The 112113-nt window shown below is 47.5% G+C and overlaps 5 protein-coding genes and 2 long non-coding RNA genes across 16 annotated transcripts; 3 read left to right on the forward strand and 4 right to left on the reverse strand.

The window, feature by feature from the left end:
* Positions 1-15188: 15188 nt before the first annotated feature.
* LOC116451172 (probable G-protein coupled receptor 83) lies at positions 15189-23580 on the reverse strand. Its single transcript, XM_032124331.1, has 4 exons — positions 22439-23580; positions 20694-20819; positions 19182-19315; positions 15189-18674 (listed from the first exon to the last, which is right to left on the reverse strand). The coding sequence occupies exons 1-4, from the start codon at positions 22814-22816 to the stop codon at positions 18050-18052; spliced, it is 1263 nt and encodes a 420-aa protein (XP_031980222.1). The 5' UTR covers positions 22817-23580; the 3' UTR covers positions 15189-18049.
* A 2155-nt stretch (positions 23581-25735) lies between these two features.
* LOC116450971 lies at positions 25736-29613 on the reverse strand. The gene is made up of 2 exons (XR_004243030.1): positions 27595-29613; positions 25736-27412 (listed from the first exon to the last, which is right to left on the reverse strand). It is a non-coding gene; the product is annotated as an uncharacterized LOC116450971 (long non-coding RNA).
* A 9065-nt stretch (positions 29614-38678) lies between these two features.
* HEPH (hephaestin) lies at positions 38679-61535 on the reverse strand. Of its 7 annotated transcripts, none has more exons than XM_032124003.1 (21): positions 61401-61533; positions 58026-58222; positions 55655-55899; positions 54995-55207; positions 54235-54414; positions 53635-53889; positions 52958-53126; positions 51655-51794; positions 50729-50860; positions 50415-50626; positions 48614-48764; positions 48083-48295; positions 47530-47740; positions 47126-47265; positions 46106-46237; positions 45107-45213; positions 44135-44357; positions 42595-42734; positions 42060-42222; positions 41338-41370; positions 38679-39827 (listed from the first exon to the last, which is right to left on the reverse strand). In XM_032124003.1, exons 2-21 carry the CDS (start codon positions 58184-58186, stop codon positions 39589-39591), a joined length of 3459 nt encoding a protein of 1152 aa, XP_031979894.1. In that variant the 5' UTR covers positions 58187-58222; positions 61401-61533; the 3' UTR covers positions 38679-39588. The 7 variants fall into 7 exon arrangements, with proteins under 7 accessions (XP_031979894.1, XP_031979897.1, XP_031979896.1 ...); XM_032124006.1 differs by lacking the exon at positions 61401-61533 and adding an exon at positions 61028-61220; XM_032124005.1 differs by lacking the exon at positions 61401-61533 and adding an exon at positions 60834-61220.
* A 121-nt stretch (positions 61536-61656) lies between these two features.
* On the forward strand, positions 61657-77524 carry LOC116450939 (heat shock factor protein 3-like). Its single transcript, XM_032123940.1, has 13 exons — positions 61657-61817; positions 62950-63058; positions 64712-64839; positions 67698-67822; positions 68684-68759; positions 69425-69486; positions 69921-70002; positions 70292-70425; positions 71220-71465; positions 72752-72857; positions 73416-73481; positions 74326-74392; positions 74998-77524. The coding sequence occupies exons 1-13, from the start codon at positions 61674-61676 to the stop codon at positions 75327-75329; spliced, it is 1677 nt and encodes a 558-aa protein (XP_031979831.1). The 5' UTR covers positions 61657-61673; the 3' UTR covers positions 75330-77524.
* A 3421-nt stretch (positions 77525-80945) lies between these two features.
* On the forward strand, positions 80946-91146 carry LOC116451002 (V-set and immunoglobulin domain-containing protein 4-like). 4 transcript variants are annotated; one of them, XM_032124080.1, is made up of 9 exons: positions 80946-81110; positions 82032-82388; positions 82973-83254; positions 84182-84256; positions 84924-85001; positions 85310-85378; positions 86096-86209; positions 87426-87447; positions 88589-91146. In XM_032124080.1, the coding sequence occupies exons 1-9, from the start codon at positions 81056-81058 to the stop codon at positions 88779-88781; spliced, it is 1245 nt and encodes a 414-aa protein (XP_031979971.1). In that variant the 5' UTR covers positions 80946-81055; the 3' UTR covers positions 88782-91146. The 4 variants fall into 4 exon arrangements, with proteins under 4 accessions (XP_031979971.1, XP_031979973.1, XP_031979974.1 ...); XM_032124082.1 differs by having other exon boundaries at positions 84182-84250; XM_032124083.1 differs by lacking the exon at positions 84924-85001 and having other exon boundaries at positions 84182-84250.
* A 3040-nt stretch (positions 91147-94186) lies between these two features.
* Positions 94187-101337, forward strand: VSIG4 (V-set and immunoglobulin domain containing 4). The gene is made up of 7 exons (XM_032124085.1): positions 94187-94324; positions 95646-96002; positions 96642-96923; positions 97851-97958; positions 99189-99311; positions 99598-99619; positions 100434-101337. The coding sequence occupies exons 1-7, from the start codon at positions 94270-94272 to the stop codon at positions 100606-100608; spliced, it is 1122 nt and encodes a 373-aa protein (XP_031979976.1). The 5' UTR covers positions 94187-94269; the 3' UTR covers positions 100609-101337.
* Positions 101338-103706: 2369 nt separating this feature from the next.
* Positions 103707-108247, reverse strand: LOC116451004. The gene is made up of 3 exons (XR_004243041.1): positions 108161-108247; positions 106762-106838; positions 103707-104759 (listed from the first exon to the last, which is right to left on the reverse strand). It is a non-coding gene; the product is annotated as an uncharacterized LOC116451004 (long non-coding RNA).
* Between the last annotated feature and the right edge of the window lie 3866 nt (positions 108248-112113).

Here is a 112113-nt window from a genome sequence, read left to right on the forward strand (position 1 = left end):
GGTCTGGGGGGTTCCAGCTGTCACTGTTGCCAGGAGCAGGGGCAGCTTAGGCTCCTGCAGCACAGCAGACAGGTACCACAGGTTCAGAGCATCCTCTCCCAGCTCAGGACTGTTCCAGACTCATCTGCAATTGCAGCCATGGGCAGGTGCCTCGGCAGAGCCCTCACTAAGGCTCAGAGCCAGAGCAGCAATAATCCATATGACCAGAGAGAAAATCTCTTGAGCAACATGAATCCATCAAACATGTCTGTTTGATGACAGTCTGCTTTTACACAGTCAGTACTATTTCTCCATCAGGACTTCTATTTCTTCTCCAGAACTGGATAATTCTTATTCAATGAGCACTTCATCAATATGCAGCTACATTCTGAAGATGAGCTGCCAGGGCATGACAGACACTTTCTGCTGGATGATATTCAAATTTCTTACATAGGCATTTTGATTCAAATGAATCTAATTCTCTAATAAAAGTTTTGAATCAACCTGTAGCTCTCATGCTTGAAACACTGGAGTGGTCTGGAGATAAACAATGAATATTCAGGACTTCAAATCTAGATTAAACAATGGTTTCTTCCATGCTTTAGCTCACACCTCCTTTCTAGGAGTCAGTGCATTAAAGGAAAAGATGTGAAGTGTAATTGTCCTCCTAGTGCCTCCTTCTGTACAGTCTATCACCTGCTGGTGCTGCTGGGAGTCACCAGTCAAGCCGGTTCATGTTCTCCAGTAAAACAATGGCCTTCAGCAATCTGCTCCCTCTCTCAAAAGCTGCCCGTTACACCAGGAGAGCACAATGTGGGCTTTGATGCTGTTATCTGCCTTTGCTCCCCTGTTTATCAAACACTTTGAAATATGTGACACTCCTTTTGCAGGCACTCCAAACCATCCAAGCCCTCCCTTTCCACGGGGTTTAGCAATTAATACTAATCTCTAGCAATAACAACATGAGAGGAACCAGAAGACAAGGGGCAGCCCTTCACAGGCTGGGAATGTGCCTTTGGAGTTGCTGCAAGAAAACTCTTCCTGGATACTCAGGCAGCTTATCCCTGGCTTAGGACAGAGATTTCCTATAACCTCTTCAGATAGCTTGTAGGATTTGCTTCATTAAGATGCCAGAAAAACAGGATTCCCACTCCTATGCCCTTTTGCACTGGGTTTCTTCCCCAACCAGGAAAGACGGAGAAAATGTTTCTTGAGAAATTTATAAAGATGCAGAAGTTTGCAAGGATGGCCGGAGGGGACAGCTCCTGGTGCCGACCTCCTGAGCAGAGGGACACAGGGAGGGAGGAGGCACCTCTCTGGGGATGGCTGTGCTCCTCCTTCCATCCCCTCGGCCCAGCTCAACCTCATTCTCTTTGTGTTCTTTAACACCCCCCGGCCTCCATGGGTTTGTTTTTGCGTATCTGAGGACATTCTTGGATTAATACTCCCTTAGCATGAAAAACTGCACATAGCCAGGGATGACCATGATCTCAGAAATAAAAAGTGAAGGTAACTGCAGCTGAGCTAATCCTTCACCAAGATGCTGTTTGAAGCACAAAAGGATTGGGAGGCAAACCCTGAGGTTCTGAATTTTCAGGAGTTCTGAACTGGCATTTTCAAGCATCACAAAATAACATCTTTCCTGCATTGCAGATCATTTATTGGGATTATGAGAGGCAAAAAGGGCAGAATAACCTGGTGCCACTGAATCCTCACAGGACCGTGGTGACACTCAGGGAAGCGAGAGCTGTGGAACAGCCTGACCAGCAGCAGAGGAGAGAGAGGTATAGAAGGATTCACTGGAGGGGAAAACCACTTCACAACTCTAAAAGCAGACAAGAATAAGCAATTATACTGCTATGGCAGCAAATTAGGCTTTTAGGTGCAAAGTGAAGCCTAAATTTCTCCTGAAACCCCTAAGTGCTTCAAGATCTAGGAACTGGAAATTCAGCTACATCCCTGAGAGGAGCAGAGTCCCTGTCCAGTGTGGGTACTAAGCTGGAGAAGGCCAGAAACACAGAGCAGACATAAGAAGACCCCGCTGTGCCCCCCAGCTCCCCGCAGCCCAGAGGAATTAGTTCTCGATGCAGACCCACCAGGGCCCTCCACTGGCAGAGGTGGGACCTTCCCAAACCTCCTGGGCCTGAGTGCCAAAACCACCACTCCAAGGGCAATTCCCCAGGTTTATTAAATACCCAACAGCTCATGCACAAACCCCAGCACAGCCAATGAAGCCAGGAGCACACAGGGATTCAATGCCCCTCAGATATCATTTTCCAGTGGTATAAATAAGACCACTGAGCTCCAGGCTTCTTCATTTATGTTCTTCCTGAAGCTGGAGCTTACTGAAAATGTGGATGACTCTCTAGTCTACACCATATCATGCAGCAAAAACCTGCTCACAGATTTTAAGGCTGTGAAGGAATTATCCATTACCTAGAAAATGCTGTATGATCTGTACTATCCTGTTTTCTTGCTCTTCCAGCAAATCACTCTGCAATTTCCTGCTGTACAGTGCTAAATTAGAAGGGAAATTGTTTCCTTATGAATCAGCACAAACAGCATTTTTTGCTTGTTTTATCTGGCAGAGTAATTTTTTCTTAGGAGAGAGAAAATAGTGCCCATGATCCTGTGAAACACCCATAGTCAAACACCCACGTATCCAAGGGAAAGTGAGTGACTCCGGACTTGGGAGCCAAATATTGAAAGACAATTTTACTTTTTCATCTGCCATTGATGGGACCCTGTGGGCTCTGCTGCGGTGCACAGGCAGCATCTTCCTGGTCCCAGGGCAGTGAAGCAGGGAGCATCACTGGGCCAGCACCATGCCAGTTTGCCACACACGCTATTCTGCATGCTCCCACTCTGGGAAGGGGGCCGGTGGGTGACACAACCAGGACAGCTCAAGAGTTCATGGACTGCAGACAGACCATCACTGCTCTGCTCCGTGTGTTTGGGAAGTCTAGAGTTGCCGTGGAGACACAGAACAGGATGTGACATGACAACTCCTCTGCCCATGACCTTAAAAAAGACTTATTTGTACTAACAAGGAATGCACGCAGACAAATATTCCTCCGCTGCTGGCAGCCATCTGTGTGGCTTGGCAGGCATCACATCCCAGGGAGTGGGAGGGCAGGGGGATGGACAGACCTCAGCAGAGTCACAGCTTCACCCCTGATACAGGGCACAGACACTCTTTTGCTCCCTGTGCCAGCTGGAGGTTGGTGGAGCTGCCTTGGTGGAGCCCCAAGGGGACACTCCTTTGAGGGGCTGGGTGCCCTCCTGGTGTCAGATCCAGCAAGAGCCTTGGACAGAGCACGATGGAGGATCCCACGGATCCCTGCTCAGGACAAAGCTTTTCCTCTTGGTCTCTGCAGAGCCGCTCAGTGTTATAAAGCCCCTGTCATGGAGCATCCCCAGTCCTGATGAGTCTGTCCCTGCAGAGCCAGGTTTGGAGTTCTGTGGCCAGTCTCACAATGGGCACTTTATCTCTGAAACTGAGTCTCTTGCAGTTGCAGCAGTTCACAAGGAATTGTGAGTTCCATAGGAGTGATTGGTAACTCCATTTTCCTGAGCAAATGTGACTTGACACAAAGCTTAAAGGGCTTTTAAAACGCTGATCAAGAAGAAGCTGTAATTCATTACCAGAAGCTGGAATTAATTACTGTTGATAACCACATTAACCAGAGGATGCACATTCTTTGCAGGGAGTGATCAGGAGTGCTGACAGGTAAAACAGCTAAGATCAAGGGTGTGGGATTACCCTTTTCTTCAGGAAGACTAGAGCCAGAGAAGGAGAAACATTCATCTGAAGCTCCCCATGCCCTTTAGTTTTCTGTCCCCCCTCCAGGACATCCCCAGTTTCTTCTGTCTATCCAAAGCTAGCCATGCTGACCCATCCTGTCACTCTCACCTGGATCCCTAGGATCCCATCCAAATGAGCTCAGGCTCTCTGCAGTGCTATTTGAAAGGTCAGGATCTGACTCATGACTCCAGTATGGTGATATTTTTGGCTCTGCTTTAATCATTTTCTCTTGTATGTCTCATGAGCCGCCTGCCAGAACCCCTTGTCCTCCCAATTATGGTGAAAATAGATAATTAGTAATAGCCTAATTCAGGAACTACTTGGAATTATTGACGAACAGAGTCTAGTCCAACAATATGAATTCTTCATTTATCTTTTCCACTCCAGTGCTGGCACAGAGACAAATGCTGGACCAGGCTTTGCAAGGGAGACGCTCGTCGGCTGCTGGGAATGTTTATGTTAGAATCCTGACGTGTAATATTAACATGCTGGTGCAAAAAGGGAGACAAAGTCCATCATTAGGATTCCTGTTGTTCCCCTGGGGTCTCCTCTCAACTTCCAGTGACAGAACTCTTTTCTGTGCTTTGCAGAAAACCAGTACCCTCCTCCCCAAACCTTGTGCTCTCACCACTCCAGCCACAGGCATTCCAGATCACGTGAACTCCCAAATCTTTCTGACATTAATTTGTGTTCCTCAGTGTAGACTCATCCTGTCCAGGTATTTCACTCCTGAGATCCCAAAAATTTAAAAACTGCATTTCCTCTGCAGAAATTTTATTCCACATAAATATTGTTTAAAATGTCTCATATTATTTGACAAATATTAATTCATACTCAGCTCTCCTGTGAAGCAGAGAAATTGCTATTATTAACCTTACTTCTTGGAAAGGAAAGAGAGGAGAAATTATTTGCTGAGCGCAAATAGGGAGAATTTGTATTCATGTGGGACTGAGAGCTCAAAGGCCCCATCTCTGAGCCATCCCTCTCCTCAGCAGAGCAATGCCAGGCACCCTTTTTTGGGTGGCCCACAGAGACACTTCGCTCACCTCTGCTCTTCTGTTCCATTCCACACAATCTGTTAAATAAACACCGGGGTTGCCCAGGCACTAGAACAACAAGGGAAGCCACCCTGCCTTTCCTCCATTGCCTGCCCTGCAGCAGCATCCCTTCAGAGTCCCTGCACTCAGTGCCCCTTTTCCTCAGCCTGAAGAAAACACCTAGACCCTGCACAGGGAGAACATCCCCTGGCCCTCATCTGGGGCCAGTCACTGGGCTTTGTCGTTGCATTGGCTGCAACTGCAGGGGCAGCTGGAGCAGACTCGACAGCGTGGGCACCAACACATTTACTGCAGACACCAACGGCACTGCCAGAAGCACCATGGACACCACTGCTGTGTGCCATGGGCACTGCTGCACACTCCACGCGCATCACAGGGGCTCTGCCACATCTGTGGGAACACAAACCCTGCACATCACACCAGGGTGAAATGCTAACACTGCCCCTGGCAGCATCCTGGCTGTGACAGGAGAACAGACCTTGCTCTTCCCTGAAGGCAGGGCTTTCTCAGCTGGTTTTATTTTTACCAAGTGACACGTCTGACCCGCAGAGGGGTGACCTAGTCCCAGCTGTTGCAGGGCTGAGCAGCAGAGAGTGTGCCAACAGCACTTGACACTGGTACAAAACAGCCTTCCCCCTTTTTAATGGTACACGTACTGGGAACTTCTATCTCAACTAGCAGAAACCTAGACTGCCCAACACTCCATCTCAGCATGAGGAGGTGTCAGGAAAGATATTTCTGAAGTTCTGGACAAGCTCAGTCAGTGAAGTGCAACTACTACAAAAAGCTCTTTGTGTAGAAGATAAATTTTCCTGTGCACACAGGATCCTGCACTCCCCAAACAGAACCAAGATATAAAGCAGAGCACACATCCAGGGGACACACTTTCCTGATACTCATGCCCCCGATATCTATTGAGACTTGAGAGAAGGGACAGTTATCTGACTAACACTGAATTTTTCCTTTCTCTTTCTCTGCCCACCAAAATGCATGTGGGTTTTATGGAAGAATAGGAAATTGGCATTATCAGAAGTCATCATAGAGACACCTTTGATGGTCGGAGATTTTTATTTTGGAGGAGAGTATTTCTCTACTGCAATTTTCCTGGTCTTTTGGATATGTATTGAATTTTCCAATAAATGTGTCCATTAAAAGCATTATTTTGTCCATAGCCCAAAGTATGACTTTATCACCAGAAACTCCTCTGCCAAAAGCCCATGTCAGTTGCCTGAGTGATTGCTGAAGGCTAACCACAATTAATGAGACTGCCAAAATTCAGGACTCCTGCATGACCAGGGCAAGAGAAAATATTCAAGACATAAAATGCTTTTTCCACCCAAGAGGTGAAAGTTAAAATAGCATTAATAATAGCAGAATGGGGTTGCAGCAGCCTTCCATTCCCAGGCTACCAAGAAACCCAAACATATAATTAATAGCAGTTTTGGGGTCATTTTAAATCACTTTAATTTGTGTCAAGCAATTTGGAGAAAACTGGGTAAGACTCCAAGAAAGACAGGCTTTCCTGATCGTTCTTTGATTGCTTTATGACTTTTCCATGTTTGAAGAACAGCACACAGCAGCACTCAGGCTGTTGGTGATCCTGGGGACACCTGGCCAGAGCCAGGGACACCGGACAGGGTGCTAGCAGGAGCTGAAGAGCTTCGCCCTCCATGGGAACCCTGTTCTTCCACCTGTCTTCCCTGCAGGTGGCTCTGCCTGGAGACAGCAAAGGCTGAACACTGGATGCAGGGCACAGTCCAGGCTCCCATTTTACCAAACACAAATATTTATCACTTCCAAACCTGCAAGATGTCCCTCTCTCTCGATAGGTACCTATGAAGCTGGGACAAGTAGGAGAGGAACTCTGGAGCTGGGCTTATAAAAGTAAGTTTTGATCCTTGCCAAGGTCCCAGACATGTGGTATCATGTACATTCCTGTGAAAGACAGCATTTCTCAGTGCTTCCTGTGTCCCTTGGTGCCTCCTGTGAGGGTGTTTGTGGGGTTGTGAGTGCCTGCTCAGCCCCACTTGCAACTGATGCATCTCCCTCTACTTTGGTGATGGTGGTGAAGAGAGCTGAGCAGTTCCCTACTGAACTGCAGAGGAACCAATTATTGTTTTAGATGATTTTTAACTTCCACACACCATTGAAGTAGAATGGCTTCCAGAGGAAAGCCTGTGCTTCAGTCTTTCCATGTGGATGACTGCTGGAGGCAAGGCTATTCGAGGAGGGAGGTACACTGGTCAAAGTCCCCCAGCTCAGGAAGAACTTTTCCCACCAAGGAGGAAGCCTTTTACTTGCTGGGCAAGGATTTAATTGCATGGTTTCAACACATGCACAACTGTGAGGATCACTCCAGTTCTGTGTCTGGCATCCCCTGTGAGAGTCTGCCTGACCAAGTCCCTCAAACACACTGGTGGAAGAATCTCTTTTCTGTGTTCTACCCAATTACTGGCTTCCCAAGCACACTGCCTCTTTCCAAAGCACATGGCTTTTATGGGAAAACAGAGGGGGTTATTTGGAGCAATTGGAGAGGCAGCTTTGATGGCTGGAGCTTTTAGAGATTGCTCCTGTGGTTGTAATGTTCCCTCAAACTGGATGGTGACACATACCTAAGGGTGTCAGCCAGCCCTGCCCCTGGCCCTTTAAGCCCTGGTCTGAAATGCAACACTTTAGAAATATGATGGTTTAGACAATTTTAGTCAGTGAGTCAATTCCGGATTATCAGCCCACAGAGGGAGGATACTGACTCTCCCTCAAAAATTAGCAACCAGCAAGCTCTTTCCTTTGATGAATGTTATTTTAAAGAGTCATCTCACTTCTTTGCTCCAAGAACACTTGCCATTAATCACTGCACAGGAACATTGTGACCTCCTCCCCCAATGGCTTTATGCCCGAGATGACTAGTTCAGCATCATTAGGAAAGAAGGAAGACGGAGAAGGAGCTGGAGAAGATTTGGTCCCACCAAAGATGTGGGGAAGTAGGTGCCACTATGGGAAAGTCACTTCAAGTGATGGGATAGATGGGAAGAAGCACACAAGTGCTCACAAGACTCCCAGACCTAAAAGTATTAGAAAACAACTAAACCTTTGCCTGCCTCAGGCAAAAAAAAAAGAGTGGGAAAGGTCCTGTGCCAAGACATGAGCAGTTCAGAGCCTGGGCCGAGCATGCTCCCATTGCCTCATCTGACAGATCTCCCTGTCTGCCACACACCCTCCCAATTACCAATGAGCTGTGCTTATTGCTATGACCACTGCCGTCTCACCAGTACCTAACCCCTGCACTGCTGCAGCAAGTGCCTCAGTTCAGTGCCTCTGCTGTTCTCCACCAGCTGTGATTTACCCAGAAGGAACACCAGTTAAATAGATCATGACAGTAGGTAAAGCTGCTGAGGAACAAGTTCCTTGCATATGGCTTGGACTTCACGTCTCAGTTTCTAGAAACTGAGAGAATCTGTGATTATCCCTAACATAAAGTTAGTGATACCAGAAAAGAGCCTCTGGGTATGACTGAGCAGGAAAAAATGCCCAGAAGCCTCAATTCAGCGAATATTTACTCTAATTCACAAGGCCCCATGAAAGGGTGGTACCTGCAAGCCCTGATCAGCCCAGAGCTGACTGCAATTTGTTACAATAGACTTTAAAATCATAGAACATATAATCAAGTAGTAAAAGGCCATGAGGATCCTCCCATTGAACTTCCAGACCTAGCAAAACCCCACCATTAGTTTTACAATTCTTTCTTCCCATTGTATCTATATTTCACATTCCAGATCTTTCTGTGGCTTGCACTGTATTACCAAGTGCTCCCTGAGGAATTAAGAGGAGACTCACTCACACTGTTACAGGTTGTCAGGCTCATTGGCGAAGGCATTAAAACCAAGCTTGAATGTCTTAAAACTACTAAAGCCCCACTGTGGTGTATCCAACACCTTTAACACTGTCCAGGCTATGGGAGGAGGATGGGGCAAGCACCAGCCGGGGTGCTCAGGCAGCCCCAGGAGAAGCAGCTTCCCAGGGGACAGCTCTGCCAAGCAGGAACACAGTCTGGTCAGAACCAGGCACAGGAAAGGGTCTTTCTTCAGGGACTCACCAAGTTAATGAGGAAACCTTTAAACCAAGGTCAGTGAGGTTGGTGATGTGAGCCTACAGGTGTGTCCAAACCACAGAGCCCTGGGCAGCAGCCTGAGCACAGCTGGAAAGGAAACAAGACAGAAAATAATGGCTCATTTTTGTTCACCTGCTTTGCTGTCCATGTCCCAGTGACAGAAATGCACCAGCCAGCCCTGTGCCAGCAACAGCAGGAGATTCCCATACAAAAACATTGCAAACAGAAAGTTGTCTGCAGAAGGAGAATATTGTAAAAGATACATTTCTTAATTTGCTACTGGAAAACATTTTTCAACCAATTGATAGTGCTAGCTTGTATTTTAATCTAAAACATTTTGATTTTCCTATGGCAATTGGCAAATCCTCTTGCTGGCTGGATCACCTGTGAAACTGGCTTTTTCTATAAAACACTTTGGAAGTCTTGTGTGACTGACAGCTGTCATACCGGCATCACAGAGTCTCTTCTTTTATCCCTGTGATCTCCTTCCTTGCTTCTGAACTATCTCAGGGATTTTGGGAAACCAGTTAAAAGCTCCCAGCAGAGGAGCAGTAGAACCCCTGGGATCCCTTCCTTCACCCCACGCGGTGGTTATAGATCATGATCATCTCCAGCAGACAATGCTGAAATAACAGCCTGCTGAAAGAAACAGGTTCTCCTTTTCAACCAGTGCCTCTGGGGGCTCTTCTCTGTTGTGTGTTTGCTTGGGTTTCAGGCAGGTAAAGAATTCACAAAGATTTATAGTTAGAATCTTCCTTTATCCAGAGGCAGAAGTTTATGTTTTTCACTTAATATGTCTAGAAATAGCAAGAATAAACACTGAAGAAAACTGCCTGTTTTCAGAAAAAGAGAGGAAAGTCTTCATTTCAGATTTGAGTGATTTCTGCTTTCTTTAAACACACCTGCCAAGTTCTAGCTTTTCTTTCTTTTCAACTTCATAAAAAAAAAATTGTCATTGTCTTGGGGTGACTTGGGGTGAAATCAAGACGGTCATACAGGGAACAAAAACCAGAGCTCCTTGCATTTTGAATGCCAGGCTTTTGAAGTGCCCAGCAGTTCAGGGTGAAAATTACCAAGGGAATGAGAGCAAAAAATGTTTTAAGAGACAGATAGACATTTGTTATCAGAGGAAAGAATGAGGTAATTTAGTTCATCTGAAACACCCAGATCACCAAGAAAATTGAGCTGACATTTATACACACATACACTAATTACCGGAGACATGAGGACATCAGAGGAGTTCCCTAGGCTGAAGAGATCACAAACTGCATGTCCTGGGTACCCGGCTCTGGGCACTGCTGCCCAACAGATCCAGTAAAGAAAAATCGTGTTTCAGTATAAGGGTGACTGTGGGCACAGCTAGGACTCAAAGAGCAAAGGCTAAAACAGGCTGAAAATAACTTGCAGGTAACAAACATTCTGGGTCAAGACTGAAGGGGGATTCCGCTCAAAAGAAGAATGACAATTTGACAACTGAAGCAAAATTATCAGGTTACCTTCCAGCCCCAGCAGCGAGCCCTGGGATGGCAGCCAGCTCTCCTCGGCTGGGAGCAAAACACCAAAGCACATCCCTAATCCCAGGAAGAGGCCCCCAGAACATGGCCAAGTGGTTCTTGAGTACATGGGGAAAGGCAAATGGTCCTTGAATTTCACTTAGCCAATTGTACCTTGGATTCACACTTCAGAGTGTCTGGGTATCAGGCTGTAGGCAGAACACAGCCAATAAATAAGCTTTAGTTCATGGCCATGGGTACTCAGTGCATGGATTAGGTTAAAACTGCCTCAGACTGAGTGATACCTGCTGATCTGTCTGCATCCTCATGTGCCTGATCCCACCAGGCTGACCTGCTGTGTGGGGCTCTGGAGAGAAAATCTGTGCTTGGCTGCAGTACCACCGGATCTATCGATGCCTTAGGTTTTAACTTTTATATTTTTCATATCCTGTACTGCTTAGTGTGTAACTCTGAAGTTTCTTGTAGCCTGTTAACTTCTGCTCTCTTGTGCTAGGTAGACATAACAAAGCCTCTCCGGGCCTGCTTTTCAAGGACACCCAGACCATCCCAGGCCCAAAATGTGTAAACCAAAAGCCTCTGAGAGGAGGGCAAGCTGAGGGGAATTACATCATTAACCTGAAGCTTTAATTGGAGAATTAACCCTGCTATGCAAATGAACAAAACCTATAAAAGTGTGAAGAACTCATGACCTGTCGTCCATCTTGGGGTCCATCTTGGCAGTGGCCTCTGGCTCCCAGGGTGTACCTTTGAAGGCCTGTCAAATACATACCTACCTTATTCCTTTACTGCTGTCTAGTCTCTGTTTCTAGGTAGCCTCTCAAGGCATCACTGTGAACTCAGTTACACAGCCAAGGAAAGGTTTTAGTGCTTCCCTGAAAGCCATGGAAGCAACTAATGATTGATAGTGCTTTATTGATGGTCTGATTCTGCTACCTCAGGAGACTCAGGAGAAGAGTGGACAAAAGATAGGATGCTGACTCATGAGCAGAAATGGAAAAAAAAAGATGACACGTTGTTCAAACCAGCCTTCAGAGCAGTGATGATTCTAGGAGACATTAATGACTTGGAGAAGTATCTGTGGGATTCATCTGCTTCATTTAACTTTCCCAGGGCAAGTGTTTTTCAGCTGTGGGCTTTCACGTATATTAGATGCAATATTATTACTCACAAATTATCAGCTGGAAAGGAGAGACATTATGTCAGAGGATGAAAACTGACACCCCCAGCATTTCGTTCAGCTTCACCGGAAACCTGTCACCTCCCTGGTCTTTTTTGGAAGTCTGAAGATTTAAGTTCTGCGTATCAGAGGTATGTGGCTACTCTGCTCTGGCTGACCACTGCAATCCATCAAGACCTATTTTTAGACACATGAATAACGAAGGATTTTGGATTGGATCCTGAAATGTCCTGAGCCTCAACAGGAATGTGGCAGTGGCACTCACAGGGCCTAGCTCACAAGTGCTTGATTCGTTCATTTGCTCAGAGCTCTCCATCTCAGTGTGTGCTGTGAGTCACATCTCCCCTGCCCACGGCCTCCCCGTGGAAGTGGTTCCAGCTGGGGGGGTCTGTGCTTACTTGGGGTTCAGCCAGGGTCCGGGCAGTTCCACCTTCTACTGATGTTTGTGTGGCTGTGAGTGCCACAGCCCTGGCACAGTCTCCCTGTAGCCCCCCCAGCCCCCTGCCAGGCTGGCAGCTCGGGTCGGTCAGGGAGGTGTTGGGGACGCAACTGCTGCTCTTCCTTGGCCGGTCTGTGCTGCCACTCTCGGGAGCCCAGGGCTCGGGGCAGTGACTGGAGCTTGAGCTCAGGCTGCCTTGTCTCATTCGTTTGACTGTGTTCTGTCGGCTGAGACACCAAACTCCTCGGCCGTTGCTGTGTCCGAGGCTCAAGGGGTCCCTGACAAGGCACCAGCACAGCTCCAGACCTCCGGCACCGGCATCGGGACGAGCAGTGTCACTGTGCCACATCCCGAGCGTGGAGGCTGCGGTGTCACTGTGCCACATCCCGAGCGAGCAGGGTGCCTGGTTTATCGGCACCTGGGGCCTCTGGAATTGCAGGTGGACCTCCAGGGACAGGCGGGCACATGCGTACACTTCTTACGACATGTCACATTCTTTCCTCCTGTTGCAGATGACTCAGAAGCTCAGATCGGTGCCCACGTCTGTACAGTGTTTCTCAAACCTTGAATTATATTTTGATACGATTTTTCAAATTCTCTGAGAAACCCCTGTTCACTCGGAGCACGCCAGCACTCCGAGCTCGGCAGTCAGTGAGGGCTGGGTACGACAGCCTCACCCACCGCCACTGTCGGGGTGAGCGGCTGGGGACAAACCCGGTGGCCCACCCCGGGTCACGGGAACCCGTCTCGAGCCCTCCCCGCCTCGGCAGCCCTCGGGGCCTTTTCCCCCGGGGGGCCCTCGGGGCCTTTTCCCCCGGGGGGCCCTCGGGGCCTTTTCCCCCGGGGGGCCCTCGGGGCCTTTTCCCCCGGGGGGCCCTCGGGGCCTTTTCCCCCGGGGGGCCCTCGGGGCCTTTTCCCCCGGGGGGCCCTCGGGGCCTTTTCCCCCGGGGGGCCCTCGGGGCGCCGCATCCGGGCAGGGCGGGAGCCCCGGGCCAGCAGGAGGCGCTGCGGGGCCGTGTGACCGCCCTGACGGCGGGACGGTGCCACAGCGCCCCCTGGTGGCACCCGGTGCCCTTCCCGCTCCCCCCGTGCCCTCTCCCGGCTCCCGGTGCCCTTCCCGCTCCCCCCGTGCCCTCTCCCGGCTCCCGGTGCCGTTCCCGCTCCCCCCGTGCCCTCTCCCGGGTCACTTTCTCCATTTAACGACGCTGTTGTGGCGTTTCCCAGTGGCTCTGGGCTGGCACTGCTCATTAGATATCGGCACCTCGGCTCTGGACCCCCCGGGACCGCTTGCGTATTTTCCTGCTTATTGAACTCAAAACTTCTTTTGGCACAGGAGCAGCCGAGTGAGCCGGGATCTGCAGGGCAAAACCCACAGGATGCATCGCAATTACGGCGGGGGGTCAGGCGTGTTTGAGTGGGCAGAGGTGGGGGCACTTTCTCGTGTGAGAAGTCGGTTCCACACCTCACATTCTGTAACATAGCAAAGCAAACCACCAGGAATAAATGAACCACTGGAGACATCAATCCCTGCATTTCACAGACAGGCAGATGTGAAACAGCTGAGGCAGTGCAGGCATGTAAAGTACCTGTAAAAAGCCCTGATGGCAATGCGGATCTTATAAAGAATCACAAGACCTTCAGCAATGACAGGACCTCAGTGTGACACATTCCAGCTGAAAAACAGACTGCTACATTTACAGTGGGTGAGAGATGGGACGGGACGCAGCCTGTGTCATGTGCCACCCTCCGGGTCCTCAGCCTTCCCAAAAGCCGCCAGCAGCCCGGTCCCCTCCGGGCTCCATTCTGCTCCTGCAGTGTCCCTGTGCTTGAAGCCTCTCTCCCACCTCTTTGAGGCAGCCACCCACACCCAGCCCCTTGCCCATGCACATCCTGGGGGGACACTTTACACCAGGTCTCTGTGAGGTGAATGTCAATAAAAACCCCATTTACTCTTGTCCACATAGTGACAGAGGAATACTAAAAATGAAAATTAATTCAGGATCGTTTAAGGGTCAGTGCAGATGCCAGAGATGAGGACTTTCCACCTGAGAAAGCTGAATTTTGTCCTCCTATGAAAAAAAAGAGTGGCTTCTTGTTTTGGTGTGTAGGTGAGAAGGCCCATTCTTTCTCACCTGAGGGATCAGTCTCTGTGCAAACAATAGTACTGTGTGAGTTAACACTTCTCTTGTATGGAAAAATCATCAAGAAGAAGCAATTCCTGTACCTGAGTCAGGGATCAAATTTTTTTTAAATGGCCAAAGTCCACAGTAGCAGTAAAGTGCCAAACCAAGTAATTTGGTTTTACAAGCTTAATAGTTACTCAATTAGCTAATAATTACTTCACCGGCAAGCTTATCTCCTGCACGAGCACTGGACTCTTTGACAATAACAAAAATCCCAAACTGAGTATCAGTTCAGGTGACCCCTCTGGCGTGCTCAATGCCATGTGTTGAGGGGCAGAGCACCCTATGAGCAAACCTCAGGTGTCATCTTACCACAATTAAAGCCAAAACAAGAGGAACCCTCCATGGAGGGAAACGTGTCATCTTTTCCGTCCCTCTAACTTATACATTCCTCTTCCTACATCTCCCCATCTTTCAAACTAAAGCCATTTGGTCTGGATTTGGAGGGTGCCACAGCGCTTTGGGCGATGTTAAAGTGAACCCAGTTAACAGCTTCCCTTTCAATCACTCAGAAGTGATTCAAAAAGCCTGTGAGCCCTCTGTGGAGCTGCACAAAGTTCATATGGTCTGGTTAAAGGATTCGCAGCAGCAGCTTCATTATTCTGCTTGGAAAGTTTGTTCAAAAGGAGAGGTAAGAAATAGCTCTTCAGAGAGAACAATAAAGTATTTTCTTTTGGTGTAGTCACCTAGTTTTAACACTTTAGATGCTAAGGGATTATTTTAATGTAGCTGCAGTGCTTGCTGTGCATGGTTCCTGCCCTGTCTGCTCGCGGTCAGGTGAGGGAGAGCGTGAGTTCCCCAGCAAGGGGAAGGGAGCCAGAGGATGGCTGAGGATCCCAGCAGGAGCACTGGGGAGAAATGCACAAGGAATCCATCAGGCTGTGCTTCTGTTCATGGAAGTGTTTATTGGAGAATAACAATTAAATTCAAGGAAACCTCAAAATATCCCATACTCCTGCCTGGACGAGGCGCCAGGCAAAAAGTGCTGCTGGGACCACCCATTAATTGCACAAACTGCATGGCAATGAAGCAGCATTTGCAGTTGGGGCACATCCACAGCTGACTCCCCACCTGGGTAACCACAGCACTTCTTTGTGCAAAGGGCTTTTCATGCTGAAAGAAGTCAAAACACATGGAGACAAAAGTTTTGGTCATGGATTTGTGTCTGCCAGGAGCAGCAGTCTATGCTTTCTTGCTAACCCTCTTGTAAGAGGGAATATCATCTCCTTTTCATAACTCAAAAGTTACACAAAACCCAGAGGAGAGTGAGGGTGCTGAACCAGTATTTTATTTGACTGTTAGCCCCCAAAAAATGTTGGTGGATCAAATCTTACTGTATTACAACCACATAGATATTTTAACAGAGCATGTATCAAAGCAAGAGCATCCAGGAGGTTGTGCGTAATCAGGGGGAAGTTTGCCAGACTTTTACAAAAACAATCACCTCAAAGAAACAATGTTTTCTAAGGCAGCTCAACATTGCCAGACTGCAGACTCCTACTGAGGAAAGCACTGCTGTGTAATGATCAGCATAGGATGTGCTATGAGGAAACAACGTCAGCTTTTCAACTGGGAGCAAACTGTCCCTTGGAGAACTGTTGCCAGGTGAGGGACATCTGCCTACTGCCATGGTCAGACAAGCAGCCTGTGGGTTTGACCTTGGCCTGCACAAGGCTGAGGGATGCTTACCCAGCATACTCTCCTGCTGAAGGATGAGGGGCAAGAACAGACTCTGTTGGATTTATTTAGCCCAGAGTAAGGAGTTTGACAGTTCTCTGAGAGTGGGTTGGGATACACATGCAAACTGCATTATTTAATCTCACTGACTTTTTCCAGTGTAAAGAGAAGAGCATTTGAATGAGAGTAAGTTTTTAAGTTACTGTAACAATGTTTATTTGCATTTGTAATTGGTTTGACTTTTTAAGAAGAAACATCTTGTTTATTGAAACCTCCAGACAGTAATATTAGGAAAATGCCATTTGCAGTGTCATAGACTCCCAGTTTTCCAGACAGTAAAACACCCAACTTAGTAGTAATGTCTGGCTTATGCTGTAATTTACTTGTAAGACAAAATTAAAGGTTCCAGTACTGCCTCTGTGGTGCCAGTTTCAGGCAGGACTCCACTCCAGTGGAACCAAATCGAAGGCTCATATGGTCAGAGCCAATACCTGAGCCTTGGATATTTGCTCTCTGAAGAGATTTTTCTAATTCCATTTCCTCCCCATAGCATATCCTCTGCAGAGTAATTCCTGCAGATGTGAAGGAAAAGAGATCACTCCCTCAGACAGGAGCACTGACCTGAAGCCTTTGTACTGTCAATGTCACTGGAATTTGCAGTGTCCCAAGCCATGCCAGGTCCCTGTCCCTGTCCCAGCTGCTCTTGTCCTCCTCCTTCCCACAATAAGTTTAGGAAAAAGCAAGATTCATGTTGCTCTTACTCTTTCCTCCCCTTCACAGTTTCATTTTGAAATACAAATACATTCCCATCAAAGCATCTTGATTTCCAGATTTAAGCAGCCTTTCACCCAGGTCTGCGGCTGTGACACACTGCCGGTACAGGTGGAAATGCTCAGCTGTAGAAGTGTAGTTTAGAGTATTTTGCATGGGGAGACTGAAGCTCATTTCCTTTTCACTGTCTTTTGAAGCTCAACACTTTACCATCACAAAGGCTGAGCCAGTGCAGAATGGACACAAAGAAACTGGTTATTCTTTCTGAGAAAGAGGAAAACACAACTTTGGTGGATTTTCATAGCCATAGGCTGAAGTTGGCCATGTGCTCCCACTGGGTATCTCTCACTAGTGACCCAAACCCAGCTCTGAAACACGGTGGCTGGCTCTGCCGTGAGTCCCCAGAGCAGCAGCTGCTGGCGCCGGCTGTCAGGCACCCACATCCCCAGGAATACCAGCTATCTCTTGCATTCCAGAGGCACCATTTGGACCAGGACCAGCACTCCTGGTGCACCCTGCCACCAGTGATGTAGCTGGAACACAAGGATCAGTGCTTGAGGCGAATGCTGTGGCACATTGTCAGATGCTCAGTTTAACTGAGCAGGGAATACATGAAGGTTCACATATAAATGTTTACATCTCATAGGTCAAACTTCTTCTATTTCCTGATTTTGGGTTGAAAACCTGCAGGTCTGGTTTGTTTCATTGTGATGGAACCAACACAATGCTGGTTCCATCTCAGAAAAAGCCAGAACCCCCAGTTCCACAGCTGCTGAGTCATTGCTGCTGCTGCTGCTGCCCACAGGATAACTACAGGACAGAGACAGGCTGACCCAATGGGGAAGGGCTGCCAGGCTGGCAGGGAAGCCACAAAGGACACAGTTCTTGAGGACTGGTAAAAAAAAAAATATTCTTGAAAGTGAAAATAATTTAGATTTTATGCTAAAGAAATGTCAATTCACAAAGTTAGAGCCCAAACAGCTTTACATCAAGCCACAGTGGGCACAGCTGGTGTGTGTATAACCAATGTAGCTTCCCTGTGTTTCCTTAGACCATGAAAGGCTTCATGTGCTGTTAAATAATTCTCTTCGTTTTTGCTGACTATTCCAGTGAAAAATTCACTCAACACACCTCATTCTGGAGCCCACAGGTGGCAGTTCATCCCTAGAGAATTCTGACACCTGAGAGAACAAGGTCCTGAATGACCCAGTCAAAGATTGAAGCTCACGTGCTCTGGGCAGAAGGTTGACTTGACAATCTCCAGAGGCCTTTCCAAACCCATTTTCCCCATGATTTTGCAATCCCAATGTGATGCTGCCCAGCTGTCAGATGAAGGGTTTAGCTTTCTGCCACAATTGGATGTACGCTGGATATGTCTGTCTTTGCAGAGTTCCTCTGGGAGGGTGTCTGTGCCTTCTGGCATGTGCTGCTTCTTTTGTGCCAGCAGTTCTCAGCCTTGGCATCCTGGAACGGTGGGGAGATGGGCTGCAGAGCGTGGCCCTGGGCCATGCTCCTGGGCCGGCACACACAGAGCAGGGACCGGAGCTCCGCGCGGAAGCTCCCATTCAGCCAGCAGTAGATGAAGGGGTTGTAGCAGGTGCTGCTCATGGCAAACCAGTGAAAAGCGAAGTACAGAGCATTGCTGCTGTGGATGGCCCTGCAGGAGATCAGCACCACGTAGCAGTTCAGGGGAAACCAGCACACGGCAAACACAACCACCACCACCATCAGCATCTTCAGTGTCATCTTCTTCTTCCGCTGATGGGCATAGTATTGCTCCATGGTGAGGTCCCCGATGGCATTCCTCAGCCAGAGCTTCTTGGCCACCATGGTGTAAGTGATGGAGATCACAAGCAAGGGCAGAACATACAAGAGAACAAACGTAGTCAGGTCCAAATACTTCCAGAAAAGATCAGCAGGAGGAGGGAAGCTGGGGAGGCAGACCATTCGGATGGTGCTGTTTCTGAAGATTAAAGAGAAAGAGCTCTCAATTCCCCTACCAGCTGCACACATCTGAGGACAAACACCTCAGACATTCAGACGGGTTTCAGTACAGGTACAGGTAGCAGAACTCATTCAGTATCATGGGCAGGTGCCACTTCCAATGGAGAATTTTACTCTAGGTTTGACCTTTGGCTCCAATGAAGGCATCTTAAACACATCCCCAGGAAAAGAAAGAAATCATTCATATTGACGTCTGTGTCCTCTGCTGATGAGGAGGCCCTCTCCCCTGTGCCTGCCCCAAACTACATGGCTGAATCTCTGAGCCCAAAACAACTAATGAACCAGCCTGGAAGCAATTCCATCGATTGTCATTGTCCCTTTGTGACAGACACAGAACCCGTGCAAAGGGAAGGAAACTTCTGTTTCACCACCCTTTCTGCTCTAATAACATGGATGGAAAGGTGTGCCCTTGGTTTCTGTGGGGCTTTGTAAACGTCATACAACAAAAAATATGTAAATGTCTTACCCAATATAAAACCTTGTCAGAGTCTGATAAATGGCGTGAGGCAGCGAGAAGCAGCTGGCCATAACCCAGATGACAATGATGCAAATCCCTCCTGTCACCATGGACATGCGTGGCTTGAGAGGGTGCATGATTACCTGCAGAGAACAATGACTCCTGAGGATTTACAGCATCTTTGTCACTCTTTGAGCCCCATGTTGCATGTCAGCAGCAGCTCCACATCTCTTCAGTGTTAAAAGGCAGAGACAGTCACTTTACAGGACTTCAGGGAGTACAAGGGTCGGGAAATGCATGGAGTTGTGCACATATTGAGTGTTGCTGCTGGCTCAGAGCCTGAGCAGAGAAATACATTCCGTGTGACCCATCAGCATGACTGCAGAGACCACGGTGGTGAGATCTCTGTTGAGCTATATGGACTATGGAGGATTATCTTAGGCAATGAAACAATAATTAAAAATAGATCTATCATGTCATCCAGATGATTTCTTGGCTGATGAAGTCTTTGGTATTTTATGCATGTCGTTTGTAGTCCCATTATAAATATCTACTTAATCAAGTTGTACAACTCCCCTGGAGTATCTGTCTGCCATGGCACTTCTCAGGACTAGCAATATTTTTAGAGGCAAGTGTTGGTTTCCCTTTTGTCAGGGACATCTCACTTCTATCTTTGTGATAAAAAAGACAGAAGTGGCTCATCTATGCTCCGGCAGTCCCTGTGATTCTCTGACAGCAGGTGGAGCCTACTCTTGTTTTGAACTTCATCCAGCCACAGCATTTATCATGTGAAGTTGCTTTTTGGTAGCAACCGTTTCAGTGGCTCCAGCACTATGAGAAATCCACTCTACCTGAGAGCTCACTCTGCTGGATCTGGCCTCCCAGCACTCGGCACTCATCAGCTACAGCACGAATTAGAAACTCTGTTTCACTTAAGGAAACCCTTCAGTCTGTATGCATTACTTGACCTGAAAGGTTTTCATGGCTGGGAAGTATAGGGGCTAGAGGAGAAGGAGAGAATTTCTCACCTTGAACTGGATGAGTTAACATAGTTCTTACTGTTTCCAGCCTTAGGCATCCCAAAGGAATGGGGCAAGCGTCAGAACTGACAGACTCCCATAAATCTGTGTGGAGAGAACGTGTGGGCTGGCTGGTGCTTGAATTCAGCACTTAGCCCCACCCTTCTGGTGGAACTGTGCTTCGAGGCAGGGCTGATGAGGGCAAGGAGCCTACGAGCCCAATGGCCCAGGCAGCGCAGGGCTGGAGCAGGCTGCCTGGCACTGAACTCCTGAGGTTTTCAGAGTCTCCAAGGACAGAGACTCCACAACCTCTCTGTGCAGCCTGTTGCAGTATTTCATCACCCTCACTGTAAAAATCACAGGTATTTTGTCCTCTGCCATGAAAGCTGGAGTTCTCTCCTCTGTTCCCTGAGTCTCAAGACAGTGCAGGTTTCCAGGTACTGGGATTTGAGGAGGAAACAACTATTTTCTAGCAATCATAGGGATGGTGTCTTTGACATACCTGGTGCCGGTCCAGTGCAATGGCAGCAAGGGTCAGCACAGATACGTGGACAGAGCAGTACTGAACAAACCGGCTGATGTGACACATCAGCTTTCCAAAAACCCAGGTGCTGCTCACAAACCGCACCTGAAGAACAGACAGCATTGGATTAACAGGAGCAGTACCTGAAGAGAAGAAAATTGGCTTCCCAGGTGCACAATATGGAAGAAATGCTTTAATACAGCTTTCTGAGGCTTTGGAGGTGCTTTATCCTCAGTTTTTCCTGGGGAAACTGTGATTGCCCAAGACCTTCTCAAACTGAGGTGAGATTTACAGCACTGTGCAAACACTGCTTGAGCAGTGCTCTGTCTGTGTTGTGTACATGTGTACATTTGTACATTTACCATGGCCGTTCTGGAACACATAAAGAAACCTTAGCTCCACTCCTCAACGAATCTCTGCAGGGCACACTAGGTGCCTCCCAGAAAACGTTATATACCTTTGAACATTTGGATGCTGAAAGCTGCATGGTCTCCAAACTTAGTGAGAGAAATACATGGAAAAATTTCTCACCTGTTCCCAGAGAGGCTTTACTGATGGTGGCTTCTCTGCAGAGGAGAGTGTGCCAAACTGCCTCATTCCCTCATTATTCCTGACTGTGCAATATTAATTACAAATGAATATAACTCATTTTGCTGCAGATTAAGCTAATTTGAAGTAAAGTACATTTACTACAAAGCATCTGTCCACACAGAAAATTAGTCAAGACTAGCTAATTTGTTTTCAATTAATCTAATTAATTTCCCTGTAGGGGCGACTCTTGCAGTACTGACTGAACTGGAGCAGTGTGCTGGATCTCTGGAGCTGGTGTAAGGCTCGTTCCTGAGAGAGCTGGCAGAAATTTTAATTACACGTGCTTACTGTGTGTCTGTTGGTGTGCAAACACACAAGAGGGCACCAAGCTCTCCCTGAACAAATTACAGGATGCAAATCCCATCAGAGCAAGGCAGGGAAATCCCACCAAAGAAACAGCACCAGTTTAAGAAAGGGTGAATTCAAATAGCTAATTCAAGACCTGCTTTTGGAAGGCAGAAGAACACTCTGGGCAGGGATGAAGCAGGAGGATTTTGAACAGGAGTGCTGGGTCAAATATAGGTACAAAGTCCTGTTTACATGGCATTTACCATCTATGACAGTAGGGCAAGAAATGAATCTTTAATTCTTCCCACCTCATTCATTTAATGTTCTTTTATATCATATATTATTTAGTCACTGAAAATAAAAAAGGACGATTAGCCCCAGGAAGCACCGTCTGTAGTGGCTGAGGGAGGGACATGCCACTGACACTGCTCAGTGGCAGCCTAAGTACTTCCCTAAGATGTTGCACAGGGACTGACCTGGTTCACGTTGTTTCAATAGGAAACCAGCCATTAATTGGATTTTCTTGTGTCAAACTTGTCCCCACTTCCTTCCCCATCAACAGGCAAAAGGGGCTCCCAGATCTGTGCCTTGCCTGGGCAGAGGGGGAAAGCTGCAGCAGAGTGACCCCTGCAATGGACTGCAAGGTGGAGGCATTGGCCCTCAGCTCCACTTGCTCAGGGGGTGTTGGGGATGGGGGCCATGACTTGCACCCTCGCTAAAAGGTAAAAGGGGAAGGGGGGCAAAAGAAAGTCTGGGTACCAGTCTGGTCCCAGCCTGTTCAATCCTAGTGCACACAGCTGACAGGTACACACAGACACCAGCAGGCACGGCCGGACGGGGCTCACCAGTGTGAAGGGGGTGTTCAGGGTGGTGATCATCACGTCAGCAACAGCCAGGTTGACAATGAAGAGGTTGGTGGCAGAGTGCATCCTCTTGTTCTTGATGACCACGTGGCACACCAGGATGTTGCCGAACAGTGAGATGCAGATGATCACGGAGTAGGCGATGATCAGCAGTGCCTTCACTGTCCGGCTCTGGGACTCGCCCTCATACTTGGCTCCGCTACCAAAGTCCCCCAGGTCCTCCAGGTTCAAGTCACTGTGGAAGAAGGACTGGTTAGGGAAGCCATACAGTGCAGAGAAGAAGTTGGTTGTGTTGTGGTTCTCTGCTCTCCAGAAGGGCTTGGGCATGTATGGCAAGGGGAACCAGGTGTGCTGTCTCATGGCTGGGGCAGCAGAGCCCTGGTCCAGCCGCACACTAGCCAGTGCCTTCTGCCAGCTCAGCTGCGAGAGCCAGTGGTTGCAGGAGGGAACACACACAGTTGCATTTTAAAAATCTGCCGCACGGATACAAACTAGAGAAAAGAGTTGATAAATGGGTCCTTCTGCCTATGCTGGGCACACGTCACCTTTGCTTCAGGGGCTCCCCATCAGCTTTCCTTCTTAAGTCCCATATGTGCCCCACAGAGAAGCTAATTTAGAGGCTGAAATATCAGAGATCCCCAAACACTCTCTCTGCACCAAGAAAGAAATCTTAGTGAATATTTCCTGTCGGGCACTGTTCTTCTTCAATCTGCAACTTATCCTTGGAAATCCGCTTTACTGGTTCTCCACACAGTCCTTAATCCATCAGGTTTCTGTTTCCCAAGAGTTTTCAGAGCTTGGCAGAAACGAAAAAGCAACGGCTGCCTTTCACTTTGCTTTTCCCCCTCCAAGTATCTCTGACTACTCAGTGAAGCAGCTTTGCTCAGCAGCAGACTGGTCCCTGTGTTCCCTGTGATATACACAGCTGCCAGATGACACACTGCACAGGAAGGAGCCAATGGCAGATCTCTTCCCCGTTTTTCCTGAGGTGTATCACAACCCACACGTGGGCAACGGCACAGCTTGACATGTGCAGATCTAGAGAGCAGCAAAACACAGATGGAGGCTGGATGTGCTGTGATTTCCTCTGTCTGCTCTCTGCTCTTCTCTGGACACCCAACACAACAGCTACATGGGGGTGAAGCATCTTCACTACTTTGTGGCATCTCTCTTTCTCTTTATCCCAGAGTTTTAGCAGAGAATATCTGAGGGCTTTGTGCTTGGCCCCAGCCCCTTCCTGCTCTCATGTGGTGCAGAGGATAGAGTGAAAAGTGAAACACAATCAGACAATAAGAGCAGCAGCCCAGCATGCATGGGGGTCACCCAGGATGGTCGGCTGCACTCTGCATCCTGGCTGGGCTGGGGCCTGCACTGAGCCCCAGGGTGTTCAGGCACCTGCTGGCATCTCTGCAGCAGCCTGGCAGAGGCTGCAGGAACACACAGGGCTCCATCCCTGGGCTCCTTTGCCGTATGGCCCCGATAGGTCCCTTTGCCATAGTCCCTGCCGTTTCCTTGCTGTGCGTCAGGAGGATGAGGGGGCAGAGCAGCACCGGCTGCACATGCACAGACCCAAAGTGGTGAGATGTCCCAAGTGCCAGAGGTGGGCGACTCTCATCACGTATTCCTGCAGAACAGATTTATTCTGTCCCAAGTGCAAACACTTCAGCAATCACATGCTGATTTGCTGCAGTTATTATTCACTTGCAAACATTCTGAGCTGCTTCAAGCAGGCTTTGGGGTTCATCATGCATTGGTGCTAGCTCCGCCCAGTCAGAGAGAAAGTGAGGGAGAAATGTACTTTTGCCAACTCATCCAGGTGAATTGTGCCACCCGTTGTTTCTAAAGAAGATTTTTGGCTTTCACATTTGACACTACTTGAGACACAAATTTTTGGAACTTTCAGTTTTGTGAGATTATTTAGCATTTTCCTTTTTAGTGCTCTTTTGAAAAGAAATGCCAGATTGCTGAAATGTCAGTTGAGATGCATATCCATCTTCTGAACAGATCTAATGTGATCTAATGTAATCTCATAAACAGATCAATGTTGATGAGAAATCGGAGCTATACTATAAAAATTCAGATCCTTGGGAACATTAAAACAGCAGATTTCAGGCATTTTCACACGTCAGTACCATGGTTTATTACCTTTGCTCATGGAGGCCAAGGGGGCTGTTGGGAACAAGTCCCTGAATTCGCTGGGTTCATGGAATCTTTCCTATACTTCTCTGCAGGGACTTTTTCCTGCCTGACAGAGGCAGCTGAGATAACTCAACTGTCACGCTCATTGTACAGCATGTAAAATCATCCAGGGTCAAGGCTACTTGCACTTGCACCTGAATTTAAGCTAATTTTAAGGAAATTATTTCTAAAGACATGATTCATCTCCATTACTGGACTGAATTTAATGATGAAGCAGATCATAATAGCAATGGAGATTTTCTCCCCAGGCTATTACCATGGGCTCACTGAGTATACACATTCAAATGCTTGTCCCGGTCTGCTCCCACAAAGATGTACAGAAAATGCTTTTATGACTGGATTATTGAGCTCAAAAAGTGAATAAAATTGTCCCCACAGGTCCCTGCAGATAATTATATTTCATATTTATGAGGTACGTAAAGACCTCACAAGAGGGCAGATGAGAAATCCTGGGAACCCAAGACCACTGCTCTAAAACTTTTCCTAATGCAGATGTTCCCATCATGCTCCAAATGTGCATTTTCTAGCTTCTTGTCTTTGTCTCCACCCATTCTTTCCCGAGCTCCACTCCTGGTGCTGAGTGCAGGCTTCCCACGTCATCAGGAAAGGAGGTGAGAGCTGCTGGACTTAAAGTGCTACTCCAGGTCTGCAGTCAGGACACACAGAGAGTTGATGCCCAGAACACCCACCAAGAAAGCATCCAGCCTGCAAGAGAATCCCCTGTCCTACCGGCTGGGAGCTGTGCCACAGGAAGCAGGGAGCACACAGATCCTGGCAAAGCCTAAACCAAGGTCTGCTGGTGCAAACATGAGATTTCTGCCTTGAAAAAGAAAGTGTCTCTGCTCTGCCATTCAGAGCTGAAAGCAGCTGGAAGCAGACAGGAAGTTTCAGTGCCTGAGCCTTGTCCAAAGAGAGAAAATTCAACAGCTGAAATTGTCAAGTCCAAACAAGGAAAATTTAATTCGATGTGTCTGTTGCACCATGCAGCTTCTTGCAAGATTTCTCTTCCCTAGAGAGGTTCATAGTTTACCCTTTTCTACTTAAAATACAAGTTTGATAAATAACAGAAACAACAAGAGCTATAGACCAATCCCTGCAGTTTTATTTCACTCAAAAGGTGTGTTAGAAATAAGAGTCTGGACAATCCTCATAAACCATGAATCTGCAACTCTTTCTTTTTTCATATTTGCTTTAGAGCACTTAGGACACCGTACTCCTCTTCATTTGCAATGACTAGTCCTGCTTTTGTGACTCAGAAAATGTGGGACGAACAGGCACAGGCATTTTCCAGGACATTTCAGGGACTTGATAGTAAGACTTAATAAATAAACGGTGATTACAGAGTCCAGTAATACATTAAGTAAATACAGTAATACATTAAATAAAGCAGTTCTGTAATTCAGACAGGTGCTAACCATTCAAAACCATGCTATACACGATGCCTTTCTGTGCAGGTGAGCCAAGGTTTGGCTCCTGGGGAGGGAAAGATTCGCTCAGCCCACAGCAACACAAGGGTCACCTGCGTGTTCCGCCATCCCACTCACATCATTGACTACGTGCTCCTTCTTGATACATGAGAGCCATTGCAGCTATAATCCAGCTTTTACAAAATATTTTCACTTACTGAGGGCAGACTTTTAGGCAAAAACATAAAATTTACCACTCTCAATGTGGTAAATTTACCAGTCTCAATGCCTTTTGTTTTTTCCCTGAGTCAAAGCCTTCTTTGTGGGGAAAAATGTGGAAGGAAGGTGCTGAGCACAGACTATCTCTACCAGATACTCAATTATGTCCCCTTGAAAGAGTATTTTAGCTTTTATTCTCAGAGCTTTCTCGGAGGCAATGTAATTGGATTCTCATGCTGCAGACAGACAGAAGGAACAATGGAGGACATGTGTGGGAGACCAGGGTCCTGAGGCTTGACTTAGGAGCTGGAAATTACTTCTTCGAATACGCTAGACCAGTCTTTCTGCAGTGAAGCCTGACATATAAATTACAGTGAACTGGAACGTAGGGGAGGAGCTGCATGACCTTGGATCCAACTGCTGTACTGTAATGGACCATGTCCTGTCCTAGAGAGCAGTCTGGGTTAGCTGAGTGTCCCTCACCTAGGGAGGAAGAACTCCCCAGAGCCAGAGGAAGAGTCAACTCCAGGCCATTGCCTTTATGAAGCTCAATACAATGTATCTGAGAGGTTTACCATGACTTCTCTACTGTACCTGCAATTATTTCTAATTCCATGTGCCAGATACACAGCGAGGACCAGCTGTAGCACCCACAGCAAAGCGCTCGAGGAGGGTAGCGGCATGTTGTTCTCAGCTGAAAGCACAAAGTTATGTTCTAAAATTTCAAGTTATTCCCTATGACTATCAAATGACTGTAAAGTAAAGCCAAGGGAGTCTCTATTGGCTCAGGAGATGGAATTTGACATGCACTAATCCAAAGATTGTTTCTTGGCAAAGAAGGCTCAGCAGATGCCAAGGAGACAGGACGTACACGGGAGATGACGTGGCAACTGTCACTCATGGTCCATCAGGAGATGGAAGCAAGCACTGCCTGGTTCAGGCAATGTTGGGGAATTTTCACTTTCTAGAGGATTCAATACCAGGAGAAAAAGCCAGACGGGCTGCTCCAGAGCCAGCTGATGCTGGCAAAGGCTGGGGAGTTGCTGTGGAAGCCTCTGTCAAGCCTTTTTTCCTTAGTTTGAAGAAAACTCCTCTGGAAGGATGGAGTAGACTAAAAACTACTTTGAGGTTTCTAAAAAATAAAAAAAACCAAAAAAAACCAGTTTGACTTTGCTAGCAGCTACAAATGTTCAAACAGGAATCAAGAGCCATGGTCCTTGAATAAGTGATGCAGAAGATAAAATATGATTTGAAAGGAAACACTTCTGAAGACAGGGATGCCACAAGCCCTGAACACACAGTCCCAAAACTCACCCATGAACAGCAGCAGCTTTCTTTTGCAGAGAGTAACTGGAGGATAGGTGGTGTTCTGCAGGTTGTATTCTGAAAATGCTGGTTTCTCACCGAAAGTCTGAATGAAAGCCAGGACATAAATGTCATCAGCAACAATCTGAAGTTTTAGCTATGGACAATCCATTTTAACCCATTCAATTTAAAAAAAATTAAAAATACCTTTCTCCTTCAGAAGCAAGTGCTGCTCTAAAATAACAAAATTTCCAACTTCAGTCTCTCAACCCAGAATTCAGTTGCTGAGTTTGGGGTCTTGGTACAGAGCCCGAGGAGGTAAATGCTTCCAGGGCAGGTGGCCCTGGGCAGGGGTCCCTCAGGGAGGAGAGTGGTGGTAGATTGACAGTGAGAAGCAGAAATGGCCTTGTCTCAGGTGTGGGGAGGTCTGCTCTGGAAGCAGCTCAGCCAAGAGATCACCCCTCACCTTCACCTGCCAGCATTCATCTACTGCACAGCGCCCTTCACATCCTTGCCAACCTGGGCATCTCCCAGTGGGATCCTTTTGCCCTTAAAGCACTCACAGCCTTTTTCAGTGCCTCTTATCATTCTTGGATTTTATTTTTTCTTTTTCATTTCTTCAAATATTTCAGGGGCTAAGTTTTGGAAACACTGATGACTATTCCACCTTGGATTAGTTTGCATTCATAGTATGAGAAAACATTTCATGCATTCATTCCCTTCTCTCTTTTCAACTGTCCTTTATCTGACTGCTCCAGGAAAATCAGAATTAGCCACTGCTTTGTTTTCTCTCCTTACAGCCCAGCTGCACTCACTACAATTCCTGGATTGCAAGAGAAAAAAAAAATTACTTGCACTATTTCCTTTAGATGCCAGATGCCACATTTTCAGATGAAATACGAATCCCCACATCTCTTTTCAACATCCAAAATTTCAGGTACAGAGGCACCACACACCCCAAAGGAAAACCTCTCTCTGGCACACCGACACATTGGTGCTCCTCCTGAGAGCCCTCCCGACTCTATGGGCTCCAAAAGGCTTCTTGGCAAGCTGCAAGAGTGATGTCAGTGCTCAGGAGTTCCAAACAAGGGCTGTAGCTGGAGAAAAACTTGGCAGGATGTCTGCCAACTGCTGCACTGCCCGCCCTGCAGCAGGGGCACAGCTGGTTTTAAAGGGTTTTTGACCATTTCCCAGCTAAACCCTACTACCCATTTCTGAGCACAGACCAACTACATCAGGCTCCATCAGGTGTACAAAACCAGCTGTTACGAGGGTACAGCTGAAACCTCCCAAAATTGTGCTGTTATGTAAAATTACACAGCTGCTACCCTCTGTCCATAACATCCCAGCCTTTCTTCTCTTTGCCTTTTTCCTGGCACTGGGGGAAGCCAGGTGGGTGGTATCAGCAGTCAGTTCAGGGAAACAGAGAGCCTTGGGAGGAGCAAAAATCAGAGCCCAAACGGCTGCTCCTTGGGCTTGGCTTTGGGTTAAGGTTAGCAGGAGGTGGACTCAGAGCAATTCTTCCCAGCTGAGAGCAGAGGCTGGGGACAGGTACCAGAAACAATCCCCCCCCCCCCCCCCCCCCCCCACACACACACTCCCTCTGCGGCACCAGGTGTTCCCACAGCTCCCACCAGGCAGCTCCATCCCAAACTGCATGGGCTGCCCTGGAGCTGCTGCTCCAGCACAGTGCAGGTGGCAGTAGCTTGGTCTTGAGGGACTCCATGAGACACTTGGATTTGAAAGAAAGCTGGGAAGAAAAGAAGCAGAATGTGTGTCCAGAAACAGATGTTTGTTTGAGCTGGTCCTAAAGATCGAGATGTTAGAAAAACCACAAAATCCTTTGGAAGTGTCCTTTTTCCTGTTCAGTCTCAGGTTTCTGGTCTCGGTGTGTCTCCTGCTGTAGAGGACCGATGCTGGCACCAGGATACAGGACTGTGGCACTACACCCTGCCCTGGGGCAGGCCCCTGCTAGCTGAAATGGGGGGACTGCAGTTTTTTCATAGTACCACCAGTAATTTGATGAGGTGACTACTGTATAGAAGTATTTTCAAGACAGAAGAGTGAACAGCCAGGTCAAACCCTGGTCTCTGCCCACCACATGCTCAGGGCAGCCAGGGCAGCTTGGGACACCACAGCCTGAACTCCCCCCTCACCACCTGGGCCTCTGGGAGCCGTGGCCACCAGGATACTTCCACGGAATGGGGTGCACTGACCCCTCCTGCAGCCCAGCCTGAGCACATGGCCAGCACCTGTCCTCCCTGCTGCTGTCCCCAGCATCAAGCCCAGCACTGCTCTGCCAGTGGCTGCTGACCCTCGGATCAGTGATGACACCAGGCACCTCTGCAGTCCCAACCCCATCACCCCATCAATCTCAAACTTTTCCCCAGTAAATTGCTTTCTCCTTTAAAACTTTTCCTGAAACTTTTTGAACTCCAAGTGACTGGTATTTTAAAGTTCTTGTCATACTGTAAATTGCCAGTGATCAGCAGACCAGAAATTATTTGGTCTTGTTTTCTCCCCAGCACACAACATTCCACATTCCAGAAACACAAACACACTCCAGAAGAGTTACTTGGCAGTGAAAGTGTAATGAGACAGCCTTTGTTCTTCTTTATTTCTCTGCAACATAAGCAACAAGAGTGAGTAAAAAGAAAAAAAAAGTCAACCTCACCCAGCTAAAATAAGCAAGAGACAAGAACATCTTCATGTGTTCCCTGTTAAGCAGAAGGAACACAACTCAGCCAGACCCACTGGCAAGTGCTGAACCATTCACTGTCCTGGAAGTAAAAAAAAAGAAAACAATGTTCTGAAAGATAAAGCCATTCCAAAGGACTGAATCACTGAGAATGGGAGTTCCTTAGTGCAGGGAAGCATGTGTTAGGGAAAGAAAAAAGTGCCTGAGTCAAACTACCCTAAAGGCTTTGCTTGATGAAGCAGCCTGATGAGACCTCACCTGCTTCCAGAACACATTTTTTAGGGTAATGTCATTCATTTCTTTTAATACGGGTGAATCTCAAGGAGGAATGATGCCACCAGGGCTGCAGTCATCATCATAACTGTTTTCCTCCAAAGACTGCCATTGTATCTGGGCTGTCAGCTTGGAAGAAATGTCTGAAAGGATATAACTGAAAAAGAGAAAGAAATAAAGTTTAAAACTGTATTACCTCTTTTCTAACAGTCAGAATTTGAAAAGAAATACAAAAGTCAGTGAGAGGTTTCCTATGTGAGAGGTTTTCAACACAGACTACAAATTCCTACATTTTTTTTATTTTCTGCTGCTGGTTACTTAAATTAAGGACCTTCTCCTTAGGCTGGACAGACTCAGGCATTAATCAAATGCAGGCAGCTTCTCTGAGGGCTTACATCTTCTCTTCTGGTCATCAATAGATCACGGCTGCAATTGCATCTGTCCTGAAATCAGCTGTGGAGGAAGAGAAGGAAGATGGAATTTAGGAGTCAAATAATCTATTTTAGACATGTTTCTTTCCAATCACTTCTTAGTGTTTTGGTTTGGGTCATTACACTTCACTCTGGAATGGGTACACTGGGTAAGGGAGAAATACAGGAGAAAAAAAAAAGAAACAAGGGAGAAAAAAAAAACCCAACATCCCAGCAGCTCCAAAGGTGCTGAGGACTGACCCAAAACACAGAGAAATGCACCTAATTTTATAAAAGTAGCTTAGAAGTTGACACTGCTAGTCCTGTCTTTAGCTCCAATCCTGATCCCTTTGAAATAAATGGTATTGTTTGTGTTTTCCTTAAATTTCCCAGAACATAGCCCCATGAAAGATCAAAAATAATCTATTTGGGAACAGGCTGTCTCCTTTCATACACTCAAAACAACAGCACCTCTAACACTGGCCAAAAAGGGTTTATGCGCCTGTGTACCTGATTTGCACATAAATCTCACCTCCAGAAGGTATTATGAAATTCTAATTATAGTCCATCCGAAGCAAAGTGGCCCTGGATTACATCCAAACTTCTCCCAAGCTGGGCAGAGGGTTTTGTGCCTGGCAGTTTTACAAACCTCTTCTGCTGCCAACTTAACAGGATAATATTCAAAAACCTTGAGAACTCTGAGTGGAAGTGGCTATTAGTTGCAAAGGTTCAATTATCAACAACAGTACCTGAATTGCTGAACCTCAGACCTAGCACAGAATGTCTCCATAACCAAATATTGCCTCTTTCTGAATCACTGGAACATTTGTGTGAGTCAACCTGAAGCAAAACAACCAGCCCTGCACACAAAGGATGCCTTTCTGTCCCCTGATCCATAGTGCTGCTTTGACCCATGCTGGGCAGGGACTTCTGGAGCCAGTGCTGAGCAGCTGGAGCTGCTGGAGGGCGAAGCAGTTGTAAGCATAAGCAGCCAGCCAAATTTGCAAGAACACAGAAAAGGTCCCCATGTGTGTGAAACAAAAGTCAAGGAAACTACTTCTGTCTTTTTGCCACAGAAAAGCGAGCCAAGTAGAGGCAAAAGCAGCCCTGAATCTCTGGCCACCACCTTGCTCCATCTGTTACTAGTCAGCATCTTGTCCAATATGATTTTTTCCTGTTTTCTGTGCAGCCAAATTCCCAGAGCTTACACAGAGGACGTGGAAGGTGTGCTAATATCTGTGCTAAATGCTCTGACAGCATTGAAAACATCTCAGGTGTTGGTGAGGAGCATCAGCACAAACATAGGTGTTTTCAGAGTGCATTGGTAAGGGCTGGGAGTGGTGACCCAGCCTGGAACCCACAGCACTGGGCTGGGGCAACCAGCCACAAACACCAGATAAACAGAGGAGGTTGATGCTGCCGGGGCAGCAGCCACGCACATAAACTGCAATTCACATTTCTGACTGAGGCTCTTTCGCGACCCTCCTTCCTTCCAAAGCCCTGCAGACTTTCCCTCAATCAATTCTCACATTCTGTCTCTCCGCTGTGCTCCACAGCTTCAGCTGATCACGTTTGCCACAGCCAATATCACTGTGACACACACCCAGGAGCCAGCAAGGGGCTCGCTCAGCAGGAACAGAACAAATTACTTCTGTCTTCACAGAGGTTTGGCATCAAAATGTCAAATGGAACAGGTAGACAACCTGCTGAAAGATTCTTTTTTATCACACAAAGCAAACCAGAACCTCAGAGAGGCCCAGCTGAGCTCTGTCATGTGTGGGATCATGCCCTGCAGTCAGGAATTTGTTGTGCTAGGTACGAATCCAGTCAAGGTTTGTTGCCCTTTCAGTCCACAGTGTGACATTTATTTGCTATCACCTTGAGATAAGATATCCAGGGAACCACTGACCCTCCTCCATTCAGTTTAGTAATTTATGTATCTTTAGCCTACAGAAAGCTGGGTCATGACTGTCAGCTGGCAGGCCAGAGACAGACCCAGAAAAGTGCTGGACATGTTCAGAAAGTGCTTTATGACTTATTGCCCTGTTCCATCAAAATCATCATCTGCTCTCTGATTCCAGACTCTTGGTTACAGGAAGATGTCCGGGTACAAACAGGCACAAGACCCAGATGTGGCATTGCCATGGCAACACACTTATAAAACGAATTTTGCTGTTTTTCTGAGATTCACCATTTAGAGAGAAGCAGCAGTAAAGCTGGATGTTGCAGGTGACTCAAAAAACTGTTCAATGGAGGGTGTAGAGCAGCACCAGCTGGGAGAGGTGGTCAGTGGGATAAATCCTGGTGGATAGGCAGGGATGGAACCCATAAAGCAGCCGCTGTCATGAAGCACTACCGAGGCAGTGAGGTTATAGAAGGGCAGAAAAACAAAGCAGCACAAAGCAGCCTAAGGAAAAGGATTCACAGGAAAGCCCTAACAGAGCGTGACTGTGTAGCTAAAGAGCTGTCAGAGGTCACAGATCAAGTGCAGGAGCCATGTGGCTCAGGACACAAGAATTTGATGATTACTGATTGAATATGGGCAAAGTCTGAGGAGGTGTTTGGTTTGACTAGGTAATATTGGGGAAACTGGAATGAGAAGAAATTAAAATCTTGTTTCCATTTCATTTGGCTATTCAAAATCCCCCAAATTAGGATATAGTTTGTGTTTCAGGAACACTGATGTCCCCCGGGTAAGAATGAAAATGCTATCTGAAATGTGGGGTAAAATGTCAGTGTCACCTATTGCTATTTAAATTCCTAGAAAATAAAGAAGCAGCAGCAATTTATTCCCAAAGCCTTGTATAACCTTTTGAGTTGCCAGCTGCTTCCTTACAGCCCCTGAGGTCACAGCATGCAGGCATCAACCATTATTTTAAGTGGTGCCCCTGGGCATTTAAAGTGCTGTGTTACTGTGGCTCACCTTGATGATTCCAGACCCTTCCCCACAGCCTCTCCACTTGCAACAGTCTTCAGGCTCTCAGCATGACTGAAGATGATGACTTACCCTGACAGTGATTTATCTGAGTTTCCCAAAGCATGAAAAGCTGTGGCCTAGTCTCCCATCCCGTATCACTGCAGACAGTAATTTGATGCTCTGCTGGATGATCAGCCTTTGGGGAATTTGCTGGCTAATGAGACACTGCAATCAGTTTTATCAAATCTTTGTAGAGCTTCACCCAAGGGAAATCATGTAACTCAGCCACAGCACTAGCAATCGATTTCCCAGAAGGTTCCTCATAAAGCAACTGTGAAACCTGGTATTTTTACACCTAAAATCTGCAGTTCTGCCATAAGTCTACAGGTTCCACTCACTGAGGACCAGAACAGGACCCATGAGGATCCATTTCTGAACTGTGCATCTGGAATACTAAAAAAGGCATAAAAGTCATGACAACACCACCCAGAGGTGGTTCCTCACCCACTGGGCTTCTCAGACTGGCAATTAGCAATGCCAAGGGATCCTGGCCAGTTTTTCCAGACTATATATCTATATATCTGAAGGCTGTAGAGAGAAAACCATGAGCCACAATCTGTTTTGACACAGATCTTCAGAGGGAGTGAGGACGGGCAGGGAGGTGTGTTGGAACTCTGGGTTCCAACAGAGGTGGATGGAGGAGCTCACATGGAGAGGGCAGCGTGCACTTGGGCAGCAGCTTCACTTAAGGACATTCTTTGGCACTTCCCAGGCAGCTGCCTTGGGTCTGTGCCAATGACTGGAGAAAGGGACAAACTCAAACTTCAATTACTGTAGGCTCTAGTCCCAGCCTAAAAGGTTGATTTTTTTTTTTTAATAGTTTCAGTCACACCTTGTGAAAATCAAATTAATCATTCTGGTCAAAACAGCTTTGTGAACTGAAAGGATAATTTCTATTTTCCATTGTGAAGACCTTTTGAAAGAAAGGGGGTAGTTTTGACATAAATCCCCTCAGATACTCAGAAAGTAAAGCTGGAATGCCTGTTTCAGCTTTATTGAAGAAAAATCTTTCAGTCAGGAAACATGCATTTACTTTTTTTGTGAAACAAGAGATTACAACTTAAAGGCACGACATGCCTTGAGCAGCAGGAAATAGTTTTAACTGCTCAGCTTTACATGAGCTACCTGTGTAAGAGTGTGGCCAGACCTTGGGGCAGGACAGGAGCCAGCCACCAGCTCCAGGGCTGGCAGCAGGCAACAAGGCCCCTCCTGCACAGCTTACAAACTATGAGGCCCCTCCCATGTGGTTGTAAAGCCCTTGGAATAAGGTATTGTACACTGGGCTGGTACAAATACGTGCATGTATCCATGAATATCTGCACACAGGTTTATAGCAGCACAATCTCGAACATTTGGGCCATAGAGCAGATAAATCAAACAGCAGCTCTTCCCAAGAAAAATTATTCCTTTTGCATTGAGAAAATGAAGGAGAAAGGACATTTTCTGGGGTCACATGCCAGCTGTAACCTTCTGAGTTGTACTGTATATTCACAGAGTATTGATGAAAGGAGGTTGAAGATTGTTCTAGCTCAGTGCAGTACTAACAAGTTCTTCCAGCCCTGCCGGAGCACTGCAGTGCTCACCAGCTGACCAGCCACCTCCTCACACCCACACTGCTCTCACTCTTTGGGGTTTTTTGATGTTTAACAAAACAAGAGTGTGCAAATTGGACTAATCACAATCCTCATGCTCAGCCTTGTACAAGAGGATCAGTTTTGATAAGCCCGTCCAAATCTGGCCGTATGTCCCTCGCCCCACTGACTCCAAAGCACAATGACCTGGAGGTTTTCAAAAGGACTGGAGAGAAACACCAAACCTGGAGAAACTGAAGCTACCAGAGCACCCACACCAGTGGCCTCTTCCACATGTTACGTTTGGCTTAGGACCTTCCTGCATTTGGCAGTGACATGGGGAATAGAAGCGTCTCGCTGCCGACCTGACCCCATCCCTCACAGCCACGGCCATCCCAGCACAGCCTCCAGCAGCAGGAGCCCATGGCCAGGCAGGGACACAGTGTGCTCACTACCATCCTCAGCTTTACTTTGTGCTTGTTTGCTTCTCACAAAGCAAGTCAGCCTGACCCAAAGAAGATGACTGCTCTTCACTTGCCTCTAAAAGGGAAAGCTTTCCTTTGAAGAAAATAATCCCTAAATATGAAAAATTAGGATCCAGTAGGAAGGTCCTATAGGCAGGGTTTTCTGTCAGCTCCTTACAAACTGCAAAGCTTCCCAGATCAACATACACAAAGAAAGACGTAATTTCTTTGCTACGCTTGATGACACTGAATAAGAGAGTATTTCTCTCTCCTGTGCCTATTAGACATGCACAGCCCGCACTGAACTGTCTCTTACACAGCAAGTCCTTGGCCCACACCTTTTCCAACAGACTGAACTCCTCCTTTACTGTTTCCCTGTGTCTCTTCAGAGATAGGTGACTGTTTCAACTTGCCCATCCTTCCCACAGTTAAAGAATGCAGAATGAAGCCTGTCTCTCAAGAACACCATTAGGTTTATAGACATTAGGTTTATAAAGCACCTGGTGAGCAACCAATTTACTTTCCCCAAAATAAGAGCAAATTAACAAACAAACAGATTTCCAAGACAGGCTGTCTTTGACTTTTAACACCATAAATGCTAATTTCAGCAATAGCTGTTTGATCAATCACATGCCCAGTCCTGCTCTTCTCACATCCCAGAACAGTCCGTGACTGAATTCATTGATTGTTTCCAAGACGAGTGCTGCAGTAGGTCTGGTACCTCGTGTGTGCACATTGCCTTATTTGTACATCCCATATCCCAGACTCCATATATGAATAAGCCAGAGGCAGCTTTCCCTCTGCTCAGATCCATTCTCTGATTTTACCTTGCAGATCCCCTTGTTTTAGCAGCTGTTGTGCAAGAATTTCTCTCCCCAGGCAGTCTATGAGCACATCACTCCAGACTTTGCCATCGCTCCTGTAATTTGCTGTGCCAACAAAATTGCAAACAGGCTGCATGGACAGTCTGGATCACCAAGCAATTTAGTTCAGAATTAGAGGCTGCACTACAGCTGAGAGCCCAGCAAACCCTTTCACTGACAATTACTGTGTCAGTTGTTTTATGGAGTGCCACGGGTTAATTCCACATTAACTTTCGTGTTTTGAGAAAAAAACGTAAAGACAGCACTTTATATTTCCCTGTGCACAACCAAACAGCTTTTGACTCACATGTCTCCCATGCACAGTCGGAGTGGGAGTCGGCAGGAGCGTGAGCCACACGCCAGCGTGGCAATGGCTGAGGGCACAACTGCCTGCCCATCACTGAGTGGGGTGACACTACAGGGACCCCATCCCAGACCTGCTGCAAACAGCCAGCTGCTGCCATGTAACGAGTAACTCTGCTTTGCAGTCACCTGAGATAGCCTAGAAGGCTTCAAACAGGTGGGTGATCATCTGGGTCAAGTTTTTAAAATGTCATCACAGCTAATGGGGGTCTAGGAAGAGCAATGTTAAAACTGCAGGTAGAAAGTACTACCTAAAGTGACTACAACCAGCAGTATTAGCTGCTTCTTACATTTATCCCATACAAAACCGGCAAGACCAGCTCTTCCATGATGTTCTGAACTCATAGTGGCAGTGCAGGGTAAAGCAGGCTGGGTTTATGGCAGAGGGTATTGGACTAGCTCAGCTGGTTAGAGTATGGTGCTAGTAATGCAGGGTTTGAGGGTTCAATCCCTGTGTGGGCCATTCACCTAAGAGCTGGACTCTATGATCCTTGTGGGTCCCTTCCAACTCAGAATATTCTATGATTCTGTGATCTCTCCTTCTCTTCCTCACATGCACAGTGACTGGGAGAGCCAACTCCCGCTTAGAAGCAGTTGTGAACTTGCTGATAAACTGCTTTGTCAGTTTGCGGCAACAGAAGGTTCTAGCAAAATGATCTGTTTCTGTTTTGTCCAAAGCTTTCCCTTGAGTTTTCTCAGTTTGGGGAGGTTCTCACAGGACACAGCCCTCACACCACAGGCTTCTCTTCTCCCGAGCCTGCCCCCAGAGTTCCTCACAACCCCTGCTGGAGAGACCTCTGCCACTGATGCTCCACTTGGCCCAAAAAACATTACATTTGAGGAATTTTGGCAGCCTGCTGTTTATGGAATGTGTGAAATCCAGCTCCCAGCTCTCTGCTGCCCTGCTTGGGGCCAGCATCCAAAGTGCAGGCTGGGCCCAGGCCGAAGAGCTGCAGAAAGGGCGCTTTCCCTGTTCTGCTGCCCTGAAGCAAGGGAATACATTTATACTCACTCCGTCTCAGTGCAGACCCCAAACATTTTTTATCTAGTTTTTAACAAGCCAAGGGGGAAAAAATAAAATAAAGACTTCCTTCTTCATTCTTATTTCTCATAACATAGCTTCTAAAATTCCCTGCAAATGATGGGTTTGGAAACCTGTGGTTTGCATTAGCAGCTGAACCAGGCTTAAATCTGAGCAAAGATCATCCATATTCAGAGTATTCAACAGCCCTCCAGCCCCTCACCAGGCCTAATGAAGTGAAATGAAAGAAAAATAATGAGCTTTGTCCTCGCTGCCAAAGGAAAAGGCAGCTGGAAATGTGTAGGGGCTTGATATGAATTGAACATGATTAAGTATGTGATAACCACTGCTCTGAAGAAAATGGTACTGTTATACCTAAGGAGCCCCCAGCAGTCCCTTGTCATTAGAGCCATTTAGCTGCTTTAATTGCCTCTGAAAGCCACCCAGAACAGATCGCTTTTATGCTCTTTCCATTTTAAAACCAGGCACAGAAATACACAAGCACTAACCTGCATCCATTTGAGTAATGGGGATTCAGGGGAGGGAGCTGGACAGGTATTTCATAGGGAAAGGCTCAGTACTTGACCGACAGGGTGATGGGACTGTGGGATGTGTGGGCACACAAAGGGTGATGTTACAGTGATATGTGTGAGCACAGCTGATCCTGGAAGATGGCCACCACAGCCCACAGGTGGGCTACAGAACTCTGGTCCCACCACCCAATCCCAGTTTGGCTCCCAGCAAAGAGCAAAAGGATGCGTCACAGCAAGGCTGACAGTGAGGCACAGCTCATCATGGTCCTTGATGGGGCTCTCAGTGACATGCAGTGCCCTGAATTTGTGTCTGCCCACTTAATCATCAAAAAACTGCAATCCAACTCTAAATTAACAATTTTTTTCTGTATTCTTCATTGATTCACAAAACTGAAAATATTATCTTCCTTTCCTTCACATTAATTACATTAATGGCTCACAGTTTCTTAGGAGACAATTCCCAACTCAGCTCTGGCAATGGAGCAAGACTGGAATCTGGCCTAAGCTATTCTGCTAGAAAAGACCAACTGGAGCTGTTCTGGAGAGAATAAAATGTCTCCTCTCTTCCTTGGGGAAGGAGAGTACTTCAGAAGGACCTTTTCTAATCATTACTTGTCTTCAGTCAGTTCAAAGGGTCCTTGGATCTCTCCTGGATAGATATTTTCTTTACAGAGGGCTGAGGAGAATACATGAAGAGGTCAGGGCTCCAGCTTTCCCTCCTCAGCTTCTAGAAGTACAGTGCACATTTGAAATGATGCCCCAAAATCTTTGCTGTGGACAAGGATCCAGCCCCTGCTCCAAGTACACAGCCCAATGTTTGTACATGGCTTTCACAGACCAGAATTCTTTTGAGACATGAGTTTGAATCCATCATCCAGGATGGATCTCCGATTGCGTCGTAACCTCTTTTGCTTCTCAAGATGGATGACTGCTCCCAGGAGGACACCAGCAGCCAGGAGCAGCAGGACTCCTACAACAGCCAGAGAGATGACTGTGGCCTCTATCTGCTCTTGGGTCACCTTAGATCCAAAAAGCATCATCTTCTGGGACTCATCGTCATGCGACAACCCTGAGAGACAACCAGAAAGGTATTTTCAACAACAGCCAGCAATACCACAACTGAAACATTACAAGAAATACAACAAAGGAGCAAAAGAAAAACCTGATGCAATCAAAGTGGAAGTGTTCAAAAGATGTGTAGATATGGAGCTTAGAGACATGTTTCAGTGGTAGACATGACAGTGCTGAGTTATTGGTTGGACTCAATGATCTTAGAGGTCTTTTCCAACCTCAGTGATTCAATGACTCAAAGGAGGCCCCAGTGCCATCCATCTGTCAGACCCTCATCCCTGAGCCCACACAGAGATTTGAGATGGATGGTTCCTTCCCTAACCTGCTCCACCCCAGAACCTGACAGCCAGCTACTTCTGTCCCCAGCCCAGAGATGAGAACAAGTGTCCAGGCTGGGGCTGCTGCAAGTTCCCCCAGTCCACACTCCCTGTTACAGTGACTGCTGTCCTACACACCACCGAGCGCTCAGCCATGCCCATGGTGAGTCACCAAGATCCTGAGCTTGCTTGTGCCTCCACACAGAGGCAGCAGCCACCTCCTGAGAAAAGGGGCTGTTTGCTCAGGCAACAACTATTGGCCAAGGTTTCTGCCTGGTGAGCATACACAAACTGATACCTCCATATGGTATAAAAACAAATTATTTAATATTGCCACTACTGCTCTCCCACATTTCCTACTCCTCTTCTGGTATGGCCATGTTGAGTGAGGAAAATGTTGGGGTGAAAATGACTGAAAGAACAGTGGAGAAAGCCTGCTGAGCTGTAGTTAGGTGGCTGCATTTGCAGCTGGCCTGAACTGGCTCTCAAATCAGCTCAGCTGAATTTCTTCACAGCAGCTGGAAAATGGGAGTTGTGAAAAAAGATGAGAAATCAGGAAAACAAACCACCAATGTACGTTACTCAGACTTCTACCACAGAAAATTTCAAAGGGATCATATCTACTACTCCCCTTCTCCCTGTGCTGCTCAACCAAATGTCTTCTCACATCTGTTCTTTACAACGCCCAAAAAACTCCGGGCACACGCTTGGGCTCTTTTCTCAGGGAAACATGAGAGCAGAAGGCAGATGTGCGTGTTTGCATGCTGACTTCATCCCTTCAGCTTGTAGAGATGATTGTGAAACTTCCCTAAACCACAGAGTCACTGACAGTCCAGAGATGGAGGACAATCCATTCCAGACACTGTCCTCTGCCTATGCTCACACTCCAAATCTGAATCCACTCATAGCAGGCACAACAGGGTGCAAGGTCACTAACCTTTTCCACCTAACACAGGCAAACAAGCCTAACCAGCCCAACTTCCTTATTTCTATCACCAGAGGACAGACTGGCGCCCTCCCTGTTATCTACTGAAGCAAGGCCTCACACTGAGGCACTGCCAGGCTGGCAGAGTAGAGGCTGCGGGCACTGCCTTTCCCTCCCCTTGCACAGATCCAAACCTCTGTGTTGCTCAGGGATCTGCCCCCTCCCCTTCCCACAGACAGGGTTTGGCAGTGCTGTACACACCATACCTGGGGTGACACTCACGACTTCCAGCTCTGACTCTGAAAGGAAACAAAAGGAAGGTAAGAAGGTGTTGGGCTGAGCAGGCAAAGCCCAGAACAGGGCAAGGATCAGATCCAGAGGCAGCATGCTTTTCCAGGACTAGGAGGCTGTCCTTTGTCCTGTCAATGTTTTCCCTCTCTACATAAGACAAGAGAATTTTTGTATCACCTGCTTCAGAGCCAGCCCCAGTCCCAGTGCACAATCCTTTCCAGCCTTCAAAAGAAAAGTGCTGAGGGAGAAACAGAGATGGCCCTGACACTGGGCAGACACTGGTCACCCACAGCTGAACCACTGGGACATTCGCTGTTTTGGTAATAAATCTAAAACCACATCAGCTCCATTGCAGCCAAACCCAGTACTGAGCGTCACTCGGCTCTGAGCACCTTCCAGTTCTTAGTAAGAGCAATTACTGGCTGAGAGCTGAACATCGCAATTCAGACACAAGCCAGAAACCAAACTCAGAATGACAACACAGGTAATGTAAACTCCAGAAAACAATTTGTTATTGACTTCAGCTCCAGGTATTACCATATTTAAAGAGAACATCATAATTTAATAACACTTAAGTAATTATCTGCTCCATTAACTGGCTTTTTATAGTATGTAAGAGAGGTGAGCTACAAACACTCAGAATTTCACAGCAGTAGCAGGAAGTGCTGCTGGATGTTTTATGGTGACAGCTCCCTACCTGTTCTAGGCAGGACAGTGAAGAGGATCTCCATCCCAGCATGGATATGGTCAGACACATGACAGTGAAGCAGCCATGTCCCAGGGTTCCCAACCAGCATCTCCACCATTTCAAAGGTCCCAGGGAACAGATCCACAACATCTGCTCTGTAGCTTTTGCCGTTCTGTCAGAGGAGGGAGACCATTAGCTGCAGTGCTCACTGCATCTTCTCAGGAAGAAAATTCTGCCAGTGTAGCTGGGACCACTTCAGCTTTTTAAAGCTCAAAAAAAAAAAAAAAGCTTTCAAAAAGCAGCTCCAGGGCTGCAGCTTGGAAAGCAAACAATCTGGTAAGGCCTAACCCTAACAAGGATTAAGCTGGAATCTCAGCACAACACAGAGGCTCAGGGAGTCAGACTGGGATGTGTAAAACCACATCCTTTTCCTAGCTGGGTGAAGCTGCTGTGGAGTCATTAAAAAACATTCAAATACAAAGTCAAGTTAAAAGTGTTGGTATCAGTAGGCAGTACCTGCTTTACCATCAGCAGATATTTTTACCTTGTATATGAAGGTCTCAGCATGAAAATGGACTGTGTGCACATCAATCTCGTGACCCATTCCCAGCAGGTACCAGCTCACCCACTCTCCCTGGTACATGATCAGCCCAGGCAAGTTGGCATAGAGCCTGCCATTGATTGCTGTGCAGGGGATAACACGGAAGGGAAAAGGCTGTTAGTGAAATTGTATGGGTGCTGCACCTCCTCAGAGGAAGGTGGCAGATTAGAGGTTATAAAGCTCATACAGCAGCCAGTGTATCAGCAGTTAGTGTCCCCCATAGGACAGTCCCCCCAGCTCAGCTACTTATCCACTATGCTCATAGCCAGGAAAAGTGACTTGAACTCAAGGCCATGCTGTAGCTCAGCTCAAATAAATCTCAAAAACTACCTTTGCTGAAAACCTGCAGTCAGCCAGCAGAAGTGGTTGCTTCTAGAAGTCAAAATGCATAAAAATGGCCTTTTCAACCCAATGATGGAGAAACATGTATATACCTACATACACATAAATGTCTGAGCAATTTCCTTGATAAACATTGAAAAGGGGTAAATCCTGCCAGTGGGCAGCCCTGTGGTCCTGTGCCTCAGGCTGGCCACACACATCACATTCCAACCACTTGTAAAATCGCTGCATGGCAGGACTTTATCTCTCAAATAGCACAGCTGGAAGGAATCCTGCTGTGACTGCACATGCAGGAAAGGGGTTGAAACAGGGGGTGAGCTGACTGCCATGACACACACAACAGAGACTTTCATGCTCAGATGACAACAGAGGGAATAAGATGGAAAGAGGCTGGGTCTGAGGGCAGAGCATCAGGGTTTTACTCCCAGCTCTGCCCTGGGCAGTTTGTGTAGCCTAAAACAAGTATCCAACTTCACCATGCTGGTTCTGCTAGCTGTAATACTGGGTTAACAACTACACCTTCATGGACGTGTATTTCGAGAGTCTTTATCTCACCCATACAAAACCAATAGTAATGACAGTACACAAAATGCAACTCTTCACTATTCTTATCTCCACAACTGTCAAGGGACCTGTTTTGCTGAGGGTATTTTAGACAGATCCAGATATAATACGAACAGAAACTAACATAAAAAACACACTAACTCAAACAAATGTGTTCATCCTTCTATGATAGAAATAGCTTTTTGATAATGAGCTAAAACAACGGAGCCACATCTTGCAGCCACATAGCTAAGAAAATTAATTTAAAGGCTAACATACTCTGATGGTCTCTGAGACAAACAGAATTAAGTCTGTCTGACAAGTTAATTTCATGTTCGATTTTATTTCTTTTTCTGAGTCACTCAGACACATCAGAGATTAACCCCTCTGGCCTGGATATTGCTATTCCTCCTTTACAGGGACAGCCACAATGATCAGCCTTCACTGCAGATCAAAGATTTGGGCTGTAGGTGTGCTGCAATATTGAGAACAGACAGTTTAATTCTGCTTGTGCCACTGATAATGGAAAAGGATGAGGCTATTCACCACAAGTCAGGCTCCTCACTTAGAGAAGTGGCAGAATCAACACCAACATTACCGTGCATTTTGTTGCTTTCCACAAATTTCTCATCCAGCAGGTTGATCTCGTGATTTCCCTTCCTGAAACGTTCCACATTCTCCTCCAAGTACCAGGACTGATTTTCATCAAAAACCAGGAAGAGCAGAGCAAATTCCCTCTTTATATCCTTCCTGGTCCCACCAGATCGCAGGGTCCCTCTCCGGCAGACCTTCAGGGGCCCGATCAGACCACTGTACATATCCTAATCAGAAGGAAGGAGAGATCTGAGGCAAGGACCTTCTCACCCTCCTTAACTCACAGTTTTTTGCCTTTCAGACATCATTTTCTATTCCCGTATCACCCCACTTAAAACAACCAGTTCTGCCATACAAGTATTCTTGCTGGAGAGCACCAGCCACTGAAGCACAGGAACAGGAATTATACGTGCTGTTCTAAATGCAAATCCAAAAGTCATAAATATGGATGGTATCAAAATATTCTCCACTCTGTGACTGCAAAAACATCTGCAACTTGAGATAAAAAGGCCATTATTTCTGGGTTGAATGTGATGGTTTATTGCAGGATCCTCCAGGTTGTTGCCCTGTGAAATCGGTGCTATGACAATTCTAGCAATGGTCAAATCTTCCTGCTTTATTCATGAGGTTTATTTTGGACAATTTCTGCCTTTCTAGATTAGCCCTATGGCTCTCACCAGTAGAAACCATGACCAACTGGGAGATGTTCTAATATCCTACAAATAACTGGAGCAAGGTTACTAGCAAGGAAAGACGGTGGAATTGTTTTACAAAGGTTTGTTAGGATAAAATAAGGACAAACAACAGGAAAAATTCAGAAGACTTCCTCTCCAAGGAGAAGACTGGATATGTTACCAGGTGATTGTTCCACCTCTTGGCTGGGCCAATCTCTAAATTGTACCCAACTCGCATTGTTTTCTAAACGGGGTAAAAAATTGGTCTAATTAGGCTTTCCTGGTTATAACTACTGTTTTACCTTTACTGGGTCCACCGTGGAATAGTAGATCCAAGGAACACAGGCTGAATCATTTGGTCCTGGACCAGATCTCTCGGGAATTTCCCACCGGTATGTCACAATGTCACCTGAGGGACCAAGCAGCACCATACATCAGGTGATACAGCCACTCACTAAGCAGCAGCAAAACCAAATGGAAAAAGAAAATCCTGTCTCCAAAGCCCAAATTCAATTCTCTATTTGTCAGATACTGCATCTGCCTTCCCCAAACACAAAGCAGCTCCCCTCTCAGAGCAAGACAGAGGGGTCACAGGATGAACACACTGTCTGGTACCAGCACAATGCAGCTTTATCTGCCGCTTTCGAGACTGGGCCTGACCATGGAGATGACCATGGAACGACCATGGAAACTCATTCAGATGATTCTCTCTTCTCTTTGAAGTGAATTTATGATGCTGATTCAAACTGGGTTTTAAAATCACCCTTTTTCATATTAGCAGCCATTCCACAAAGACAGGATCTGGCTGACAGCCTGACTGTGGCTTGGACATTCTGGGCGAGTTGGAGGGGACCAAAAATTAAATACATTGGCATCTGGATCATGAGACAAAGGGGTCATTTCAGCCAGATCCCAGCAAGCAATTGTGTGTTTCTCCTATTTCATACTATTTTCATACTATTGTGCTCATGCATCCCAAAGAGGAGGCTTCCCCATCCCAAGACTGGCTGAGCTGTGACCTGCCATCACCTTCCCCTTCTCACACAGCGACCACACTCAATGTGGGGGGATAAGGCTGCACACAAAAGAATGTCCTACACATGTCCCACATGGCTGCCATTCCCACACAAATATTATCACTAAAACCATGGTGGACCTGAAAGATGAGCCACTGTTCAGTTCCAGCACTCTACTGTAACAAAACCAGGACATCTGAGGCTGCTTAAGGAAACCAGTCTGGCTCTGGGCTAAAATCAGCTGTGCAAGCCCACGCAGGAATGCAGCTAGAGACAGGAACCTACCAGGGTTTGCTGCTTGGGGATATCCAGTCTGCTGCTCCAGCACCCCGTGTGCATGGATGGAGTAGGGCCGTGAGGCGTTGTTCTTGAACACAACATTGAGAATATCGCCCACTTCCGCCCACAGAAAAGGGCCTTGAGACAGGAAGAATGTACTCTCAGATCAGCAAAATCCATCAGCTCATCTTCTGGGATATTCCCACCCCTCTCTCAACATCTTCTCCCCAGAAATATTACCTTATAGTATTTATGATGTTCCTCTTCTCTACCTCCCAAAAAGAGAATTCAATGTCAGTCCCAATCCAAGTCTTAGAAAACTGGACTGATTTTCACAATGAGGACAATGAAGGTGATTACATTAGCCCAGCACAGCTAACGCTTGATTTCTGAATACTGCTATGCTAAATGTCACATGTTGATCACCCCTTACTATTGATTTTAAAACATGTGGTAATATTCAACTGAGCCTGACAGTGTCACAAACCAGAGCTGCAGCCTATTCTGAGTGGCAGATTCTGCCTCAGCCTGGCTACTCTGACACCACTTACAGCCTTGGGTTCGTAACAGAGAGTTTTGTCTCCACAGATCTCCACTAGTCACTGCAAAATGCTCCTCCACTTCCCAAGGCTGCCTGCTTTCACCCCAGCAGCATTTCTCACAGCTACAGATTTTCCCATCCATTTCTCAGACCCCTCTCCAGAAGTCAGTGCTTGTTTCTGTCCCATAGTCAGAGAAATGCAGCTGTGAAACATGCTTTGCCCAAGCTACAACAGAACACTGGTGCAAAGGCAAGTGGGAAAGCCCAGGCTTTCCTGCAAGCTGGGCACAGGACCCTTCTAACTTCTGTCTCCAAAGCTGGCAGATATGAGTTGGAGACAGTCCCAATTTCTCTGCACTCAGACACACGGCAGATGCCTAAATATCCAGTGAGCCTTTAGATTACAGCTGTGAGCCACTGCAGCTTTAGAGCCCCAGTCCCATTGCTGTGTGAGAGGAAGGTGAACCCTCTGCACACATCCTTACCCAGTATCCCCAGGTGTTCATCACCATTTATCCTGGCCTTGGGGGTTTGGAAAGTGCCATCCGTGTACTCCCTGTAAACTGCTTTCTTGTACCTGGAGCCGAGCAGTCCATTCTCGTTGTTCAGAAACACGTCAGCATAGCTGAGAAATGCAGAACGAGTGCTGAGATAACCAAAACCTCATGGGGAACAAACAATTAACTTGTGTCAGGGGGTTCACAAGCTGAAGGGGCTTCCCAGAGCTGGCGTGGGCTGCAAAGGAGAGCGTAATGACGTGGAGGGCTGTGCTCCCACCAGCAGCACCACCAACATGTGCACCAGGTCACGGGGTGGCCAAGACACCCAACAGGCTCCACCAGGGTCTGCTAGGACACTGCCACAGGCTTCCCCAGAAGATGGGCTCTACCTCTGTGCAGAGTGGTTGTGCCGTTCCTTCTCCCAGCTGCGGTCAGGCGCGTAGTCCCACACCACCTCCTCCGCCGCAATGTAGAACGTCCGCACTCCCGTGTACCGATGGGCAGAGGCAGTGCCCGCCTTGCCACACTTGGAAACGATGTACTGTTCCCTCATCCCAGACTGGTAGTGATTGCTCGTCTGGCAGTAGATCTCAAAAGTCCCTGAGGGAGGCAGGATGAACAAGGAAATCAGTTGCTTTTGAAGATTCCAGGAAACAGCTGCTTCCCTGGATGGTGTCAGTATGTGCTGGGTGTTATCGCTGTGGTGTTTAGGGAGCTTGGCTGCCACAGGCCAAGGTTAAAAGGAGTGATTGGAGAAACCAAGCAGGAATGGCACAACAAAGTTCTATACACAGATCATCTCAGGAAGCTTTCTTACACAATAAGCACCTGAAGCGCAGCACACCCTGTAAGAGTTCATACCATGCTAGAGAATCAGCCACAGGAGCAAATACCACAATGGGAGACTCTTCCATCTACCCAGTCAGCTGTGCAGGCACTCACCACTGTTATCAGGCTGCATGAAAGCAGTGGCAAAGGTGTGGGGGAACAGATTGGCTGAATCTCTCCGCATCCCGTTCATCTGTATGGTGTTCCCCTGAAACACAGCTCCATGCACGTCTGCTTCACTGCCCAAGCCCAGGAGGTGCCAGGACACCTTGTCTCCTTCACACACGTTCAGCCCAGGCAAGTTACCAAACATAAGTCCATTGATGGCTGGAAAGGAGAAAGGAATTAACTCTCTGCAGGCAGGTGTCAGCCAGGAGATTCATTTTGAGCATACACCTCATAGGACAGGCCTCCCAGTCAGAAGAAGGGTAACTTGTTTGTAATTGACCCCTGAATACACTCAGAGCACACTTCTCCAGACAGCTGTGCTGCTTGTCCATGTCTCACCCGGTGCCTCCAGCCTGGTTTGATTCCAGGCCAACACCACACAGCCCTTTGTCCAGCCCCCAGCTCAGCCTTTAGGTGAACATCAGCCCGTGCTTTGCAGGTTCACCCCTGCTGTCATAGAGCAGCATCCGACCATACCATGCATCCTGTTGGATTCTTCAAAGGCATCATCCTTTTTCACAGATGTCTCTTCCATCCTCAAGTAGTACTTTATGTTGGCATTTAAATACCAGCTGAGGTTCTCGTCAAACACGTTGAAGAGAAGATAAAATTCTTTGTCGATCCCTTTCTATAATTACAATGATGGCTGTTAACTTCTAAAATGCACCAACTAACTATCCTTAGAGTTAGAACTGTTTTGCTCGGCTCTCATATTTCCCTTTATTTTAAAACATGGCTCATTGAGGGACAGGACTCTGTCCCTTTACTCATGTTGAACATTCCTCTTTTATTTCATAAAAAGCACCACTTGTGCATTTTCCACGATATTTCATGTGAATAAAGTGAACAAAACTCAGCCAAGGCCATGAAGTCAGTGCCCCCTTCCTCCCCCACACCTGCATGTAGGTGTCTGTCCAAACCAGACCCAAGACCAGAGCCCAGACATAAGGCAGGCTGATGACGACACTATCACAGGCCTAGATTGGGGATTTTTTAATTACCCTAAATCCTCGAGAGTGCTAGTTCTCCTAAGAAATGCACTCCAAAGCGTGGTGTTTCCCCGCTAAAAGAACACTGTGATGGTGACCAGACTCTCCCACTGGTGTCATTGTCCCCAGCAGCACACAAGCAGCCAGCCTGCTGAGAAGGAGAGCAATTTCCAGGCTGCAGCACAGGGGTACAGGAGAGTGGCCATGCACCTTCCACAGTTAAGCATTCATTAAAGGTTTGCCTAAGATTGTGGAGCCAGAATTGCCACCTCAGGTGATTTTTCCCCGTCCTACACTTACAAAGGTCTGTCTCTTTTGCTTACACCCTTCCAATACCTGCCCATGTTTATCATTATCACAGCTCCTTCACCTCGAGGGCTGTGTGTATTCCCAATCCTCTTTGCTGAGCAGATCCACATTTCTACCTTGGGTAGCATGTTGATTTCTTCTGCATTCCTAATTCAGTCAAATGGTGCCCCCACAGAATGTGAACTCCCCCCAGAAGGCTCTGGGGACAGCAGTCCCCAGATCTGTCACTGCTCCACGAGCCACGCTGCAGGATGGAAGCAGGGGTTTGATTTGCCATCTGCTGTCTTTCACAGCAAGGCTCTGCTCCTCTGTCTGGTACCTCCCCAGGGATACCAATATACTGGCTTCCCTAGACTTACTGCCAGGAATAGACTACCCCTGAGTGAAATTCCAAGGGGAAATTCTGGCTGCCCTTCAGGTTTCACCTCTTCAGCAAAAGCATAAGACTGACATGGATTTTCACATGGTTTTTTGTAGTCAGCTCTGCTTGAAAATTAACTTCTCTTGCAGAATAAATGAGGCTCACCCAAACCTCAAAGCATTGTATCAGCCAAGCAGAACACCTGTAAGCAAAAATGTCTTTTCACTGTTTCTGGGACTGCAATGACTATTCCACGTGCCTCTCTGAAAGCAGCCTGCTACACCAGCCTCAGGAAAAGAGTTACCTATATTCCTATATATACACCTATTCCAAGGTACAGTTGTCCAGCTAAGTTTCTCTAGGAATTAAAAGCAGAGCTCAGGAACTGTTTTGAGGGCAACTCTTGAGAGCCCAGAATACTACTGGCCTTTCTCAGGCAAGACCTGGGCACCAGCTGTCCCAGCATTAACTTGCCCAACAACAAGGCTTTGATTTAACTCTCCTGGACTTACACTACTGCACATTTGTTTTCATTATGCTCATTAATGTTTTGCTGATGCTGCCTCTCTCTACATGAAAGCAAAAATCTGGTAGGAACGGGGCAGGAAAACCCCTTTACCTGCTTGTTGTTGTCATCCAAAGTGCCTGACTTGCAGATGAGCAGAGGCCCCACTAAGCCCGAGCTGGAGTCTTTGATAGGACTCACAGCCGAGCTGTACATCCAGGTGAGGCAGGGAGGGTCGCTGGATGTGGGCCCCACATGCCTTGGCACAGTCCAGCGGTACGTGAAGTTGTGCAGCGGCGCCACAGAAACCCCACTCTGGGACAGGCCTTTAAAACAGGGATTACAGGGTTATTCCTGAGTCCCTGGACAAACTCGGCTACACCTCTGAAGGGTGACGGGGGTGTACTCAAGAAAAGAGATCTACCAACCATCATGGTACCACGTCCCTTCTGACGCCTTCCCATAGAACACTCCATGTGGCTGGATGCTGAAGGGCCAGGAGGCTTTGTTAAAAAATGTCACCAGGATGGTGTCTCCAACTTCAGCTTTGATCACTGGACCTAGAATATAGCAGAGAGAGCACATCAGCAACAGAGCATCTCTGCAGGCCATCAGGCAAACCAAGGCAGACAGGGCACCTTCCCCCAAGCTGCGGGGCCAAAGATGAGAGGCAGCAGGTGGCCTGGCCTTGTTGCTGCTGAAGGGAGCTCAGTGGGAGCAGGGGCTGACAACGATTGTCTGAAAGCAGCTTGGGTCTACAGGAGCACTCAGAGAGGCATCACGCCCTCACAAGGGGAAGCAACAGAACAGCCAGATGTGCTGGAGTGCCCTCAGGAAAGGCCCATGTCTCTCCTCCACTTAACACAAGGCCCCCTCAGCCTCCCAAAACATGTACCTCAGAGGTGTGAAATGTTCCAAGCCCACCAGAGTCTATAAGGCCATGACCCAGCCAGCCAGAGAGGACCTATGAGCCTTTACCATGCCTGTCCCCAAGCACCCATTCAGGAGAGAAAGCTCTCTGTGAGAACATGGGGTTTGCAGCATGCCTTGAAGGGGCTCAGTCAAAAACACATAACCAGAAGCTATCGCTGTGCCCTTTTTAGCTCTAGTCACACATACTATACCTCAGCCCTTACCTCTAGAACACCTTCAGAATGACTCCTGAAGTCATTCTGTCCATTCTACCACCCCGCACCTCAGCCTGCTCCCTTTGCTCTCACATGTGACTGTTGTGAAGCACCTCTTGTGCCCCTCCCTGCCCCTCAAAATGAGCCGGCAGGTACAGCCACCTGGCACTCCCAGCATCCTTCTCACAGACACTGACAGAGGATTTGTGTTCCTGGATGATTCTCACCAAGTATTCCAAGGTGTTTCTCTTCTTCTGATTGCTGCTTTTCCTCACGGAAGCTCTCATCAGTATATTCCACATACTTTGCCTTCCAATAGACACCCCCAATTCGGTAGAGGCTACGCTTGAAATACTGCTCAGCAGGACTAAATGCAAAAAGCATATGTCAAGTCATTTCATAGAAAAATCAGTCCTGTTCCCCTGCTTCCTCTGGCAAGGCCATCAGCATCTCCAAATCAAGCAGTATTTCAGACAAGGACAGCACCTCTAGTTTGGAACAAGTACAACTTTGACTCTGCAAAGCTTTTTTGCCCTTACAGACTCATCTACCCAGGTGTTCAGGGAGCACCTGTGGCACACAGCCCTTTCCCAGGCTGTGATCAGCATCACTACACAAGATGTGCGAAGGGCTGAACAAAACTGCAGTGCAGTCAGTGGGAAGACAGAGCTAAAACTCCAACCTCTTCAGAAGCTGGGGACAGCCCAGGGGACAGCCACAATCACAACTAAACTAAACAGCTGTAAAAGTATTTATTTCCTTCACTACCACCCTCACCAAATATAAGTAACAAGCTTTGCAGGAGAGACAGTGCAGTTACAAGGCCAGCTCACAGGTCTAAGGTCTACAAGACTTGCTGCATGGCATTGGGTAAATAATTAACCACTTTGCATTTCCTCTTCTCCATCTGAATAAGGTATATCCTCTCCAACAGATTGCTAGGGAAGGGAAGTAACCTCTGTGGAAGGAGAATAATCTCTCTTTCAGTTAGCCAAAGCCTGAATGGGAAGCCTCTCAACTGCTACCACAGTCATCTAACCATGGGATGGAGGGCTGCCATCCAAGTCCTCGCATCTGATTTCCTCGAAATTGCTTCCTGCAGCAACACCAACCTGAGGCCCATCTGCAGGCCAGCTGTGCCACCCTGTGTCTGCTGCACCAGGGGCTTTTTGAATCATTTCTCAAATAGATCAGTCTGTTCCTAGGTCAGGCACAGCAAGCAGAAATGAAGACCAGAGACAAACACAGCAGCTCACGCTGTACATCTGCTGGGACTCCTGCTGCCTGTGGGTACAGCTGTGCCACACAGCACTCTCACGGGAGGGCCCCACGGTACCTATACTGCTCTCAGTGCAGTCTAGCTACAGCAGCCTCCCTTTCTAGATGGGGTGGTCAGCCTTCCCAGAAAATGGACTCCATGTGAGTAGCAAGCATGTATTTTGAAAAGAAATTCCACATTTTCCTGAGCAGCCTTCCTGATCCAGGCCAGACTCCCCAAACACTGCCCAAGCCCACCAGCCTCTCACTTACCTGCCTGCATCGCTGAGCTGCTCCCCGCTGATCTGGTCGAGCCCCGAGGGTCCGTAGTCCCACTGCACTTCCTTAGCACCTATGTAGTATTTCCGAACTCTCCCTTTCAGGGTGGGTGCCGGAGCTTGCCGAGAACACGGCCGGACTTCATAGAGTGCCCCCATCCCAGCTGTCCATGACATGAACGAGGACACTCGCATTAGCCTCTCCAGCCAGCCTAACGGGCAGTCCCACCTTCCCTCTGCTGTCCCAAAAGGCACATGGATGGGAGAAGGCAAGTAATTCCACAGCAAGGAGTTTTTTGTCAGTGAGCAGAACTTTCAACCTTAGATATTGGATGCTATGGAAGTATGGAGAGAGAGTGACTTGAGCCTTCTGCTGTTTTCAGATCTATCATGCAAGTGCCTCTTACAGGGACGAGAACTCCTAAGGCACTGCCTCATCTCAGCTTTCAGCTGTACCAAACATGGAACATCACACCGTGGTACAAGTCACCCCCACCAAAGCTGCCCTGCACATTAGTAACCAGCCCACTTCAATTTTTACAAGTAAAGGAATCACCCACTCATCTGGGGACATTTTTCATGCCCAAGGCACTGTTCCCTACCACAGTGTACATCACGTACATCAAAAACAGAGGACATAGAGTCCAGGATATATTCCACCCTCTGCCTTACCTTGCAGGTGATCATTGACCTGGCAGCTCAGCAGCCATCTCCCAGGGTTACTGGGGATCATATCTGCTGTAACAAAAGTGGCTGGGAAGAGGCTGGCCACATCTGTCCTGTGGCCTCGGATATTGAGTGCCTCTCCATGGAAGTAGGCCGTGTGAACATCAATTTCATTGCCCATCCCAAAGAGGTGCCATGAAATATCATCCCCAGCACACATCGTCAGTTCAGGGAGGTTGCCAAACACATAACCGTTAATAGCTGCAAAACCAAGCAAGGCAAAATTAGAGAGCAGAAAAGGGGCCTTCAGAGCTCCTGCCAGCAGGTGACAGCACAGACACGATAGGAGGATGGACCTAACCAGAACTCCTCCTCCTCCTCTTCTGCTTTGGAGAGCCCAGTACCACAGCTCATTCCTAAAACAAAGGGTATAAAAGCTCATTCAAGGCAAAGATAAAATCAAAGCAATACTTCTGTTTCCTGGAGCCATTGCCCTGTCCCTGAGATATCATTTGCTCAGCACGTGATCTCAGAGCAGATCCTGGAGCACTGATACTCCCGAGTGTCTCAGCAGAGAGACAGTGGCCTCACAGAGGTGACACTGACCATGCATTTTGTTGCTCTCCTGAAATTCCTCATCTTCTTTGTCTACAGAGCCAGGATCTGTGCAGAATGATGCTATGTTCTCATCCAGGTACCAGCTTAGGTTCTCATCCACCACACTGAACATCAGAAAGAAATCAACATCCACATCCTTGCGTCTTTGAGAGCTGCCAGTCAGTATTCCTGAAGTGAAAGGAGAAAGGAACGAATGCAGAAAATCACTCATGCAGAAAATCATAAATCAGGCAAGAGATTAAAACAGCAGTAGCAGAGTAAGTCTTGTCACATGAGTTGGAGAAAACAGATGCTTTCCCACCATCCCCACAGCTCACTCCAGAGGGCGAGCTCACCCTTTTCCAATATATCCCTGCCAATACAGTTCTCTCCCAAGCAGCTCTGCCACTGCATGGCTCAACCACAACACCTTCAGTCTTCTCACTCCAGCTGAAACCAACCAGTCACCATGTTTTGCATACACAAACTAGATCTTTGACAAGGGTCTTGCTTTTGACATGGATTCAAGCAGCTCTCTCGGATCAAGAGGCCAGCAAGCACACCTGCCCAACCACTAAGGAATAAAGACAATGCAGTGACCAGAATCCAGCTAGAACCCAGGTCCTCTCTGTCCCCTCTAACCAAGCTTCCCCCTGAAGCTGGGAACTGCACACCAGAGTATCTTCACATCCTATCCTTATTCATGTCACCACAAAACCTTTACATTATGGAACTGCAGTCCTCAGCTGCTTTCTCTTGGTGTTTTTACCTTTTTTACATGTAAGTAATGGCCCAATTAATCCCGATGCAATATCCCTTGGTGCATCAATATGAGAGTGGTAGATCCAGGTCAAGCAGTTTGGGTCATCAGCAGTTGGACTGTGATCTTCAGGGACAGTCCAAGTATAAGTGTAATTCCTTCCTGGGAAAACAGCATCATCCTTCTTCTGATCCTGGGGGGACATATCAGGATACAGGGATCCTAGAACAATTGAGCAATCACAACATCCATTCAAGAAGAGCCAAGATGCCCACACATGTAACCTTATACTGAGCTGAGACTCTCCATCCCATCGTTGAAATAGTGTTGAATCATCACTTCCTCAAAGATGCACTGAGGCAATTTGCCCAGTAAACAGGTCAGCACAGAGTCAGCAGGATTATTTCCATTCTGCCTAGTGCTGCTTTGCCTTCAATTCTGCACTGTGCCCCCACAGTCTCTCTACAACCTCTAGCTGATCAGTGTTTTGGAGGTTCTAAAATCAAGAAACCTGGGCCAAGGTCAGGACTCCAGCCCCATGACCCTACTAACCCAACACCCAAACACAGTTGCTTTCCAGCTGGGGCTTTATGGACAGTTCTCCTCCATGCATACTTCTAAGTTCCCAGTGAGAAAAATCTGTCTCCATGATGGCAGTAGCTCATTTACCTTCAGAGTCCTTTTCGTAGAAAACACCGTGAGGATGGATTGTATACGGTCGAGTAGCAAAATTTTTTAGGTGTACTTTAATGGTATCCCCCACTTCTGCTCGGATGACAGGTCCAAGGAACCCCAGCCAGCCAGGTTTGGGGATCTCAGTGGTGTACGTGGAGTCCGTGTATTGCTTATAGACAGATTTCTTGTACATGCTTCCCACCCTATCTTTCCCAGACTGCAGGAATGCTGAGGCCTGGCTGTTGAATTCAAAGGGAAAGGCACTATGAGTCATCATTATATACAGCAGCTGGTCAATACTGCAGCAGAGTGATGGTGGCACTCCACTCTCCCGGGTACAGCCAAAAGCCTTTGCATTAGAGAACCCTGGGATGCTCTAAGTCACCCATGTATGGGCACGACCTCAACCCCAGCTCTTCACCAGCAGACAAAAAATTCACCCCTGAACTGCGCCCTGCAAACAAGAAATGGGAAGGACAGTACTTCCCAGACAATCCCATGTGGGTGTCACAGGAAGGACACGTCTCATGCCTCCTTCAGCCTTCACTGGGCTCTTCAAAACTCACTTCAATTCCTTTGTGCCATTTCCAGCTAAGTCACAAGGCAGGTGGAGTGGGGTGAGGAAGTCTCTTAAGCTCTCTGGCCAAAATTTGAAGTCTGAAAGATGATTTTCTACTTGAGTTTCCAAATTCCTTCCAGAGTGACAGATGAGTCAGGCAGGTACATGCCCAGCAGGTAACCAGCTTCCAGAGTTAAAACCTCATACAGGTACTAAAGTTTAACTCTCAAGCGTATTTGCTCTTTATGGGTAATTCTTAATAGATAAGAGATGAATCACAGTCCAGGTATTAGTGGAACCAGCCTAAACGAGAGCCAAGGTCACTCCCCTCACTTCCCCCTTCAGATCAAACACCTGCAGCAATAGAGCAGCCCTGGAAGGGAGGTAAACTCTAATGCCCATCTCAGAGAATGAACAGTTGAGACCCAAATATTAAGCATTGACCTCATCATTCAAAAACAGGCAGGGTTTGGCTCTGGTTATACAATCCAGAGTTCAGCCCTTTGCCAAGTCAGCCCCGCAGCCATTATCACCAAAGTGTTAAGGACAATTCACACTTTGTTTTACAGATGTGCCTCTTTTTCCCCACACAGTCCACTTCTTCCCAACAAAAAAAACTCCTTGAGATATTTTGATAGAGGTACTATCAATCAACCAACATCAAATCCCTTTCTAATTGCCAGCAATTTCATTTCTACAATCATTGTACAAATAGGTCCCATTAGCTAATTGTTTGCCATGACAACAGTTTTTAAATTGCTTTTAAGTTCAATGGCCCTAAATTTCATTTCCTTCTCTTCACATATTATGAGAGAAACCAAACAAATTCCATTTCGTTATCATCACTTCAGGAGTCAGTGGTAACATATTTATTAATCCTGAATTTTGGGGGGTTTCCTGTGAACTAATTCACATCTATACAGCATCTCCAGAGAACAGAGACTTTTCCATGCTAAAATGGCAGACCTTGATGTTTCTGCACACCCTGCCTGTTCCCACTGTGCTGTTTCTGAAAGAGGTGTCTGAACCTGAGTGTTAGCTATTACGGAGGGATAAAGGACTGAGAGCAGGTCAAGAAATACCAGCTATTTGCCACAGGAAATGAGGGCAGGGAAAAAAAGCACAAATGCCTTTAAAATGCTACGGAAAGCTACTGAAAAACAAAACAAACCACACACAGAAGAAAACACCGACCAAAAAAAAAAAAGGTTTGATGTTTTTAAAGCTAAACCCAAAACACTGTTTATGTAGTGACTCGAACCAATTATTGCTGTTTCCAGACTTACTTTAGCAAGAAAAACAAAAATGTTTTTCAAACAGCCCCTAAAATCCCATGCAGGAAGGTCCCATTAAGTCTAAGGCTTGAAATTCCACTGAAACAAAAACAGGCTGGCTCTGTGAAGCCATTTATATAAAGATGAAAAGTCATCATGCTTCAAGATAAACAAGCTGATCACCAGCTGGAACTAAGCAAAATGAAACTCTGGGGTAGAGCATTGCAAAATCTGGACTATATTAGAACAATCTGTTCTGTATCTGCTGTATTTTCTGTTCCATGTTTGTTTTCCATACACTTCTCTCCAGTGTACGGGCTCTGGACACTCCAGACTAACCATCCCTTTTACCACTGACACAGGTTTTATCACAGGAGCATAAAACAAGTTAAACATTAAGCTCATAAAGATCAGAATCTATGGGACTGTGTCTCTTGCTTACTCAGATGCCCCAAAATACCTGCATGAAATTACTCATCAAATGACAGCTTAAAGCCCTTCCCAGAATAAATTCTGTTAGAAGCAAACGTACCGGTCATGTGCAATACTCTGGTTAGCGAGCACATTCCTCCCCATTGGAGCATAGTTCCAGTTCACCTCATGGATCCCCAGGTAATAGACTCGGGTGACACCCCCAGCAAACGTGGGTGACAGCATGGGGATGCAGAGTAGCAAGCACCAGACTGATCCCATTGCAGCCTGAAGGCAAGGTGTTTTTGGAGGCTACACCTATTTGGGAAAAACAAAAACAATGAAACAGAATATGACCATTTGGTTTGAAGGTGCTGGACATTTTGAGAAAGTATGAAGAAATCAGGTGTAAGTCCTATTGGGATCATTATTCAAATATTCAAGAAGGAAATCACTCTGTAACAAAATTAACACACAAGGTGGATGGGGATCATGCCTTGGTAATGAGTCCCCAACACCAAATGTGGTGCTCTCATTAATAGTTTAATTAACCATTTTTTTGCTACCGCTCAAATTCCAAATCATCTTACAGGTCCACATACAAAGCTCAAGGAAATAGTCCTGAGCAATGATCTGTATATTTTAAACTGTCACCAAGATCTCTCTATTCTAAGTTACCTGAGGAAGTACAATTTAGTCACCATTAAAAAATTCTAAATTGTAACTTCTTTAAAGATGGCTCTTAGGGAGCAGCTATCTGTAATCCAGGGGTACATCTCAAATGAGCTGCACAAAGTTTTTCCTTTCTGTTCCATTATTTTCCCCATATTTTTGATCACTAAGTAGCTTACTTATAAAACTTCCAATTGACACCAAGCTTGTTGGGAATAAGCATCAGAAATACTCTAAAGAGAGTTGGGAAAAAGTTAGGAAAACCGTCCGAAATCATCAAATACAGTTCTGTAAACACAGGCTCAAAGAACCATTTGTATGAAGGAGAAGCTGATGCAATGTGGGGCAGTAGAATTACACCAAAAGATAAGGAAGGATTAAACTGAATTGAAAAATCACGTGAAAATGACTACGAAAGGTCTCACCCAATGATACCCTTAACAAAGCTGAATGTAGCCAACAAACAAACTGCACCTAAACCAGATGTTGAGATATAGCTCTTGAGACATATAACAGCAACTCAGAATAGCAGAGAGAAACAGAAAGCAAGAGAATGAGAAACACGACCTAGCAAGAAAACTCAAAAGAATCAGTCTTCCTTTTCATACAGAAAGGGGTGGTGACACAACACCATGGAAAAGGTTTTCCATAAAGAGACTGTCATTATTTATTTTTACTGTCTTTATAACAGCAACATGAATGGATAAGGTTTGTCTGCAGCAAAGCTGGATATTCTGTAAGCTTTCAATCAGCACAGTGTCACACAGCTACTTTGAAACCTCTAATAGCGTCTGATACCCAACAGACATGATTCAACCCCGGTACATGGCAATGGACTAGGCACCTTCCAAAGCTTCACTTCTTGATTTCCAAACACACTGTGCTATTCTCAGAAGCTAATGATAATCAAGTATTGCTGTTTCCAAGTAGTCATTAAATTGGACAAAGCTTGGAGACACCTTCTTCCCCTCCTTTCTCAGAAGGGAGCTGTAGGGATCTCTAAATCTGAGATGTTTTGGATCCATCAACACAGCATAGATCTGCTCCACTGGCTCCACCAGCCAGTCCCCTTCAGAAGCTCCTGGTCATACACCTGATGAAACTGAGATACAGAACAGCCCCTTCCCTGCAGCTTCAGCAGTGCGGGAAAAACAGCAGCACGCTGGCTCGTGCCCACCTCTACACACCACTCCATCACCGACCTTATTCCCTGCTGCTGCTGCTCCAGGACCTGCTCCTGTTCACAGGGAGCTAAAATACCTTTTTTGACTCACTCTGTGCCAAAAAGGACTCAAAGGAAAGAGTTTGGAAAGCCGTACCTGTGCTGTTTCACACAGCAGAGCAGCAAAAGGCAGTGGTGACAGCAATGTAGAAAGAAACAGCAGCACCAGTCCTCAGCCTGAAACCTGCCACCCTGCCAACACACACCTCGAGGGAAGGGCAGCGGGATGCTCCTGACTCAGCCCAAGCTATGGCCTTCGTGTCAACTCAGGGCAAAGTACGCAGGAGCTTCCGGCGCACAGAGTGGCCTCCTCAAGGCCCGGGAGCCGCCGAGCCCCGGCAGCCAGAGCAGGCTGGTCTTTGTGTGCTCTCATATCTCGATGGCTTGTGCAAGCAGTACCACACCACGGGAGAACAGCAGCTCTCAAAGCTGGTTCTGAAAACTGCCCGTGGAGACAAGCCCCCCCATGCCAGCCCACTATGCCTGCGTGAGGATCCCTGCTCAGCGCCCAGAATCTCCGCACGGCAGCATCCCCGCACCCCTCAGGGGAGGGACACACAGCCCCGAGTCGTGGCATTCCAAGCGCTCTGTGGTTTGCTCAGCGGTTCGCTCTGCCATTGAAGAGTCAAGGACAAGCCTTTGGGACAGCCTTACTAAAGCTTTACAAGAGTCCCACCTGGACTCTGCCTTGAGTTTGACCACAACATCGCACACATCTCTGGGGTAATTGTAGGGAACAGCAAAAAATATCCCTGAATGCAGATGTAGCAGATGACACAAAGTCGGTGCTCACATTCCCTTCACAGTAACTAATCACCATTTAGTTACTCGACTAGTGCAAGGTGAAGGTAGCTAAATTCGTTTCAAAAGTTGGGGCTTTTTCAGTTTTTCTTTGATATTAACAATTGCCTTGATTAAGAAAAAAAAAAAAAGACAAAACAAGGAAGAAAACCAAAACCAACCCGAATTTTATATTACATCCATCCCTGAACCTTGCACTTTACAGCAGAATCCTCCCCCAGGACTGCCCTTTACCGGGTCCCCGACAGCACAGGAATCACGAATGAACGGAAATCAGTTTTCAGGCAGGTTGGTGGGATCCAACTCCCATTTGATCCAAGCGGACGATGCAGGGATGTTCCCCGACACCCGACTGCAGAGAAACCGCAGCCCGAGAGCGAGAGGAAAGCACCGAAGGAAGGCAGGAGAACGGACGGCTCATCCCTTACGTGCGGAGCGGGAGGCGGCGCGGCGGGGCTGCAGAGCGGGACGGGGAAGCGCCGGCGGGAACCAGCCCGGCTGGGACAAAGGGGCGCTGCCTTCGAGGGCTAACCAAGCCCGAGCCCAGCCCGGTCCGGCCCCGCAGCGCCGACCGCGCCCGCTCCCGCCCACAGGGTGGGCCGGGCTGCTCCGCCCCGCACCTGCGGGAGCGCCCCGGCCCAGCCGCGCCTCATCCGGGCCGCGCCCCGGCCGCGCACGCGGAGCCCAATCCGCGGCGTGCACCTGCCCGCCCCACCCAGGGCTCAGCCCCCGGTGCGGGGAGCCCCGGGAAGGGGGGAGGAGGCGCACGCAGGGCTGCGGCACGTGGCCAGCGGCACCCACCTGCTGGGCGGGACCGACGACGGCACCGGGCGCGCACTCCCCGGGGACCTGCGGCGGCGGTTGCGGCCCCTTTAAATGCGTTCGGTGACGTCACGCGGCCGCTCGCTCCCCCGGGAGCACAACAAGAGTCACGCTCGCGGCCGCCGGGGCGAGGGGCGGGGCTTGGTGGTTCCTGCCAATCAGCGGCTGCTCCGCGCGCCGGCCCCGCCCCTCGCTGCGTCGCGCGGCCCCGCGCGGCCCGTCCCCGCTCGCGCGGCCCGTCGCGGTCCGAGGATGCGGGAGGCGCCCGCGCTGCCTCGCGGCCCCGCCGCCCCCGCCGCGCCCGCCCCCGGCCCCGTGCCCGTCCCCGGCTTCCTCGCCAAGCTCTGGGCCTTGCTGGAGGACCCGGACAGCGACGACGTCATCTGCTGGAGCAGGGTGAGGTAGCCGCCCGGGCCTGGCCCGGGGAGGCCCGCGCGGACGGCTGGAGGGTGGTGGGGACGCCGGGCCGGGGCTGCGGAGCCCTGCGGGCAGGAGGCGGCGGAGGGTCCCCGGCTGCCCGGAGCGCCCCGACCCTGCCTCCCCGCCTCGCTTGCGGTGGTGCTGGCGGGGCAGCCCCGCGGCGCGGACCGGCGTGCGCAGGACCGCGCCCGGGCTTCTGCTTTGCCCCCGCAACCCCCCGCGTGCGGCGGGGCTGGTGCAGCGGGGCATCCCCGGGGGGCAGTCGCGAGTTCCCGGTCAGCGGCTCCGGGTGATGAAAGGACGCTGTCAGGAGCCATTAACTGTCCATTTACCTTTCGGAGCGGAGACAGATGTACCCCGCGGGCACAGGGCACGGACACAACTACCAGACACCCCAGACACGCACTGTGTTTATTTTTGTTCCCTGTCATTTTTAAAACCGTAGGATTTTTCTCCACCTTTTCCCAGCCGTTTTCCCTTTACAAAGGCAAAGACGAAAAGAAACACAGTATTTTTGTTCTCCTCATGAACAACATAAAAGTGATGCAGAAAGCTCGCTGGTTTCCAGGAAGTTTGATCTTGAACATGTAATAAATCTGGCACTGCTGGTGTCACACTTACCCCTGGTCACCGCTGGGTTGTGTTGTCTGAACTTTCGGTAACTCAGCAACGTTATGTGGTTATTTTTAGTGATGACATAGCACATACAATGGAAGAATCTTGTCAGGAGCTGGGCAGACTGATGAAGGGAGATGAAATCTCTTTAGTGGCATGAATTCCACTGGGCTTGTGCAATGCATATGTTTCCTGGGAGCAAAGAGAGCAGGTTTTTTAGAACAATTTTGCTTTGGGTTAAGATAAATGTGTCAGGGCTTTAAGAAAATTCCCTGTTCAATGGAAGTGTTCCATGTAATTGTGTCTTTGAATTCAAACTTTTTAGACCAGTCCCAAGTACTCAGAAGTGTCCCCACAGACAGTTGACTTGGCAATGTCTTTCACCCTTTTCTGCTATCAGAACAGTCTCTGCTGATTTATGGTCTTCACTTAAGAGCAACACCTTAGAAAAGCTGTGCTTGTTAACTAACTGTTACTCCTGCTTATTTCCTAGAATGGCGAGAATTTCTGCATTCTGGATGAGCAGAGGTTTGCCAAGGAGCTGCTCCCCAAGTACTTCAAACACAACAATATCTCCAGCTTCATACGGCAGCTCAACATGTGTAAGCATCAGTGGTTCCTACACATTCTGTCTGCCAAGTTCATAGCTACTTGGCTTCAGTTTGGATTTCTTTAAACAAGCAAATGGACTTGGCAAGTCTTTCATCCCTGAAAACCTGAGCTCTGCCCTTGAGTTTGCTTTGCAAAAGAAAAGACTGATGGAAGAACTTGGTTTAGTGTGTGGTTTTTGTGTTTTAGCTCTAAGTCCTTTTGAGTAACAGCTGTAAGAATATGTGCTGGTGCCTAAAGGTAGTGTGAGGTTGCCTGAGCTCCAGTGTTGCTCTTGCAGCAAACATATGTGTACCCCGGGGGGTAGAGGCTGTGTGTATACCCATACACCTAGAATCTGAAAAAAAATTGCCTGGATTTTGGGGCTGCCACTGCTCTTGCCTGTTTTGCTGTGTTGGAACTAGATCAGTCCCACTGATGGGCCGAGCTGGACTATGTTTCTCATTATGTTTTCTCTGCTCAACTTGTGAGCATCATGTAGGCAGCATTGCGTAGCATATGTACAGCGTGGCCAGGCAGAGGGGTGCAGTGAGGGTGCCTCAGGGGCACAGTGCTGCATGCAGAGCTGCAGCAACCAGCAGGAATAACTGCTGAAGCTTCTGGGACCAGTGGAGGGATCAACAGCACAGGAGGTGCTGCCTTAATTAGAATTTCATTCAGACTGACTGGGAGGAGCTTTCTGTCCTTGCCCAGTAGGTTTGCCTGATCTCTGTAGCTGATGCCTGTATAGGATTTATGTAGACATGAGAGAAAGCACATCTGTTTAGTCTCTGGACAGAGGGTAGGTGCTGCTGTTTGTGTCATGTACTTGTGTTTATGAGACCCATCACTTGAGTGACAGAGGATAATCCAAAGAAACAATTGTCTCTTCCCTTGTAGCCAGGATAAATGGAAAAAATACAAATATTCCTATGAAGGTGTACAATGTAGTGGCAGCCTCCTTTTACTGGTGGACCTATTCTGGCTTTCTAATAATAGCTGGAGTGCATTAATTGTGTTAAAACCTTGACTGAGGAGAGGTGGATTGGCCTGTCAGCTGAATCATGCATCCACCCTGTGGCCTTTGAGCAGTGATGGAAATAGAACTGGCAATATCTTACTTTGTGCAGACAGTCTAGTATGAAGAAGGTGCTCTGCTGCAAGTGTTTGCATAGGCAGGCAGGGAGCTAACTTCTCTGCCTTGCTTTATTCTGTAGACCATGGTAATACATGACAGCATTTGTTTTGATGTGTAGTTGTCAGGGGTAAAAGGGAAACTTTAGCATTCCTCTGCATCCACTGGGACATGATTCTATTCAAGATGTCATAGTAAATCTCATTTCTAACTAACTGTTGTGAAGGTTTGTACATGGCTGGGATGGTTTGGCCATGGCTGTCTTGCCCACGGACACAGAGTGGCCTCTGCTGTGCAGCTGCGTGTGCAGCCTGCAGGCAGTGGTACTCTGGACATATTCTCTAGCTGTGAAGATCAGAGAAGTGAAATCGTTGAGCACCAGGAAAGGCTACTTTGGCTGTTTTTCATAGTTTCTGCTCCCAGTAACTGTAGTGCAGTGGGTGTTTTGGTAGCATTGGACTTTTCTTTAACTGTATTTATTCAGAAGCAGCTCTCAACTGGAAGAAATGCCTTTGTTGATTCCTCTCCACAGATGGTTTCAGGAAGGTGATTGCTCTGGAGAATGGTATCATCACAGCAGAGAAAAGTTCAGTCATTGAGTTCCAGCACCCTTTCTTCAAGCAAGGGAAGGCACATTTACTGGAAAACATCAAGCGCAAGGTATAGTCCAGGCACATATTTACTTCACTTGGTTACGAAAGTGGCTTATCAGGAGCACGTATGGGTGTTTCAAACACAGCCAGCAAATACCATGGGAACCAAGGAAACTCCCTCACAATGCTTGGCTGGGCCTCCTTGTGCCAGTGCTTAGACAAAAACTGCTCTGCTGTTGGTCGTGAACTGGGGTAGGACCATGTTCTGCATCATCATCAAACCGCAGCCCTTCTCCACAGAGTTCCTATTCCTGATTGCAGCTTAGCATGGTCTGCAGTTCTGTCAGCATCTTTAACTCAGAGAAGGGCACAAAGTGAAAGAAGCAAAAGAAAATACATTCCCATTTGGCACTCATTGAAAATCACCAAGGTCATCACTAACTGGTTCATTTGGATGAGTTTGCATAAATCATATTGCTCCTCCAAAACTGTGTTGCCACTAAACTACATCCTTATGAGCACTTTCTGCTTTTCTTTTGTACGTTCAGGCCTTGTCTGACCTGTTTCTGCACAGATACTTATCCTCTATTGGCACATTACAGCCCATAATATCCTGAGGAAGAGAGTATTGTGATACATCATGCTGACATTTGAACAGCAGAATCTTTTCTTTAGGCTGTTGTCAGGTGTGGCTGCATTGCCCAGGGTAATAAAAGCCCAGGGTAGGCTGGAGAGCCACAATTCTGTTTGGATTGATTGTTCAGTGAGCTGCCCCTGCTTGGAGCCAGAATCGATGCAGTGGCACTGGCTCAGGCTGTGCTCCCCCCGCTGCTGTGACCAGCGTGTCCCAGCGTGCACGCCTGGCCGGGCAGGTGCACGGTGACGTAAGGTGTGGCACCATGTGTCCCAGGGGTGGTGCACTGGGTGGAGTGTTCTAGATGGAAAGACAAAAAGATCTGCTCAGTGCCAAGGACATTCATATGAAGTGTTGAATAGGCTGATGAAAGATACTCTTTGTTGCACAGGAAATGTTAGTGATTTTTTTGCAAAACAGTCATTCATTTTTTTGCTCTTTTACTGCCTGGAATGGGGCCATATTCCAGTATTGGCTGTAAACTGTATTTCAGGCCTCTGTCAGGACTGCAGGTTGGAATGCAGGACTTGCTTTGCTGCTGGTATGCAGATACCCTGTGTGTCTTCACAGAATACCAGAATGGTTTGGGTTGGAAGGTACCTTAGAGTTCATCTCATCCCCCCCACTGCCATGGGCAGAGACACCTCCCACTAGACCAGGATGCTCCAAGCCCCGTCCAACCAGCGATGGGACAGCCAAGTTTCTCTGGGCAGCCTGTGCCAGTGCCTCAGCACCTAAGGACTGGACACCCTGATTAGCCAGTTGGGGACTCTGAAGAGCTTGTATTTGAGCTTCTCCTTGTACTTGGGCAGAATTTAGATCAGCCCTTTTTTTTTTGGAGGCTAGCTGGCTGCATTCAAAATTTCCACCCGCTTCCTGCAACTTTTGGTTGTCTTCCCGCAGAGAGGTGGTGTGCTGAAGAGAAATCAGACAGCCAAGAATTCCATTTGGGATGCACCCTGTGTACATTAGCATAAATTATTAACTGCAACAAACAGCAAAGCATCTAGACTGCAGACAGGGAGGACAACTGTCAGACCGTTCAATCCATCCTTTGCACCATGGGATCATGTCAAGAAAGTAGTTAGTCATGTCTGAGAAGTGATTGCACAACAGCTGTGGTCAGTTCCAGCACAAAGGGATGGGATGTTGGTTCGTACCACCATAGGTTCGTTTCTGACTATCTGACTATCCCATTCCCCTTTGGATGACAACCTGCACAGAAGTTATCTCAGACCTCAGCAGGCCAATCCCACGTTGGTGCTTTCACCTCCCCCTTGGAATCCAAGAGATGCTTTCACATTCCCCTGGAATTTACCAGAGTAACAAGAAAACTCCCAGCAGGCTGTAGGTTGGGAGGGATACCTGGTACAACTCCATGTGGCTCCATTATAGTCAGTACTTGGCAAAATGATGTTCAAAATTATGCCCACAAAACCTGGATGTGTCATTCAGACAAGTGCATGTGATGCACTGTAGACCTGTCTTTTTCAAAACCCTGAATTGTGTTGCAGCCAACAGTGCTCCTGCTGCAGAGAGAGTTGCTGAAGGAAATGGAAAATGTTTAATACAGAAGTGCAGGAAGGAGATGGTGAGCTTTTTGCTCTCAGATGGCTTTTCCACCATCGTTTGAAGTAGCAGCATTCACAGATTCTGCTGTGAGTAGAAGAGCAGTTTGGACTCGTCTTTCTGCAGACAAGTCTCCATAACTTTGGAATGTCACTGAGCAGAGAAATAGTAGAGGAAACACCAGCAGGGGAATCTGCAATTCAGCTGGTGTGGGATAAATTTTCTGACTGAGTAGGATGCATCTAACTAGACACCTTAATCTCCCGGTAACTTAATGGAAATTTGTTAGTCCTTTGCTGGCAGATTTACCCACATCTAGAAGGAATATGATCACCTTGTTCTTCCACTATCGGCTGTGGCGTTTTTTTGGCTGGTGTTTGCTCTGTGACACTAGAGGGCAAGCTGTCACCAGGCCTGACTGAGAACCCCCAGGGAAAGCCCTTTGCAGTCAGTGGTTTTTATTGTGAATTATGGTCATGAATCTACTGTCTCCAGGTACAAAGTGCTAATGTCATGTTTTCATTGGCATCTTGTTTTTTTTATACAGTGCAGCCTGTCCTAAGGATTGTCAACTGCAGCAGTTGTGGTGTTTTGTGCCATGTAAGAATTGCAGTCTTACCTGGTCTTTTAATGGGGCTCGGTCCTGCTCTGCAGACTGACTGCGCTCTCCCTGCAGCAAGGAGTATGCACTGTTTGTAGTAAAGCATGTGTACTCATTCTAGGTGTCTGCAGTGAGAACTGAGGATCTCAAGGTCTGCACAGAGGATTTGCACAAAGTCCTGTCTGAAGTGCAGGAGATGAGAGAGCAGCAGAACAACATGGATGTCAGGCTGGCTAACATGAAGAGGTAGACTCGGCTGTTTGGGGGTGCTTATACATTGAATGTTGCTTATATCTGATGGACATTGGCTAAATACGGGTTTCATGTGAACTGGAAACAGGTGAAGCTATATTTTTTCCTAAGAATGCCCATTCCACCTCACACAACATTCTGAATCTTGTTTGTTTTTGTAATTCAGTTACAAACTGGAAATTTAGACTGGGAGTTTGTTGACTGTCTTGAGATTTCACTCTGGTTGCCAGCACCTGTAGTAGTTCTTTAGGTCAATAAAAGCATTTCATTTTTTGAGTACAATCAGGGTTAGATGCAGTGAGGGACAATTGGTGTTTTGTTTTCTTCCTTATTGGAAGTGGACTTTACACATCCTCATCTCTGTTCTCTCAGATCCCCTTCATATAGGCACTGGTAATTCATTCAGGTCATTGGTATACCAGCAGATATCAAACAGAGTTCAGGAGATACCTTTCTCTCTGTGTTCTCTAAAAAAAAAAAACCGACCAATCCCCTTGAACACTACTTTTAGATCTGTCCCAAGGCTGTCAGTGTTTGGAAACAGGCTGAGTGTAACACAAAGTCCTTATTCAACAGATTTGAGGCTTTGAAGGAATATCTCAGGTCAAGATTATTGGTGGAGCAGCAGAGGATGAGGGTGTCCTTACTGAGTGTTTGATGCTGCCTGATTGAAAATGGAGTTAAGTTAACCCAGAGTTTATACTAGTGGATCGGATTAACTGAGGGTTAGTTATCCACAGAGGGAATGTTGCCATTGGTTCTGCAAGGTACTCTAAAGGTTTGAAAGCTGTAAAACTAGAGCATATAAAGTAAACTCTGTTCATCCTCTGTCTTCTGATTTATTCTGCATTGCAGAGAAAATAAGGCCCTGTGGAAAGAAGTGGCAGTTCTAAGGCAGAAGCACAGTCAACAACAGAAGCTGCTGTCTAAGGTACCATTGCAGCATCTTCAGTGCTACCATCCTTATTCCTGCCTCTGTGATACTTCATGGCATTCTTTGCTTATGTAGAATGACAAATGACACAGAGCTGAACAGGCTGTATTAGTACAGCATAAAGAAAATGTTCTCAGTTCCTGAGTGTCCCAGAAGTAGCACAGTAAAAAACCACAAGCAAAGCACTAAGGAAAAGTCATAGTAGGATGTCAGTGTGTGGAGACAGTGCATGGTAACAGGAGCCCAGACCTTGAGAGATTGCAGGCACGTGGAATGGAGTCTGTGAAAGATCTTGGACCAGGATACACTTAGACCACTTGAGAAGTGAACTTGGAACCCAGAAATTGTAGGAACTTGCACGCTGGAAAAAATTTTCTCTGGTTTATTCCTCAGCTGTTTCTGGTCTGGAATCCTCCAGTGACTTGTGCTGTTATATTGCATTTCAAAAAAAAAGCCAACTGTGCAAGTGGGATAATTTTTCTATGCAGTTTGTAACTCTTGCTTTGTTCTTTAAGATATAACTGCAAATGGATTTTTAAAATACCTGTTAATTTCTGTCACATAACTGTATAATTTTATAGTAAAATCTGAATTAAGAATTTAATGTTAGGATTGCTATGCTGACCACTTGGTTTTGGTTTTCTTTTGTTTTTCCTTTTTAGATTCTTCAATTTATACTCAGTTTGATGCGAGGAAATTATATTGTTGGGGTCAAAAGAAAAAGGTAATTACTTGATAGGTCCCAGATCAGTCAGATGTAAATTATAGGGATAAATCAGTTTTTGTTGTGTGACAGGTATTTTTATCATTTGTATATTCAAACCTGAAAAAGCTGATGGAAGTTCAGTCAAGCACAAAATAAGTATTTCCTCCTATCACTAAAATGGGTGGGAAGAGAATATTCTATACATTTTCAATTCCAAAGGGCACAGTTATCAGAAGTGGTAAATCTCCAAATGTGCATGCATAACTGACCTCTTCCAAACCACTGTGTGTGTGTGTGTAGTGCAGGCTGCCTGCAGTACCCTTCCTGACACACATTCCCAAAAGCCAGGCGTCTTGGAGGGAAAGAATGATAACCATTACTGCCTGTATCTGGCACTGCTGCAGCTCTTCTTTCTGGAAGTCAGGATGTACTAAAGCTGTGCTTTGTCTCAGGTCTCTCACGGATGCTGCGGGTGCTTCACCCTCCAAGTACAGTCGTCAGTATGTCCGCATCCCTGTGGAGAGTGGCCAAGCTGTAAGTCTCCCCAGGGATAGAGGCAGTGGGTTGGACAGGATGATACACAGTGATATCAGTCTTCCTTGTGACTACAAACACCCTAACCTCGTAATCAATGCACTCCCTTTTGTAATGGGCAATGAGCAGCTTTAGAGCATCACTCTGGCTGTAAAATCATGCAAATCAGTGCAACTGGTCACAGGTGAAATGTGAACAGGAAAGAGAAGCTGCAAGGAGAATGGGGCTTCAGTATGAAAAAAGAAAAGGTCAGAGCCTGTGGTTTACTCATTCTGTGCTGTATCTGCAGATGGCTTTTTCTGAACATAGTGCAGATGAAGAGGATGGAAATGGTACAGGTCTGATAATCCGAGATATCACTGACACCCTGGAAAATGCCACCAATGGCCTCCTTGCTGTGGCACACACAAGTGGCAGAGCCAGGTATGTCCAAAGTATATGAAATACTTATGCCTGGGTTAATTGGGTAGTTACAGTAATGTTGGTGATCCATATGGATTCTGGGAAACAATGTCTCTCTGAATGTCCATTTGTGCATGACAGGCCTGTTGCACGCTGTCCTTCTACAGCAGGTAGCATTGGCTATTGTCAGAGCTCATGTCTCTTCAGGAGTCCCTGGAGGCCTGTCAGTCTGATGGACATTTCAGGTTTAATTTGCTGAGGCTTTTCTGTGTGTTCAAAAAATAAGCACATACTTGACTTTTTGACTGAACAGGGACGTGAGCACATATATCAGTTTCTGATAATCCAAAATGTATATAGATTGCTAACAAACAAATTAAGATGTATAGTTTTATCTCCAGTTTCAATACTGCTCTCACTAAGCGTATCCTAGGGAAGACATCCTCTGTGTGGCAACAGATTTTAGTGAAAACCCGTTTCGTTGTTAATAGCCAGAATGAAATATGGATTGATTTGGAGTATTTTCCTTCCAGAGTCTGTCTTTTAGGAGTTTCCCTCCTGCCTAAATCCCATATACTATATTGCTGCTTTTTGCCTGGGAATAAGAGGTGTTTTGCTCTCATACATGGTCTCTGTGTAAGCTGTAGTAAGAGATTCTTAATCTGCCACTTTGCTGCTTTTTCTAGAGACCAGTTTGTTACTTGAACCCTTGACTGGCCTAATCTTATTAAGATTTGGGATACTAAACCTGAAATGAATAGTAATGCAGTTGATAAATTCTCCTGTGTGTTGTTTCTCTTTGGGTCACGTTTTAGAGAGCCACAGGCAGCTCTGGATCCTGGCTTACCTCTTTGTCAAGTATCACAGCCAAGTGAGTTAAACTGTGCAGAACCTGTCCCATCAGTTCCTATAAACGATGTCAGCAAATCTGGTGAAACAGGCACGGCTGCTGTGGAGCTCCACACTGCACAGCCAAATGCTCCAGAGGACCCCGTGTCAGTAATTGACTCCATCTTGAATGAGAACAACTCTGGAAACCAAAATGATCCTTTGCTGGACAGGTATTAACTTGTTTCTGAAAAGCATTAGGCTGTTGTCACCTTGTGGGATCCTGTCAGAGTTCTGGAGGGTGTATTGTTTGACAGAACGTAGGGAATTAGCTTTTGAGTTGTCATTGATGAAGTGAATTCTCTGCACCTTTGTTACCAGGGCTTGAAAAAGCCACATTTTGGTATCACACATTGAAAAAGGGTAAGTGTCCCTGTCACCTTTATGGTAACAGGTGTGCCTGAGTGCTGGTGCGTCCGTCAGTGTGTCCCATCAGCCCTCTGCTGGCACTGCTAGGTGATGCCAAGCAGCAGGTGAAGAGCACTAATCTCGGGCAGGCATTGTGGGCACTTTATTCCTGGGACCTGGATGTGGATTGTCCTGGTGGTCATCTCACTGTTCCTTTCCTTCCCTGCCCCTCATTTGTGCAAAGCTGTTTCCCGTGTGCCCTGTCAGATCACACAGCCCTGGATCAGGGGTGCAGGCCGTGGGTTCCCACTCCGCGGTGGCTGCGTGAGCAGTTCCCAGCTCCACTCCAGTCCCTGAGCTTTGCCAGTGCCGTCACTGTGGCTGCAGGAGAGCTGTATTGAGGACAAAGCTTTAACCCTTGCTGCTACAGCTCTTCTGCTGTGGTCAGTGGCGGGTGGGAGGGCCTGGGGTGGTGTCCCAGCACTCGTATGGTCTGAAGGCCCTGCTGTATCTTCCCTCCTGGGCACTGCAGGATGTGGGGCAGTGCCTTGGAACTGCCCGTTCCTCAGCGCTGGGAATTCAGTACAGGAGCACCTCATGGCATAGCAAGACATGCAGTGTGGCCACTGTGCCTGCTGCTGCCTTTCCAGGTTCTTCACTGTCCCTCATGTCTTGCCCACTGTCCTTGGAAACATGTCCAATTTGGCAACAAGCCAGTGTTTCAAAGTAGGTAGAGTTCCTTCAGGCCTAGATTATTTCCAGCCCTTTGCTTATCATTTATTGTCCCAGGGGAAGGCCATCGGACCTTTGTTTAAACAGGTACTGGTGTACAGGCTGGGGTCTGAGAACATTGACCAGATACTAAAATGAGGGAGGGAGTAGGTATGGAAGGAGGAACTGCTTTTTGACCTGATAGCTGTAGTTGTGCTTGCTGTTCAGGTAGTGTTCCTTGTACCTGTACCTCAGAGTGAAAAGTGGAGTGAAAGGTGATACAGGAATGCAGTTTCATCCATTTGGCTGTTCTGGATTGTAGGCAATCTGCCTTGTGGGGCAAGAGGAGGCCCTGCCTGCCACCTGTGCCTTACAGTACTATGTAATTTTGTCTTTTTAGAGAAGAAATTCAGGATTTTCTGAACTGCATCGATGCCAGCCTTGAAGAGCTCCAAGCAATGCTGTCAGGGAAGCAGTACAACTTTGGTGCTGAAGCATTCAGTGATGTGAGTGTCTTCTCGCTATTTCTGATTTCTGAGAAATACTGCTCAGGTTGCATCATGAAATGTCACTAGTTTACTCCATGTTGTAATGGGTAGGAGGGGGCAACATCTTGAAAAGCAAATAGTTAGAAATAGAATGATTCATAGGTATTCACAGTGTACAAAGTAATACTGGGAGCCTTTCCCAGGTCATAAAGGATTTCTGTTCTACAGAACCGAAGGGGGAGAAAAAGAAGGAAAAAAATTGCCTCAATTCTCCTTCTCAAACCTCAATCACATATCATCACATCCTGACGGTGTGCTTGATTCAACTGGATGATATGGAGTGAAATTTAGCTGTATTCCTGGAATCACTGGGAAACAGGGTAACCTTTTCTCCTCTTGTGACCTCAGTTTACTGCCACAGGTTGAAGCTCCCAGCTGAAGGCCCATGGAGGAGCCACTGTCCCCGTGCTTCAGTGGAAGGAGCAGCACACTGGGTCCTGCAGTTCTTTGAGGAGCCCTCTGCAATTTTATTTCATGAACTTTATTAGTTGACATGTGGTCTGGTTTTATTTTCAGACATTTAATCCTGAGCTGCCAGCCCTGGATATGAGCTTGATGGAAACTCCCCCTGGTATGGAAAATGTAAGAGTAAGATTTACTTCTGTGGTGGGGAGGGTGAATGTGATGCTGGGAGTTGAATCTTGCTTGATGTACCTCAAGGGTGGGAATGGGGTTGGTGGCACGGGGTGACACTGGTGGTTCATCGCATCCAGCTGACTTCAGGGTTTCAGTTATCAGTGTTGGCATGTCGGAATTTAAGAGGGATCTCAAGATAATTTCCAGTCCTACATTCCTAGTGCAGTCATACACTTGGAATGCCTGTCTGAAGACTGGAGGAAAGGTACTAAATGAAAATTGTAATGCAATACACTGTAGTTGTTCTGAACATGGTTGTATGGGATTTCCTCAGAAGATATACAGAAATTCAGCACAAACTTACTTCTCTTGGTCCAGTTCCTAAAATTGATTCATACTATTAAAAAAAACCCTTGCAAGTGTTATTTTTGTTGTAGTCCTGAAAAAATATTTACACTAGGATTTCTCAGTCAGAAGAGCTTAGACTACAACTGATGTAAAATGCAGCTGCATTTAAGCAGTGCCTGCAAAATTTAATTACATGATGAAATCATGTTTAACTGTTACCCCAACAAGACTGATTGTAGTAAAGCTTCTGGTTTGGAAGGTAAAACAAATATTTGTTAGCCAGAAGCTTGTTTTGTTTAGTAAGTACAGTTTGTACTTCACTGTGCCTCCTTCTGAGAGCTCCTGTGTGCAGGCCTTCATATGCAACAACAGGCTCATTGCTCAGTTGCTCCATCTCTCTTCCCTTCTCCTTTCACATCTAATTCTGTTAAGCAGTCAGTAAAGACTTCCATTTTGTTGTTGTTAAACATTCTGTCTTAACTCTCTGTCTGCCTTGTTTCAGATGGCAAACTTGGCAGAGAGCACTGAAGGTCTGGGAGCAAGTGAGAGGGAAACTTCGGGAAGCAAAGGTGGGCAGGAAGGAACACTGAGCACTGTGGCAGCTCCACACTCTTTGAAAACTGTATATTGAAGTGGAATTGTTGTAGCCTGTCATATCTCCTTCTTTGGTCTGGGCTTAAGCTTTTTGTGAAGACTCTGACATTTCACTGATCTTGAAGCTGTGCCTCAGTCTTAACAGGCCCATCCTGTTTTTCAGATAGAAAAAACCCATCCTGGTTTTTCACACAGAAAACATGGGTCCCATCCTGTGTCCTTTTTCACATGGAAACGTGACATGAGTGCCACAGTGGGGAGCAGAACTGCAAATGTCCTTGTGGCAGTATCTCCTACACAGGCCGTGATCCCCCCCAAAGGCAGTGCTGCTCAGGTTACCACTGCAGTGCTGCCATTGCATGCTGTGAGAGTCAGGGGCTTGCAGTGGGCTTCAGGCACTGATGTTTCCAGGTACAGGGGCTTTGGCTTCACTCTGACAGCCATGGGTGTAGGGTTTGTCCCAGCCCAGCCTGGGCTTTCCTGTAGTACACCAAGTTTGAAGCAACCTTTCCAGACTTCCTTGCCTTGAATAAGAGCCTTCAGTTGGTGAAACAGTTTTAACTGTTTGTTTTTCCCTCAGATATGCAGCTGATCCAGTACAGGGCCAACCCTCTGCTTTCCTTATTTGAAGAGCTGCCTTCGGGTGAAGCTGCAGGGAAGGTGGACGATCAGAAAGACTTTCTGCTGCCTTCCCTGGAGGAGAAACCTGCTCTCCAGCCTCCATCAGCCAGTGAAACCATTGTGCCACTTGCAGCTCCAGCAAGCCAGGCCGAGCCTCTGGACGCTCTGGGAATGGGTGATCCGCCTCTCCTCCCAGAAGATGGGAATGGAGAATATAAACTGTTTCCACTCCTGCTTCTCAGTCCTGTTGCTAACTTCATAGATGAGGCTTCTGAAATAGAAATTTCTTGAACTCATAGAATGTCTGTAACTGGCTTAGTGCTGTGGAATAACCACCAAAGGAGTGGAGCAGTAAAAAGTGTGAGCTTGGTCCTCACCTGCTTCCTGGGGACCCTGTTCTGCGCAGACAAAGGGAAGTTCTCTTGCTGCAAGCAGGGAGCACATCTGGGAGAACTGAGCAGAAGCTCAACAACAACAAGAGCTGGTGGAGTGAGGGCACCAGACAGAGGGGAAGAACAACAACCCTGTAAACATAACACAGTGTATTCCATAACTTTTTATCCAATATTCTTATTGCAAGAGGAAATCTGTTTGTATCCTGTTTGTAAAGTTTGGCTGGGTTTTTTTGTTGGGGGGTAGTGTTTGTTTTTATTAGCTGGATAGTAATGTGGTGTGTAATATTTTGAACCTGGGTTTTACTCTTTGGAGAGCCTGCTTCAATAGGTGGCTTGCCTACTGTTTGGAATTAAGTTGTTTTTAAATTTTGTTTTTCATTTGAGATTTCTTTTTTGATAGTTACTGGCTACAGTTGTTTGCATCTGCTTAGATCACTTTCGTACTCCTAGATTTGCTCCTAGGTATAGGGGACATTTTTCCTATGGAAAATGACATTTTAACTGTGGAGTATTATTTTTTAACATGCTAGCACACATCCATTGCCCCGGATTGTAGGAGTTGTGGTAGGAAGTGCTTGCCCCCCTGTGTAGCGCTGATTTCTCATGCACATTGCATGGCAGTTCCGGGGTAACCTGCCCCCAGTTCACAGGTCATGTGTCCTTGGAGATGGTCAGTAGGACTGATTCATGTTTAGCAAAGGCCAGCAGCTGCCCCTAAAATGAGAAGGGGAGCCCTGGGGTGCCTTGCACTGACACAGGGTGTTGCATTAAGGTATCTCTGTGCTGGTAGCAGCTATTGTTCCCTGCCCCTGGATGGACACCGGGATTCACGCTGCAATTTCTGCCCGTGGAATTTTAAAGCCAAATTAACCAGATGCATCTGAGTCTTTTGACAACGAACTACGTATGCTAGTGTCTGCTTCGTCAAAAAGTCTTTTCCCAAAGTTTCTTTTGGCACTGTTTCCCAAGTTTTCTCTGAGTAGCTGTACTGTGGAGCCCAGCCTCTGTGTCAATAGAGCAGCAAGTTCTGTGCTAGTACCAAGCATGCCATAGCTTTGCCAGCCCACACAAACCTGCCACGTGCTGAAGTGACAGCGAACTGCTGGGGCTGCAGGAGGCCTGGATGCAGGTAGAAACCCCCTTGGATAGTATCACCTGATACTCCTACCAGCACAGTTACTTTAAATTTTTTCCAGTTTTAGGAATTCAGGCTACCTACAAGCTTTGTTCTCTAACGTTCCTGAACTAGTAAGTGCTGAGCTCTTTTATACTCAAGAATCCAAGGTAGATATTCTGAAGCCTGCTAGATAATGCATGTTACCTGTGCTGGCCTGACTTTGTTGGATTTGTGCTTCATTGTCAAATCACTTGAGTTACAAAGGAAGGTCCTGCTCCTGAGCGTGTAACACCTTCAGTGTCATTTTATTTCTGTGCTTCTGTACCTGTTCTTACCTCGTGACCCTTCTCATTTCCATCTTTTGAATTGCCTTTTGTCAAGTTTGTCTTATTCAAGCCTTCACAGTCTTTCTTTTGCTGACTTCTTGAGGCCAAGGGCTGAATAGTCTCAAGTTTTCATGAGCTGAAGGGAGAGGGGGAGGGGTGAGCATGTTGCATCTGTCCCAGGTCAGGTTTGGTTTAATTCCTTCCCAAAGGCCACAGTTTTGCTGAGAGTGAGACAGTGAAAACCAGACTTTCCTGGTGTGCTGTTTGACAGCACCATGCAGACAACAGAGTTCTTTGGGAGGTTGACCTGCACCTCTGACTCCCTGTGCAGGTTGGACTGTAATTGCTGTTATGGATTAGTGTCATGTTCCTCTGTCAGAGAGTCCTCTCCCCTCAGTGCAGCTCACTGTCAGATACTGGGTCTGAGTGCATCATGGGTTTTTAATACACTTCCTCTCTTAAGAAGTTAAGAAACCAAGGCTTAAAAAAATTGCAAGAAAAAAAAGTTTGTGCATCTGTGTGTCTGGTGTATGTACTGGTCTGGGAAAAGTATTTATGCAACTTTCTTAAGAAAGATTGCAATGGAAAGACTGAATAGCAAGAAAAACCCACATGCTGAAGTAATTAAACTCAAGAATTGCAAAAGCATTACTGTGTTTCTTGTACATTCTTTGTGTGTGTTCCTGTATGTGCCAATGTTTCCCAAACCTGTTTACTGATTTTTTTTTCAGAATTAAGAGTTTTCTTGCTCCTGGGGTGTGGTCTCGTGACGCAGCTGCTGCTGGTTCAGGAATAACTAGGAGGATGAGGAAAGCCTAGTGTCTGTTTCCAGAGCCCAAGAGAAGAGCACCTGGGACTGGTTTTTCAAAAGGGATGATGTGAAAGTTCAAAATGCCATGTGTGCTGAAAAATACACCAGATGTTGTGCACCTTTGCATGTTCTCCATAGCCTTCAGTAGGCAAGGCCCTCAGCTCCATAAGTTATGAAGTACTTACTGGAGATAATAGAAGGAAACAGGGAACAGCCCAGACTATCTGTAGCATCAGGCAGACAGACCCCAGATCCAGACATGGCACCCTGTGCAGACCCTACCTGGGGTAACTGACACTGTGGGCATTACAGTTTGTGTGGGATTTTCCTAGAAGTAAGGAAGTGTGCATTATTTCCACTGCCAAGAAAAAGGATCTTTATACAGAACATGCTGCTCTGCTTCAGGATGAGGACAAGGACACAGCAGTGGGATTGGCAGGTGGAGCTGTGGACAGACTCCTCTGCTATGACAAGCTGGCTGAATCTGTCTGCAGTGCAGTGCACCTCCAACGCGGCGCAGCTGCTGCCCAGCCTGTGCCCAAGGGCCAGCAGCCAGGCAGTGGTCACCAGCCCCCATGTGCCAGGCTGGGTGGGGGCACTGCTGCAGCCTGATGCGTCACCAGTTTGTCACCCGTGACCGCAGGGGCCTCACTATAGCAGCAGCTTCCTTCCTTCTCCACGTGGCTGCTGCACTGGCTCCTTGCCTTTGTCGTTCTGTGTCTGGGGAGGAAAGATTGCTCTCCCTTATCGTTCACGTGCTGGGAATTCACAGAACACTCCCAGGCGTGGCGAGTGCAGACTGAGAAAGTGTCAAGTGCCCTTCTCAGATCCACTTTTGCACTGTTCCAACCCAGTCCTCCCCACACCAACCATGGGATCCCTGCCACCAGTTCGTATCTCCTGTGTGCTTGCTAACAGAGCTTTCCAGAATATGAGAAAAACTGATTTTGCTCTGTCTCTCCTGGGCTGTGTGATGGCACCTTATCCATCCATGCTCAGAATGTTTTGCTGTCTCCTAAAACAAGATTGTTGTTTTGAAAAGTTGTATTATGATATTACAGATACCCAAAGCAGAAGTAAGGGGCTGCTGCCGCATTCACCTTAGGTACAGATGCCTGGTCCTGCATTGTATGAAGGACAAGACTTTTCCTGCCACTGTTCCAAATCAAATGGGTAAATGTAAATACGTGAATAAAAATCTACGCATCTTTTTTAGTCACACAGTTTGAGTTTCAGCTTCCTGGTTGGTCCAGATCCTACTAGTGATACATTCCTGTTGTGTTTTCAACCCAGCCAGCAATCAAGTCCCACGCAGCCACTTGCTCACTCTCCCACCAGTGGGATTGTGGAGACAATTGGAAGGGTAAAAGCTGGAAAACTTGTGGGTTGAGATAAAGACAGATCAATAGTGAAAGCAAAAGCTGGCACGTAAGTGAGGGAAAAACAAAGGATTCATTCACTGCTTCCCATGGGCAGACAGGTGTTCAGCCACCTCCAGGAGAGCAGGGCCCCATCACATGTAATGGTGACCTGGAAAGACAAACACCATCACTCCACATCACCCCCCACTTCCTCCTTCTTCCCCCCCCCCCAGCTTTATATACTGAGCACAGTGTCATGTGGTATGGTCAGTTGGGGTCACCTGTCCTGGCTGTGTCTCCTCCCAATCTCCCCTGTACTCCCAGCCCTGTCACCACCGTGGCCATGAGAAAAGCAGAAAAGGCCTTGGCTTTATGTAAACACTGATTAGCAATAACAAAATCATCTCTATATTGTCAACCTTGTGTTCAGCACAAATCCAAAACAAAACCCCATATTAGCCACTGTGAAGACAATTAATTCTACCCCAGCCAAAACCAGCACAGTTTCCTTTTGACTTAGTTCAAGACAATGTAGGCTTCTGCCCTCCTCCAGCAAGCTCTGTTCCCTGAGAAGGAGTTTCAATGACTCAACCTTGCCATGGTCTTTTCCTCCCTTGAACCAAGAAGTACGTGAACACTTCAGCCCCCACAGCAGCTTTTCCTGCTTCTCCCTATCCCAGTGGCTGCAGGCTGGAGTGGCATCTCATGGGAAATGTCTGATGAAGGAATACAGGGCCACAAGGCAGGATTCCACTGTACCACTGCAGACTCAAACCATGTCTCACTATCACTACAGCACAGCTGTGTCCAGACCAGGGACTGGGATTTGGTTGGCTGCATTGAATTAGTCAGATTACTTGTATTTGAGGACAGGATGTTGAATTTGAGTGTAACAACAGCAAAGGCTCATTTCAATTTAGCTGAATGCAAGTAAGCAGAAGAGATTCTTTCATTGGAGCGGAAGAAAAATTGAGAGCTGTAGAAGACAGCAAAAGGCAGTAAAATACCTTGAAAGGGATATTTCAATAGAAAACAGATACTTCTCTTAGACAGGACAAGTGCTCAATTACTGAATTATAGAGATTAACTAAAACATTTAATTAATAATACATCATTTCAGTCAAGAAACCATGATTTTATGGTCTCAAAGATTTTCTACATGGACAAGTTCCTCTTTTTGTCTCGGGGCATCTCCATGTTCACCTGTTTCCAAAGCAGTCGAAAGACGCTGCAAGTATGTATGGCCCCAATCAGGGCTTGTAATTGAAAGCAATTAACCAATTAAACCAAGCAGCTAAATTGCTCTGTGAGAAGGGAAGATCCATCTGTGAGATGCGGTAGGAGTGGTGGTCTAGGTGTTTGCAGCTCTTGGGAAATTTTGGGGTTTAGATTTGTATACCTGAATTCCTCATATCTTAAATGTGGTACAGTGATATAGAATATTTCAGTTGGAAAGGGCCTACAACAATCATCTGTCCCACACTGGTAATGTAAAAATTTAAGGTGTTTCATGAACTTAAAACATAGTGATGGGTGTTAGAGAAGCTGGTGAGAAAGTGAATTGTGAGGACCAAGATGGTTCAGCTCCTTATGAATTCTCTCTCAGACCTGCGTGTGTGTAATTGTGTGTTAAAGCTTATTCATCAGAAAACAACACAAGGAGGAAAAAAGAAATGGTTGCTTAGGAATCAAAAGAAATAAAGGAAAAAAATTTAAAAAACAGAAGGGGGGGAAGCATACTCAGCAGAAAATACGAAATAGAGTAGAAGTAATTTTTTAACTTTCCTCTTCACACCAGGGTTTCCGCTCTGCCACACCTCTGACAGTGGTCATTGAGACACTTGTTTTCTGATAAAGAGGAAGGAAAAACCACCAGCTGTTGTCCTGGATGCTCAGAGACACTCAGTGACAGAGTGAGCACAGGCAAGGAAGTCTTCCTGATTTACCGCAGCTTGGGGAAAGCGGGTCAGTCTGGCTGGAGCGGGAGCAGCTGTGCCGCTGGCAAGGATGGAAACGCTGCTGCGAGTAGCTGTGCTCGTGAGTTCCCTTCTCCACTGCAGCGGTGAGTCTGGTCTGGGCATGGGCCCCTCCCTGGGGTGGCCCTGCCCTGCGCTGGGGTGTGCTTGGCAGGGGTGGCTCTGTTTTGGGAAGAGAGATATGGCAAAAAGGCCAAGTCTGTGTGCTGCTGCCTTGGGGCTCCAGGTGTTTCAGATCCAGAGGCCACAGAGTGCAACAGTACATGAGGCCATGGAAACGCTGCCCACGCACGTGGTGACAGTTATTTCATGGAACACAAAGGGTCTGATTAGTGCTTGTGTTTCCAGGAAAAGGCAGGTTTGAAACCCACCAGAAGAGGTAAAGCAATGTCTATGGAAGCTAAGAGTCAATCCTCAGAGTGAGAGAAATGTACTGGACAACAGCAATGGTCCTAATTTTTACAGGAAAGTGTGAAGAGTTTTAGGCTTCTTTACCCCATGGTTTAAGCTTCTCATGTTTGGCTTAGGCTGAGAAAATGGTGTGTGTCAGAAAAACAAATAGGCAATGGAGAAGTTTTTGCTGTTCCTCAGAAGCCCCAAGGGTGATGTCTGGAGCAGACACTGGCTGAGACCAGGGAGCTGCCACTTGGACTTTAGACCAACTCTTTCCCTCAGGCCTAAATTATCCAATAACTCTGACCCTGTGCTCTACTCAGTGTTGGTGGTGTCAGGAAAGCACCAGGCAGAGCAGGAGAGCCAGGCTGCACACATGGCAAGAGTCGGTGCCCCTGGCCATCAGCTGCCTCCCATCCATCTGCCTCACGCCACACGGATTTTTGGTTAACCCACCCCTGAGCAGCCCATCCCTCATCATCCCCACTGACTGCCTGTGCTTCTCATCTGGTGGGTTCTCCTTGCCAATGCTCTTGCCATGGCTTTATCACCTGGGAGCTGCCTTCACCCTGGCTGCTTTGTGGCTTAATTTTCATCCTCCTTTATTCCTGCAGCTTTTCTGGACCTGAGTGGCCCCAGTGAGGTCAGAGGTGTCTGGAGGGGGTCTATCACTCTGCCTTGTGCCTATGTGCCTGTGGAGGACCTTGTGCAGCAAACCCTCACCTGGACTGTGGTACATGACAAGGGATCAGGCACCATCATTCGGAGGGATGGCTCTGATGACCACATTCTCCTGTCAGAGTACAGGGACAGAGTCAGCATCCCAAAGGATGCTCCAGGAAATGTGTCTCTCCTCATCCTGAACCTGGAGGTCTCTGACAGGGGAACCTACACTTGCCAGGTCACCTGGAAAGACAGCAACAACAGCCTGATAGCAAAGGAGATCACCACCAAATTGGAGGTTGTTAAAGGTAAATCCAAAAAGGAGGCTGTTCAGGAGGGGAAGGCTTGGCTCAGGAAGGCTTCTGGGAATTGGAGAGAGCAGGGGGGAAGTGACCACATGTTGCCATGCAGAAGCATTTTGCTGATCAGTGTCAGCCTCCAGCAAGAAGCAGCAAATATATCAGAGAGAAATTCTGCCCAGGACATAGCACCCTGCAGCTGGGGGAGGACCTCTGGTTCCTCAATTTCCAGTTTATCCCTGGCTCTATCTGTAGCCAATGGCTCAATGTTTCCCAGGGGCATGCCGCAGTAGGCAAGTCCCAGGGATACTGCATGGCTGTTTTTTGACTAAATTTCACCAGCATGTGCTTGCCCTCCCTCTGCCCAGTGTGGGGGGTTTATAGAGGCACAGAGACATCATCAGCCCAGACAGCAGGACACCAGTGCCACGGGCAGCACAGCTGAGCTCATGCTGTGCAGGGAGGTGATGTGAGAGCCGAGCTGCTTCCTCCTGGGAAGGCACCGACAGCAAGAGTGAGAACTGCTGTGGCAGGGAACCATCCCCACCACAGCCAGGGCTCTGTGACCTGGGCCCCTCTGCTTTGTCTTCCAGTGGCAGCCACCAAGCCCATCATCAGAGCCGGACAGCTGGGGCTGACGGTCCCGGCCGGAGCCAGCACCAGCCTGACCTGCGAGGCCAGCGGGTCCCCTCCCATCAGCTACCGCTGGTTCCGCAGCGTCCCGGCGGGGAAAGCCGTGCTCCTGAGCAGCGGGGCTGAGCTGGCGTGGCACAGCCTGCGGCCCTCTGACAGCGGGACGTACTTCTGCGAGGCAGAGAACAGGGCTGGGGCCGGAGCCGTGCAGCGCAGCGATGCTGTGCAGCTGACGGTGACAGGTGAGTGCCCACAACCGCAGCTCGGAAGAGAACATCCTTCTGCAGTGCAAAGGAACAGCATCCTACTTCTCCGCCCTCAGAGAAAGAAGGAAGTGCCAAACGCCTTCAGCACTCTGACACACTCCTCCCCGCTGGCTCCAGTCGGTGTCCTCCTTTATTTCCTGTATTCAGTTTCCTCCTCTTTGAGGAACTGCTCTTTTCTGAGGCAAAAGAGAGTTGCTACTTCAAACATTTATTTATTTATTCCTCTGCGGGTTTTTTGAAGTTCTCCCTGGCTCTGTAATGCTGCCCACTGCAGTTCAGCAAGTTTAGACAAGGAGTCGTGGCTTTATTTTGAGAACAAGGAACAAGTGAGTGGTAATGCAGTGGGGGAACAAACCAAACTGGCCTTTGGTCCCCGTGACCAGCTGCGTGTCTCAGGGAGACACACTGCACTTCACACGCACCAGGCTCTGACACCTCCAGGCTCTGCAGGATGATGTGTGACAGGTTGGACTCAATGGCCTCAGAGCCCTTTTTCAATCTAAATGGTTCCATGATGGGTGTCTGGTGGAAAACTTGCAGCTCTCCTTGGCTGGTTACTTGATCAGCAAAGCTGTGAAGTCCCTGATGGCAGAGCCAAGCACAGGTACCACACAGTGGCCTGTGAAAGAGGCAGAGCCTGCTGAGCTCCCAGGGCACGGAGCTTTGGCTGAAGCCCTGTGGTGTTTTTTGCAGCAGTCACACGCTGCAGGGAACAGCCCAGGAACAGGGGTCAGTGCTGCAGACGCTGGCTAACGCTGCTGGCACAGCATCCCCCCTCCTGTCAGCCGGGTGGGGGCTGCTTCCTCCTGTGCCTATCCCACCTGTGGAGAATTCTGTATCACACCAGCATCACCAACATGGTCAAACCCCTGTGTGAGCCTCTTCCTCCCCCTTACCTTGCAGATCTGCCCACAACAACAGTGGCCTTGCAGAGGAATGTGGCAACCACGGGGGGACACCACTCAACCACAGGTCGGGGTGAGAGCAGTGACAGCTACGGCGAGGATGGGGTGTTGGGGCACTGTGGCACCAGCGCTTGGCAGTGGTTTTATTGCTGGGGAGCAGAGTCTTGACAGTATTGATTTTCAGTCCATATGCCTCAGTTTTTAACCCAGATGTTTCTGAAAGCAGAGCTTCCTTCCCCTAGTTTCCATTCCACCGATGGCTTTTTGCTTGCTAATAGGTTGTGCCTCTGTAGGAGAGACTGTATGTGTCTTAGGACTGCTGATAATGCCATTTCCTAAGTTTCAGAGCATATGGGATGGAATGTTCTGGGGTTGGCTCTTTTCTAAAGAGCTTTTTTGCTTGTTATCTGATCCTGAATGGAAGCTGCTGAGGGGAGGTAGATTTGGTGTCTCCAGTGGCAGACAGGAGGGATGCAAAAGCTGCTTCAGACCTGACTGAAAACATGAGCCTGACCAGGGACAGCAGTTTTGAGGGAGGGCTTGTGATTTCCCATTTATTTTTGTGGGATGTGGGAATTTAGGCCTGGACTAGAGTAGGTCTGCTTGTGGTAACCTTCTGTGTTTGGATTATGTTTCATTTGGATCGATGGTGCCCCAGCAATCACGTGGGGATTGCAGAAGCTGGTGTCAGTCACCAAAAGCTGAGGAAAGATGTTGACAGGTGTTGATTGTTCTTGCAGGAGAAACACAAACAGAGCTGGTGTCCCAAGGTACCCCAGGAATCTTCTGGACTCCATGGGGCTCCACCACTACTGCAGGTGTGTGTGTACGGACATACAAATACACATCAGTATCTGGTGTGTGTATATGTAGTTTGTGTATACTTGTATAGTGTGTATATATACTGTATGTAGTATCCATCCAGTGAATGTATGGTACTACATGTACTCTCTCTATAGTATAGGGTATAGACAGTGTTCATTTCTGCAGTTTGCCTATTTTCATTGCCTTGTAAAGGGGCTGGAGGCATTCTCTTCTGATCCTACAGCTCTAATCCCAGATCTCCGGGTGCTAAAGTGAGGGCTGGAAATGCACTGTCAGCCTTTCACTCAGGTTTGTTTTGCAGATCTGTCCATAACAGCAACAACTTCCGAGAGTGGTGTGGGATATCCAGGGAAGAATGATACAATTCATGGTAAGTAAGAACAAAACCAAGCTGAGAAGAAGATTAAGGACCCAAGCCAGATGCTCTGTAGTCAAGAACTTTAGCTTCAAAATTAGTATTCTGCCTTTTTAGCTGCAAATAGCATTAATGGCTCTTCTCAACGGACCCAGATGATTCATGGTAACTCTTTAAAAGGCTCTGGATGTTTTTATGGAAGAGTGAAAAAAAAAAAAAAGTTGATATGTGGGGCACACAGAGTTGCTGCTGTGTTCCTGAGCAGCTGGTCCATTTTTTATCTCAGACTGTCAAAGCTGGAACAGCAGCAAAACCTCAGTGTGTGCCTCGAGCAGATCTACACATCCTCCAGCTTTACAGCATTGTGACAGGTTTAGGCGCTTTCCAAAGAGAACTGAGCAGCACCCTTGAATGGAAAGCTTTATTTCATGATATGCAGTGCAGTTATCCTGCCCAGCTCACATCCCTGTTACCTCAGCATTATGAGATAGATGCTGTCTGTACGGCTGTGGCCTCTTGGTGAGGTGTACACAGAGTGCTGGGTCACACAACACACTCAGAGCTGCCGGACCAAGGGTCTCTGGGGACACGGCTCTGCAGGGACACAGCCCTGGGTGCTCAGGCAGGGCTGGCTGTTGCTATCCTCAGGGACATGGTAAATGTCATGTAACTGCTGCTGCTGTCACCCAGGAGGGCTCCTCTGTCTTAAAGTCCTCTATTGTATTGCTTTAGATTTCCAGAGGACTGGCTTGTCCCTGTACCTGGTCATCCTGATTGCTGTGGTGTGTGGTGCTGTGGTTTTCCTTGTCATCTCTCTTATTATTTGTGTTACAAAGCCCAAAGAAGGTGAGTAGAATGTTCTGAAAAACCTGAATGTTTTATGCATGCCCAGCATGGTTTTACCTTTGATGGGTTTTGGGGCCCAGAGCACTGCTTGCAGCCACTAGCTGCAGCTCTGGCACCTGCATCATACAGGCAGTAGATGAGATGCACAGGTTGACACAGACGGTGGGAGATCCAAAGAGGCAGAGAAGTCCTCGCAGTCAGGAGGGTCTTCCGGGCACCAGACATGGGGTTGGGGCAGCAGTGGCCCTGGTGCTCCTGAGCTGCACCCTCCCATCCCTGTACTGGCTCTGAGGCAGCTCAGTCCTTGCCCTGCAGCCCATCCCAAGGTGTGTGGCTTGCTCTGCCACAGAGCCTTGGGATGGTTGTTTCTCACTGCTCCTCACAGACATCCCAGGGCTCAGGCTCACCTGCTTGGCCAGGTTCATAGCACCAAACCTTTAAAGTCTCTGGCAGAAGGTTCATCCCATCCTGCTGCTGGGGAATGCCTTTGGCACCAGTTGCTGCCCAATAGTTCCCATAGTTGGCACCCAGAGGGAAGTGCCAAGAACCTGTGAAGAACTGTCAATTCTCCCTATTTCATATAAATTTGTTTCCTCTCTGGTCTTTAGTCACAGGATGTATTCACTGAATGCCTCTGTTTCTCCTGCACTGCCACCAGAAATCCCCCTGACCAAATGTTCCTTGGAGCCCCCTCCTCACCAGCTGTGCTTGGCTGTGGGCACACAGGTGTACTTTGGGGTTTGAGATCCCACAGACTTAATTTTCTCCTCTGTTTCTCTAATGACTTTCCTATGACTCCATGCTACCAAATAATAATAATAATAATTTTCAGATATTTCTTTTGCCATTTTTCTTATTTTTATCTTTTCCTTTTTAAAGGAATCCAGAATAACCACTTTCAAAACTGTTCTTTATTGAACTTCTAATGAATAGGGAAACTGGGGAAACTGTGAGCTTCTAGTTTCTAACCTCAACTTTATCTTTGACATTGGGCTGGTTTTTTTGATCCAGTTGTGTGACAGCCGGGTTGCTTTCATTTTCTTGGACTGAATCCTGGGAAACTGAGTCATCACCTGCCTGACATGATATCCAAGGTTGTTATTTTTGCTCTGTCTTCAGAGGTCATTCTCTTATACCAAGAACATAAGCAAAGAAATTCTTTTCTTAAGAAGGTAAATGCAAATTATTGACACAAATTCTGATTTTTCTTTTCCAGCTCAAGTCTATGACGTAAAATCGTGAGTATAACCCTTTATCTGGCGCATTGATGAGTCCTGGGGGGCTGTATCAAGGCAAAAATAAAAAGCACTGCTATTAGCTGTCATGATGAAAAACCCCTTAAGCAGTTTGGTTGAAGAGGTTCACAGTTAGCTCAAGAGCTCACTGTAGGATAGCTTGTGGGCTTTCCACAGCAACACAGAATGTGGGAAGAAAGCATATGTATTTTTTTCATAGCAATATCAGAACTGCAAAAGTGAGCAAGAGCTGCTTATTAATTTCTAAGCCCAGGGAAGGGCTACTGAAGACAATTGCCAAGGCTAAATTCTCTGTGTTTTTCCAAGGCTAAATTCCCAGTGTTTCTTCAAATGCAAAGAAAAGGAACTCCCCTTCTAGAGACCACTGGTTATATTCTGATTTATCCTCAAAACATCCCTGGCTGAATTTGCTTCTTCTAACCATAGCTGTGGCAGGAAGTTATAGCTGTTTCTAAACTTGGGTTTCACATCCTGATCTACTTGTAGCCTGTGGAAGTTTTACTGAAAAGCCTGATAATCCAGTCAAAACATACAAGGAGAACCACTTCTGTAGGTATAAATTAGAGTGCTGCTGAGTTGAGTATTACAGTAGGATGTGCCAGCATCCCAGTGCTAGGCTTCCCCAGCAGTGTGCAAGGCAGCAGTTTTAAGTTACAGTTGAACCCTGAGCAACGGGACAAATGCTGTGATGACATTTCTCCTCAGAGGATCTATCTTCATTAAAAAATATTAGATACCATAAGCTAGACAGTGGATGTGGGCTGCTTTTAGTTCTCAATTTACCCTTCCTCCGATATTTTAAATAAATATTTATTTATTCATCTTCAATAATTATCTGATCGCACCAGTGCAAGAAATGGCGGTAATCCTTTCATTACTTGCACATACTTTGCTGCCTTTCCCTGGAAACCTTCTCTGGGTTGGAAGCAATGCTTCTACAATGCCCAAGCTTTTTCAGCCACTGGAAAGCAAAGGACAAAATTCTCTCCTTCAGAATATTGCTATAGTCCAATGGCTCAGGTTTACACAGGTTTGAGTCAGACCACTATATTAGTCAAAAACCTGATGGTTGGGAGATGCTTTGTTTACTCTGATTGATACTCTTCTTGCATTTTGATTTCAGCCGTAACTTGAGAGCAGCAACTTCTTCAAGCCGTGATAGCACAGGTTACTATGAGGAACCCATCTCTTCCACTGAAAACAACTATGTGATGGAGCCCAGGGAAAACAAAATCTCTGAAGAAGTAAATAAGAATGTATCTGACTGTGCTGGAAACCCCCAGGAATCTGAGTATGAAGTAGGGGACACTTCCTGAGAACTAAGAGCGCTCTGCAGATACCAGTCCTCAGGAGTACCTTCACCCAGACAAAATACTTATCTTTCTTCTCACTTTTGCCCCTGACAGATAGGTTGGACAAGCAGTGGTTGCTCTCCCTTCACAATCCCTGCAGCAAAAATGCAGATCTCATCAGGAACTTCAGTTACAGACTCCTGTATAGAACTTCTTATTTTGTTTTCCTTGAGTCCCTCTCACCACCTCTATCCAAGAAAGCCCTTTGAAAGCTGTGGCATGCAGGTCGCAGACTAGGAGCACTGTACTAAACTTAATGCTTTAGATGGCCAAAAGGATCAGCGTTTCCAGCCTTCATGGGGTGGGAGGAGAGCCAGCACCAAGGGCTGCTCAGCATCCCCATCCCTGTGGGTGAGCAGGGGAGGATGTGGCTGGCTTGGGAATTGATGGTTCTTCTCCTGCCCACCTGATGCTGCACAGGTTTTAATGAATGAGAGGTCTTTTAGAAACACTGGAAGGCAGATTAAAGCCAAGAGAAACTCAGGAGCCTGCCATGCTAGGAGAAGCAGTGCAAGAAGCGGGAATGTCCCATACAGCCCTTGTGCTGCCCTTGATCCCCTCCCCCAGCACTGCAGCAAAGTCTAGGCACACTGGCCATAGCTCTGGGTGGTTCTGATACTGCAACCAGGCTCATTCTTTCTGAACTCCCATTCTCTGTTCTCTCTTTAAATGCATGATGGATATTTGAAAGAAATTACAGACTTTTCCATAAATCTGGGGTAGGATTGCTTACACATGCCTCACATATTTTGGTGTGTGTATTTCTGCACCACTGGCTCATTTTGGAATGCCAGCAAGCCACTCACAGCTCCTCAGTAGATACTCAGGAAGTACTTTCCTCCCAGCTTAAAAGGCCTGAAGGGCAAGTTATGAATAATCTCTACTGCCCTGAGTAAAGCTATCATGCAGATTTATGGAAGAACCTTTTTATAATGAACAGGGCAATCCTGTGTCCCATTAAAAGCCATGCAGACAGATGTAAAACAGAGGAAGTCACCTGAGGGATGAGTGGGACGCTGGTGGCACAGGATTAATGGACCCCCAGCTGTGCTGCTCACACCCAGGACAGCTCTGCATCTGCAGATCTCTCCAAGCATCAGTTCAAAACTCACCAGAATTCAAAGGGAGTGTGAGGTGCTAATGGAAAGGTATTCCAGTCAAATAACAGGATTGTGGTACTGTAAAACCCATGGACTGTCACTACCTTATGTAGGCATGTTGGCCTCATCTTGGGTTTAGCAGAGCAAGAAAAGTTACTGAGAAAGATTATAAAGAATAATTATTGGTACAAAACTACATCTGTGCAAACAGTCTCTTGGAAAAAGGAGAAGAAGAAGCAAATGAGCAAAGTGTGCTCATGGGGGTCAGGGCTGAGAAGGTGAAGGGGCTATTTGTTTACAGCTTCTCTGAAAAGGATGCAGAAATTAGTGATAATTGTCTGGTAGCACTTTCAAAGGGCAAGGAAAAGTACTTTTTTGTATGCAACACAGAAATAAATGTGGAACACAGCTGCTTACCTGTGACTGAGAGCCAGAGGTCTAATGGGAAATTAGAGGAAAGAATGATTTAAAAGTTCATCAAAATGCACAAACCACCAGGCACACTTTCCAGGCACTTATCAGTGACCTTATACTTTCTCCCTGCATGTTTCTGTGCTAAAAGTTTTACTTTTCTTTGTTAAGAATGTACTTAAAAATCAAGGGCAGGGACATCTTGATTTTTGAATGAAAAGGGAATACATGGCAGCTGCTGGTGCTGTCATGGAGAAAACTACCAACATGTACATGTAACTTATTGCAGATGTGGAGAAAATAGGTGTGAGTGTGTGTTTCTGCATGTGAGTGTGAGCTCAGAGGAGGTGGGAAGGGAATGTGGCAGATGCTGGAGCACAGCTCACCCATCTGAGCTTAGCCTGACTGCTGTGCCCACTGAAGGGGCAATATGGCTCTGGCCACCTGAAATGACCTACAGTGCACTTCATCTGAGGTGTCATGGTGTGGCCTGAGCTCCAGCCTGAGGAGAAGGGAGCACTGAGGGAAGGCAGAGGTGCAGAGACAAAGGGCTTCCGACTGAGGGACAGTCACGTTGTGGTCTGAGCTCTCACAGCTGAAGCCCCATGGATAATGGCTGCCAGGAATCCCACAGCTTGCCCCAAAATCACTCAATTCCAGCTGCACTGCAAAGCCACAGGCAATGCAGCCCCACCAATGTGGATAAACGGTAGTGTTATCCTGGCTGGACAGCTAGCACCAGGAGCTGATGCTATTAAATACAGCTGTTGTAAGGCAAGCTCATGAAACTGAAAATAAATCCATGAGTTATGGTCTCCGTGTGTTTTGTGTCTGCATGCACTGTGGGACAGCTGGACAGGGTCCAGATTCTGACTTGGTATGGGGTGTACCTGGGCAGAAGGGTAGCTGTTGTGCACCCTGTGCACTGGCAGGCTAGAGGATGAGCTGAAGTCACAGCAGATCATCCCAGACCAGCAGTTTTGTTTACCAAACCCAGAGCTCAGCCAGCCTCTGCAGAGCACTGGGAGGAGGAACTGAGTGGCCTGAAAAAAGACAGTATCAGATAGTGGTGAGTCTACACGAGCACCAGCAGCGGGTGCGTGTGGTAACCACAGGTAAGGGGACATCTCTCTTGTTCTGATGGCTGGGTGTGTGCAGCCCACCCACAGCACCAGGAAAGAAAAGAGTACTCAGATGACATTGTATATATGGGTCACTCCCTTGGTGTCAGGAGGTGTTTACAAGGATTTGGCCAAGCTAATAGCAACCCAGCACTAATGTCATTGACCTGAGAGTTCCTGGGAAGGGAAATGAATTTTTTCAGAGAGAGCACTTGTACATCTTGTTTCTGTCACACAAGCTTTAAGGGAAAATGCTAATTTACATTAATTTCTGTTTCTTTAAGTGGAACAAGGTCATGTTTTGATGACTGACTGTATGATTATCTGATGTGGCAGAACTGTGGTGTGAATGGCTGGGGGAGATCACACAATCAGCTTCTGTGCGACATCCAAAAAGTACCCAGTAAAATACAGTCTGTTGAGTCAGATCTGTGAGTTAGTTGCAGCTGGACCAAACAAGAAAGTCTCAAGTAAAAATTGCTTTTTTTTTGAGGGCATAGAGTTCAAAAAGAGCACTTTGAGACCTTTCTTCTTCACTTATCTACTTTTTGGTGATTTGCTCAAAGTTGGGTTCTGAATTTCATCTCCTTGAACACTAAGGTTCTTATTTTATTACCAGAAAAATGGTGGCAAACTGGCACTGGCAGATTTTGTCAGAGCATGAAAGTACAATGCAGGCTCAGCAGAGCTGGTCGCTATGAACAGGGTCTGAGGGACCATCTGTGGTCAGGCTCAGGGACATGAAGACTTTACTGTGTCACCTCCAGTTAGCCCATGATGACTAGCAGAAACTGCAGAACAAAGAGTGCCTGAGCTGTGGTACTTAGAGAAATTACACTTGAGAGTGTCCTGTCCTGTGTGTGGGAGGAAGGTGGGTACCGGGGGGACAGGCTGCAGGGTGCCTAACCTGCAGCACTGCGTGGGAGAGAGCAGCAAGTCCAACCCAGAGCAGAGACACTGGAATAAAATGCTGCACTTTAATAAACCAGGTGGCTAGCCATCATGGTTGAGACACTGAAGGCTTTTTCTTCTTGTGTTCAGATTCAAAACTGTGAGGAGTCCCTTCAGTAAGGAAGAAATGGGCTGACTGTGTGACTCAGGCAGCTATGTCTGTGTCCAGGGAGAGAAAGATGTCATGTACATCACATTTCGGGAACTACAGTTATTCATGTCTGCTTTAGTTAAATAGTCTTTTTTTTTAATCCTGTATAATTAGAGCCTCAGGAAGTCTTGCATGTCCGGTTCAAAAAATAATCCTATCAGCAGTTTTAGCTTGGGTTTTCAACTTCTTCCAGGGCATGTTCCCCAAAACCCAGCTTCTCTTAAACTGTTTTGCGTAGGAGACTGTTTGTTTGGAACAAGGTTCTACTGCCAGTCACGTACCAGAGTATGGAAAAGGTTGGGTTTTAATCATCTCTATGAAAATAGACACATTTCCCTCTTTGAATAACATACCTAGCAAATTTAACAAGTGCTTTTTTGTTTATTTGCTTGCTTTTAGACATGACTCAAACATTGCTAAAAGCTTCTCAGGGGCAGCATGGGCAGAGGGACACAGGCCTTGTGAACTGGCACCCCACTGGTAGCTGCAGCAAAGATGTCAAGAAAAGAAGTCAGCAAAAACCAAGTTTTAATGTCTTACATAGACGTGCTTTGCAAGAATGGGTGCTGCTGCCCCCATCATCTTCCTCAGCAGGATGGCAGCTGGTGGTAGCTCTCAGCCTGGAGCCCTGGAAGAATTTGTTGCACCAGGTCTTGCAACATGACATTTAGCTTTTTGCTCCAGGCAAGTTCCACCACAGCAATCATCAGGGCTCAGCTGCAATCACAGTCAGCAAGGGCCCCACGGGTGGGCACGCCTCTGCCTGGGACTGAAATGAGATCCACACAGTTCTTCATTACTGACTTTGGGAAAATGAAGATAATCTCCAGCTCTCATTACCCTAGCAGAGAGGGAATAAGCTGTCACTGACATGGAGCAGCACTTCCAGAGATGCATTCAGCTGCAAGGTGAATGGGTCAGCCCAAGCAGATGTTGTGATGGGATGAGACTGTGGCAAAATCATCCCATTTACCTTTCTCTCCCAGTTCCAGTAGAAAACAGCTCCCTGTCCCTCAAACACATCTGTCTCCTGCTCAAAGATACCATTTTCCTGTTGCAGCTGTTGGAACCATGCTAAGGCATGGCTATTGAGTAAGTCCAAAAAAGCTGCTCTACTGACTCATTAAACGCCTACAACAGAATTCACTAGGTCAGTAGATTTGCTTTTATACGTTTCTTACCTTTCCATAAGTCCTTCTCCTTTGGGTAATAATTAGTAAGCACCTAATAATTAGCATCACACCTAGATAACTCTTAGAAGTACTTTTAAAGGTACCCTACAGAGCACACTCAGAATGTCCCTTGGCTGCCAGTCATAAGTCACTTCGTTGGCAAACACAGTGTGTGCTTTCAGAGCATGAAACATGATGACTTTTGCCCATGAACTGGACTATTGCAGCAGAAATGTGTGCTGAGAGAGTCTGTAATGCTCAGCATGACCTGGCAATGGGCACTTGCAGCTCAGAAAGGCAACTGGATCCTGGGCTGCATCAAGAGAAGTGGATGGGACAGGGAACGGGACTGGAAAAATCCATACAGCCTTTCTCCTTCCTTCACCCTTCACCTAACTCAGCAGTGAAATGGACTCGTGATGTTTCAGAAAGAGGATCCTAGATGACAAAGGACAGAATAAAGGGAAGTATTCTTCACTTGCAGTCTGGTCCCAGGAGGGTGGGGGTCTCTTGGGGAAAGGAAGACAGACCTGCAGTTCTGGGAGAATGGGAGAAGTTGGGCGGATAGTGGTGTTTGGGATGACTTTCATCAGCTGCAACGGTGAGTAAATGCTTCAATGTATAAGAACAAAAATCAGAGTACTAAGAGGCTAGGGGAAATCTTTTGAATTATAGCATCTTTTTTTTTTTTAATTGACAATTGCAGAAAGTCTTTAGCTTATTGCATTAATCACAGAGCCTGAGAGTTCATGAAAGTCTCCTTTGGCATCAGATACAACAAGGTGCTTCCAAGAGTGCAGCAAATGGGGCAGTATCAGGCAAGTCAGCTTCCCTGCCCCAAGGCAAGAACAGAATATAGTTTTTTGAGACCCTTGGCAAGGACCAACTCTGGTGTGCCAGCTCTCAAAACAGTCTTGGTGAAGCTGGAATATGCATTCTACTAGAATTTAATAACGCATCCTCATTGTTCTGTTAGCATGGCCCTGGGAAGAAGAGGTGCTGGCACATTTGATTCCCCTTGGTCTCTCTTACCTAGTGACTCTCTCGTTGCATCAGGAAAGCTGAGACTGGAACCTTGGCTTCAGTTCCTATGCCCCTTACTGAATATACCCTTTCTCAGGGCATGTATGTCAACGGCAGCAGCAGAGGAAAGTTTTGGGAAACAGGAGGAAAGTGCTCTTACAAGTTGTATACAGAAGCACAGCTCCTGACATTTAGAAAAATTGGTTGAAATATATTCCCCGTTTCATCATAAAAAAACAGCTTTGCACATTTCTGGGACCTGCCTCTCAAGCAACTTCTTGTGAGTTAAAGCTGCTGAATATAACCAGTGTTTTTCTGGGGAGGGGAAAGGGGACAAGAATAAGGGGTATGGGGAGAGGTGAGCCAAGCCAAATTAAATTCAGGTGATTTGCTACTTACAAGAGGCACTTCCCAGAGGAGCTGTGGGATCCATGGGCAGACAGCTAGAGAAACTGGGAGAATGTGTGGAGAAAATCTGCCCACTCTTCTCCTGTGCCTACCTGAATGCTTGGCAGAGTACTGATCTGGGTCAGGTCTGAAGTTTTCCAAGGCTAAAGCAAAAGGATTGGCTTTGGTCCACCATTCCTATTCCAGGTCCAGTACCGTAGGGAATGTCCCTAAATGCTCCTGCCCACAAGGAGCCTCTCTGTACTGAGAAAGAATTAAGAACTGGCAAGTGCCTAGAGAAAGACACAATAAAAATAGACATGAGGTCAAGGCAGTTGTTCACTTCCCCATGCTTGATGATGTGGGCTGCCTTAGTGGCTGTGGCCTACACAGCACATCTGAGACCTGGCCGCATGCTGGCATCTACTGCCTGATGAGTCCCATCTATCTAGAGGACGTTTCCCTCTTCTAGTGCATTCTGATTTCTTCCCTTCCACTGCTGTTCCCTGCAGCCCTCCTGGATCTGTCTGGTGTCCACCAGGTCACGGGCACATGGATGGGATCCATCACTGTACCGTGTACCTATGTGCCTTCAGAAGGTTTCACACAGCAAATGCTTAGCTGGAGTGTGGAGCGGGATTCTAGCACCTCTACCATCTTCCGGAGGGATGATTCTGGTGACCACATCTTGCTGTCTAAATTCCGAGGCCGAGTCAGCATCCCAAAGCAGAGCCCAGGGAATGCCTCACTCCTCATTGAGAACCTTGAAATGCCTGACAGTGGACACTACACCTGTCAAGTCATCTGGAGGTCTACAGATAACAGCTTGATAACAAGAGAGGTGACCACTACAGTTAAAGTTGTCAAAGGTAAATCCAGCAACAAAGCCCTGCTCTTGAGCAGCCAGCTTAAACCAAACGAAGGTAGAGGCACCAGCGTTTGTGGGAATAGTCTTTCACACCATGCTGTTTGGCTCATCTAGATTGGGGGTAAAGGCATCTGCCTCCCTTGCTATGTTGGTTAACCTTGGAGGTTACACACATGGAGGTGTACAAATGAATTGGGGAAGGGGACCACTTCGTGTACAGCCCAAGCTGGATCTATTGATGGGCCAGTTGAACCCATGATGTTTGAGATAACGTCCAGGTCTGGGTCTGTGCAAGCAGCCAATGCCTCTGTGGCTCTTGTAGCAAGTGGGTGTTGTGTGAGACAAGTCTGCCTTCTCCCCTTCCCGAGCATCCTCAGTGTGTGCTAGAAATAACAGCATTTCTGCCAGGGGGCCACCCACCCCAGAGAGCAGGACTTTGTGATAGGGTGGCAGCACAGTGGTGTAACCTGGATTAACACACAGGTGACTTGAACTCATGCTGTGCAGGGAGGTGATATGAGAGCTGAGCTGCTTCCTCCTGGGAAGGCACCGACAGCAAGAGTGAGAACTGCTGTGGCAGGGAACCATCCCCACCACAGCCAGGGCTCTGTGACCTGGGCCCCTCTGCTTTGTCTTCCAGTGGCAGCCACCAAGCCCATCATCAGAGCCGGACAGCTGGGGCTGACGGTCCCGGCCGGAGCCAGCACCAGCCTGACCTGCGAGGCCAGCGGGTCCCCTCCCATCAGCTACCGCTGGTTCCGCAGCGTCCCGGCGGAGAAAGCCGTGCTCCTGAGCAGCGGGGCTGAGCTGGCGTGGCACAGCCTGCGGCCCTCTGACAGCGGGACGTACTTCTGCGAGGCAGAGAACAGGGCTGGGGCCGGAGCCGTGCAGCGCAGCGATGCTGTGCAGCTGACGGTGACAGGTGAGTGCCCACAACCGCAGCTCGGAAGAGAACATCCTTCTGCAGTGCAAAGGAACAGCATCCTACTTCTCCGCCCTCAGAGAAAGAAGGAAGTGCCAAACGCCTTCAGCACTCTGACACACTCCTCCCCGCTGGCTCCAGTCGGTGTCCTCCTTTATTTCCTGTATTCAGTTTCCTCCTCTTTGAGGAACTGCTCTTTTCTGAGGCAAAAGAGAGTTGCTACTTCAAACATTTATTTATTTATTCCTCTGCGGGTTTTTTGAAGTTCTCCCTGGCTCTGTAATGCTGCCCACTGCAGTTCAGCAAGTTTAGACAAGGAGTCGTGGCTTTATTTTGAGAACAAGGAACAAGTGAGTGGTAATGCAGTGGGGGAACAAACCAAACTGGCCTTTGGTCCCCGTGACCAGCTGCGTGTCTCAGGGAGACACACTGCACTTCACACGCACCAGGCTCTGACACCTCCAGGCTCTGCAGGATGATGTGTGACAGGTTGGACTCAATGGCCTCAGAGCCCTTTTTCAATCTAAATGGTTCCATGATGGGTGTCTGGTGGAAAACTTGCAGCTCTCCTTGGCTGGTTACTTGATCAGCAAAGCTGTGAAGTCCCTGATGGCAGAGCCAAGCACAGGTACCACACAGTGGCCTGTGAAAGAGGCAGAGCCTGCTGAGCTCCCAGGGCACGGAGCTTTGGCTGAAGCCCTGTGGTGTTTTTTGCAGCAGTCACACGCTGCAGGGAACAGCCCAGGAACAGGGGTCAGTGCTGCAGACGCTGGCTAACGCTGCTGGCACAGCATCCCCCCTCCTGTCAGCCGGGTGGGGGCTGCTTCCTCCTGTGCCTATCCCACCTGTGGAGAATTCTGTATCACACCAGCATCACCAACATGGTCAAACCCCTGTGTGAGCCTCTTCCTCCCCCTTACCTTGCAGATCTGCCCACAACAACAGTGGCCTTGCAGAGGAATGTGGCAACCACGGGGGGACACCACTCAACCACAGGTCGGGGTGAGAGCAGTGACATGGAGCTCACAGTGACAGGTGAGTGCCCAGGCCAGAGTTAGTCATCTCTGTTGCAGGAGAAGACCAGAGCAGGGAGTTTGCTCTTCCACAGCAATATCAGACACCTATACTGTATATCAATTACGTCTTGATAGTTACCCAGAGAGGCAACACCAGAGGCTGGCACCCTCCCTGCTTGAGAGTGTGCCTGATGATGGGAGGGGGCCAGAAAATGTCCTCTATGTCCCTTTGGGACCAGAACTGTTGAGGTTGCAATGCTTCAGTGGGAGGTTGCCTGGGGCAAGAGACCTGGCACAGGGCTCCACACGTCAGAGAGTTTATGGTGCAGCTATTGATTGCAAAGCCCCCCAGACCAGCCAGGGAGTCACCATGGGAGAGAGGGAGTGAAAGAGTCCTCTGGAAATCTAGGCAAGTGCCAGCAGGACAAAGCCAAAGCATTCCCAGGCCATGCTGTAGCCAGGCATGATGCACCATATCAGCCAGGGCTGCCAGGAACCTGTGGGGTGATGGTCAGGGATGGGGACAGGAGTGTCAAATGCTGTCCCAGGCCTGCTGGCAAGACACACACAGGATAATAGGTGAGTCTAGCACTGGCAGAGCAGACCCCATTTTCCCGATGCCTAGGGCAGCTCCCAGTGGGGCTGCAATGCATCCACCATTCTCCACTGACAGATCTGGTCCCCACGATGCTGGTCTCCAGGATGGATACTGCTCCAGTGAGGCCTTTTACAGATACAAGTGAGTAGAGTGTCATGCTGGAAAACGCCAGATTTGCCCTGGCAAGGGCAGGGCGGCAAACACCATCCCAGACCAGCTCCACATCTGGCTGCTGTGCTTGTGGCAGATACGGCTGCAGGGAACAAACCCTGGCATGCCAAATACCAGGCATTATCCAGGCAGGACTGCGCTCCTGGCTCCCGCCCACACGCCTGGTGGTGGGAGGTTTTGCAGCCTGAAGCTTGCTGTTTGCTTCCACGCAGGGATGCCCCATCCCTGGAAGCATTCAAAGCCAGGTTGGACGGGGCTTGGAGCAACCTGGTTGGTGGAAGGTGTCCCTGGCCATGGCAGGGCGTGGAACGAGATGGGCTTTAAGATCCCTTCCAAATTGAACCCCCAAGTGGCCTCGGCCCCGCCTTCGGTTAGGATTTAAAGGCCGTCCAAAGCAGCGGGCGACTGCCGGCTCCCGGCCGTGCGGCGGGGCCACCCCCCGTGTCCCCCGGCCGCAGTGACAGCGCTGTCCCCCCGCAGGTTCCCCGCGGGTCGCACCGTCCCCGCTGCTGTACGGACCGGCGGCCGCGCTGGGCGGCGCCGCGCTGGGCGCGCTGCTGGCGCTGGGGCTGGGCTGCTGGCGGCGGCGGCGGAGGAAGGAGGGTGAGCAGCCTCAAATCCAGCCGGGGGCGGGCGGTGGGGGCAGCCCCGGGAGGAGGAGACGGGGCGGGCGTGCGGGCGGTGGAGGGCGCGGTCCGAGGTGACGGGCGGGCGGGACAGTCCCATCCCCATCACCCCCATCCCCAGTTGATTCCTTCCAGGGAGAGGCCGGTGGGAGGGTTATTCCCTAAACGTGGGAACACCCGGAAGCTGGGTTTTGTTCTGTGACTCATAAAACAAGTCGATGCACATCTTAGATTCTTTTTTTTTTTTTTTTTTTTCTTTTCAGAACCTCTCTATGAAGTTGCTTTGTGAGTGGAATTTTCTACTTGGGACATTAACACTGAGGACACTGTACTGATGTCTGCTCCTAAAAAGCCTCCTTGCTCAGTGAAAAGCAAAGGTTTATTTGCCTTGCAGAGGAAGGATCTGAACACCTTGACAGTTTAGTTAGCAACTTGAGGACTTAACACATGGTCACAAGAGATAGCCAGACTGTTCTTTAATATGGTAGAAAAACAGATACTCCGGGTCCTTTGCTGTGCCTGGCACATGCCATGGGAAAGCTCTTCTCTGGGGGAAATTCTCACCATTATTTAACAAAGCCAAGGACAGAAATTCTCAGCTCTTCCTTTAAGTTCCCTCTACAGATGCCTTTCTCTATAAGAAACATGTCTTAGTGCTTGCCCAAGTATTACTTTGCACAGTTCCTGTTCACATATGATTATACAAACACATCTTCTGCCTTGTCCTCATCTCAATCTTCAACACCTTCATACTGCTTTTCAACTCAGAGACACACCATAGCCATCTGTAGCCATTTTTCCCAGTTATTCCCAGTATTTACTTTCCAAAGGCTAGACTGTCTTCTGGTAACTTTAGAGTATAACATGATAATGCCATGAGAGTTTATAGTACCAGTATTAACTGTTCAGTGCTTCTTTTTGTGTGTGTAATTATTTTAACGTCACTTTCTAGTGTCTTTCAGAGCCCCCCAGGCCCTCACTAGAATAACATGAATTTTGCTGCTTCACAGATTATGTGGTAGATCTTGTCTCTGACTAGGATGTAAATGAAGTGCCATCTGCTTTGGTTGTCCCTCTCACTCATGTCTCCCTTGCCCAGCCGCAGCACTGCAGAGGTCGCCCTGCTGCACACGGAGGTGGAAGTCCCTGTTAAGTGTCTACACGAAGAAACGTGCTCTAACACTGAAAAGACCACCATGAAAGACAGGAAAGGTCCTGAGTATGAGAACCTTGTAACTGCAATGGAATCACAATATGAAAGAGAAGGAATTTAGTTGAGTACTGGCTTTTCCGCATGAGCAGCTGTGCAGGGCTGCAGGTACTGAAGAGTGAACTTAACAGAAGGAAACTCTTCCTCCTGTTGTCCCTCTGCTCTGCTCTCACTGCTTGCTTTAACCTAGAGGAGCTGCATAAACTTTTGGTCTTTGGCAGACCAGGCCCTGCCTGTGGGACCAGAAACCCCCAGCCAACTGTTTGTCTACACACTTCTAATGAGCAAGTCGTTTCTGAGCAACCTGAAGGACCAAGGTCAGGAAGAGAGGATCTGAAGGAGTGGGAACATGACATTCTTTAGCCTGTGAAAAAATCCAGGATTGACATACTGGGTGCAATGCTGGCACTCAGTAACACTGGCAAGCAGTACTTGCCAGTGTGTGTTCCTGTTAAGACATCCCAGGCTGCAAGGAACCAGGACTGTGCTGGAAATGGAGATCCTCTGGCTTATGCAGCTCAGAAAATACTGGTTGTACATCCTGCCTGTCCTTGAGTCTTTCTTTTTTTGTTACAGCATGGTAAAGGGACCACAGAGGGGAGGTTAATGTCCCAGGGATGTTGTTTTTGCTATCAGACTGCAGCTCAGTGCTCAGGAGAGAGAGGGGATGAGTCTCTGAACTGTCACACACTGGTTTTCTCCTGGAAAACCAGAACTGATGTTGAAGGAAATGCTGGCATTTAATTTTTACATTATGGGGGCCAGAGGCATAATAAAATAGAGAGAAATCTGAGGCATTTGGATAATGATTAAGTAATTTCTCTGAATACAACAGGCTGACACCAATTTACTCTGTGGGACGTAAGTCAGTCTGTATGATTACTAATGCTGACCTATCGTGCAACATGGATGCTGTTCCTGCCTTCAGCTGCAGTGCATTCCCTACAGTATGCTGTCGCTCAGCAGCCTGATTTGCCTCGTCATTGTTAATCATTTGTATCTTGTCTGTACTGGAGTGCTGCAGTCAGCTCTGTCCTCCCTATCTGTCCTTCCAGCCAGCATCCCTTTGTCCTGCAGGCTTGGCAGGGAGGAGGAATGCCTCCTGGCTTTAGCAAACCAAATTTGTAAGAAGAGTTACTGGCTTTTATTAAATCAGTGGGTGCAGCAAGGAAAGCATGGGGAAGCAGCTGAGCTCAAGTCACACACACCCTCCCTGCTTGGCCCTGACTTCACCCACAAGGCTTGTCTCTGCTGCCGTGGGTCATCGCTTCTCAGGTCAGCAGCCCAACAGCAGGGTCACATTGCTATTTGTGGCCTGAGCACTGTGTAGAGCCACACTTTTACTTTTACTGCTCTGAATTTCAATGATGCTTCTTCTGCAGTACATGAGGTGGGCAAGATCAGAGAAAAAAATCTCCTGCCTATATTGTGAGGGCTTCGCAAACACAGTGACAGCCATGCAGGCAAGGCTGTGCTGGGTGTCAGGCTGTGCTCCAGGGAGGCAGACAGGGTCCAGTCTGTCCCTGTGGGACCCATGGCAGCCAGCCCTGAAGACCCCATGCTGCAGAAGCTGCTGGCATCAGCAGTTCCAGTGTGGTGCGGAACAAAGGAGTTGAGGGGAATGGGGAGCTGCAGCCACACTCAGGCAGGGCAGTAGCATATGGTGCAAGTTCAATACTGTGTGGGAAGGGAACTGAAAATTTCTCAGCTTCCCCATCCTTACCTCAGCAGATCTAGGCCCAAAACACATGACATGGCACTCCCCTTTCCCCCCCAAATGTCATCCTCATTAATTTTCAATTAGCTTGGTGTTTTGTGCAAGTTTTCCTGCTGTTACAAGCTCTGAGCTCCAGGTTCACTCATTGACTATGTAACACCATGATTTTTCAATCTTGTGATTCCTCCCAGCACTGATCTGCTCTGAGGAGGTCTGGACACCTTCCTCAGGAGACATGAAGCCTGGGAGAAGCTACAGAGGAAGAAGGCAGCAGGAGTTAAGAAAGGGGGAGCAGATGCTCCAGATAGACCAGCCCCCATGAACTCTGTGTTGTCAGTGCCTCTAGTTAGGGCAGCAAAAGGACTTTGGTCACAAGTAGCTGAACAGTGGAAACATATGAAGCCTGTCTCCAGTGCTGAGGTGTTTTCCCCTGTGCAGCAAGAATGTGATTATTTCTTTATTTTACTTTTGGCATGTTTTCCATGTTTGTAGTAAAACCTGTTGGCAACAACATTTTTCTTCTGGAAAACACAGAAGGTTTTGCTGTGTTGCATCACCATCAAACCAGAAAACTTCTCCTTTCCTTGCACTGGTCACTCAGCCAATGCTCATCTGCTGAGCCCTAGCTCTGCTCCAGAACGGAAGGAAAAGCTCAGCTCCTACCCTGAAAGGACACTGCCTCCCAAAAACACTCTGTGTCAAGTGGCCAGTTCCATGTCATGAGACTCACAGTTCCCCTTGCAGTGCCTGTCCCATGGAGGGGACTTGTTGGCTTTTGTGCCTGCTAGGTTAGTACCATACTTCAAGGAGCAGGGAGGTGGGAGATGAAGTCCCAGAGAAATTTGTCCCACTGTAATTTGGTGCTTGTTCTTGTAAGACAGGAAGGGGTTTACTTTCTTCCCCTTCACCCCAGTCATCTGGAGGGAACTGGGGGCTGAAAGGGAGAGTTATCTAAAAAGCAGAGGGCAAACTACTAAAAGCAAAAATTGAAAATGCATGAGAAAACAAGAATGAAGGGCATAAACGAACACTTCACCAGCTGTGGTGCAAAGGAGGTTGGGTCTGTTGAAACCTCGAGGTTTGAGTGACAGCAGGGCTTGGGGTTGACATGGCTGTATGCTTCATGGAGGATCCACTGTGGACAAAGCAAAGCCTGAAATCATAGACCTGGCTTTCTTTTGAAGCTAACCTCAGTCATAAAGGTCAGGGTGATGTCTGTGAGTCATGAGGAGGTGCTTGAGAGAGACCATGGGAATGTGAGTCGTAAGGAGTAGGGCCATTTCTGGACCACTTCTGGACCATGTGTGTCCAGAAGTGCACAAGCTATTCACAGAAAAAAGCAGAACACAATTTGCTTAGGCAATGATATACATTCATGGGTCCTGGCTTTGTACAAACTCCAACTTCTTCAAAATATTTACTAAGAAATAGTTGCAACAAAAAGGCCAAAAGCTTAGTATTGAAGTTTATTAGTATTCTCAAATATTGCAAAATTTGCTGGTGGTACTGTCCTAAAACTAGTCAGTAGGGTCTTTGGAGTTTTTATTTCTGAGTTTTCCATGTCAAATGCTTTCAGAGAGTTTGATTTGTCAAACTGGGCTGGATGCTGCCCCTGTCATTCCCCTACCCTGACATATCTGAAATGCTACAAGTCAGTTACTGAAAACACTTTGCAATCATTACATCTTCAAGTGGGATGATTTAGAGGGAATTCCTTTAATTAAACAGTAGAATAGGCAACCTTGTTGCAAGTGCTGATTAGGAATAACCATCCAAAGACAAGAAGTCTTCTCCAAACAGCAAGGCTCCCGGGAGGGGCAATGGACTCCATGGCCTAATTGAAAACAGATTGAGCAAACATGCATTTTTCACAGGTTAATGGGCCAGAGGGAAGTTAATCAGCAGCCTCATTAGCTTGTACTCCATATAAAAAAGATTCCTATATGTGCAAAGGAAAGATTCTTAATATGGATAATGCTGACTTTACCCATGATGTTGTGATTATAGTTGCTGGGACTTGTTAACTGAGCTTAATTAACAGCTGGCTAGTTAATGCTGTGTAAGAGAACAGCATTGTATTTGGATGCAAAGAACAAGGACCCAGGGCAAAATTCCCTGTCTTCACAGTGCAGAGGAGTTGCACCAGCACCACTTTTGCTCAGATTTACTGTTGGGAGGGATACCCTGACAGACACTTCCAAAACTGGGGTGGAAGGGAAACCTGGCAGCACAGGATCAGTCAGGTGTTCTGGAACAATGGTATGGGCTGTTCAATACCTCGGTGGGTTTCTGGAGAGGTGCCGAGCCTGGAGAGGAAGACTCCTGCCAGAGCAGGAGGAAAGGGCTGGACCCTCGGCATGGCGTTGCTCAGCAGTGCCTCACTTGGGGTATTTGACAAACTGACACTCTGCACACTGAGTGTCGGACTCAGCTTGTCAAATACACGCAGTGCCACACTGCAGCTCCCGGCGGTCACAGTGTCCTCGCTGGATGCCAACCTGGGCACACAGAGAGGGAAAAGAAGCACAGCAGCTGTTGTTAACTGCAGAGGCTTTTTCCAGTTAGCAAAAAGCATCATTAACCCTTCCCATATTTCCCCCTCCTACATGCTTTTTTGGGGGAGAGAGAACCACACCAGCAGACACTGCCTTCTGCTGAGGAAAATATCCATTATATTAATTCAAAAGTCAGAAAAAGAAGTATAACTCTGCCCCTGGGCATGCACATAGGGGATTACCATTGACTCTGTTGCAGGCTCCTCCATTTGGCAGAATACTATAAAGATTATGATGCTGAAAGAAAACCAAGCTCCACATAGAGAAACAATGAACTTCTTCAGAAGTGAAGTGAAACTTTCTCTTCTGCTGACAAACTAACCCCCTTCTGCTACATTTCTAGCAGACAGAAAAAGCCTTTGCTGCAATATGTGGAGCTTTCCATATGCTGGCATAATCCAGCCTTTAAGGGTGAACATCATATTCCCACACACACACTTCTTGCACAAAGACAAAAGATACTGTTACTCCCTTGTTCTTTTAACAGAAGTGTGCAGGAAATGCAGAAATGCACCTAAAGAAAACTAAATAACAAAACATACACAAGAGAAGATGTTGCACAGTATTACTCTGTTCTGTGTCCTTCTCAGATGCTGACTATTTAGCAATTCAGTTTAAAAACAGATTTGAAATTCTGATACTGTACAGCTCTCCCAGAAAAATCATACTGGCTCTTAATTCACACACCCATTCTGCACAACACTATTTATGTTATTCATACTCTTTCTGGACATGTCCAGATATGGCTGAGTTTTTAGCATGGCGTTTTAGCTTCCTTACCAGTCCACAGATTTTAATTTCACATGACCAGCATCACCAGTTTGTGAGAAAGTAGTAATGCTATTTATAATATATTTATTATTTATAATATATTTATAATATATTTTATGCTATCAATCTAAAATGTTTTAAATTATATTTTTGAAGGTAGATCATTAAAGACACTAAAGTAGAATTAAATTAAGTATATTATCAGCATCATTCAGAGGGCAGTTCATCAACCATTTGTATCTCTAACTTCTGTGACTATTTTACACAGATGATCATAGGATCCCATCTAATATCACACACAGAAACATACCTGGAAAGGGAGAGGTGAAAGCACAAAATAAAAAACAGTAATGGCAAATACATGTTCTCTGTACCCAGAAGAGAGTGGAGCAAGACTTAAGAGCAAAATAACAGCTACAGCTGTAAAGGTAAAATCAGTTGCTTGACTGAGTCACTACCTAGAGTTTGCAATTCTGGCATTCGCCTGTCTCCACCTTCGCCTTGGGTGCAATGTAGATAGTGACCAGTTCCGTGTTCTGGCTCCTCATTCCAAATGCAGTTCAGCCATGCTGGATAGAAGTATGTGGCAATGGATAAAAGCAGCATGTGCATGTCACGAACATAAGAAAACAGTGTTTATAAGCTGATTTAAGATCAGCCTATTGGAGTACATGTGAACCTGTGATCCCCAAAAGGACTCTAAGCCATACCAAAATGTGGGGAAGCTACTAGAAAAAGACTGAGCAGGCTCTTCCACAGGTGTCAGTGACAAGATTGCCTTCAGCTTCAGTGCTGATGTCTAACAGGGGCAGATCTGGCCTTGGAGGAGGAAGAAGAAAACAAGGCAGCACTGCTTCTGCAATTGCAGCTTAAAATAATCCCCGCCATTGTGGCTTTCTGAGGGGAAAAACAGACCCTTAAAATGTTGCTGTGAGGGATAGATAAGGGGACACAATGGAGATAATTCTATCAGCAGATGGAAATGGAACTTGCAACTCTACCCATAGAGATCATATCTGATGTGAATGGATTTGTCATTGTCAGAGTTTCTGGTTTCAAGCTAAAGTGGGTATTTCCAAGTAAAAGCTCAGTGTTATAAAACTGAGCAATCTACTGAATACTCTGAAGGCAAAACAAGAATTTTTCTTCCTGCATTCTTGAGTCAGTCCCTTACCAAAGTCACAAAAAGTCCCCTCCGGGCTGCACATCATCCCTCAGGTATTTTTACAGGGCTGTCAGACTGTTCTGCAACTGATAATGAAAATAAATGAAAAGTAAAATTATTGGATAAATTTGACTCTAAACCTAATAACAGCATGCATCAAAGTGTGGCTGTGTGGTTTTCACATGCTGAGTAGCAGAGTGCTAGGATGCAGGCTGCAGCCATTTCAAGGCATGCATTTATTATCCAGGATTTTAACTGGAATCAAGGTCATCTCTCTTTTCCACTTGGTGAAACACAAATCACAGCCTGAATTGAAAGTGAGTCCCCACAGATCTGTGGCAACAGGGTCCACTGAACCCCTGGCCAGCTGAAACTTTGGGTTGTGCTTCTCCTAGGAGCTGGAAGCCTTCATCATAACAGAGTAAAACAAGGCTTTGCTCATTGCAGGCTTCCACTGGCTGCTGTTCTGCTCTGTATAGGACCCTCCTATGCCCCCAGCCCTGCAGTGGACACTGCAGGGAGCTTTGCCAGACAAATGCTGGCTCACTCCAAAGCCCCCAGGAAGGGCCTGATAAGCACCCCATTACCTGGAGGTCACCAGCCTCACATGCTCCCACAGCCCCTGCAGTCACCTGAGCCCCACAGGCCCCATCCCTGCACACTGGACTCTGTCCCCATGGCTGCTCATTCTCCAGATGCCCAAAGAGGAGAAGAGGGGTGTGCGGTAAACTTTCATCTGCTGTACAGAAACCATCGGGACAGTGAGAAATGAAGAGCACACTTCACATAGCTGGGATAGGGTCTCTCCCTGGTTACACCCTCCTCCATCTCACACCCTCCCTTGTTCGTTGTTCACTGCCCCATCTATGACTAATTTAGATCAAAATCTCCCACTGCCAGCAGCTCAGAGGCAGCATGTGTGTATGTGAGAGCTGAAGGGGCACACACACATGCACCCTGGTGCCGAGTAGGGCTACATATCACTGCTAATCATAATTCATCCTCATCAAGGAGCCGTGGTCCAGAGCACAGTGCTCCCTGGCTGGGACCAGTGGAATTCCATCCCTGAGCCTGCCCTCCCCAAGCACATGCGGCCAAATGCTACCTCATCCCTGAAAGGAGGCACCAAAAAGCCCCTCCGGCTTAGGCAGACACAGCCCCATCACCAAAGGGAGGCAGCCCAAACCCGAGCAAGATGAAGACCCCCCGAAGCTCGAGGTGTATCACAGCGTGGGAGGACCGCTTTCTTCATTGCCAGGAACATGGACACCCCGCGGGTTTTGGTGTCCCAACACTCGTGGTCCTTTGGGACCTCCGAAGGGAGAAACAGTAGATGAACCCCGAAGGACAGATCCTCCCCTGTCCCCAGCCACCCCTTCCGCGGGCAGGACGGGGACCTGGCACCTACCATAGCTGGGCCATCCTGGCCCGCGACAGGCACGGCCGGCAGCGCAGGGCCGCAGCGGGGGTCGTGCAGGAGCGCGGTGGGGGAACAGCCCGGGCACACAGCTCGGTTTTGAAGGGGCTGCTCCTCCTTCAAGAGGAAGCTGCGAATGGGGAAGATAAGGCTGAGGTTAGATAACAGGAAATGTCTGGATGTGAGTGACAACACATCCAGGTTGTGAAAGCAGCTCTCCCCATCCTGCCGCGGGGCACGAGGCTCACGAGCGGGGTGAGGGCGAGTACCTCGGCCTCTGCCCAGCGCAGCCACGACGCCTCAGCGGGCCGGGCACGCGGGGCCTGCGGCCGATCCAGCCGCAGGCAGCACACGGAAGGGCACCTGGGAAGCTGTGAGCAGCCACACCGACAGTCCCAAGTCCAGCCGCCTCAGGCCATCCGTCTCACAGTGGTCAGGCTCTGCTGCCCTGGCTGCTGAGGAGCCATGCAGAGGGCTGTGAAGGCTCAAACAGCCAGAAGGGCTCTGCTTCAAGACACAGGCTCATGCTTGTACTGTGCACAGACGGGTGGATCTCTTACCCTGAGAGGAATCTGAGTGAGGTGCAGGGAAGCAGGGTTCTGTTCTCAGGGGTGGGCTGATGCTTCAGCCATTGCAGGAGGTTTTGCTCCAAAAGCTCCCCCAGCAAGGCTCACCTCGCTTTTGAATTCACGGCCATGCCTCAGTTCCTCTGTTCCCTCACACTCACATGAGTAGACAGGTTTTGCTTTCCCAGTTGCAGCACCAGACGAAGGAGCTGGCCCTGCTTCTGTGCTCCTGCCGGTCCCTCCACACACCCTCTGGTGTTTGCTGAGGTCCCCATCCCTTGTCTCTGGAGCATCCACAGTGCCTGCACAGAGAAGTAAACACCAGTGTTAGTTTAGAGTTGTAACCAAAGCAAGTCCCACAAGTTTCTCTTCTCCTGTCCGCCCCCCCCCCCCCAGTACAGCCCTCAGTATGCAGCACCCAGCATCAGTGCTCTTTTCATCCAGCCTGCCCGGGACCCAAACCAGCCAGCACAGCTGTGGGAACAGAGACCAGCAAGCTGCATTTGCCCAGCAGCACAGATGGCTATGCAAGAGCAAAACAAAGTCAAGCAAACTCAGGAATTTTAGAGACATTCCTTATCTCTCTAGGCCAGTATGGTACACTGTATATTTTGTAAGGCCAGAATTTATTAAAAATATTTTGCTCTGTGTCTGCACTATCCCAAGCATGTTTGCCATCAGCTAGCCCTGACCATCAGCTAGCCCTTCCTTTCCAGTTTGGCCTCCCTGCTGCTGTCTGGCTCTGCAACCAAATCCCACAGGCACCGTCCGGTGCTGGTGGCTGAGGCCTGACCTAATCCAGCAGCTTTCAGTTATGTTATCAGCATGCCAGGACTACAAACACAGACTTTATGTTTCTGCAGCTCTGATCAAACCCCTAATCTGGAAAGCACTTACTTATGCCTTCAAGTAACTGAGCCCCTGGAAACACCCACAAGGTACTCCTGAGGCTGTGTGCAGACATAGTAAGACCAGCCATCCTGCTAACAGTCAAACCCATCCCCTATGCCCAAGGAAGAGTTAGATAATTAGGAATACAGTTACTGTCCAGTTCCTCTTTCATTTGCCTGCATTTTAAAATATACAGTAAAAGAGGAATGGACAGGTCTGGGTGGTTTTGTTCTGTTTTTACTTTAGTTTTAACTGGGGGAAAGAAGTATGTCTGTTTATGTAGTCTATGTAGTTTTTTATGCAAGCCAGCATGAGCTGCAGTCCATGAAGGCTTTCTAACCAACAGGCAATCAGAAACCTGAGACTCATGAGCTGGGGCAGTGGGAGATCAAGCATCCTCCCCCAGCCAGGACACTCCGCTTTGCCTGCACCCGACCCCAGTCCAGTCCTGTGGGCCCATAGTAATGTCCAGGGTGAAAGGCTCTCAGAGAAGCTGATTTCCTCTATATTTTGCAGATATCACCACACTGCCCTACTCTGTGCAACAGCCTTGAAATCGCACTCAGCATTTCCCAATGAAGTGAGTGTTTTCAGTGCACTTGCACTGCATGCAGCTCTGTAACTTGCTCTGGGAAGAGGAAGAAGGGAGGTAGAGAAGCTGTGGGGGTCACAGACTGACATCAAATAATGTCTCAGAGGCTTCTGCATACTGCTCCCCAACTTTTCTTGGAAAACCACTTGAAAAAAACTGCATCCATGTGATTAGTGTGCAGCAAATTCTCTCAAACTGTAGTCTCAAATTCTTGTACTTTTTACCTGCCATAAAGTAGGACATGGAGGATTAGCAGGTTTGTGCTGGACACAGAAAAACTGGGACTCATTTAATACCAATGCTGCTGTGTGCAGATCAATCCATGCAGACATGAAATAAAAAAAGACGTGGAACTCTTGAAGCAAGTCCAGAGCAGATCCACAAAGTTGATAAGAGGACTGGAGCACCTACCCTACAAAGACAGGGAAAGAGTTGAGGCTGTTCAGCCTGGAGAAGGGTGCATGGAGACCTTATAGCAACCTTTCAGTATCTGAAGGGCCTACAGGGAAGCTGGAGAGGGACTCTTCATCAGTGAACTGCAACTGCAGTGACAGAACAAGGAGTAATGGGTGCAAATTGAAAGAGAGGAAATTTAGGCTGGATACTAGGAAGAAATTATTTACTGTGAGGGTGGTGAGATACTGGAACAGATTGCCCGGGGAGGTTGTGAAAGCTCCAACCCTGTCAGAGGTCAAGGCCAGGTTGGATAAGGCCTTGAGCAACCTGGTCTAGTGGAAGGTGTGTCCATGCTCCTGGCAGGGGGAGTTGGGACTAGATGATCTTTAAGGTTCCTTCCAACCCTTAACTTTCTATGTTTCTATAATCCAAACTGACTTAGCCAATGCCAGGTGATTGCAGAATCTGGCCCTTGGTCAGCATGCCTTCAGAGCATGCCAGGAGATTTTAGACTGGGATGGCTCCTTGCACAAATATCTTCAAAGCCAATACAGCCATTTGATGAAGGAATTAAAGCTGTGTGTTACCAAGTCAGGCCCAATTCCAGTCATCAGTGACTGTCTTCCATTTCAGTTTGCTCAGCCAGTCCAGTTCTGCCATCCAGCAGCATCTAGAATTAAGTCCATCAGTTTTGAAGCCACCATATGAAGGGATGGAAAGAGAAATTATTCATACATCAAATTCAAAAATACCAAACCCCTCTTCAAAAGGTTCTCCTCACAGGTGAAGAATACTATTATTTACTCCTGCTCTGGCTAACTGTTCAAATTGTTTTCCTTCATCCCTAGTTCTTGGAGAGCTTTCAGACTAAATCTCAGAGAGCCAGTTGCTGCCAGACTTTCTCCTGAGCTTCACCTGCCTTGCCCTGCAGTGAGGTGTTAATGACCCAGGCTCTAACAAAGCCAACAGTGACCCCTCCAGCAGTCAGCTCTAACAAAGCCCGCAATGACCCTTCCACCAGTCAGCTATAACACCACCCTTTTCAGTTTGTCGAGATATGGATGAGCTTTGACACTTCTCAGCATTACAGGTGCTGCTTGGGAGAAGCTGTGGGGCCCAGTGTAAGCCCAGCATGAATGCACACGGGGGAAACAGTGAAAAGAAGGGTATTTATGTGAGCAACCACAATGACCATGTGAGCGAGGAGAGGAGGAAAGGGGAGATGATGAGCAGCCTTGAGCTGCCACTGCAGCACTTTCCTGTGCCTCTGGAAGCATTTATGGTGCTGGATTCTCCAGGGAGCAAGATGGGGTGAGTGTGTTCACAGTTCCTTCTCTCCAGAAGATGGCTGATTATGACAGCTTAGCTCTAGGCACTAAAACAACCTGCAACGGTGCAGGAAAATGTCACAACTATTCCTCAAAGGCCAAGCTGAGCTGTACATAATGGAGGAACTCACTTGGGAGATCCTCCCAACACCTTGGTCTTTAAGCCTCACA

Source organism: Corvus moneduloides, chromosome 14 (assembly GCF_009650955.1).
Source record: "Corvus moneduloides isolate bCorMon1 chromosome 14, bCorMon1.pri, whole genome shotgun sequence".
NCBI lineage: Eukaryota > Metazoa > Chordata > Aves > Passeriformes > Corvidae > Corvus > Corvus moneduloides.

What these genes read in the sequence shown, in the direction of transcription:
- LOC116451172 (XM_032124331.1), bottom strand. Translation starts at nt 22,816, where the DNA reads ATGAGACAGCACACCTGGTTCCCCTTGCCATACATGCCCAAGCCCTTC. An exon ending in TGAACACCCCCTTCACACTG is followed by an intron (nt 20,820 to 22,438) that starts GTGAGCCCCGTC and finishes TCTGTTCTTCAG; the next exon opens with GTGCGGTTTGTGAGCAGCAC. An exon ending in CTGACAAGGTTTTATATTGG is followed by an intron (nt 18,675 to 19,181) that starts GTAAGACATTTA and finishes TTTAATCTTCAG; the next exon opens with AAACAGCACCATCCGAATGG.
- HEPH (XM_032124003.1), bottom strand. Translation starts at nt 58,186, where the DNA reads ATGGGATCAGTCTGGTGCTTGCTACTCTGCATCCCCATGCTGTCACCC. An exon ending in GGTCAATGATCACCTGCAAG is followed by an intron (nt 53,127 to 53,634) that starts GTAAGGCAGAGG and finishes TGTCATGGACAG; the next exon opens with CTGGGATGGGGGCACTCTAT. An exon ending in AGGGACGTGGTACCATGATG is followed by an intron (nt 50,627 to 50,728) that starts GTTGGTAGATCT and finishes CCTGTTTTAAAG; the next exon opens with GCCTGTCCCAGAGTGGGGTT.
- LOC116450939 (XM_032123940.1), top strand. Translation starts at nt 61,674, where the DNA reads ATGCGGGAGGCGCCCGCGCTGCCTCGCGGCCCCGCCGCCCCCGCCGCG. An exon ending in CACACAAGTGGCAGAGCCAG is followed by an intron (nt 70,426 to 71,219) that starts GTATGTCCAAAG and finishes GTCACGTTTTAG; the next exon opens with AGAGCCACAGGCAGCTCTGG. An exon ending in AATGATCCTTTGCTGGACAG is followed by an intron (nt 71,466 to 72,751) that starts GTATTAACTTGT and finishes TTGTCTTTTTAG; the next exon opens with AGAAGAAATTCAGGATTTTC.
- LOC116451002 (XM_032124080.1), top strand. Translation starts at nt 81,056, where the DNA reads ATGGAAACGCTGCTGCGAGTAGCTGTGCTCGTGAGTTCCCTTCTCCAC. An exon ending in TGTTACAAAGCCCAAAGAAG is followed by an intron (nt 86,210 to 87,425) that starts GTGAGTAGAATG and finishes TTTCTTTTCCAG; the next exon opens with CTCAAGTCTATGACGTAAAA. An exon ending in CAAGTCTATGACGTAAAATC is followed by an intron (nt 87,448 to 88,588) that starts GTGAGTATAACC and finishes TTTTGATTTCAG; the next exon opens with CCGTAACTTGAGAGCAGCAA.
- VSIG4 (XM_032124085.1), top strand. Translation starts at nt 94,270, where the DNA reads ATGGGAGAAGTTGGGCGGATAGTGGTGTTTGGGATGACTTTCATCAGC. An exon ending in GACTTTCATCAGCTGCAACG is followed by an intron (nt 94,325 to 95,645) that starts GTGAGTAAATGC and finishes TGTTCCCTGCAG; the next exon opens with CCCTCCTGGATCTGTCTGGT. An exon ending in TGTGCAGCTGACGGTGACAG is followed by an intron (nt 96,924 to 97,850) that starts GTGAGTGCCCAC and finishes CTTACCTTGCAG; the next exon opens with ATCTGCCCACAACAACAGTG.